Source organism: Populus nigra, chromosome 4, assembly GCF_951802175.1.
Source record: "Populus nigra chromosome 4, ddPopNigr1.1, whole genome shotgun sequence".
NCBI lineage: Eukaryota > Viridiplantae > Streptophyta > Magnoliopsida > Malpighiales > Salicaceae > Populus > Populus nigra.
The window spans coordinates 13,930,149-14,074,327 of record NC_084855.1 but is presented as its reverse complement, the minus strand read 5'-3'; the positions used below and the strand labels follow the sequence as shown (position 1 = coordinate 14,074,327).

General features: G+C 32.2%; 10 protein-coding genes and 1 long non-coding RNA gene across 18 annotated transcripts; 3 read left to right on the top strand and 8 right to left on the bottom strand.

Moving 5' to 3' along the window:
- The first annotated feature begins 25,654 nt into the window (after positions 1-25,654).
- LOC133690742 (cathecol O-methyltransferase 1-like) lies at positions 25,655-27,547 on the top strand. Its single transcript, XM_062111008.1, has 4 exons — positions 25,655-26,058; positions 26,235-26,545; positions 26,958-27,022; positions 27,112-27,547. The coding sequence occupies exons 1-4, from the start codon at positions 25,655-25,657 to the stop codon at positions 27,409-27,411; spliced, it is 1,080 nt and encodes a 359-aa protein (XP_061966992.1). The 3' UTR covers positions 27,412-27,547.
- A 21,860-nt stretch (positions 27,548-49,407) lies between these two features.
- Positions 49,408-51,326, top strand: LOC133690806 (cathecol O-methyltransferase 1-like). The gene is made up of 4 exons (XM_062111068.1): positions 49,408-49,837; positions 50,014-50,324; positions 50,737-50,801; positions 50,891-51,326. Exons 1-4 carry the CDS (start codon positions 49,434-49,436, stop codon positions 51,188-51,190), a joined length of 1,080 nt encoding a protein of 359 aa, XP_061967052.1. The 5' UTR covers positions 49,408-49,433; the 3' UTR covers positions 51,191-51,326.
- Positions 51,327-59,774: 8,448 nt separating this feature from the next.
- LOC133690794 (protein CURVATURE THYLAKOID 1B, chloroplastic-like) lies at positions 59,775-61,425 on the bottom strand. The gene is made up of 6 exons (XM_062111058.1): positions 61,108-61,425; positions 60,902-61,005; positions 60,736-60,822; positions 60,551-60,613; positions 60,196-60,233; positions 59,775-60,096 (listed from the first exon to the last, which is right to left on the bottom strand). The coding sequence occupies exons 1-6, from the start codon at positions 61,274-61,276 to the stop codon at positions 60,039-60,041; spliced, it is 519 nt and encodes a 172-aa protein (XP_061967042.1). The 5' UTR covers positions 61,277-61,425; the 3' UTR covers positions 59,775-60,038.
- Positions 61,426-63,286: 1,861 nt separating this feature from the next.
- LOC133691953 (uncharacterized) lies at positions 63,287-64,410 on the bottom strand. The gene is made up of 2 exons (XR_009841769.1): positions 64,297-64,410; positions 63,287-63,973 (listed from the first exon to the last, which is right to left on the bottom strand). It is a non-coding gene; the product is annotated as an uncharacterized LOC133691953 (long non-coding RNA).
- An 18,209-nt stretch (positions 64,411-82,619) lies between these two features.
- LOC133691438 (transcription factor bHLH70-like) lies at positions 82,620-85,447 on the bottom strand. 2 transcript variants are annotated; one of them, XM_062111945.1, is made up of 4 exons: positions 84,909-85,447; positions 83,888-84,544; positions 83,287-83,685; positions 82,620-83,166 (listed from the first exon to the last, which is right to left on the bottom strand). In XM_062111945.1, exons 1-4 carry the CDS (start codon positions 84,939-84,941, stop codon positions 83,086-83,088), a joined length of 1,170 nt encoding a protein of 389 aa, XP_061967929.1. In that variant the 5' UTR covers positions 84,942-85,447; the 3' UTR covers positions 82,620-83,085. The 2 variants fall into 2 exon arrangements, with proteins under 2 accessions (XP_061967929.1, XP_061967930.1); XM_062111946.1 differs by lacking the exon at positions 84,909-85,447 and adding an exon at positions 84,644-84,880.
- Positions 85,448-105,641: 20,194 nt separating this feature from the next.
- Positions 105,642-109,384, bottom strand: LOC133691198 (metal tolerance protein 1-like). 3 transcript variants are annotated; one of them, XM_062111599.1, is made up of 3 exons: positions 108,936-109,089; positions 108,629-108,745; positions 105,642-107,052 (listed from the first exon to the last, which is right to left on the bottom strand). In XM_062111599.1, the coding sequence occupies exon 3, from the start codon at positions 107,050-107,052 to the stop codon at positions 105,871-105,873; it is 1,182 nt and encodes a 393-aa protein (XP_061967583.1). In that variant the 5' UTR covers positions 108,629-108,745; positions 108,936-109,089; the 3' UTR covers positions 105,642-105,870. The 3 variants fall into 3 exon arrangements, with proteins under 3 accessions (XP_061967583.1, XP_061967585.1, XP_061967584.1); XM_062111601.1 differs by lacking the exons at positions 108,629-108,745; positions 108,936-109,089 and adding an exon at positions 109,360-109,384; XM_062111600.1 differs by lacking the exon at positions 108,629-108,745 and having other exon boundaries at positions 108,936-109,068.
- A 5,122-nt stretch (positions 109,385-114,506) lies between these two features.
- Positions 114,507-115,410, bottom strand: LOC133691622 (NDR1/HIN1-like protein 12). The gene has a single exon (XM_062112206.1). The coding sequence runs from the start codon at positions 115,241-115,243 to the stop codon at positions 114,656-114,658; it is 588 nt and encodes a 195-aa protein (XP_061968190.1). The 5' UTR covers positions 115,244-115,410; the 3' UTR covers positions 114,507-114,655.
- Positions 115,411-121,568: 6,158 nt separating this feature from the next.
- LOC133692406 (two-component response regulator-like APRR3) lies at positions 121,569-127,052 on the bottom strand. 5 transcript variants are annotated; one of them, XM_062113316.1, is made up of 9 exons: positions 126,502-127,051; positions 125,739-125,900; positions 125,510-125,640; positions 125,286-125,417; positions 124,398-124,572; positions 123,884-124,289; positions 123,162-123,235; positions 122,446-122,984; positions 121,569-122,067 (listed from the first exon to the last, which is right to left on the bottom strand). In XM_062113316.1, the coding sequence occupies exons 1-9, from the start codon at positions 126,707-126,709 to the stop codon at positions 121,966-121,968; spliced, it is 1,929 nt and encodes a 642-aa protein (XP_061969300.1). In that variant the 5' UTR covers positions 126,710-127,051; the 3' UTR covers positions 121,569-121,965. The 5 variants fall into 5 exon arrangements, with proteins under 5 accessions (XP_061969300.1, XP_061969299.1, XP_061969297.1 ...); XM_062113315.1 differs by having other exon boundaries at positions 122,446-123,235; positions 123,884-124,277; positions 124,398-124,515; positions 126,502-127,052; XM_062113313.1 differs by having other exon boundaries at positions 122,446-123,235; positions 123,884-124,277.
- A 7,372-nt stretch (positions 127,053-134,424) lies between these two features.
- LOC133691794 (28 kDa ribonucleoprotein, chloroplastic-like) lies at positions 134,425-136,198 on the bottom strand. Its single transcript, XM_062112387.1, is given in 4 exon segments — positions 134,425-134,925; positions 134,928-135,019; positions 135,113-135,219; positions 135,686-136,198. Coding segments are annotated over 4 exon segments (921 nt in total). The 5' UTR covers positions 136,160-136,198; the 3' UTR covers positions 134,425-134,677.
- Positions 136,199-136,593: 395 nt separating this feature from the next.
- Positions 136,594-139,898, top strand: LOC133691988 (conserved oligomeric Golgi complex subunit 4). The gene is made up of 2 exons (XM_062112623.1): positions 136,594-138,396; positions 139,009-139,898. The coding sequence occupies exons 1-2, from the start codon at positions 136,741-136,743 to the stop codon at positions 139,636-139,638; spliced, it is 2,286 nt and encodes a 761-aa protein (XP_061968607.1). The 5' UTR covers positions 136,594-136,740; the 3' UTR covers positions 139,639-139,898.
- An 807-nt stretch (positions 139,899-140,705) lies between these two features.
- LOC133691989 (pyruvate dehydrogenase E1 component subunit alpha-3, chloroplastic) lies at positions 140,706-143,852 on the bottom strand. Its single transcript, XM_062112624.1, has 3 exons — positions 143,390-143,852; positions 142,217-142,997; positions 140,706-141,262 (listed from the first exon to the last, which is right to left on the bottom strand). The coding sequence occupies exons 1-3, from the start codon at positions 143,657-143,659 to the stop codon at positions 140,985-140,987; spliced, it is 1,329 nt and encodes a 442-aa protein (XP_061968608.1). The 5' UTR covers positions 143,660-143,852; the 3' UTR covers positions 140,706-140,984.
- Positions 143,853-144,179: the final 327 nt, after the last annotated feature.

Below are 144,179 nucleotides of genomic sequence, written 5' to 3'. Positions count from 1 at the left end.
TCTTTTAGTAACCATAATTTACAATCACAGAGAACAAGAATGCAAAAGCAGCGGAAAACAAAATACCAAATTGCAAAAACTAAACAAATATCTTCTCAAAATTATACGATTAGTCCAAAACACAAAACAAATTAGCAGAAGCTGAATGCAAATACCAAATTGCAAAAGCTGAAGGGTAGACGAAATACCAAAATAATTGCAGAAACTGACGAAATACTAAATTTTGCAGAAGCAGAAGACAAATAATTTGTATCACCGCAGAGTTGGATCCGCGAACTTGTTTTTGGGATTAAACCTTGTTTCATAAAATCAACTCTGATACCATGTTAAATTAATTGAGATCAAATAGAGAAAGGAGGCTAGAATTCTAAATAATCTGTATCTTATGAATGCTTAGTCTTAACCTAAATACAAATAAAGTATATATAGGTCAAACTGAAAGTACTATTTTACCTTTAATAAATAAGACTACATAAATATTATTTAACACTTTGTTCCCTTCTCTTTGATTCTGATTGTTTCTTCCTAATTAAAATAAATAAATAAACTAATTGTTGTGTGGTTCTTATCTCTTTATGCTGTCTAAATCTCTGTGTCTTTGTTCATTTCTACTATTATTAAGTAAATTCGGTGGCCGCTTAATCTAGGATTTCTTTTTTTAAGTAACTTTGGCTCCTTGTCCAAGACAAAGTAACCACAAGAGATTTTCTATTTCAGCATGACTACCTAACCCTTCAGGAGTCAAGATGCGTTTTCTACAATAAAAGCTTGGAATCTTCAAGTCACCTCTTCATTCACTGCCACTTTACTTGGAATATATGGATGAAACTGCTTTCTAATCGGGGCTTTTTGCAGTGTTTTTCCAAAATCTGTTGATGATATGTGCTACCAATGGTCTTCTATGGTTAAAGGCAAGCAACAGAATCTCTTATGGCAGTTTCTTTTCTCATGCGTTGTTTGGAATCTTTGGCTTCACCGAAATGATGTTATTTTTAATGACGCAGCCCCTAACCTTCAAATCTGTTTCTCGATGGTGCGTCCAAGTATTGCTTTATGGCTGAGGCTTGATTCCAACTCTTTAGAGCTTAATATAGAGAATGTTTAGTCAGGAGGAGTTGGTTTCTTATGATTTGTTTGTTCCTCTTTTTGTTGCTCTCCCATGTTTCATGCAACAGTTTTTGTGCTTTCTTTTCCTTTACTTGTTCATCTGATGTAAGTTAGGTTATTATCTATGTAGCATTTTTCTTAATAAAATTTTGACTATTAACCAAAAAAAAAGAATGTAAAACCTAGTTTATTTTTTTTTAAATCCAAAACAATGATGTTTTAAATTAACTTGAATTACCTTGTTTGTTTTTAGACTGGGTTTAATAAATTCTAAAAAAAAGAATTATTGCTTTTTCAAGATTCTCCATGAATTTATTATAAATTATATCAATTAATAGCTATCCAACTCCAAATACATTTATGATCCCTAATAAATAAATCAGTTAATAGCTATCACTATCGTCTCGGTTTTGTATCTTCAACTTCAAATACATTTATGATCCCTAATAAATAAATCAGTGCAGTGAATATGCTTTATAATTAACTAGGGAGATGGCCAAATTAAGGGAGAGCTAAGAAGATAATTACATTATTAGCAACATTTTAACAAGTAATTAATCACAAGGATAGGAGGTCAATCGTGTTTTAAACCGTGATATGTAGCTAGTTGTGTAGATAAACAGGTTAGAAAGACGCTTAAATTTTTTACAGATAATTACTTTATTAGTAAACTCTTTTTGTTCATTTTAACTATACTAAAATAAAATTTGATCAAACATTTTTTAGGAAATAATTAAAAAGAACTATAATAAAAGGTATATTACCCTACCTAATGCAAACAAGGCAAGACAAAATTTCACACCCATAAATAATCCATGCATATATTCCCCTTTAAAAGGGATTTTTCCATTCTTATATCCACCGACTGATATATCTACCTAATGCATTTGGCTCTCATGGAGTTGCTACCAGCCAAAGATGGAGAGACTGGTAGAGCCCTATGGTAGTTTAGGTTTCTATTCTCATGTTCTTGTTGCCTAGCTTTTATTTGGGTTTTATGAGTTGATGCTGCTTTTTATTCTTTTTATTATTGTTGTTGTTTAAAAAAGGCCCTTATACTTATTTCATTTACTTTTTTAAATTGATGCGATTAAAAATTTAGATTGACCTCTAACCCATTAAGCCGAGAAAATTTTATTTTTTTCTAATATGTTTTTTTAAAGTAATATTATTTTTATTTTTCTATAAAATAAAAAAATAAATTAACCTAAATTTATCCACCTAATTCATAACCTATAACTTACTCCATGTAAATCATAAATCATGTGTTGGTTTTAAAAACTATGAGAAGAATCATGAAATCATAAAAAATAAAAATAAAAAAGATATGTTCTGCTAGTGACACATCAACCCATTTCCACCTAATGCATCCGATGGTCAACTGATGAGAAGTTCAAGGAGGTGTTTGTTGTATGCAATATTCCTACTCTCTAATTAATTATTGTTGCTTTAAATTTGATGGTGATTTGGGTGAAAAGAGTTATATATAAGAGTTTTTGTTGTCACATTTATATCACATTCTTTGGAAGGTTGATATGATTTGGTAGTGCCTTAGTCATCTTTTCTTGCAAACTTTATGTTGTAACCCAATTTTGGATCCACCAAGATTTTCTCGAATGTTATTTTATTTCTATTATTATTTATAAAAATCCAAAAAAATTAAGAAAAAGTTTAAAAATTCAAAAATATACTTTTCTCAAGTCAACCGCATCTTTCCATCAAAACCGAGTCCACCGGGTCAATACGGGTCAAACCATGTCGACTAGGGTAAAAAATGAGTTTCGGACCGTTTCGGGTCAAAACCGTCATTTTTGGTCAAAACCGAGTCCACCGGGTCAATACGGGTCAAACCATGTCGACCAGGGTAAAAAATGAGTTTCGGGCCGTTTCGGGTCAAAACCGTCATTTTTGACCAAAACCGAGTCCACCGGGTCAATACGGGTCAAACCATGTCGACCACGATAAAAAATGAGTTTCGGGTCGTTTTGGGTCAAAACCGTCATTTTTTACCACAACCGAGTTCACCGGGTCAATACGGGTCAAACTATGTCGACCGGGGTAAAAAATGAGTTTCGGGTTATTTTGGGTCAAAACTATTATTTTCGGTCATTAAAATTAATTTTTAGCGGTTGAAACGAGGTTTTTCTAATACTGATTTGAGTTTTTAATTTTATCTATATAAATATATATATTATTATATATAATAAAACAAAATTAATAATTCAGAATTGTCATATTAGGCGGGGCAGTTATATTTATTGTAGGCGGAGCAGTTGGATGAAATACAATTTTTATTTAAAGGAGATGCTTCTTGTCTCCTGTCATTGGCTATAAATAGCCAGTGATAGTTCGAGGAGAAAAAAAAGAAAGGAGAAGAAAAAAAGGAAAGAGGAAAGAAAAAAGAGAAAGAAAGAAAAAATTACTGTTATATTTTTTTTAGTTTTTCTTCGTGAGAGTAGGATATTGTTTTAAAAAAATAACAATTTAAAAAATACCAAATATATCCCCACACATCTCAGCCGTTGAAATATTCCAAGATTTGATCTCATTGCGCCACGTCATCCGGTGTACCGAGATTTCGGTGCACCGCGCCACACCAGATCACAGATCCGCCTATCCAGACCGTCCGTTCAATCTGCTAATCTAGCCAATCACAGCCATCCGATCATTTCATCCGAGATCCAACGGCGTACAGTGTTCAGCGGTACCGGTGTCCCATACACGCGTTCACACCGTAGCGTAATCTCGGAGCCTCTCTCTCCTCTCGCTGGCGACGCTCTCTCTCTCATCCGATCTCCACTTTTCGGCCGTCTCCAGCCTCCGCACCACCACAGAAAGGTTTCTCCCCTTTTGTAAAGAAAAACCCCGGTGGTTTGCAGCGTTTTCGCCGCCTCATCTGGCCGGAAAAAGGCCGCGATTTTAGTCGGCCACCGAAGCTTCAAGTCGTCGATTCTCCTTCGTCAGCTATCAACGGCCATCGAGACCACCACCATCAGAATCCTCGACATCAGATCTACCAGGATCGACCATCGTTTGGTCAGAAATCTCGCTGGACAATTTCGCCGCCGCCAACAGTAGCCGCGCGTGAGTCACACGCGCCGCCAGTGGCATTTTCGTAATTTTCAGAGAATTTCGAGGGTATTTCAGTCTTTTACCTATACAGTGATACTCAGGTAAATTTTTTGAGATTTCTAACATTTTTTATTTTGTATATAAATTTTCTTGCATGTAAAAAACAATAAAACAAAAAAATATAAAAAAAACAACGTGGTTCCCACACCCATTTTATCATATTATTGTTCGTGGATCCAAAGCCCAATTCTCGAATATGGTTATATCCATTTCTCAATAATATCAAAATAAAATTTGTTTTTATAAACGAATATGATTTTAGACAAGTCTCCTAATTTTTAGGGACTGATGTCATTTTTAATGCGTCTCCTATTTTTAGGGACTGACGTTAATCATTTAAAAAAAAGCAAATTACCAATAAACCCAAAATATAATGGATTATATCCATTATTTCTTTTGGTAACCCAGACGTAACTCTCCTTTTTAGGGATAAACGTCAATATTTTAGACGAGTCTCCTAATTTTTAGGGACTGGTGTCATTTTTAACGTGTCTCCTATTTTTAGGGACCGACGTTAATCATTTAAAAAAATTACAAATAAGCCCAAAATATAATCGCATTTGAATCAAATAAAAAACACACAAGTAAGGGTAACCTTTCTTTTGAAAGGATTTTTAAGGGTGGTGTCTACCTTTCCTTAATCATAACTAACCCCGTACCCGAATCTCTGGGACCAGTGTCTAATTTAGGATTTCTAGTTCCCTCAAATTACTAGATGGCGACTCCAATAAAATCTTTGTTTTCCCCCAATTGAGAAAAAAACTATTTTTGTTAAATAAACAAAAAAGCGGGAGCCGTCGCCCGACGTCGTGTATCGACAGAATGGCGACTCCACTGGGGACTTAGGGTTGAGCCAACTACTTGTGTTTGCTTTTCATTTGCTCTTTCTTATTGCTATTTATTTTTGGGCATTTATTTTATTTGCATTATTTATTTTATGCAATATCTACTATGATTCTTTTCAATTTTCCATATTGCCATATGCATGCATATTTATTTATTTGTGTCTTCACACACTTCACGGTGAACCTAAAAAAAAAAAAAAAAAGCTCTTGACCCGAGCTCGTCCTGTTTAAAATTAGAAAAGAAAGATTCAGGTGGCAAGTGTGACTTATGTCCACTGATGCTCATTTGGACTTTCGCTTGGATTGTAACTCACCCTATGCAACTAGTATTGTGGAGTTTTTCTCCCCTACTCATGTTGTATAAGGTTAAGAGGCCGATTACTTCACGAGTAATTCGGGCAATCTAAGAACCAAAAAATATCTTTAAGGATAGACTAAACTGAGTCAAACCTTATGAGCTAGATCCTATCAAGTAGGATATACCTATTAGGACACGAACAAATGTCAATGCATGAACATACATGTTCATATACATTTCATATGCTCATTAAATCTCCACCGATCCTTACAGGAAGTGTGAGATGGAAAAACCCATTACTATTGAGGAATTTTTGACCAGATCAGAATTGAGCCAACATGATGAAGGGGATTGTTTGCCATCAGAATTTGAGTCTCAATTACCAGCACATGTTAAATTAGATGACAAACCACTTGGTACAGGACAGCTGCTAAACTGCTGGGAAAAGTTATCCTCTCATGATCAAATCACTTTCCAGAAACAATATGGGGATCTGTCACAATTACTGAAAATTAGGGTCCAACATTCTTGTTTTGAGGCCATGATAGGGTTTTGGGATCCAGAATATCGGTGCTTCACATTTGATACTGTGGATATGACTCCTACTATCGAGGACTATGAGTCCCTGCTAAATTGTCCCAAGTCAGAAAAGGTGTACTTTTACACACCTATAGAGCATGCACTTTCTAACTTTGCTTGGATTACCCAGACAGACTGTCAACTAGCAAAATCACATGCAATTAAACGAGGAAATAGCCAGGGTTGGTTTTGGAATGAACTAGAAGCCATATTCAAGAGGAGATTACACGATGAAAGCAATGAAATTCGATTGAGAATTTTGGCCTTAGGCACATATGGTTTGGTTCTTTTCCCATCTGCAGAGGGAATGATCGATTTTGAGGCTGTCAATGTATTTAAAAATGTGGTGACCCTTAAAATTAACCCGGCTACATCAATATTGGCAGAAACTTTCTCATCCTTGAATTATTGTAGAAAAGCCGGAAAGGGTCGTTTAAGATGTTGCTTGCAGTTGTTGTTTGTCTGGACCGTGAGTCATATGATTGAGGGGAAGATTTCAGGTTTGGTTGGTACCCCATGGCATCTTTATTCTCAGCTGGAGAATTTTGCTGAAAAACACTTGCATGAAGTAGGAAGAACCACATGGGAATCAATGTTCTTGAGTCTAAGTAAATCTCCATTTCATTGGAGAAGTCGATACTCTTATTTCAAATCTTATTTGGCATACTGTGGTGAGTACCTATGGGTCCCGTTGATAGGAGCCCGCTGCTGTATTAGTTACTGTCCCAACATGGTCTTACGACAGTTTGGATTTGAGCAGTTTATTCCAAGGACTACCAAACTGGGAACATTTTATGAAGATTTCAAGACCTCGAAGAAATTATTGGAGTCAGTGAAGAAGGCATGGAAACATCCTGGTAGGGTTACTTCTGCCAAGAGAGTAGAAGGAAAAACAACTGAAGGATATCCAATATGGCAAAAGAAGAGAGGGAAAGGGTACAAAGTTCCTCCTTTTGAAGGGCCACCTAGGTCTTTGATTCAGTCTGCGGAAGACATACACGAAGAAGTCCGCGCCCAACAAGAATCTTATAACCTAAGTTTGAATGCTGAAGTAGAAGAGTTATGGGCTAAAAAAAGAAAGTTAGAATCTAACCTAGCCACTCGAGAGACAACTTTGGCTATCATAAAACAAGAAAATGATGACTTGTCAGCTCAGCTACAACATCAACAACTTCAGTTCCAGCAATTACAAGGAAAATATGTACTTTTGTCAGAAGATAAGAGGAAGCAAGATGTCAACATGAAGAGATGGGTTAGAAGAGCATCAAAAGCTGAGGAAATGGTATTAAAATTGGAAGAGAAAAATGAATCACTTCAAGAGCAACATCAAAATCAAGATTTAGTCATTGCCAATTTAGATGAGCATGTCGACCATTTGCTTTCTGTTGAGCAAACCTTATCATCAGAAAAAGAAAATGCAGAAAGAGAAGCAGAACGTTGGGCTTCTGAAGCTATGCGCTATCATGTACAAGCAGATGATGCCAAGAATTATGCTTTAGGATTACGAGGCCTAGCCCAACAAGTAGCAGATGGTGAGCCAATGACCAGAAATGAATTCCATCAGTTTTTTGGGTTGATCAGAGATGGAATTAATGAGATCTCAGCATATGATGGTCCAAGGCTTTAGAAAGATTGACTTGTTGTACTTTTAATATTATCAATTAATAAAAGGCAATTTCATCATCTTTTTGTTATGAGAAATGTTTATTTTGATTCTGATTTATGGCATCAAATTTCTCCCCCAAATCGGTTCAAGTTCCTGTAGGTTTGGAGTCCTCAGTGAGAACTTTCTTAAGAGAATCTGATCTGGTCTATTCCTCGTCATAAGGAAACCTTGAAACAAATAACAAACATGCATAAAACATAGGGCATTTTACATCCATTTGTGCATTTCATTCATTTATCAAGCATGCACACGGTTGAAACATACGTTCCCCTACCTGAGGTCTAATGGACTGATAAAGATAGAGGTTAGACAGACGTTATCAAAAGGAAGTTGAGAGCAGTAAAGGTGAAGTAGCTCAACTCACAAATCTGTTTGAATAAGTGTTGAGCTTCAAGAATGGAAATGGAACGTTTGCATAGTCTCTTGCTGGGAACACTACTTGCCCACGTTCCATTGAAGTTGCACCTCTCCTTTTTTATCATGAACAATGACAGCAATGCCTTCAGTCATCAATTAATGACGACAACCCTTGTTCTCGTTCAACTGCACTGATAGTCGTTCAAAACTTTCACATATTCTAAGAGCACATAATAACTGCTAGCTTTCTGTTCCTGGTGTATTGGCCTTCTTTCCAGACATCTCTATTGTGAACACCATTCTGGTCCCGCAGCATCGGATGCTGCTCTGAGAAAAAACAAGAGCGGACATTGAAACTTTAACAAAGCAGAATTCCCACTATAGGTGTTTGTTTGCTGCACTGCCAGTGAGAAATCAAAGAGGAGACAAAAGGGTTTCAGATTCATCATTTTCTCTTCCAGTTGAGACAACGCGTGATTCCACACGTCGGCAGTGGTGGTGCTGCATGTTTCTGTGCATTCCTAAGATCACTGGCTATTGGAAAGTTTCTACCAATCCACAAATAACCACAATAACATTGGAAGATTGACATGATGTTGTGAGGATTGTCGAAAGAATTGAACAAGCTATGAAGAGGGGAATGATTGAAGATTCTACCAAGAATTCTAGAACAATAATGAGAGATGAATCAAAGGATGACCCTGACGATGGGAAGCCTTAATTATGTGGTCCACCCAGGTCTCACTGTAGCATCAATTGCTCAAATACATTTTCTAAGATTGACATAACTCGACCACTCGAGTTTGTCTACCAGTATCTGTTAGACTCTGGACTTATTGCCCTGACTCCACCAATTTACCTCATTTTGAGTGCGCCTTTGTGCCCTCAACTCCATTTTGAGTGCGTCTTTGAGCCCTCATCCCTTAGGTAGTATGTTTTCTAACCCTACCTCCTTTTGAGTGCGCCTTTGAGCCCTCAACTCCTTTTGAGTGCGCCTTTGAGCCCTCAACTCCTTTTGAGTGCGCCTTTGAGCCCTCACCTCCATTTTGAGTGTGGCTTTGAGCCCTCATCCTTTTGGTAGTATGTTTTCTAACCCTACCTCCATTTTGAGTTCGCCTTTGAGCCCTCAATCCATTTTGAGTGCACCTTTGAGCCGTCAACTCCTTTTGAGTGCGTCTTTGAGCCCTCATCCCTTAGTAAAAGATACATGAAATCATTAGGGGATTTTGTGCCATTCAGTTGAACAGTTGCAAGAGTTTCAAGAATCGAGTTGAGTTTGTGAAAAATGACATCATCGGCCATATTGTCACCTCAACATCCTCAGAATGACAAGTGATCGAAATGCTTGGCAAAACACAGATATCACCAGAAAAGCTGATCCAAGAAGAGTGTTAAACTGTCGATCCTTTTTATTATGAGTTTTGTCATTCTGCATTTATTTTGGGATCATATCTCATCTTTTAACGAAACATGTCTTTTCTTTGTCTCTTTGTTGTTTTGAAAGCATGAGATTTTTCTTTCAAAGGTTATTTACAAAATATTTTGATCAAGCTCCAACATGCGTTTAAGATTAGTCAATCTTGAAGATTAAAATTATTTTGCTTGAATGATTTGATGTTTGTTGAAATGACATGAGGTGACCAAGAAACTTTTGAGCTCACATATGAAATTGAACCATACACCATGTAGCTAAGTTTTAGCAGTATGCATAATGACACGAAGTGGATTCAGTAGTTATGGACTCATGAATTATGATTCTTACAAGTCTCAACCATTAAATTGAATGAGGTCAAAATTTATCGATTTTAACTGACCTTGCTTGAAATGAGAAAAGGCCATTTTTGTTTTATCCTTTCATAATTCTTGAAATATATATCCCTTGCAGTCCCATTTTGAGCTGATAGAATATTTCTTTCATAAAAAACCCTGACTAGGACCACACCCCACACTTGGGGCAATGAGAATCTTTTCCTAGAAAAGACGAAGACAATGTTAGTGTCGATGGATAAAGGGAAGGCTTAGAATAAAAGTCCAATGATTGAGAAAGGGCTAAAAGAAAAAAGCCAAAGATTGATAAAGACACAACAAATGCCAAAAGTTAACCCGAAAAATTCAAGTGTGATGTCTTTTGGTGTGTCTATGATAAAGCCTTTACGATCTTCAAAAGATTAGATTGGCTGTTCATCAAAGAAAAGTTGGATTTGCATTATGACCTATTAACAAGGTTATATGTCACTGTTTCTACAAAGACAACGTGAGGAAAAGAAATTGATGAGTAATTGATGGTGATCCTAGGTTCTTGAAACCCTCAAACACCTTTTGAGCTTGTGAGATTCCTTCCTTTCATAGCCATGAACCATAGCCTACATTACGTGCTTTAGAAAGTCCTTTTTAATCAAGTAAGCAATCTGAACCGATAAATGGCGATCTCAAAACTTGAAGAGTTGTTTCATACAGGTCGTGACTTCATGAATCAAGCTACTGATTATTATGCATGCTGATAAAATTATTGCTAAGAAAAAGAAACAATCTTTCTTGATAAAGCCTTAAGTTTTGACTCGGGTACCTTGTTTTTCTTGAAATTCATAAAAGGTCACCTCATCACAGACAATCAAAAGATATACCCAAAATTAGAGTTTAAAATGGATACAAAGAACCATGGAAAAAGCCATCTTACAACGAGTCAATTTCTTTTCTCTAAAAAATACAAGACAATCAAAGGACTACATTGAATAACGTGTGTTGGATCTTTGACCAACAAAGCTTGATTTCCAAAAATACTTTCAAAAATTGACATCTCTCTGATTTCATTTCAACAATCAGACTTGAATTGACATGATCTTTGAAATGTGAGCTTTGATTTCAAAATAAGAAAGATTTTCAAACAAGAAAAACATCGACCGAGTTTGCAAATTCCTGACAGAAATGACATCAATTCTCCTCGACACTGCTGGGGGCAATACAATGACCTTCAAGAAGGAAAACAAACAGTTTTTAAATCAGCTGGGGGGTAGAGATGATCAAATGATGAATCAATGAACTGAGGACAATATGGTTCAAAGAAAGATAATCAGTGAATGAGCACATGTAGATCAATTAAGGGCAATGATGTTCAAGAACAGTTTATGATCCAGTAAACCGCGACAACAATTGAGAGCAAAGATGTACCTGAAGGACATCTTCATATCTTCATCTTGGTTTATCGTCTCCAATATGGCTATGACTATTGAAAGATATTATCACATGATTGCCTTTGAATGAATGTTGGAAGGATGCACCGCACCCACCTAGACTGACCGTGGGACCATCTGATTTAAAGCTCAAATGCGCATTGCACCACATGAGTATGGGTGATAAAAGCAACATCATTGATGAGGCTGAGACACTTCTTTTCACAATCTGGTTAGATGAGTTGAGAAAAACTTATTGAGAAAGAAGTTGAGCATACAACGATGAGCTTTGTACTGCAAAGTATGAAATGCAGGTCTGAATAACATGACAGTTCCATGAAAGTGGATGACCGCATATACTTGAAGGGTATGTTTCAACTGGAGGTGACTTCATAACTGATTGACAATCTTGATGGGTGTTGGCACGATGCGCACAATTAATCAGAGAACAATTCTTGAAAGAATCCAGGAGATGAACGATTTGTTAAACTTCTTAATGATGAATCAAGCAACGCTACACTTGGGGGCATTATCAAGCTTGATAAACAGTGAGAGCAGTAATTATCGCGGACAGCCCAAGATGGACACTGCATTTACAACTGAGCGGATGGCTAGCACATGAATGAGCCAATGCATCGAAAAACAAATAAGGTTTTGGAATGCAAACAAAGCCACCCTATGACGATGAAGCATTAAAGAGGGGGAACCTATATTTCAAAAACAGGTAAGATGCATTGCATATCATTTAACTTCACAAGCATTGCATATTTGTTTTGCAGATATTTCACGAAACAAAATTCCCACTAGGATCCAACGAGACTCACATGAATTGAAGTTCTTGTAAATCACATCAAATATGGCAATTCCACAAAAGCAAAATTCATAAATGAAGACAAGAAAGATGGATTTTTATTCATGGAAAAGGGGTTTACAAGTACAAATGCTAAACAGTGCGAGGACGATCAGGGATATTTTCATCTTGATGGTTAATCATGCCTCGGAATTCCTCAAATTGTTTATGCATGCGCTCCATCTCTTCTTCGAACTCGAGGTGTCGTGTGTTAACATAGTCCCTCCAAAAGTCAACACGTGTATTTAACTCTTGGTTTCTCATCTCCAAGTTGTTTCTATGACGTCTCTCATCACGAAGTCTGTTCCTTAAATTCTCGATCTGATGTTGGAGATCAGGAACCTGAGTATTCAACTCAAGTCTTCTGGCATGAAGACGCTCTGCAACGTTAACCAAAGACGAAGTAGCTCTGATACTAAGAGCAAGTGACTGATTCACTGCTTCAATATCGGTCCTGGCTGCCAGCATTATTTCATCACGAGGAAGGATCATATCTCTAGCCACGGTTACAACAATATCTTCGTTGTCCATTACAGTATCCTCTATTGTAACTGGACGACCATTCACTTCAAAGCTAGTACGCCAAACTGCAGGCTCTACTGCAGGAACAGGGTTTGGGTTAGCATTGGAAGAAGAGGAAGACATGGTTAAAGCTTCAAAAGTTAAGAACTTTGAGAGTATTGAAAATGCAAGAAGTTGATGATGTCTTTTGCCAAATACTGCGTGATTTATAAGGAATTTACTCCTACCATCGTTTTGAACGGCAGCTCAAATCTCAACTGTACATACAATACTTCCTTGGGAAGCTTTCCTCATTTTTGGGATCCACAAATCAAATCCCAACCATGCATACATGACTTCCTTGAGAAGCTTTACTCATTTTTGGGATTTACAAATCAGATCTCAACCGTACATACAAGACTTTTTTGAGAAGCTTTCCTCATTTTTTGGATCCAGAAATCGAATCTCAACCGTACATACAAGACTTTCTTGAGAAGCTTTCCTCATCTTTGGGATCCAATTACAAATCAAATCCCAACTGTACATACAAGACTTTCTTGAGAAGATTTCATCATCTCTGAGATCGATTTACAAATCAGATTTCAACCATACATGTATGACTTCCTTTAGAATTTTTTCATCAACCCTGAAGCTCATTGCTGAAATCACTTTCATGTATTTCACAAAATTATATTGAAATCACTTTCAAGTATTTTCAATTAGACCACTTGCGAGTTTCCTCGCATTTTCACCATCGGGCAGGTCGCCTGGAACAATTAGACCACTTGCGAGTTTCTTCGCATTTTATCATCGGGCAGGTCGCCTGGAACAATTAGACCACTCACAAATTCTTTTGCTTTCATCTTCGCTATCGGGCAGGTCGCCTGGAACAATTATACCACTTGCGAGTTTCCTCGCATTTTATCATCAGGGTGGTCACCTGGAAAATAGGACCAATGTTGAAATCACTTTCATGTATTTCACAAGACTAATGTTGAAATCACTTTCATGTATTTCACAAAAAAATCAATTTTTGAAATCACTTTCATGTATTTCACAAGACTAAGGTTGAAATCACTTTCATGTATTTCACAAAAAAAAAATCAATTTTGAAATCACTTTCATGTATTTCACAAAACCATTGTTGAAATCACTTTCATGTATTCCACAATGCTAATCTTAAATCACTTTCATGTATTTCACAACATTAATCTGAAATCACTTTCATGTATTTCACAAAACCAGTATTGAAAACACTTTCATGTTTTTCACTTGGGCAGGTCGCCCATAACAATTAGACCAACCGAAAAATCTGTGCATTTTTCAACACTTCCATCGTTTTTCTTTACAAAACTTACTATGCAAAGTCAAAAGAAAATGAATTTTCCAATGCCTTTGCACTGTAAGCATTGTAAAGAGGGGGCAACTGTTGTAACCCAATTTTGGATCCACCAAGATTTTCTCAAATGTTATTTTATTTCTATTATTATTTATAAAAATCCAAAAATATTAAGAAAAAGTTTAAAAATTCAAAAATATACTTTTCTCAAGTCAACCGCATCTTTCCATCAAAACCGAGTCCACCGGGTCAATACGGGTCAAACCATGTCGACCAGGGTAAAAAATGAGTTTCGGACCGTTTCGGGTCAAAACCGTCATTTTTGGTCAAAACCGAGTCCACCGGGTCAATACGGGTCAAACCATGTCGACCAGGGTAAAAAATGAGTTTCGGACCGTTTCGGGTCAAAACCGTCATTTTTGACCAAAACCGAGTCCACCGGGTCAATACGGGTCAAACCATGTCGACCACGGTAAAAAATGAGTTTCGGGTCGTTTCGGGTCAAAACCGTCATTTTTGACCAAAACCGAGTTCACCGGGTCAATACGGGTCAAACTATGTCGACCGGGGTAAAAAATGAGTTTCGGGTCATTTTGGGTCAAAACTATTATTTTCGGTCATTAAAATTAATTTTTAGCGGTTGAAACGAGGTTTTTCTAATACTGATTTGAGTTTTTAATTTTATCTATATAAATATATATATTATTATATATAATAAAACAAAATTAATAATTCAGAATTGTCATATTAGGCGGGGCAGTTATATTTATTGTAGGCGGAGCAGTTGGATGAAATACAATTTTTATTTAAAGGAGATGCTTCTTGTCTCCTGTCATTGGCTATAAATAGCCAGTGATAGTTCGAGGAGAAAAAAAAGAAAGGAGAAGAAAAAAAGGAAAGAGGAAAAAAAATATTTTTTTTAGTTTTTCTTCGCGAGAGTAGGATATTGTTTTAAAAAAATAACAATTTAAAAAATACCAAATATATCCCCACACATCTCAGCCGTTGAAATATTCCAAGATTTGATCTCATTGCGCCACGTCATCCGGTGTACCGAGATTTCGGTGCACCGCGCCACACCAGATCATAGATCCGCCTATCCAGACCGTCCGTTCAACCTGCTAATCTAGCCAATCACAGCCATCCGATCAGTTCAAAGGAGATCCAACGGCGTACAGTGTTCAGCGGTACCGGTGTACCATACACGCGTTCACACCGTAGCGTAATCTCGGAGCCTCTCTCTCCTCTCGTCGGCGACGCTCTCTCTCTCATCCGATCTCCACTTTCCGGCCGTCTCCAGCCTCCGCACCACCACAGAAAGGTTTCTCCCCTTTTGTAAAGAAAAACCCCGGTGGTTTGCAGCGTTTTCGCCGCCTCATCTGGCCGGAAAAAGGCCACGATTTTAGTCGGCCACCGAAGCTTCAAGTCGTCGATTCTCCTTCGTCAGCTATTAACGGCCATCGAGACCACCACCATCAGAATCCTCGACATCAGATCTACCAGGATCGACCATCGTTTGGTCAGAAATCTCGCTGGACAATTTCGCCGCCGCCAACAGTAGCCGCGCGTGAGTCACACGCGCCGCCAGTGGCATTTTCGTAATTTTCAGAGAATTTCGAGGGTATTTCAGTCTTTTACCTATACAGTGATACTCAGGTAAATTTTTTGAGATTTCTAACATTTTTTATTTTGTATATAAATTTTCTTGCATGTAAAAAACAATAAAACAAAAAAATATAAAAAAAACAACGTGGTTCCCACACCCATTTTATCATATTATTGTTCGTGGATCCAAAGCCCAATTCTCGAATATGGTTATATCCATTTCTCAATAATATCAAAATAAAATTTGTTTTTATAAACGAATATGATTTTAGACAAGTCTCCTAATTTTTAGGGACTGATGTCATTTTTAACGCGTCTCCTATTTTTAAGGACTGACGTTAATCATTTTAAAAAAACAAATTACCAATAAACCCAAAATATAATGGATTATATCCATTATTTCTTTTGGTAACCCAGACGTAACTCTCCTTTTTAGGGATAAACGTCAATATTTTAGACGAGTCTCCTAATTTTTAGGGACTGGTGTCATTTTTAACGTGTCTCCTATTTTTAGGGATCGACGTTAATCATTTAAAAAAATTACAAATAAGCCCAAAATATAATCGCATTTGAATCAAATAAAAAACACACAAGTAAGGGTAACCTTTCTTTTGAAAGGATTTTTAAGGGTGGTGTCTACCTTCCCTTAATCATAACTAACCCCGTACCTGAATCTCTGGGACCAGTGTCTAATTTGGGATTTCTAGTTCCCTCAAATTACTAGATGGCGACTCCAATAAAATCTTTGTTTCCCCCAATCGAGAAAAAAACCATTTTTGTTAAATAAACAAAAAAAACGGGAGTCGTCGCCCGACATCGTGTATCGACACTTTAATTGGAGGATATTGTACGGTATTTAGATTTGGGGAATAATTTTCCAAATCACATTCTTTGGAAGGTTGATATGATTTGGTAGTGACTTAATCTTATTTACCTGGTTTATAAATATATTTACAACGTGTTCCACATCAGATATAAAAGATCTATTTTACTAAACCAATTAAAAATGATCTTTATCACAATACATGAAAATTACTACTTAGAAACTACTTAAAAATAATCGTTATCAACTAATCATCCTATTCATCAACCTCACCAAACATTCGAAGCTAGCTAGGCTGGTCAAACAAGGATTCTTTCATGTTTCTTTTCTTCAAATCTCATTATATAGAACCGACTAATTCAATTTGTAACCACAAGTTAGAAAAGACAGCGACAAATTGCAAAGGAAAAGACCTTTTCCTTGCGTGTTCTACGAGGAATAAATACAAAATATATATTAATAATATTTTTTTATTTTTTAAAAATTATTTTTAACAATAATACAGAAAAATAATTTAAAAACATTAAAAATATATGAATTTAAAATTAATAAAAAAATAAAAAAAAATTAAATTTTTTTTAAAAGCATTAAAAGACCTTTTCCTTGCATGTTCTAAGAGGAATATATCTTATTATTATTATGATAATAATTATTTAATTATTTTGCAAGTTGTGAATTATTTAATTAATAATCTCTAAAGTTTTGTTAACTCAATTTTTCTGCCAACTACTTTATCATACTAATATACATTTTGTTAACTCAAGCATTTTGATTGGTGCTTAACTTTGCAAGAGATGATTTTTGTTATCATATTTTTAAGTAAAAAATAATTTTAAAAAACAAAGCGGTTAAACCTAGTGGAGTTCATGATCCAGGTTAAGGGTTTGGTGGGTTAAGATGTGAAGTTTGGGTCAATCCAATATGTAATCGTCTCAGTATTAGAAAAATAAAATAAAATAAAATAAAAGATGTCATCTTGAAATTTTTTTAAAAGCCAAAACATGCTTCTTACTTGTTTTATGGGTAGTTTTTAGACTAGTCAAATTAACTGAATCATATCGAGACAACTTTCATGCGGGTTAATTTTAAACTCGAGCTAGAAAAATAGCCTATTATATAGATTTCAAGATTGGCTTTACATGTTCGAGTTTAATAATATTGATTAATAACTTTCTACGAACTCGACTCTCTTTTTTTTAAATGATTAAATGGTTTGAGAAATTATTCTTGCATCTAAAAAATTCGAATGAATTGTTGTATATTAGAAAAGAAGCGTATTGCATGTAAAATTGTCCATGTACAAAAATGCTTCTGCATGCTACAACCACATGTTTCTTCTAAAACTCTTATATTTTTCAATATTTATTTTTAATTCTAATTATTTGTATTATTGCTTTTAGTTGTTGATTTAATGTAGATAAAGGAAACAAAAATCTATGTTGCCTTTGTGTAAAACATGTGGAGGGAGATATGTTCAAAAGCGTTCCACAGGGAGATGTGTTATCATTCTAAAGGTGAGTTAAAACCTTGCTGACAGTTTCCCCTAGTGACTGGGATGATGAATACTGCTACTTGGAATTGTTAAAGAGCTGTCATATATTTGTTCTAACTGATGGGAAATTAATTGTTGTGGAGCAGATTCTTCCAAATCTTGCGGAGAATATTACTACTGTTTCCATGCATAGACGACTCTCAACTTGACATGGTTTCACTAACTCAACAGGAGGGAAGGAACGAAGGTAAAATCACCTTTTTAACTTGGCATTCAGTGCTGGATTTAAAAGTGTCAATTTTGTATCTTATCTTTATCACTGTTAGGTTACGAAGTTCTTGAAGTAGATGATATCGAAGTTTAAGAGCTGTAACTCGTATAAGCCCTTGTTACTTGTTAGTTACTCGTACCAGATGAGAAATGCAGTTGTTTGATGCATGTTCCCTAGCAGAACTGGGAAAAAGGTATTTGATAGAGTCCCGTTGTGAATTTATTGGATCTTGGAACAAAAACTTGATGGCCGGATGTTATGAAACTACTAACCATTAATGGAAGAAATTATCATCGATCTAAGCTAATATATCTCAATCAAACAATAATGATTTGGGTTATCCTTCATTAACTCACGTCTAATGTCCCCACCATCTTCTCTTTAACAGCATCACATATTCCAAAGGCAGAGCTCTGGTTTGCAGGTTATAATTGCAGTTATAATTAAAAAAAAAATAAACATTAAAAGATTTGGTGATTCAACTGTTCACTTAGAGGCAATCAACTATTCACTAGACCAGTTCTAAGCTACACCCCCTCGACTGGCTTTTTTTTCCAGATATGTCTGGTCCAGGAGCTGCTAGGTGCTTTGTTCAACTAATGTTTTCCTATATATGTTCCTATGAATTTCCTGCCTCATGTGCCCTTTTTTCCATCCAAGACACCAAGAGCTGCATTATTTCTTGTGCTATAGAATAGCTTATGTTTTTCTTTTTAGCTCACAGGGTTTGCACGTCTTATCAGTCTTTATTCTCTTTCTTTTTTATTTGCATTTTCGGCTTGCTGTTGTGCTAGCGTTTGTTGATCGATCTTGATATTTTTGGGCTCTAATTTGCAGGTTAGTCTTTCCTTGATTTGTGCAATGGAGTGCTTACTATACTTTTTATTCATCTAGTTAGGACTGGTTTTTGTTAGCTAGCCATCCCATCTACTTTGTGGATGGGTGTATCGATCGGCAAGGGTCCTCAATATGCAACTAGGTTAGGTAATGACATATTTCTATTTGGTTTGATATGACTTATTTCTACAAGTATGTATGTAACCAAGTGTGGGCCAAATTAAGAAGTACATGAATTGGTCATTGAGTTGCCATAATGATACACAAGGGAATGATGAAGTTTAGAATGAATGAAAGGAGGGTTAGGATACATAATAAAAATGATCCAATTTTATCAAAGCAAACTTGACAAGTTACGTGGATTAATAGAGAAAAGCAATTGAATTTGTGCATCCTTAGAATTAGAAAACATGAAGATGATGCGTGGGAACTTATAGTTTTCCTTACTTAAAAGAGGCTAAGAAAGAAAAATGGGACAATCAAACATAATAACAACCGAGCAGCCCAATAACAATTGCACTGCATTTCAATCAAGTTTGCAAAAACTTCACATCTACTACTAGGTAGTAATTTATCAGCAGACTTGTAATTAGTAGGTTTGTAATCTAGTAAACTTGAAATTTTCATTATTAAGAAATCTAAAAAACACCAAAAATATCAGTTCATGGATTTTTATCAAGGCATTTCAGTTCGTGGTTGTCATCGAACCAAAAATCATTCAATGAGTATAAATTCTTTAATCCTTAATTATCAAAGTTCTTATTTACATTCATACCATTAAAATATTTGATTGCTTCTCATTAATTAAATTATATTATGACATTGCTGTAAGTCTAGAATTACAAATCTAGAGTTCTGGTGAAGGTCTAGAATATAAATTTCATAAATTAGACTTTTTATCCAAACTTCATGTCGCGTGTGCGCGGCGTCGCGGCGAGTATTCCACTTTTAAATCTAGGAAATGTGTGTATGGTATCTATCTGGCAAATGTGGGGAGACAAGAAAATATTGTCTTTTGTTGGTAGAAAATGGAATGGGAGTCGCCACCTAGTATTTTGGTCACTAGGAACCCTAACTGGTCTCAGAGATTGGGTACGGGGACTGGTTGCGTAAAGGGAAGGTATTAGCACCCCAAATACGCCCTACCTAAGGTAAGCTGCATTGTTTATTTGTCTGATAAAATTCAAGGTCTCGTCGTGTTTCCTAGTTGTTGGTCCGTCTATGGTTCAAGAAAAGTCCTCCTCAATAAGGAGATCCTTATCTTATCGGGTAAAACCTAACCGTTCTAACGTCTATGTAAAAAAAACCATATTTTTAATATCAGGAATACGTTTTACGTATAAATTCGTAATCCCAAATACTAAAAGAAGACAAAAAGATTTTTTAGAATTTTTGAAATATTGGCTTAGTTCTCATGGCTTGAATAAACTGGTTATTAAAGCCAAAATGCATGCTAATACATATATTATTTTGAAATTTCCTTTATATATATGATGTTATAATATATATATATATATATATATATTGGAGAGACTAGGCCGTATGCATGAAAACAAAATATTTTTTATTATTATTTTTTTATGTCTTGACAAAAACCGGGTATTTTAATACCGGATTTGTATCTTTACAGTATAAAAATACAAATCGATATTGATCGAAATACAATAATAAAATTACAGAAAAATCACAGATTCTTCGAAATAATTTTTGAAGAAATTTTATTTTTATTATTTTTTTATTTTTTTGGGTCGGACCTAGCTTGACCCATGTGGCTGGGCTGAACCCAGCAGGCCTTACCAGGTCGCGAATTATATTTCACGTGAACAGTGAAATAGCATTTCACTGTTCACGTGAATTATATTTGACATGAACAGTGAAATAGCATTTCACTGTTTAAGTGAATTATATTTCACTTGAACAGTGAAATGCGAATGGTCTATGCACAGCGACGAGAAAGGGGACAAACCTGGTGGCGGAAACAATGTTGAAGACAATGGCGAACACTCCTTCCCTCAAGAAAAACTCCCCCCCCCCTCGTTGCTTGTGTTGAGAGCAGTATTTATAGTCTAGAGGGGCGCGGGCTGCTGTTGTGTGTGGGGAGCAGGGCACGCGGCAGCTGGTCGGCCAGTGGGCGCGACTAGCAAGGCGCGCGGCGGGTGGTCGGCCAGTGAGTGCGGCTCCCTCGGTTTTAGCAGCATGCTTGAAGTGGAACAGTGTCAAAACGACACTGTTCAAATTTTTTTTTTATTATTATTATTATATATTTTTTTATTGGTGTGGACCCAAAAATGGGTTACAACACTTCAGATAAAATTTAAGTCCTTTTAATTGAGATAGACACAAAAGAACCTATAAAATAATTGGCAACCACACTAGGAGTGTCATATTTGTTCTTTGAAACTATAGCACTAAAAATATTAATATTACCGGAAAATGTAGAAGAAATAGAAGAATTAGTTGATCTCTCTATTAAATAAGGAAATAAATAATCAATCCTTTAAGGGGAAGAAATATAAAATGAAAAAGGAAACAAGTTTATGACTATAGAAGAGAGATATTTACTCTTTGATCGGAGAGTGGATGATGCAAATAAGATACTTGAAGAGAGGTATAAATATCTCTCTGAAAAACCTAAAAAGAAATATAGAATGGATATAAAAATGATTGAATATCATTTAAATATAATTGTAGTAATGAAGAGATTAAATCATGTCATTTCAGAGTCTAATGTTAGAAAAATAAAAAATTCATGAAATAAGTTTGGACCATATAGTAGGAAAATTACAAAATATGAAGAGAGGTATAAATGTCTTTATGAAAAAACTAAAAAGAAATATAGAATCAATATAAAAATAATTGAATATCATTTAAATATAATTGCAGCAATGAATGAATGATTAACACATGCTATTCTAGAGTCTAATGTTAGAAAAAAACAGAAATGTAAAATAAGTTTGGAGCACGAACTAGGAAAATTACAAAACATGAATAAATAATATTATAAGAGAATGATTAAGGCTATTAAATATGTCAATGCAAAATTAAACACCAAAATTAAAAAAAAAAAATGATGAAGTGATTTTTTATTTAATTATAATATGTTGGGGACAGTGAAAAATATTTCTAAATAAATGGTAGTTAAAATTAAAAACCATTTAGATAAGAAAGTTGAAAAAGAATCAAATCATTGGAAGTATGATCATAAACAAAATGGGAAGCCTTTAATAATAGAGGAAGTCGAGAGTAGTTCAAAAAATAAATTTATTAATTGTAAGAGTTCATCACTAAAAGATATAGATGAGATTATGATTCCAAATAACCTCGAAATAAATGGACTTCCAAATAAAATTAATCCAGAGTATATTCTAGGTATAATGAAATAAGGTTATAGATTTAGATTTTAACAAATACATAGGCCAATATATAGAAAACTATATTTAGATTACATTGATAGAATATATATTTATCCTAATAATTTCAAGTTTCCAAAATCTACTTTATTTAATGGCTAAAGAACTGTGTTTGCTAGAGAACATATAGCAAGATTTTTTTGCAAATGTAAGAAAGTATTTGATTCTGACTTTTTAAACTTAATATCATTTTCAAATTCTTTAACTGGAGATGCTTTTTCTTAGTTTATAAATTTTCCGCCAAATTCAATTTAGAGTTGGAATAATATGTAAACAATAATCCAAGCTCGCATCTCTATAACAGAATCACCATTTTTTTGGCTAATTTGGTGAAATTGAAGCAATATCCTGAACAAATTGTTAAATGATATTTAGATAGGTTCATGATGTGATCTTGGCTACGACATCAAAGAATTCATTAGGAGTGTCTATCGGGTCTATTTTAAGGCCTAAAACGAAGTGGATCCAAGAGAAGTTTGATGGGCTAAGTCAAGAGGTTTGAGTTAAAAAGGTTCAAATCTTCCAATCTAAGCCTTTGTCTACCTTTTGGTTCATATTTGGAGCTACAAAAGAATTTTGAATGTGATTCCAATTGGGTTGGAAAATACACATTTGTACTATTCTATCCATATATGGTAGGCCCGTTAATTCATCCGTACAAAAGAAAACAACGTCTTTGAAGTTGGGCCAGACTTTGCGAGCAAAGTGCGAAAACAGAAAAAATATTATTTCCTTGAGAATTATGGATTCCATTTACTATAAGGAGTCCTTAATGCTATTGGAAAATTATACGACAACCTCTGACTTATTTTACAAAGATTCCATATCAAACAACAAGAACTAATTGGTCATAAATTAATTCTTATTTTATAAGGCATCAGGCTTTTGTTTAGTATGGATTCTTCAATAGTTATTTCTCTTGGGTATTTTTCATTATCATATATGGCAAAGGATATAAAATAATCTTAGACTATTATTTTATTTATTTTTATTATTTTAAACCTAATTTTAATTAATTTGGGCTTTGTTTAAATTGGGTGCATGTTTGACCAATTAGTTTTAAGGTTTACATACAAATACTTTTATCTAAGGATTTTATTCAGTTTTGACAATAATAACAAAGTTGCTCCATTTTATGTGTGCTTGTAAGTTATTCTCATATTTTGATTCTTGATTGAAATACTTAAATTTATCGAAGGATTGACCAATCTTCGTGGTATTTTTTATACTTCTCGTTCGCATCTTAATATAAGTGGAAGGTGGGGGTGGTTTTCTTTACAATCTTGATTTTTCAAGATAAGGTTCTTGTTGGATCAAGCTTAAATTCAAACTTCATCTTAACTTTCTTAGGAGGACATCAATTTTTATACGAGTTTGTGGATCTTTATGTTCACAGGATTCACATCAGTTAATGGAAGCAAGGGAAAATGTTTGGCTAGAATTCTTGAAACAGTTAATAGAAGCAATGGAAAATGTTTGGCTAGAATTCTTGAAAGGGAATTTATTATGATTACTAAACAGGGATTAAAATTAGAGTTAAGAAAGAAATTCATAGGAATTTAAAGAAATAAATTGGAAGTAAGGACTTCTGGGCAGAAAATTATTGAAAGAAGAAGTAGAAAAGAGGATTCCAAATTTTAAAACTTATTATCAAGAAAGTACATGTAAATGTCGTAGAGTTTGTACCTGGTGCACTTGTAGTTTATGATATTTTGAATAAAAATAATACTAAAGCTTTAAAGTTTTCGAGATCGATGAGGAAAGATATTGATATGAATAGCATGATCATGTAGTCATATACAGTTGTCCCACTTCTATTCCTAGAGGCTTATCTTGCTACACCACTTTCAAACAATGCTGCACTAGCTTTGCAAACATAATTTACCCTTAAAATGTTTAATTCTCTAGCTTTTTTGGATTATTAAGTGCCCGTTTGGTAACGTGGCTGCGGATGAGGTTCACCCGCAGCCACATATAATACCATTTGGTAATGTAGAAAAAAATACTTTATACTGGTAGGACCCACTCAAACTAACATACCATGACCCCTTTTTGTCTGGTGAAACATGTTTCTTTTAAAGATGTGTTAGTTTTCTAGAAAGTGAAAAGTTACTTTTTAAAGTTTCCCATGTTTGTACAATTAGAAAAATTGTTCAACGGAAAACACTTTCCAGTCAAAGAAAAATTTGGCTTGGTTTTTAGAAAAGTGTTTTCCTTTTATTTTGGATGAAAAACAATTTCTGGAAGTTGTGAAAAATTTAGAAATGTCATATTATTTGCTGATTATATTAAATTTGGTCCTCAAACTTTTGATTGCTATATATATTTTGTTTTGAATATTTGTTTTTCAATTTCATCCCTTAGAATTTATTTTTTATATTAACTTTGGTCCTCATTTTTATAATTGTTATTTGCTTTTTCCTTATTATTTTTTAATTGAAATTTTTTATCTGTCAAATGTGATCTTCATTCTTTTGATTGTTACTTATTTTATTTGAAATAATTTATGAAATGGTAATTATTATTATTTTAATTTCTTCATCTTTCATTTTTTTTAAGATTTGATCTCTATTATTTTGATTATTATTTATTTTATTTGAGATAATTTATGAATTTTTTTTTAATTTCATTCTCATTTAACTTTTTAATTTGCAAGATTTGTTCCTCATTATTTTAATAAACTTGAAAAAAATTAAACATTAATAAGTTATTTTCCATGACATAACCAAACACTGGAAAGTGTTTCCATCTTATTTTTCATTACACTACCAAATATCGAAAAATAATTCACTTTCTCAGAATTCACTTTCCAAATAGAAATTACTTTTCAACAAAATACAAAGGGGGGCTAAAATGCAACTAGATTCTTGATATCATTTAAAAGAAAATACAAAAAAGAGAAACAAAAGCATTACAAGTGTTTTTTTTTTGAAAAATAAAATCAAACATCTAAACAACATAATTTCTTCTAAAACACTAAAATTATTACATGTCGTGTCAGACAACCTATTATTCTTTTGATTATTTTCATGTTAGCTCTAATGAGTTCAAGTTAAATGTTTTTATACTTAAATATCTAAAATATATTATAGAAATGTTAAAAAACTCATTTACAACTACTACACAATCTCTAATGACTGTATTAGTTAAACATTGTTCTTATGATATCTTCTTTTATTTCTTTGTTGTAGTTTAAAAGAATATGTTTGTTTTTGCGTTTATTTGTTTTCAGTATTCTTAATTAAATCGGTTTCTAAATTATTATTTTCACAACTAATAGAAAGATTACTCCATTGTCAACTATTTCATCCAACCTTCCATTATAAATACTTTTGAAGCTGAATATTCATAAACCCATCCTCAAAAAACATTATGGCATCTTCTATAGAAAATCACGTCAGTCAAGTTGATGAAGCGAAAGACGAAAACTTTGGATATGCCATGCAACTAGCTTTGAGCTCGGTGCTACCCATGACTCTACACACGGCGATTCAGCTTGGCATCTTTGAGATCATAGCCAAAGCAGGTCCAGATGTCAAACTCTCTGCTGCAGATATCGCGGCCAAGTTGCCCACAGATAACCCCGATACACCAAAGATGCTGGACCGTATTCTAAGGCTCTTGGCTAGCCACCAAGTGCTTTGTTGTTTTGTCGATGGCTCGGAGAGGTTCTACAGTCTGGCTCCTGTGTCCATGTACTTTGTGCGCAACCAAAATGGTGTTTCTTTGGCCCCCTTCATGGCCTTGAATCAAGAAAACGTCATCTTACAGAGCTGGTTTGTCACTCCCTATCTATTGTCACATTTTTTCTATTTAATTTTTGCTTGCTTCAATTTACTATAATAATATTAGTAAACATTGTACCTCTTATCATCATTTCTCTCCCCTATCTCTCTCTATTTTGTTGATAAGGGCAGCTAGCTAATCTCAATGTTTATCCGTTTCCTGGTAGGTCTCAACTAAAAGATGCAGTTCTTGAAGGAGGAGTTGCGTTTGACAGAGCCCATGGAGTGCATGCCTTTGAGTACAATGGCTTGGACCCTAGGTTCAATCAGGTATTCAACACAGCAATGTACAACCAAACCACTGTTGTAAATGGTTTTATGCTTGAGAAATACAATGGTTTCAAGAACCTGAAACAGCTGGTTGATATTGGTGGCGGCTTGGGACACACTATGAAGGCAGTAACCTCTAAATATCCCCAGATCAAGGGTATCAATTTCGACTTGCCACATGTTATAGAGCATGCGCCGGCCTATCCTGGTATGTTTTGTTCCTCCTCTCCTTGCGTGTAATTTATGGTAATTGTTAAATTTTATTCTCTCTGGTTCCGCTGATACTTGCTCATGTTTCTGTCATTGACAAAGGTTAATCAAACACTGTGGGAAAATTAAATTGACAAATTGAGAGAATTTAGGAAAACATGATAACATGCTCCGTATTCATTAATGAATCTGTCTGAAACTTCAAACCTCGTATGACCAAAATCTGAAATTTGAGGTGCCACAATCTAAAACATGACAAGCCACACATATACTTTACCCATAAAAATGTTTTCAGTGAACCCAAAAGAAAAGAAGAGAAGTTTGCAGAGAATCATAGGCTTTACAGGACAAGGAAAAGATTAGACAATGAAAGACTTGGTCATAGATGTGGGAACTGGTTTCTCATGCAGGTGTGGAGCACGTGGGAGGAGATATGTTTGAAAGTGTTCCCAAAGGAGATGCCATTTTCCTGAAGGTACCAAAATTCTGACGGCATATAATCTACGTGCTCAATTTTAGACACCAAAATCACTAATAACGACTAATGGATATATAATCTTGTAGTGGATACTCCATAATTGGAGTGATGATCACTGCTTGAAGTTGTTGAAGAACTGCTACAAAGCTATTCCAGAGGATGGGAGGGTAATTGTTATGGAATCAGTTCTTCCGATCACGGCCAAGACAACCCCTGCTGCGAAAGCGATCTCGCAACTTGATGTACTGATGATGATGTCTCAAAACCCAGGAGGGAAAGAACGGACTGAAGATGAATTCATGGCCCTGGCCACTGCAGCTGGATTCCGTGGCATCAAATTTGAAACCTTTGTTTGTAATTTTTGGGTCATGGAGTTCTTCAAGTAGATTACTGCTTAAAATTGCATTTTGCAGAAATTGGAGTATGCATTACCAGTTTCTACCAGAATTGAAGCGTTCATGACTGCCCGTGTGGAACGATATTTATGGAATAAATAAAATAGCTGTTCATCAGCTTTTAGCATTCCCAAGATAGAAGTTTGATGAGCTACAAGCTTTGCAAATAGTTATTGTATTTTTGTTGCAACAATGCATTCCTATCCATGTATGAACGTAAAAAAAACATATTAATATGTTGAATAATAATAAGTTGTGATTGTGGATCCCAAATAATTATAAATGATTTTTTTTTAGAAGTACAATATTGCATTAGAATACGCCAAGATCTGGCGGAGGAGACATATAAAACATAGAGAATCTGCTTACAATAGGTTTAGCAGATCTATGAAATAAAATGATGAACAACCCAAGAAACCAAAAAAAAAAACAAGTAGCAGCTAAGAGAAGCAAATAAGATGCCAAAATAACGAAATAGCAGCTAAGAGATGCAGATTTGGTGCCACACACCAAGAAGAATTGCCAAGTAGACTTCCAACTTGAACCAATATTATTGGCACGCACCAAGCAGAAGTAACCTGCAACTTTTCATCAAAAACTATAAGAGACCGAACCAACCTGAAAAACAATCCACTTTCCCCAAAAGCTGTACCCAGAAATTAAAGAAATAGAAGACCCGCATATCAAGCAAATCAGAGCCAAGCGACAAATTCGGTGTTTCTAAAGACTCCTTGTTTGACCATGTGATCTGCCATATGATTACTCTCACGGAGAGAATGAGTGAATGTTAGTGAACCAAAACATGAAGCTACTCTCTGAATAGAGGAGAAAAGATTGTGATGCCGCCAAGGCCTATTATGGGAGTTACGATGGACTAATTCTAAAAACCAAACATAAATGATTGGTGTATATTATGAGTGTTACGTTCAGGCATTGGAACTAACTCTATACTAATAGCTGAAAGGAGCTTCATTGTTGATGAATCGTGATCTCTTCATTTTTTTCTTTTCATTTTTTCAAATTTTTTTCCATATTTTTTTATTGAATTCTTCTCTGACCTAATTTCATCATATAAAATTTTAAATTATTGTAGAAAGATAATATTTAAAGAGAAGAGAGGACTGTAATGTAAAGCATGAAAAAAAAATGCATGACCAATCTCAAAAGTCTTAAAATTTTGAATTTGATTCAAAAATTTATTTTATTTATTTTTTAGTCCTTATATTTAAGAAAAGAAAGAAAAATTTGCTAGAAAATAGTGAAATAGAGATAAAGTTGTCAATTAGTTACATTCCATACACAAAAATAAAAGCAATCTTTGTGTTAATGAATTTTTCTTCTTGAGAGTAGTTCAATGAAGATGGTGTCTCCTTGTTTTTTAGAGTAGATTGGGATCCATTTGTTTTTATATTCGATTGGTTTTCATTTTTAGAGTGATTTTAGGGTGTTTTAAGGTTGTTAAGTGCTTTTTTAAGGATCATTTTATATTTAAAGGTGTTTTTAAGTAGAAAGAGTTGAAAATTAGGTTTTTATGTTCCAAAAACTTATCTTGATTTTCAATCATCCGACAGATCAAATAATGCAAGTCACTTATCACTATAGGCGACTTGTCGCTATTTTGTTTTAAAAAAAAACAAGCATCTCGTCTTAATAATAATAATAATAAAGCCTATGCCCACACTTGGGAATTTTTATTTTATTTTTTCCTCACTAGAACAATGCTATGCTTTTGCCCCTTTTTTATATAATTTTTAATTTTATTTTTCAATAACCTAATCTTTTTTATTATTATTTTTTCTTGCAATTTTATCCTTTAACATGTGATTGGTAAAATTATGCTTCATGTTTTTTTTGTAATTCTTTTATATAGGGCTATCATAATCTCATGACATGAGTAACGAGTTTGGAAGGTTAACTCACATTGACTAGAGTGGTTTTTTTTTTAATTATCTTTTTTTCAGTTTCATCTTTCAACATTGGATTAACTGTGAATTAAGCTTCATAATTTATTTTAATTAGTTTTTTATTGGTTATTACGATCTCATTGCTCAAATCACGGATATGACAGGTTAACACGAGTTAACCCAAGTCAATCTAATTTGTAGTCATTTAAATATTTTTTTAAAAAATATCATCTAATATTCATTGTCTCAATATTTAAAAAGATATCATCTAATATGAATTATATTTTGAGTTGATGATTATAATTTTTATTTTAGCTAGAAATCACATTAGCAATACCTTGATTTTTTTATTAAAAAGAATTTGAAGCAATAAATCATAATTTTTATAATTAAAAAAATACTATCTAATATTTATTATATTTTGATTTTATCATTAAAAAAATTTCTATTAAAAGACAAGTTAGTAATGTTTAATTTTTTTTTTACATTGAAAAAAAATAAATCTGAGATTTGTTTTAACATTAAAATTAATTGTATCGCACTCGCAACTTAACTCATGCATACTTGTGTTTGGTATTGTGGTAGTTTTTATGGTTGTAGTTTGAAAAAAATTATTTTATAAAAAGTACTTTTGGTTGATGTTGATTTGGTATTTATATAAATTTGGTTATAACAGTGGTTAAAATTAAGATTGAACAAAAAATAGTTTAATGTGTTTGATTAAGAATGCTTTTTAAATTGAGGCAATAAAATAACTAAAAAATATATATATTAATATTAATGGTTTTAAATTTAAATATTATAGATTTAACTACTCATATCACATCATGAAATAAATAATACTTTATATAAAAAATAATATTTTTTATTGTTTTATTAAATTATCTACAATTCCATGACGTACAAAATTCATCCGACAAGAACTACAGTTTCCACGATTTTTTGAGCGTTCAATAAAATTAGATAAAATATTATCAGGAATAAAATTAAGATTACAGTGGAAGTGAATTTAATTCACTCTATACTAGTTTTTTAGGTAAAAACAATACTGCTCACATGACAGTACAAGTGAATTTATAATTGACTGCACTGGTTTGTCGAAGAAAAAAATATTGTTCACGTTATCGTGAATAGTACAAACGAATTTATAATTCACTACACTGTTTTTCAAGAAAAAAATACTGTTGATGTTAACGTTAACTGTAAGTGAATTTATAATTCACCGCAATGATTTCTTGAAAAAAAACTGTTTACTTAAACAAAGTAGAAAGCAGGCGAGAACTGCTTTGATAAAAGTTGTGTTTGAAACGCAAAATACATTGGGCCCATTAAAAATAATTTGTGTTTTTAACCTTACCCTACAATTGTTTGGCTGTGATTCATCATTTGTAGTAGGTTAATTAAACTACTACGAGGGTTATTACATTAGTTTACGAAATTTGGCATCATTTCCTAACTTATCAAGTCAAGAAAAGTCTGATAGGTGGATAAAGCTTTTCTATGATTGTACTAAATATTCTAACTGATAAAATTATTTCATTTGTCAAGCTTTTTTTTCTAAACAGACGACGGACGAGGACGAGTTGCGTGTTGAGTCATATAACCTATTATTCTTTTGCTTATTTTCATGATAGCTCTATTGATTGAAAATTAAAGTTCAAATTAAATTTTTTTAACTTGATTTTATACTAAAATATCTAAAAAATATTCTAGAAATGTTAATATAGTCATTTACAACTACAAATGACTGTATCAGTTAAACATTATTATTACGATATTTTTTTAATTTTTTGTTGTAGTTTATAAAAGTGTGTTTTTTTTGTGTTAATTTTTTATTTTTAATAATTTTGTATTATTTTAATGTGATGGTATTAGATATAAATTTTTTTAAAATAAAATATTTAAAAATAAAAATTACTTTCAAAAGCAACTAACACCATAATTTTAAAAAATAACTTATTGATTTATGCACTGATCAATTGATTTGAGATGAAATGAATGATTGTTTGATTTTTTTATGAGGGTTTTATCAAGAATGAACACATAAATACCTATGAAATGAATGATTGTTTAATATTATTTTTTTAATTTTTAACATTAGCGTGTAAAAATTATTGAAAAAAATACTAAAAAAAATCAATTAGCTATTGTTTTAAAGCCAAAAGCATTTTTAAAAAGCACCAAGAAACAAAAATAAAAGCACTCTCAAACACCCCCCCTAAATAAAATATAAATTTGGCAATTAAAATAAATAAGATTAAAAATGATTCATCAAAAAAAAAATGTTAAACACAAAATATGCGGTTTTGTTTTAGTAATGACATTTATATTTTTCTCTATTAATAGATTGTTGTAGCAATTGATTTATGACTCCTTTGCAAACTGACATGCTATGACACCAAGAATCAAAAAAATATAAAGTATTGGAGTTTAGTTTTCTTTGAGTAATTTTTACCTTGTGGATTACACTCTGCCAACTGACATGCTATGATCATTTTTTTTTTGTTTGGTGAAACATGTTTCTTATAAAATACAACTAGACTCTTAATCTTTGTTCTGCCGCGGATCGAATCATTTTAAAAAAATATAAAAAGAGAAACAAAAGCATTATATGTGTGTTTTGTTTTTAGAAAAATAAGAATCAAACATCTAAAAAAAAATGCATAGCCAATCTCAAAAGTCTTAAAATTTTGATTTTGATCTAAAAAATCATTTTATTTATCTTTTAGTCTTTAAATGTAAGAGAAAAAAGAAAACATTACTAGAAAATAGCAAAATAGAAAGAAGTTGTCACCTAGTCATATTCCATACACAAAAAAGAACAATATTTGTCTCAATGAATTTTCTTTTTTGAGAAAATTACAAAACATGAATAAATAATATTATAAGAGAATGATTAAGGCTATTAAATATGTCAATGCAAAACTAAACACCAAAATTAAAAAAAAAAAAGAGGAAATGATGAAGTGATTTTTTATTTAATTATAATATGTTTGAGACAGTGAAAAATATTTTTAAATAAATGGTAATTAAAATTAAAAACCATTTACATGAGAAAGTTGATCAAAAAGAATCAAATCATTGGAAGTATGATCATAAACAAAATGGGAAGCCTTTAATAATAGAGGAAGCCGAGAGTAGTTCAAAAAATAAATTTATTAATTGTAAGAGTTCATCACTAAAAGATATCGATGAGATTATGATTCCAAATAACCTCGAAACAAATGGACTTCCAAATAAAATTAATCCAGAGTATATTCTAGGTATAATGAAATAAGCTAATATATAGAAAACCATATTTAGATTACATTGATAGAATATATATTTATCCTAATAATTTCAAGTTTACAAAGTTTACTTTATTTAATGGCTAAAGAACTGTGTTTGCTATAGAACATATAGCACGATTTTTTTTGACAATGTAAGAAAGTATTTGATTCTGACTTTTTAAAATTAATTTCACTTTCAAATTCTTTAACTGGAGATGCTTTTACTTGGTTTATAAATTTTCTGTCAAATTCAGTCGAGGGTTGGAATGATATGTAAACAATAATCCAAGCTCGCTTCTCTATAACAGAATTAGAATTTTTTTAGCTAATTTGGTGAAATTGAAGCAATATCATGAACAAATTGTTAAATGATATTTAGACAGGTTCATGATGCGATCTTGACTATGACATTAAAGAATTCATTAAGAGTGTCTATTGGTCTATTTTAAAGCTTAAAACGAAGTGGATCCAAGAGAAGTTTCATGGGCTAAGTCAAGAGGTTTGGCTTAAAAAGATTCAAATCTCCCAATCTAAGCATTTGTCGACTTTTTGGTTCATATCTGGAGCTACAAAGGGATTTTGGATGTGATTCCAATTGGGTTGGAAAATACACATTTGTACTTTTTGTATCAATATATGGTAGGCCTATTAATTCATCCGTACTTTTCTATCAACATCTTCGTGGTGTTTTCTATACTTCTTGTTCACATTTTGATATAAGTGGAAGGTAGGGGTGGTCTTCTTTATAGTCTTGGTTTTTCAAGATATAGTTCTTGTTGGATCACGCTTAAATTCAAACTTGATCTTAGCTTTCTTAGGAGGACATCAATTTTTATACGAGTTTGTGGATTTTTATATTCATAGGATTCACATCAGTTAATGGAAGCAAGGGAAAATGTTTGGCTAGAATTCTTGAAAGGGAATTTATTATGATTACTAAACAGGGATTAAAATTAGAGTTAAGAAAGAAATTCATATGAATGGAGTTCAAAGAGATATATAAATTGAAAGTTGATGCAACCATATTATTCGATAGTTTCATCCACATTTAACTAGTGTGTTGCCTATGTTTTATATATAAAATGCCTTGATATTCTTTGTTTTACGTTTTGAAGGCACTTTTGGATGAATGATGCAAAAAGGAGTAAATTAGAGATAATTGGCAGATTTGACCTTCAGTCGATGTTTTATGCAGAGCGTGAGCTCTAGATATTGAAATGAAGTGATTCTAGTGGCATTAAAAAGCTAACATCCATACCTTTCTGGAAATCTAAGGCAAGAAAATAAAATAAGGAAGAGCATGGAAATCGCAGCCTTCAAAGTCAAATCTCACGATCTGCCAATGTTGACCTTCGACCATTCTAACTTGAATATCTGGAGCCACAGAAGTCCAATTATGCAAACTCAATTGTTTGGATTCATGACTCAAAGGTCTATAAAAGTTCTAAATTTTAGCCAAAAAAGATGTTATATGAGGGAGATATGATTTTTCAAAGATGACATCTGAATTCTGCCAGCAAACAGGTTTCGTGAAGAAACGAGTTCAAATTACGTTCCAAAGCATCTAAACGAATATCCAAGTTTTTATTTCAGCAATTTAGCTCCTCTAAGTCAAAGCTTGAAGATTTCATGGAAGGCTATTTCTCCTTTTTTAGAAAAATAGTTATTGAAGTACTTAAATGTAAACAATCTACTTAATGGAGGATTATTTTGTAAAATAGAGACTAGGGTTTCCTAGGATATAAAAAGAATGAGAGAAGAGAAGGGGGGCAGCCAGCCAAGAAGAGAAAAACACCCCTTTCCTCTAAGAAACCCTAAATTATTCATTCTTCCTTCTTTTTGAGTAGTTGTTCAACAAACATGCAAAACTAAACACTTTTTTTTTGTTGCAAGGACATGAAAACCTTCAGATTTCAAGAATTGTGAGATTTATTTTACTCTTTTTTTTCCAGTTTATATGATGAATATGTTTGTTCTCCTATGCTTATTTTTCTTATGATTGTTTATTTTAATAGCTAGAGCGGACTCTAAGTTACTATTATAGACAATCTATTGCTAAGTTTGATATCAAAACCGGAGTTGTGGTATATGAACTTGTGAAGCAATTGAATTTAATAATTGTGGCGGATCTACGTTATTAATCTTAAGGAGAATATTCAATCAAATCAAACATAGACTACGGACAGTTATGTTTTCTTGATTAATCAACTTATCTAGTTCTTAAGGCTGCCATTGAATTAAATTACTAGTGCGGACATTATGGTTGTTTAATGGTTAGCATTACTTATATAGCGGATCCGTTAACTAACCAATGTGAAGAAGAGATAAATATTCAGAATATAAATTGATGTTTTGTTTCCATGATTAGTTCTGATTTCTGTAGGTGGATGTGTGCTTGTGACCAAGGTTTGTTCTCTTGATAATTTTCTGATTTTATTAAATATTATTTGATAGTTTTTTGTTTTCTTTTGCTTTAGCCTAGATAATGTCCAAACCCCCCCTAAAAAAATTGCATATCATCTAGCATAAAAATCTAACTTGAATCTTCCCCGTGGGATCGACTCCTTGCTTGCTCTATACTATCTTGTGTGTTGTGTTTGAAGTTAGGGTAATTAGTTTGTGCGACTGTGACATTGCAACAGAAGTAAGGACTTCTGGACAGAAAATTATTGAAAGAAGTAGATAAGAGGATTCCAAATTTTAAAACTTATTATCAAGAAAGTACATGTAGATGTCGTAGAGTTTGTACCTGGTGCACCTGTAGTTTATGATATTTTGACTAAAAATAATACTAAAGCTTTAATGTTTTCAAGATCGATGAGGAAAGATATTGATATGAATCTCATGATCACGTAGTCATATATAGTTGTCCCACTTCTATGTTTGCTGCACTAGCTTTGCAAACATAATTTACACTTAAAATGTTTAATGCTCTAGCTTTTTTGGATTATTAAGTGCCCGTTTGGTAACGTAGAAAAAAATGCTTTATGCTGTTAGGACCCACTAAAATCAAAGATTGTGCTGCAGGTTTTGAGAAGCAGCATTTTGCTGCTTCTCGTGAGGGAGGAACCACAACAGCGAAGCATGGCTCCACTGTCGCACTGTTCACTTTAGTGAACAATTTTTTTTTATTTCAAAAACTAGTGCGAGTGAATTAATTCACTCGCACTGTTCAGTTGAAAAGTTTAGTTTTTTTTTTTGAAAAACTAGTGTAGTTAATTGATTTCACTTGTACTGTTCACGTGAACGTGAATAATATTTTTTTGTTTTTTAAAAAAATAAGTTTAAAGTGAATTAAATTTGCTCATACTGTAATCTAAATTTTATTCCTGATAATATTTTACCTAATTTTATTGTACGCTCAAAAAATCATGGAAACTGTAGTTCTTGTCGAATGAATTTTGTATGTAATGAAATTGTAATTTTTTTTAAAAAAATTGAGTTTTACTCGAAAAACTAGTATTTAATATTATTTAATAACGCTATATAAATTAAAAGGACATAGCATGATGACGTAGCATTTGTGAAATTTGATCACAATTCCAATTATGTTCTTGCCGGGTCCGATCTAGTTAAAAAAAATTTAGTTTTTGTTGTTGCGCGCTTAAAAAACCATATAAAATATAGTCCTTGTTGGATAGATTTTGTATGTGATGACATTGCATATAGTTTAATGAAATAATAAAAAATATTTGATATCAATATTATTTATTTCATGTTGTAATAACAATAGTTAAATCTACAATATTTAATTAAAATCATTAATATTAATATATATATATATATATATATATATATATATATATATTTAATTATGTTATAACCTTAAATTGAGAAGCATTTTTTAACCAAACACATTAAACTACTTTTTGTTCAATCTCAATTTCAACCACAGTTTTAACCAAACATATATTTTTCCAAACTAACCTCAACTAAAACTACTTTTTATAAAACAACTATCTAATATTTATTATATTTTGATTTTATGATTAAAAAAATTTCTATTAAAAAACATGTTAGTAATTTTTAACATTAGCATGTAAAAATCATTGAAAAAAATACTAAAAAAATATCAATTAGCTATTTTTTTTAAATCAAAAGCATTTTTAAAAAGCACCAAGAAATAAAAATAAAAGCACTCTCAAACACCCCCCCCTTAAATAAATAAAATATAAATTTGGCAATTAAAATAAATAAGATTAAAAATGATTCATTCAAAAAAATAAATGAAATGTTAAACACAAAATATACGGTTTTGTTTTAGTAATGACATATTTATATTTTTCTCTATTAATAGATTGTTGTAGCAATTGAGTTATGACTCCTTTGCAAACTGACATGCTATGACACCAAGAATCAAAAAATATAAAGTATTGGAGTTTAGTTTTTACTGAATAATTTTTACCCCGTGGATTACATTTTGCAAATTGACATGCTATGACCTCTTTTTTGTTTGGTGAAACATGTTTCTTTTAAGGTGTGTTAATTTTCTGGAAAATGAAAAATTATTTTTTAAATTTTCCCGTGTTTGTTTGTTATTCAAAAAGTTGGTTAACAGAAAATATTTTCCAGTCAAAGAAAAATTTGGATTGATTTTCAGAAAAATATTTTTCTTTTATTAACAGAAAAATTTGTTAATATTAATTTAATTCAAAGTGCGTTTGTTGTTGATCGATGTTGATATTTTGGGCTCTAATTTGCAGGTTAGTCTTTCCTTGATTTGTGCAATGGAGTGCTTACTATACTTTTTATTCATCTAGTTAGGACTGGTTTTTGTTAGCTAGCCATCCCATCTACTTTGTGGATGGGTGTATCGATCAGCAAGGTCCTCACTATGCAACTAGGTTAGGTAATGACATCTTTCTATTTGGTTTGGTATGACTTATTTCTACAAGTATGTATGTAACCATGTGTGGGCCAAATTAATAAGTACATGAATTGGTCATTGAGTTGCCATAATGATGATACACAAGGGAATGATGAAGTTTAGAATGAATGAAAGGAGGATTAGGATACATAATAAAAACGGTCCAATTTTATCAAAGAAAAATTGACAAGTTACGTGGATTAATAGAGAAAAGCAATTGAGTTAACAATTGGCAGAAAATTTGTATTTTTCTGTGTATATTAGTATGATAAAGTAGTTGGCAGAAAAATTGAGTAAACAAAACTTAAGAGACTATTAATTAAATAATTCACGACTTAAATAGATATACTCTATCTTAAAACATTAATGATGTGTGGGAACTTATAGTTTTCCTTACTTAAAAGAGGCTAAGAAAGAAAAAGGAGACAATCAAAGATAATAACAACCGAACAACCCAATAACAATTGCACTGTATTTCAATCAAGTTTGCAAAAACTACACATCAACTACTAGGTAGTAAATTATCAGCTTGGAATTTTCAAAATAAGATTCTTGTTGGATCAAGCTTAAATTCAAACTTAATCTTAGCTTTCTTAGGAGGACATCAATTTTTATACAAGTTTGTGGATCTTTATATTCATAGGACATCAGTTAATGGAAACAAGGAAAAATGTTAGGCTAGAATTCTTGAAACAGTTAATGGAAGCAAGGGAAAATTTTTGGCTAGAATTCGTGAAAGGGAATTTATTATGATTACTAAACAGGGATTAAAATTAGAGTTAAGAAAGAAATTCATAGGAATGGAGTTCAAAGAGATATATAAATTGGAAGTAAGGACTTCTAGACAAAAATTTATTGAAAGAAGAAGTAGACAAGAGGATTCCAAATTTTAAAACTTATTATCAAGAAAGTATATGTAGATGTCGTCGAGTTTATACTTGGTGCACCTGTAGTTTATGATCTAATTTGTAGTCATTTAAATATATATTTTTTAAAAAAAATATCATCTAATATTCGTTGTCTCAATATTTAAAAAGATATCATATAATATGAATTATATTTTGAATTCATGATTATAATTTTTATTCTAGCTAGAAATCACATTAACAATACCTTGATTTTTTATATTAACAAGAATTTGATCCAATATATCATCATTTTTATAATTAAAAAAATACTATCTAATATTTATTATATTTTGATTTTATGATTAAAAAAATTTCTATTAAAAAACATTGTAGTAATGTTTAATTGTTTTTTTTTACATTGAAAAAAAATTAAATCTGAGATTTGTTTTAACATTGAAAGTAATTGTATCGCACTCGTAGCTTAGCTCATGCATACTTGTGTTTGGTATTGTGGTAGCTTTTATGATTGTGGTTTGAAAAAAGTTATTTTATAAAAGTATTTTTGGTTGAGGTTGATTTGGTATGTATATAAATTTGGTTAAAACTGTGGTTAAAATTAAGGTTGAACAAAAAATAATTTAATGTATTTGGTTAAGAATGCTTTTTAAATTGAGGCAATAAAATAACTATATATATATATATGGTTTTAAATTTTAATATTATAGATTTAACTACTCCTATCATATCATGAAATAAATAATACTTTCTATAAAATATTTTTTATTGTTTCATTAAACTATCTAAAATTCCATTACGTACAAAATTCATCTGACAAGAATTATAGTTTTCATGATTTTTCGAGCGTGCAATAAAATTAAATAAAATATTATTAAGAACAAAATTGAGATTACAGTGCAAATGAATTTAATTTAATCTACACTAGTTTTTCAGGTAAAACAAATATTGTTCACATGACAATGCGAGTGAATTTATAATTTACTGCATTGGTTTTTCAGAAAAAAAAAAAAACAATGTTCACGTTAACATGAACAATTCGAATGAATTTACAATTCACTGCAGTGGTTTTTTGAGAAAAAAAAATGTTTACTTAAAAAAATAAACAATGCAAAGTAGAAAGCAGTCGAGAACTGCTTTGATAAAAGCTGTGTTTGAAACGCAAAATACATTGGGCCCATTAAAAATAATTTGTGTTTTTAACCTTATCCTATAATTGTTTGGCTGTGATTGCTTCAAACACATTCATCATTTGTCATCATCATTTGTATCATTTGTAGTAGGTTAATTAAACTAATCCGAGGGTTATTACATTAGTTTACGAAATTTGGCATCATTTCCTAACTTTTCACGACAAGAAAAGTGTGATAGGTGGATTAAGCTTTTCTATAATATTCTACAATATTATTTCTATAATATTCTAAAATATTATCTATAACTAAAAGAATTCAGCCTTTTATTATGAATTGTACGGTATAATCCATAGTAAAAGGTTGATGCCTTTCGGTTATAGATTGTTTTTTTTTTGTTTTTTTTCTTTTCAATTAATTTTGTTAATATTAAATTTTTTTTTCTATTTAGTTATCACACTATCATGACACAAATTCCATGTTTGGCGGGTTAACCCAGTTAATTTAGTTTTTTTTTCTTAATTAGTTTTTTTCTTTCAATTTTATCTTTTAATATTGATTTGATTGAGAATTAAAATTCATGATTTGTTTTATTTATTTTTCATTAGATTATCGTGATCTCATGAGGGGATTTTATTGTACCCCTCTTCGCAAAGCACTATTTATTGGAATAGTGCTTTGCTTTGTTTTTTTCTTTTATTTTCCTTTTCAATTGTTTTTTTGTTTAATTTTATTCTTTAATATTATTATTTTTTTCTATTTAGTTATCACACTTTCATGATACGGCCTTACAGCTAGATCCACATCTAAGTCTCTTGGATCTGGTGTTGCAGCCAAACCAAAGGTTTATGGGCCTCACGTCGCAGTCAAACTCACTTAAACTTGAATCATGCAAGTTTAATATTATTATTAATATTTCAAATATTATTATTTGCATTATGAATATTATTATAATGAATATTACTATTATAATAATTAATAAATTTGAAAAAATATTATTAATATTAAAAAACAACCATGATTTGATTTGAAGGATAAAATTAAAAACTATAAGAAGCTGGGTCAAAAATGTTTAATATTATTATTACAAATATTATTATTGTCATTATTATTTATATTATTAATAAATTTAAAAAAATATTATTACTATAAAAAAAACCTTACATTTGATTTGAAAGGTAAAATAAAAAATTATTATTGTTGTTGTTGTTGTTCTCGTTGTCGTTGTCGTCATTGTTGCTATTCTTATTATTATTATTATGATTATTAGTGTTATTCTTATTCTTAATATGGGTTTTATTTTTATTATGATTAAATTTGAAAAAAAATATTATTACCATTGAAGAAAAACCATAAATTTGTTTGAAATGATTAAAAACTATAAGAACTTAGGTCAGATAAGTTTATTATTATTATTATTATTATTATTATTATTATTATTAGGAGAACCAGACCCTAGAAACTTAGGTCTGGCTGGGGCATCAGAACTGAGTTTATAATCATTAGTATTATTCTTATTGTTATCATTAATAAATTTTTTTTAAAATATTATTACTATAAAAAAAAGATCTTAAACTTGATTTCAAGGGATAAAAAACTATAAAAACTTGGGTTAGACAAGTTTAATATTATTATTAATATTTAAAATATTATTATTTGTATAATAAATATTACAATTGGTATTATTATAATTAATATTGTAAATATTACTCTTGCATCAGTCGTTGCAACCAGACTCAGGACTCTTGGGTCTAACTTTATAAATAGACCTAACGCTCTTGGATCTTAGCTTTTTGTAATATTTTTTTATGTCAAAAAAATTAGCCCGTGGTGTAGCGCGGGCCACCTAACTAGTCTTTATTACAAGAATTGGAACAACCCAGCTTCTTCACTACTTATGTGAAGAGTGAATGAGTTGCCTTTTTTATTTTCTTTTTAAATTTATCTCTTATTTTTTTTTATCCAAGTATTTTAGGCTATTGTTTTTTCAATTTCATCTTTAAACATCTCGTTGATTTTGAACTGGTTTTATAATTTTTTTTTGTTTGGTTCCTATAAGGTTATCCTAATCTCAAAAAAAATATCACAATATTTGATTGATGCTCAATTTTATAAGCATCTATTTTTGTTATTATATAATTAGGTAAGAAATAGTTAAAAAAAATATTTAAACCCAATAAAGTCCATGATCCAGGTTGTTGGTTTGACAAGTTAAACAACAAAGCCAGAGTTGATCAACAATATCACAATCTAAATATTGAAAAAAGGGATGTCATCTTAAATTTGTTTTAAAGCCAAACCAGCCTTTTTATTGGTTTTTCATATTGCCTTTGGACCCATTAAGTTGATTAGGTCACGTTAGAAAAACTACCACATCAATTAATTTTAAATCTGGGCTAAATAATGAGTTAGTTGGGAGGTTTCAAAGTTGGGCTGGCCCCTTTTTTTCTTTGATTGAATCTTTTTTTCCTTTTATTTTTCAATCTTATCTTTTAATATTTGGTTGATTTTGAATTGGTCTTTATAATTTATTTTAGTTCACTTTGTATGAGGTTATTACTATCTCAAATAAATATCATGGTATTGGATTGGTGCTTAACTTTGCAAGAGATGATTTTTGTTATCATATTTTTAAGCAAAAAATAATTTTAAAAAACAAAGTTGTTAAACCTAGTGGAGTTCATGATCCAGGTTAAGGGTTTGGTGGGTTAAGACGTGAAGCTTGGGTTGATCCAATATGTCATCGTCTCAATATTAGAAAAATAAAATAAAATAAAATAAAAGATATCATCTTAAAAAAATTTTAAAAGCCAAAACCTGCTTCTTACTTGTTTTATGGGTAGTTTTTAGACTAGTCAAATTAATTGAATCATATCGAGACAACTTTCATGCGGGTTAATTTTAAACTCGAGCTAGAAAAATAACCTTTTACATAGATTTCAAGATTGGCTTTCCATGTTCGAGTTTAATAATATTGATAAGTAACTTTCTACGAACTTGACTCTTTTTTTTTAAAATGATTAAAAGGTTTGAGAAATTATTCTTGCATCTAAAAATTCGAATGAATTGTTGTATATTAGAAAAGAAGCGTATTATATGTAAAATTGTCCATGTGCAAAAATGCTTCTGCATGCTACAAACACAGGTTTCTTCTAAAACTCTTATATTTTTCAATATTTATTTTTAATTCTAATTATTTGTATTATTGCTTTAGTTGTTGATTTAATGTAGAAAAAGGAAACAAAAATCTATGTTGCCTTTGTTTGCCTAATTCTTTCCAATTAATCTTCTAACAGCTTCACCACTTTCCTTCATTGCACCACTCTCTATTATCACTACAGGGAAAAATTAAACACCAAAATAGTCTCATAGAACAATCAAGCTGTTAGTCCCATCTCTATTTTTTCTCGTTTAATAAATCATTATTTAAGTTTGTCAAGTATTTCTATAGTTATCAAGCATTTATGACAGGAATTGAGAATAAATTGGTTTGAAATACTCAACACTCATTGTATTTATGTGAGCTGTTAAAGTTGATTTTTCTGTGACTTGTGCTCGATTAAAACATAATTAATAGCATGCCAGGAAGCCACTGCTTTTTATCCATCCAGTGCCGTTGTGAATTTATTGGATCTTGGAAACAAAAACTTGATGGCCAGATGTTATGAAACTACAAACCAATAATGGAAGAAATTATCATAGATCTAAGCTAATATATCTCAATCAAACAATAATGATTTGGGTTATCCTTCATTAACTCACGTCTAATGTCCCCACCATCTTCTCTTTAACAGCATCACATATTCCAAAGACAGAGCTCTGGTTTGCAAATTATAATTGCAGTTGTAATTAAAAAAAAATAAACATTAAAAGATTTGGTGATTCAACTGTTCACTTAGAGGCAATCAACTATTCACTAGACCAGTTCTAAGCTACACCCCCTCGACTGGCTTTTTTTTCCAGATATGTCTGGTCCAGGAGCTGCTAGGTGCTTTGTTCAACTAATGTTTTCCTATATATGTTCCTATGAATTTCCTACCTCATGTGCCCTTTTTTCCATCCAAGACACCAAGAGCTGCATTATTTCTTGTGCTATAGAATAGCTTATGTTTGTCTTTTTAGCTCACAGGGTTTGCACGTCTTATCAGTCTTTATTCTCTTTCTTTTTTATTTGCATCTTCGGCTTGCTGGTGTGCTAGCGTTTGTTGATCGATCTTGATATTTTTGGGCTCTAATTTGCAGGTTAGTCTTTCCTTGATTTGTGCAATGGAGTGCTTACTATACTTTTTATTCATCTAGTTAGGACTGGTTTTTGTTAGCTAGCCATCCCATCTACTTTGTGGATGGGTGTATCGATCAGCAAGGTCCTCACTATGCAACTAGGTTAGGTAATGACATCTTTCTATTTGGTTTGGTAGGACTTATTTCTACAAGTATGTATGTAACCAAGTGTGGGCCAAATTAAGAAGTACATGAATTGGTCATTGAGTTGCCATAATGATACACAAGGGAATGATGAAGTTTAGAATGAATGAAAGGAGGGTTAGGATACATAATAAAAATGATCCAATTTTATCAAAGCAAACTTGACAAGTTACGTGGATTAATAGAGAAAAGCAATTGAATTTGTGCATCCTTAGAATTAGAAAACATGAAGATGATGTGTGGGAACTTATAGTTTTCCTTACTTAAAAGAGGCTAAGAAAGAAAAAGGAGACAATCAAATATAATAACAACCTGTCAAATAACCATCTCAACCTAAAAACTTAAGCTATTAGGTAAGGTTTCAAGATATGATTTATATTATTCTCTAACACACCCCCTCAAGTGAAAACCCTTTGGGCTTGAAACTTGCACAGGTCCATTTTACCTTGTGCTTAATTTTTATCAAATAAATGGGGATGGTGAGATTCGAACTCGTGACCGCTTGGTCATTAAGGCTCTGATACCATGTCAAAGAACCATCTCAACCCATTAGCTTAAGTTGTTAAGTATGGTTTCAGGATATGATTTATATTATTCTCTAACACAACCGAACAACCCAATAACAATTGCACTGCATTTCAATCAAGTTTGCAAAAACTTCACATCTACTACTAGGTAGTAATTTATCAGCAGGCTTGTAATTAGTAGGTTTGTAATCTAGTAAGCTTGGAATTTTCATTATTAAAAAATCTAGAAAAAAACAAAAAATATCAGTTCATGCTTTTTTATCAAGGCATTTCAGTTCGTGGTTGTAATCGAACCGAAGATCATTCAATGAGTATAAATTCTTTAATCTTGAATTATTAAAGTTCTTATTTACATTCATAGCATTAAAATATTTGATTACTTCTCATTAATTAAATTATATTATGGCATTGCTATAAGTCTAGAATTACAAATCTAGAGTTTTGGTGAAGGTCTATAATATAAATTTCATAAATTAGACTTCCTATCCAAACTTCAGATAAAATTAAAGTCTTTTTAATTGAGATAGACACAAAAGAACCTATAAAATAATTGGCAGCTACACTAGGAGTGTCATATTTGTTCTTTGAAACTATGGCACTAAAAATATTAATATTACCGGAAAATGTAGAAGAAATAGAAGAATTAGTTGATCTCTCTATTAAATAAGGAAATAAATAACCAATCCTTTAAGGGGAAGAAATATAAAATGAAAAAGGAAACAAGTTTATGACTATAGAAGAGAGATATTTACTCTTTGAACGGAGAGTGGATGATGCAAATAAAATACTTGAAGAGAGGTATAAATATCTTTCTGAAAAACCTGAAAAGAAATATAGAATGGATATAAAAATGATTGAATATCATTTAAATATAATTGTAGTAATGAAGAGATTAAATCATGTCATTTCAGAGTCTAATGTTAGAAAAATAAAAAATTCGTGAAATAAGTTTGGACCATATAGTAGGAAAATTACAAAATATGAAGAGATGTATAAATGTCTTTATGAAAAAACTAAAAAGAAATATAGAATCAATATAAAAATAATTGAATATCATTTAAATATAATTGCAGCAATGAATGAGTGATTAACTCATGCTATTCTAGAGTCTAATGTTAGAAAAAAACAGAAATGTAAAATAAGTTTGGAGCACGAACTAGGAAAATTACAAAACATGAATAAATAATATTATAAGAGAATGATTAAGGCTATTAAATATGTCAATGCGAAATTAAACACCAAAATTTTAAAAAAAAAGGAAATGATGAAGTGATTTTTTATTTAATTATAATATGTTGGGGACAGTGAAAAATATTTCTAAATAAATAGTAGTTAAAATTAAAAAGCATTTAGATGAGAAAGTTGAAAAAGAATCAAATCATTGGAAGTATGATCATAAACAAAATGGGAAGCCTTTAATAATAGAGGAAGTCGAGAGTAGTTCAAAAAATAAATTTATTAATTGTAAGAGTTCATCACTAAAAGATATAGATGAGATTATGATTCCAAATAACCTCGAAATAAATGGACTTCCAAATAAAATTAATCCAGAGTATATTCTAGGTATAATGAAATAAGCTTATAGATTTAGATTTTAACAAATACATAGGCCAATATATAGAAAACTATATTTAGATTACATTGATAGAATATATATTTATCCTAATAATTTCAAGTTTCCAAAATCTACTTTATTTAATGGCTAAAGAACTGTGTTTGCTAGAGAATATATAGCAAGATTTGTTTGCAAATGTAAAAAAGTATTTGATTCTAACTTTTTAAACTTAATATCATTTTCAAATTCTTTAACTAGAGATGCTTTTTCTTAGTTTATAAATTTGCCGCAAAATTCAGTTCAGAGTTGGAATGATATGCAAACAATAATCCAAGCTTGCATCTCTATAACAAAATCAGAATTTGTTTTGGCTAATTTGGTGAAATTGAAGCAATATCCTAAACAAATTGTTAAATGATATTTAGATAGGTTCATGATGCCATCTTGGCTACAACATCAAAGAATTCATTAGGAGTATCTATCGGGTCTATTTTAAGGCCTAAAACGAAGTGGATCCAAGAGAAATTTGATGGGCTAAGTCAAGAGGTTTTAGTTAAAAAGGTTCAAATCTTCTAATCTAAGCCTTTGTCTACCTTTTGGTTCATATTTGGGGCTACAAAAGAATTTTTGATGTGATTCCAATTGGGTTGGAAAATACACGTACTTTTCTATCTATATATGGTAGGCCCGTTAATTCATCTGTACAAGAAAGAACAACGTATTTGAAGTTGGGCCAGACTTTGCGAGCAAAGTGCGAAAACAGAAAAAATAATATTTCCTTAATAATTATGGATTCCATTTACTACAAGAAGTCCTTAATGCTATTGGAAAATTATACGGCAACCTCTGACTTACTTATTTTACAAAGATTCCATATCAAACAACAAGAACTAATTGGTCATAAATTAATTCTTATTTTATAAGGCATCAGGCTTTTGTTTAGTATGGATTCTTCAACAGTTATTTCTCTTGGGTAGTTTTCATTATCATATATGGCAAAGGATGTAAAATAATCTTAGACTATTATTTTATTTATTTTTATTATTTTAAACCTAATTTTAATTAATTTGGGCTTTGTTTAAATTGGGTGCATGTTTGACCAATTAGTTTTATGGTTTACATACAAATACTTTTATCTAAGGATTTTATTCAGTTTTGACAATAATAACAAAGTTGCTCTATTTTATTTGTTCTTGTAAGTTATTCTCATATTTTGATTCTTGATTGAAATACTTAAATTTATCGAAGGATTGACCAATCTTCGTGGCGTTTTCTATACTTCTAGTTCGCATCTTGATATAAGTGGAAGGTGGGGGTGGTCTTTTTTACAGTCTTGTTTTTTCAAGATAAGGTTCTTGTTGGATCAAGCTTAAATTCAAACTTGATCTTAGCTTTCTTAGGAGGACATCAATTTTTATATGAGTTTGTGGATCTTTATGTTCACAGGATTCACATCAGTTAATGGAAACAAGGGAAAATGTTTGGCTAGAATTCTTGAAACAGTTAATGGAAGCAATGGAAGATGTTTGGCTAGAATTCTTGAAAGGGAATTTATTATGATTACTAAACAGGGATTAAAATTAGAGTTAAGAAAGAAATTCATAGGAATTCAAAGAAAAAAATTGGAAGTAAGGACTTTTGGACAGAAAATTATTGAAAGAAGAAGTAGAAAAGAGGATTCCAAATTTTAAAACTTATTATCAAGAAAGTACATGTAGATGTCGTAGAGTTTGTACCTGGTGCACATGTAGTTTATGATATTTTGACTAAAAATAGTACTAAAGCTTTAAAGTTTTCGAGATCAATGAGGAAAGATATTGATATGAATCTTATGATCACGTAGTCATATACAGTTATCCCACTTCTATTCCTAGAGGCTTATCTTGTTACACCACTTTCAAATGGTGCTGCACTAGCTTTGCAAACATAATTTACACTTAAAATGTTTAATTCTCTATCTTTTTTGGATTATTAAGTGCCCGTTTGGTAACGTGACTGCGGGTAAGGTTCACCCACAACCACACATAATATCATTTGGTAACGTAGAAAAAAAAATGCTTTATACTGGTAATACCCACTCAAACTGATATGCTATGACCCCTTTTTGTCTAGTGAAACATGTTTCTTTTAAGGGTGTGTTAGTTTTCTGAAAAGTGAAAAGTTACTTTTTAAAGTTTCCCATGTTTGTTTGTTATTAAAAAAATTGATCAACGGAAAACATTTTCCAGTCAAAGAAAAATTTGGCTTGGTTTTCAGAAAAGTGTTTTCCTTTTATTTTGGATGGAAAACAATTTCTAGAAGTTTTGAAAAATTTAGAAATGTAATATTATTTGCTGATTATATTAAATTTGGTCCTCAAACTTTTGATTGCTATATATATATTTTGTTTTGAATATTTGTTTTTCAATTTCATCTCTTAGAATTTAATTTTTAATTTTGGTCCTTATTTTTATAATTGTTATTTGCTTTTCCCTTATTATTTTTTAATTGAAATTTTTTATGTATCAAATGTGGTCCTCATTCTTTTGATTGTTACTTATTTTATTTGAGATAATTTATGAAATGGTAATTATTATTATTTTAATTTCTTCATCTTTTATTTTTTTTAGATTTGATCTCTATTATTTTGATTATTATTTATTTTATTTGAGATAATTTATGAAATTATTTTTTTTTCAATTTCATTCTCATTTAACTTTTTAATTTTCAAGATTTGTTCCTCATTATTTTAATAAACTTGAAAAAATTAAACATTAATAAGTTATTTTCTAGTTTATTTTCCATGACATAACCAAACACTGGAAAGTGTTTCCAATTTATTTTTCATAATACTATCAAATATCGAAAAATAATTTACTTTCTTAGAATTTACTTTCCATATAGAAACTACTTTTCAGCAAAATAAAAAAGAGGGCTAAAATGCAATTAGATTCTAAAACATCCAAACAAAAGCATTACAAGTGTTTTTTTTTTTTAGAAAAATAAAATTAAACATCTAAACAACATAATTTCTTCTAAAACACTAAAATTATTACATGTCGTGTCAGACAACCTATTATTCTTTTGATTATTTTCATGTTAGCTCTAATGAGTTCAAGTTAAATGTTTTTATACTTAAATATCTAAAAAATATTATAGAAATGTTAAAAAACTCATTTACAATTACTACACAATCTCTAATGATTGTATTAGTTAAACATTGTTCTTACTCTAATGACTGTATTAGTAAACATTGTTCTTATGATATCTTCTTTTATTTCTTTTTTGTAGTTTATAAGAATATGTTTGTTTTTTTTCGGTATTCTTAATTAAACCGGTTTTTAAATTATTTTTTTTTCACAACTAATAAAAAGATTACTCCATTGTCAACTATTTCATCCAACCTTCCATTATAAATACTTTTGAAGCTGAATATTCATAAACCCATCCGGTTTCTTCTATCTAAAATTGATCGATATCCTCAAAAAAACATTATGGCATCTTCTATAAAAAATCACGTCAGTCAAGTTGATGAAGCGAAAGATGAAAACTTTGGATATGCCATGCAACTAGCTTTGAGCTCAGTGCTACCCATGACTCTACACACGGCGATTCAGCTTGGCATCTTTGAGATCATAGCCAAAGCAGGTCCAGATGTCAAACTCTCTGCTGCAGATATCGCAGCCAAGTTGCCCACAGATAACCCCGATACACCAAAGATGCTGGACCGTATTCTAAGGCTCTTGGCTAGCCACCAAGTGCTTTGTTGTTTTGTCGATGGCTCGGAGAGGTTCTACAGTCTGGCTCCTGTGTCCATGTACTTTGTGCGCAACCAAAATGGTGTTTCTTTGGCCCCCTTCATGGCCTTGAATCAAGAAAACGTCATCTTACAGAGCTGGTTTGTCACTCCCTATCTATTGTCACATGTTTTCTATTTAATTTTTGCTTGCTTCAATTTACTATAATAATATTAGTAAACATTGTACCTCTTATCATCATTTCTCTCCCCTATCTCTCTCTATTTTGTTGATAAGGGCAGCTAGCTAATCTCAATGTTTATCCGTTTCCTGCTAGGTCTCAACTAAAAGATGCAGTTCTTGAAGGAGGAGTTGCGTTTGACAGAGTCCATGGAGTACATGCCTTTGAGTACAATGGCTTGGACCCTAGGTTCAATCAGGTATTCAACACAGCAATGTACAACCAAACCACTGTTGTAAATGGTTTTATGCTTGAGAAATACAATGGTTTCAAGAACCTGAAACAGCTGGTTGATATTGGTGGCGGCTTGGGACACACTATGAAGGCAGTAACCTCTAAATATCCCCAAATCAAGGGTATCAATTTCGACTTGCCACATGTTATAGAGCATGCGCCGGCCTATCCTGGTATGTTTTGTTCCTCCTCTCCTTACGTTTAATTTCTGGTAATTGTTAAATTTTATTCTCTCTGGTTCCGCTGATACTTGCTCATGTTTCTGTCATTGATTAAGGTTAATCAAACACCGTGGGAAAATTAAATTGACAAATTGAGAGAATTTAGGAAAACATGATAGCATGCTCCGTATTCATTAAAGAATCTGCCTGAAACTTCAAACCTCGTATGACCAAAATCTGAAATTTGAGGTGCCACAATCTAAAACATGACAAGCCACACATATACTTTACCCATAAAAATGTTTTCAGTGAACCCAAAAGAAAAGAAGAGAAGTTTGCAGAGAATCATAGGCTTTACAGGACAAGGAAAAGATTAGACAATGAAAGACTTGGTCATAGATGTGGGAACTTGTTTCTCATGCAGGTGTGGAGCACGTGGGAGGAGATATGTTTGAAAGTGTTCCCAAAGGAGATGCCATTTTCCTGAAGGTACCAAAATTCTGACGGCATATAATCTACTTGCTCAATTTTAGACACCAAAATCACTAATAACGACTAATGGATATATAATCTTATAGTGGATACTCCATAATTGGAGTGATGATCACTGCTTGAAGTTGTTGAAGAACTGCTACAAAGCTATTCCAGAGGATGGGAAGGTAATTGTTATGGAATCAGTTCTTCCGATCACGGCCAAGACAACCCCTGCTGCGAAAGCGATCTCGCAACTTGATGTACTGATGATGATGTCTCAAAACCCAGGAGGGAAAGAACGGACTGAAGATGAATTCATGGCCCTGGCCACTGCAGCTGGATTCCGTGGCATCAAATTTGAAACCTTTGTTTGTAATTTTTGGGTCATGGAGTTCTTCAAGTAGATTACTGCTTAAAATTGCATTTTGCAGAAATTGGAGTATGCATTACCAGTTTCTACCAGAATTGAAGCGTTCATGACTGCCCGTGTGGAACGATATTTATGGAATAAATAAAATAGCTGTTCATCAGCTTTTAGCATTCCCAAGATAGAAGTTTGATGAGCTACATGCTTTGCAAATAGATATTGTATTTTTGTTGCATCAATGCATTCCTATCCATGTATGAACGTAAAAAAAACAAATTAATATGTTGAATAATAATAAGTTGTGATTGTGGATCCCAAATAATTATAAATGATTGGTGTATATTATGAGTGTTACGTTCAGGCATTGGAACTAACTCTATACTAATAGCTGAAAGGAGCTTCATTGTTCATGAATCGTGATCTCTTCATTTTTTCATTTTTAAAAATTTTTTTTCCATATTTTTTTATTGAATTCTTCTCTGATCTAATTTCATCATATAAAATTTTAAATTATTGTAGAAAGATAATATTTAAAGATAAGAGAGGACTGTAATGTAAAGCATGAAAAAAAAATGCATAACCAATCTCAAAAGTCTTAAAATTTTGATTTTGATTCAAAAATTTATTTTATTTATTTTTTAGTCCTTAGATTTAAGAAAAGAAAGAAAAAATTGCTAGAAAATAGCGAAATGGAGAGAAAGTTGTCAATTAGTTACATTCCATACACAAAAATAAAAGCGATCTTTGTGTCAATGAATTTTTCTTCTTGAGAGTAGTTCAATGAAGATGGCAGAAATAGGCTTGTTTTAAGGTTTGCAATTCGGATTTTGATCTCAGAATGTAATTCTGGAATAGTGACTGTGGTTTTGGATTTCTTTTTGTTAAGAATATTTGTAAGGTGATAGGTATAGGTGCTGGTAGAGGGTAATAGAGAGTGGTTTGGAGGGTTATAAGGAGGGTGCTTTGGCTGGTTGAAATCTTTTAACAATTTATCCTAGTAGGTTTTTTAAAGATGAGGGTCATCATATCTTTTGATAGCCTCAAGAATGAATTATTGGTCTTGGGTTAGCACGTTAATTTGTTTGGAATTCGTGGAGCCATCTGAAGTAGCACTGATAGTTACTATTTTGTCAATTTGAAATTCTTCTTTAGAAGTGTCTGTAGAAGAGTGGTTAGTGTATGTGGCTTCAATATAAAGATTTTGTATTTGGTTGATGGTATCTTCATCTATTTAGAGTTCATGAAGTTTGGTATTGACTTTGCAGAAACGGGATGTATGTCCTTTCTGGTTACATTTGTAATAGGTGATGTTTTTAGGGTAAAATTTTGGTTTGGGTTTTGACTGGAAAGATCTATGGGGTTTGTTAAATTTATAGGGCTTTTTGTAGTAAGGTTGATCTGGTTTGGGATAAAATTGTTGTCCGTATTTATTGGTCGATCGTTTATAAGGAAGTTTTTGGTTCAAATATTTTTTGGGTTGTGAACAGGTTGCATTACAGAAGGGTTTTTTGGTGGAAAAGTCAAATTGGTGATAGAAACTACCAAGTTCTTGCCTGGTACGTTTCATTTTCCACTTTAGGTGTTTTTGGAGTTTGAGATCCTAGCAAATCTTAAGACCTTCTTTTTGTGTGAAGCTCACAAGTTTACTGTATGTAAGCTGGTCATATGGTATGGTTTTGGTTGTAAAGGTATCATTGATTTTGTTTCGGACCTTTTCTCCTAAGAGAATCGGTAAGCCTGCGAGGAATTTTTTTCCAAAAAGGCTGGTTTGAATCTTCTCGAAGCATAACACAAGTAAGGTATTTTTGTATCACTGAAGGTCACTAAGTTTCTTACATCGAAGGTTGGAGAGAAGGTCAACATTTTTGTCTTTCAGATGGGAAGGATTTCCAACAAAATGTAAGGAGATGGTAAGGATAAGAGTGGACACAGCATCTTGGATGGTGTTTCCTAAAGGGTCAAGGATAGGTGTTTGGTCTTCATAAGTTTGTACAGAATTTAGAATATGTAGGTGATTTGTTTCAATGAGATGGTAATCCCATTATCCTTTAAGCTGGCCAGAGAAGCCTGCAATAAGAAGTTCAACTATGGCTTTGTCTAAGGTTACTGTTTGGGTTTTGTAGGCGTTAGCTGTCATGGTCATTTGTTAGAGGGTGTTTAGGATATTATATTCAGACATGCCATCCATGTTCCATTCATAGAGGGAAGATGCATTATATTTATGTTGGCTAATGACAGTTGGTTTAGTAGATATGGAAATGTCTGGAGCAGCGGTTGCTTTGGGAGCTTGCCAGGTGAGTCTGTTTAGTTGAAGAGGTTGTTCTTAAAAAGTATATGTATCAGAGGTTGATACGGGGTTATTTTAGAGAGTATTAACCTGATTTGTAGAGGATGAAGGGTTGGATTTTTGAGGTGTGTTTAGGACAGTCAAGGTTGTGCGGTCAAGGTTTTGTAAGTGTATTTTAATGGCTCTAAGAAAATCTATTTGATTTTCTTTAATTTGTGCTTGGCTCATTTTAGTAACTTGATATGGTTTGAATACTGGGTTTTTTAGCTTAAAGTCGATGGGGTTTTTATTAATCATGAAGTGGACTAGGGTCTTTTTATTTGTTTTTCCAATCTGGTAAGCTGTTTACTGATGGTATGGAAGTTGGTATTTGTGAAATTATTTTGTTGGATGATATGTTTGGTATTTATGAGGGTATCTTCACCAGGTAATTTGTATGTGGTTGCATCAATTGTTTGGTCTTTGTGGGTAAGTTGTATGTTGCGTAAAGGTGGATGATCAAACTCAACTGTAGGTCCACTAGTGAGGGTCCATGTAGGAGTTTTTGAATGGGTTGTAATAGGATATGCATGTTTAATGGATGCAAATGGATATGTAATATGTTGTGCTGGTACATAATGGAATTCAAACCAATCAAAGAATAAAATTTGCACGTTATGGGTTTCAATGTAAGCATAAAATTGTTTTTGAATATCATTCCTCTGTTGGAGGAAGTGTTGAAAAAACCAAGATCGTTTTTCCATATTATGATCACCATAAAAATCTCTTCTGAGAAGAGTTTTGTTAATGACAAAATGCTTTTCTGAAGTCAAAACATTCAGCTCATTTTGGATGTTTTCAGTAATAGCTGAAAAGGTTAGTGAAGTTGGAGGAGATGGTTGCTCAAGGTCTATATAAACAGGTTTTGGTATATTTGTAGTATAGTTTGCATTTTGAAAACTAGTAGAAGGGATATCATATGTAGATTTTCTAGGAGGGTTTACATGATAAGGGATATTGATAACAGAAGGGATTTTAGAAATTCTTCCTAGATCTATTATACTGGAAGAGGAAAAGGTTTTTGAGAATCTAGAACTTATAGAGTATCGGTGGAAAGACAATTTGACTTTGCCATCTGTGTACTGGGTAATATTTTTAATTTGGACATTGGGTTGAGGTGGTTGAGGTAATTCTAGTGGTGCTACACCTTCGAGAATCCAATCTTCTGGAAAGGATATATCTTTCCATTGGATTGCTTTTGGGACAGTAGTGTTTAAGCAGGATAAATCTGTTTGTAGAAGGAATGTTTCTTCTTTTTTAGATTGGAATTTGTGTTTTCTAGCAAAGGCTGAGAACATGGCTTTGTAATGAATTTTGAATATGAGAGCAACAGGGATAGATCCTTCGAGCATGTCATAATTATGGGTATTTATTTGTAGTAGCATACTTTGCAAAATATTTTTGTCTTTGAGAGATATGATTATGTTTGGATAATAGTCAAATGATACCGGACCACTGCAAAAGCTAGACTCAATAGAACTCAGGAGAGAGTCTTAGAAGTTTTGAAATCTAGCATCACGAAGAACAGCTAGAATGGAGGTGTGTAAGCCTTCTTTTGTAAGGGGTTTTATCCCGACTTGGACAAAGCCAACATGAATATATTTATAGTTTCGGGCTAGATGTTTTTGTAGGGATTTTCGAGAGAGGAGTTGAATGGTTTCAAAAGGTTTTGTAAGCTGAATATCTCTTTCTTCGGTTTTGATAGTAAAATCTGTTTTGAAAATATCATATTTAGATTTTTGATAAATCTGAGTTTGAGAAATTTTTGGAATTTTCCAATCATCAATGTTTTTTGTAAAATCTTCAATAGCTATTTCTTCACTTTGTACAGTCCTTCTGCTTTCAGAAGATTCAGAGGTAGAGGAAGCTGAAATAGAAGTAGTCTTGTGAAAGACGGAATCTATAGATAGAAAAGATAAACTAGGAAACAGGCTACAGGTTATATGAATTTATTGTCCTAAAACTCAAACGGGACTTACACCATTTAGTTGCATACCTATAGTCTAACGGTCTCTGTTCTTTCTAGGAATTCTGACTTTTATGTTACTATTCCTGCCCAGATCTCAGTAGGCTCTGATACCACAAGTATTTTTAGGGCAATAAAAATTGAAAAACCACAACTCAGTACGTGTGTGTGTGTGTGTAATTTTTAATTTTATTTTTCAATAACTTCATGTTTTTATTTTTCTTCCAATTTCATTATTTAACATGTGATTGATGAAATTATGCTTCATAATTTTTTTTTAATTTTTTAATATAGAGCTATCATGATCTTATGACATGAGTAACAAGTTTGGAAGGTTAACTCACATTGATTAGAATGGTTTTTTTATTTTTTTTTCAATTTCATCTTTCAACATTGAATTAATTGATAATTAAACTTCATAATTTATTTTGATTAGTTTTTTATTAAGTTATCACGGTCTCATGACTCAAATCGTGAATTTGACTGATTAAAATGAGTTGATCCTGGTCGATGTAATTTGTAGTCATCAAAATATATTTTTTTTTTAATATCATCTAATATTAGTTGTTTTAATATTTAAAAAGATATTGTTCAATTGAGTTCATGATATAATTTTTATTTTAGCTAAAAATCACGTTAGCAATACCTTGATTTTTTTTTACACTAAAAAAAATACATCCGATATTTTTAAAACATTAAAATTAATTGTATCGGACTCGCAGCTTAGCTCATACTAATTATCTGACAAAAGTACATGCCTTTGTCGTCATTTGTAGTGGGTTAATTAAACTACTATGGGCGTTATTACATTAGTTTACGAAATTTGGCATCATTTCGTAACCGTTCATGCTTTATCTCATACTTGTGGTGTCTGGTAACCGATCACGTCAAGAAAAGTCCGACAGGTGGACAAAGCTTTTCTATGATTGTACTGGATGTTCTAACTTATAAAATTATTTACAATATAAGAAATAAAATTATTTCCTTCATCAAGCCTTTTTTTTCTAAACATACTACGAGTTACGTGTTGTGTCAAACAACCTATTATTATTTTTCTTTTTTATTATTTTTATGTTAACTTTAATAATTGAAAATTGGATTTCAAGTTAAATGTTTTTGACTTGTTTTTATATTAAAATACCTACAAAATATTCTAGAAATGTTAATAAACTCATTCACAAGTGTAACGCAATCTCTAACGACTGTATTAGTTAAACATTATTCTTAGGATATCTTCTTTTATTCCTTTGTTGTAGTTTATAAAAATGTTTGTTTTTGTATTCAAATATTTTTTGAATTTTTTATTTTAAATTAAGTTTTTAATAATTTTAAATTGTTTTGATGTGCTAATGTTAAAAATAATTTTTTTTTAATATTATTTTAATATATTTTAAAAAAACAAGTAATATCAAAATTCTAAAAGCTAACTTATTGATTTATGCACAGATAAATTGATTTAAGATGAAATGATTGATTGGTTGATTTTTTTTACATGAATTTTTGTTTATATTTTGAAATAAGTTTTGAATTTTTTTTGTATAATAATTATTATTTTGATTTGTTAAACTTAGATGAATCTTTTCCATATAAGAAAAGACATGATCAGGTGGAAGTTAATTTATATATATTTTTAATTAGTGTCCACTTTTCTACTAGGGGTTATCAAGCATGGACACATGAATACCTATGTAATAGTTTGAGATTGAAGTGAATGATGATTTTTCATAATAATTTATTATTATTATTATTATTAATTTATTATTGTTAACATCAATATGTAAAAATTATAAAAAAAATATTAAAGAAATATTAGTTTGTTATTTTTTTTCAAGCCAAAATCATTTTTGAAAATTATCAAAAAACAAAAACAAAAACAAAAACACTCTCAAACAGCCCCTTAAATAAATAAAATATAAATTTGACAATTAAAATAGATAAAATTAAAAATGAATCATTCAAAAAAATTAATGAAATGTTAAACACAAAATATGCGGTTTCATTTTAGTAATGACATATTTATATTTTTCTCTATTATTTTAGTAATCACATTTACATATAAAAAAAAAACAGAGAAGAGATTATTAATTCGTATAAATAAAATTAAAGATGAGGGTACCTTGAGATAACTAATGGAGGGGTTACAATATCGCAAACACAGTTTTTGGGACACCAATCAAAAAAATATAAAGTATTGGAGTTTAGTTTTCATTGAGTAATTTTTACCTTGTGGATTACACTTTGCAAACTGACAATGACCTTTTTTTTGTCCGTGGAACATGTTTCTTCTTAGAATGCTACTAGATTCTTGATTATTATTTTAAAAATAATATACAAAAAGAAACAAATACATTGGAAGTGTGTTTTCTTTTTAGAAAAATAATAATCAAACTTCTAAACAACATAGTTTCTTTTAAAACACTAAAAATACGATGAATTATTATAGTAACTCTGATCAACTTTGACTAATTTAAAAATAACTCATAACTTGAGTCATTAAAAAATCCAAAAAATTTAATTTTTTTTTGTTAAAATTTAATATGATTTGTATGTTTTGGATCGTTTTGATGTGCTGATGTCAAAAATATTTTTTTAAAAATAAAAATATATTATTGACATGCATTTCAACATAAAAAATTATTTAAAAAACAATCGTTACTACACTACTAAATATACATGTAATAACTAATTTCAAAATAACTCGTAACTTGAGTCATTAAGAAACCGTTTGGGAACGCGGTGCAAACTGCGTTCCCAAAAAATTCAATTTTTTTTGTTAAAATTTAATACGGTTTGTATGTTTTCGATCGTTTTGATGTGCTGATGTTAAAAATAATTTTTAAAAAATAAAAAAAATATTATTGGCATACATTCCAACATAAAATATTATTTGAAAAGTAACCGGTATCACACTATCAAACATACATGTAACAACTTCTAGTGCTTATAGTGTTTGATAATAGGCCACGTCAAGCAAAGTCTAAAAATAATTCTTAACTTGAGTAATTCAATCATGTAATAATTTATGGTGTTTATAATGTTGGATAATAGGTCAAGTCAAGAAAAGTCCTGTAGGTGGACAAAGCTTTACTAGGATTGTACTAGATGCTCTAACTTAGAAAATTATTTACAATAAAAGAAATAAAATTATTTCATTGGTCTTGCTTTTTTTTCTATACAGAAGATGGATTGCTTGTTGTGTTAAACAACCTATCGTTCTTTTTTATTATTTTTATGTTAGCTATTATGATTGAAAATTAGTGTCTGAGTTAAATGTTTTTAACTTGTTTTTGTATTAAAAAATTTATTTTTAACCGCAATACAATATCTAAATATCTCTCTAAAAAAACAAAAATTAAATGAATAAAAAAAACTTTAAAAGATTTTCATTTTTTCTTCTTTTTTTTTTCTTTTTGCATTATTAAAGAGTAACACTATCTTTATTGAACTTTAAAAAAAATATTTATTACTACCAAAATCAACTTTTTTTAATGATCGAAATGTGATCATTCGAGTACTTTTACTCTCCATAACTTTTTTTTTTGCAACTTTCTCTCTCATATTTCAACATCTAGGGGTAGAAATGTAAAAAAATAAAATTTAAAATTAAAATGTAAAATGTAAAATTTTAAAATAACAAGGATCAAATAATAGATAAACTAAAATTTGAGAGAGAAAATTAAAATTTTCTGTGTCAATATTCAAATGGAATGTTTTTTAAGTTGGTATTCTTCTTTTAATTTCTTTTTATAACCACCAATAAAGTTCTAATTTGCAAAATTAATTTTTAATTTATCATCCAAGTATTTATCAACACTTTGTGTACGTGAAGGAATATAAATTGAAAGAAATCTCAACGTATAAATTGAAAGAAAAACAAAAACACTCTCAAACACCCCCTTAAATAAATAAAATATATATTTGACAATTAAAATAGATAATCTGAGAAGAATCTTCAGTAAAAGGGGAAGTATATCAGGTCCTTGCAAGTCGTGGTTTAAATTTTTGTATGTCATGACTCGAGCAGTTTGACATCTTTTCATTTTTTTACCTCATCCTTCCTGATCAGATTGAAAGAAGTGCTGTGCAGACAATCGACACTCATCAGCCCTTTAATATCCAGAATTCCTCAATTATTCAGTGGATAAGCGCTAAACGCTTCATTTTCATGCTTGTAAATGTTTCCCAGATGCTTTTGGTCAGATATTCTTCTCTAATTTAGGTAATACAAAATTTTGATGTGGAGTCTTCATACATTGCAAACCCAAAGAAACAAGCTGAATTGCTTTGCTAGCACACAAAGGGAGAGAGCAAAACATAGCCGCAAGGTACTTAGATAAACATAGCTGCTCTAGACCTTCCACATAGAAGGTGAATATTATGGGCATAACCAATTCCAAGGGCGAGGAAGCAAAATATTTAATTACATGTATCTTCAAGATAAAGGTACATTACATGGATTTACTCTGGTTAGAAGCTTATGTAAACAAAATGAAGCAAGGCAACATGTTCATGCACAAAGCGGCATGATTCCTTTTTTCTTTTTGAGAAAACCGAAAGTTCATCTCATTGCAGCAGTGTTTCAACTGGCTTCCTTTAGCTGCTACCAATTACTTCCTTGTATGTGTCTTTTATTTTTGCAATCAAAGCTTCCCTGCAATTTTCCCATGTGTATTAACATAAAATTAATGAGACAAACATGATGCATTTTTGCACCAATTTCTAGGTGGTTGTGTAGCAAGCATACACTTACCTGTCAGGTTTGAAAACCAGATTCTTGTATGCAAACCACTGGAAAGAAAAACAGGTGATGTATGACACATTAGAAAAATATTATATTGTTAGCCACACACTGTATAAACAACAAATTTTAAGTTTGCAGACATCAAAGACGAAAAAAAGAAGCAATTAAGTTGATGATTGTTAAGATGATGTGCTGATATTCGCACAGGCTCCTATATCCTACAATATTCCATCAACGTTGGAGGCATTTGTTGGATGTTGATGATATCAAAGCCTTCAGATGTAAGAAGGAAAATGAAATCTACTTGATATAATTTGTCTTCTTATATAAATCAAAATAGAAAAATTGAGAAAATACTACTTACTCCAGTGTAGCCAATTCCAGCAAGCTCGAGAACCCCAGGAATCAAAGGAAGTCTCTCAATTGCCTGGTACAGGAACACTTTAACGTCTTCAATTTAATTTAAAGGGAAAGATCAATGCCAAAGGCAGGTAAGGGGACTTAAAGAAATAACATTGGGAAAAAAGTGCGTTTGGCGAAGCAGCTCACCGAGATAAACCCAGCCGAGCCCCAAAGTGCAACTCCACCAGCTACTACAACTGAACTCACTGCATATTTGTCTTCAACTTTATCCCACTGTCCACCGATAACAGATTCAAATAAAAATTTTCCCAAACTTAATTAAAGCACGTTTCATGAGAGGAAGATTTCTTACAGCTTCTTGAACTGTCTTGACAATCTCTGGAAGCTCAGTTGAAGCGACTGCTACTGGGGCCTCTCCTGTAGCCATAGTCATAACATTGCGAGCGATCTTTCGACCTGAAATTAAAAATCGAAAATCACTGTGAATAAAACAGAACATCTGTGTGTCTGATATGTAATGCGAAGTGTCTACATGTATTTGTATTATTTGAGACTCACAATAAGCAGCGGCTTTCCAGGGGCGGTTTTGAGGCTGGACAGGAGGAGGGGGGAGTGTAGGGAGGCTCACACACTGTGGCGATGCAACTGCTGATTGGCGAGAAGCCTTGGCATCAATAAGGCTTGATGATGAGGAGATTGACAGGGGTGTGGAGGAAGTTGAAGCCATGACTGTAGTGAATCCCTACAGGTCACTGCACTGTTTGTCCTGTGAGAGGATTCTAAAGGTCACCAGGGAAAGTCACTGTTTGATAAATTCTTGATTAGACTGTGGAGATGGATCTTCTTCCAAGTCTAAGCAAGAGCACCACACATTCCTTCCATGTAGATAGAATGCTGATGTGGCTGTTGGATAGCCAATCTATGGTGTTTATGATTGGATAGGTTACTCGAGGCTGGAGCTCTGTTGTGCTTACAACTTTATTATGATATCTTCTCTGTTTTTTTTTCCTTCCCATAATCAGGGCCAAAAATATCCTCTCCTTTCGGTCAATAACTGTACTCGATGGCATCACTTTTATCTCTTCGAGCAAGGAGCGGCAATGATACGAGCATAATTAACTGTGTATTTTTATGTTTTAAAAATATTTTAAAAAAAATTTAAAATTTTTTATTTTTTTTTAAATTAATATGTTATTAATATTTTTAAATTATTTTGATGCACTAATATAAAAATTAATTTTTTAAAAGAATATTATTTTAATATATTTTTAAATATAAATCATTTTAAAAAATAACCAAACCATATTTTAAATAGACTTTTAAACATGCAGATGTAGAAAATATTTTTATCCAAATATATATTTTTTATCTAAATATAACTCATCAGATAACAAATTACTGCCGACTTTCTTCTATGCATTGAGATTTTCTAAATTAAGTAGATAGGTGGCTCCAGATGTTCCGCAACAGGGGAAAAATAAAAAAAAATAATGTTTAAGGTGTTGTTAGTGTTTTTTTTTTTTAAAAAAAATAAAGTTTAATTTTTAAATAAACTAAATATTGAAAGTATGAAATCTAGAAATATTCAATTTTCAAGATTCAAGTCAATTCATACTAAGAATATGTTTGGAAACGGACCACGTCCTAAAAAAATTTATTTATTTTGCTAAAATATAATATGGTTTGTATGTTTTGGATTGTTTTGATGTGCTGGTGTCAAAAATAATTTTTAAAAAATAAAAAAAATCATTGACATGCATTTCGGCATAAAAAATTATTTGAAAAACAACCGCTACCACACTACCAAGCACCCTCTAACCCATCAAACTTATAATCTAGTTCATGAGATCGCAATAATCTCATAGAACGGAAAGCTAAGAAAATCACAAAGTTCAATTCTTAATAAATTCAATGTTGAAGAATAAGATTGAAAAAGAAAATCATTGTAAAAAATAGATCTAAAAAAAAAAACAGTGTCAACTCGAGTTAATCTTTCAAGCCTATAACCAGGTTATGTGACTAAGATTATCCTATAAAAAAACCATAAAACTTAATTCTTAATTAATCATATGTGGAATAATGAATATTGAAAATAAAATAAAAAAGATTTCTAAGCAAAAAATAAAATTAAAAATTAAAAATTAAATTTAATATAAAAACAAAATGATTGGAAATCTTTTATTTTTTTTGCTAGACTAGCAAGAATCTATAGGAAATGAGAGAGAAGTAAGTGTTTGAACGTAAAAAATAAAATTAAGTGATCTAAAGGGGAAAAAAAAAAGAACATGAATTCTTCTATTCACCATGCAAACCAGTTCTTGATTTTGTATAAAGAAGGACTAAATACTTTTTCAAACTTCAACTTTGGAATCGAAGCTCTAATTTTTTTAATTAATAAAATAAAATTTTGTTTCGTTAAATTAAATATTAACTAAGCCACAAAATATATATACAAGCATAAAAAAAGGCAAATCTCCAAGAATAATTCCGAATCCAAGCAATGTTAAGAACAAAAAAAAAATTGAGGGATAAAAATAAAATAAAAAGTCCTAAAGACCAGAAAAATAAAGGAATCAGTATTGAAATTCATGGTGAATGGTGATTCCTTTTTGAAGACACAACGAATCAATCGGTGAGCCCTCTTAGTACTTTTTAGTTTTTAGTGATAATTACAAAAAAAACCATATAAGAATTGATCTTATTTTTATTTTCTTATTTTACTTTGAAACTAAAAAAATATTTGAATATTTACATGTTTATTATTTTATTAATTAAAAAGTCCATGGAATCTCAAAATAATAAAATTGTCTTGTTAATTACAACAATGCCAAAACATTCCATTAACACAAATTTCTTCGAGGCATTTCATCAAACACATTCTGTACATGCACCAAACTATCACATTTCGCATCAATCAAATTCACAGTGACAAATGAATGATGCGGGTGAGGTTCTGCAAAATATTTTTGGTATTCTCCATCAGTCCTTTGCCAGCAGCCAAGCCCAAGATGCCTCTTCATCAGCGAAAAGCAATAGTGTAGACTACCGGCAGTGCACAAGTGATAAATATTTAGCTCAGAGACTCTTTGGTATGGACATTTCTCGGTCAGGAGTGAGGCATCACACTTTTTTCTGACCTTTCTCACTACATAGGCTCAAGTCAGCTTAGAGGGGAAACAAAAGAAGAAGAAGAAAATGGCAGTATTCGCTATTTTTCCCTTTCTTTTGATAGCAAAGTTGCTTCTTTTTTCTTTCTGTTTTTTTTATCCCATATTATGACAGACACCAAAATAATTTGTAACCCATTAGCCTTTGTGTGAGATGGTTACCTGCTGAGATCTAGATTTCACCTTCTCAGTGTGAGACAGCAACGATTCTACATGGTTGATTGATGTTTTACAAGTATGAGAATTGAGAACTATGTCTGCACAGAGGGAGAATAAGGAAGTGAGACTATTTTACTTGGATTCGTGTGCTGCCAGCCAGTTTCTTAGATCTTTGATCTGGCATCATCATCTAGGTTTTCAACCCCATTCAACAAGAAAAACCCTAATAAACCCCACCTCAAATTTCAATACATGACTCATTAATCCACAAAAAAATAATAATAATAAAAACTTTTAGAATCCTAGCCTTAAATTCAAATTGTCGAGACTCGAGAGAGATCCATGAAAATCCTTTTGCATTCCAAAACCTTGAAGTTGTAAGCAAATTAAAGATATGAGTTCTACATAGCTTTTAAATTACCATAATGAAGAAGCAGAAACAAATAGAGGATTAGGTCAATGAAATGAGCAAATTGCAGACAAATGGAAGAGAAAGACTACGATTTTTTTAGAGAGAGAAAGCAAGATAAGAGAGAGATAGTAATTGAGTGATTTTTCTAGGTGAATTTTATCTTATGATTTTTTATTTTATTTATTTTATTTTTTAATAAATTTATAAAAAATTATATAAAATATAATTTTTCAAAATATAGTAGACAAATAAAAAAATAATCAAACTTTAAAAAGCTTTTTATAATTATTTTTATTTATAAAAACATGATCAAATTTTTTTATTACTATACTTATTTTTAATAATGATAATAATAATAATAAGTGACTGAAAAATCCGATTGTCCTTTCATTCAAATAAAACCAATTCTTGCAATTTTTTTATAATTCAATTAATATAAATATTAGTATCTATTTCAGACCTCAAAATCAAACTTATTATTAATGACGTAAAAAAAATCATTTCATTAAACAAAGTTTAAAACACATTTTAAAATCACTTTAAAAAAATTCAATGAATAAATTTACATACACCGATCTACTTTTTATAGTTTTTTTAAAAAAAAAAAAAAATTGGAATGTGACCACAGGAGAACATTATCTCTCTTTAATATTTTTGAACTATTTTCTCTTTTTGTCCTCAACATTTAAGGATTAAAATATAAATAAAACATATTTTATATCAAAATATGAATTTATAAAATAACAGGGACCAAAAGATATATAGAAAAACAACAACTTCAAGGGTTAAACTGAAGTTGTCCATAAAAAAAAAAAAGTAATGGGATCTTTTTTCTCTCTAAGTTGATCGTTTATTTCTTAATTTACTATTTTCAACCACAATTCAAAACCATGGTATTAGGACTTAGGAGGATAAAATTGCAAAGCTTAAAAGTTTGATAAATAAATAAAAACTCAATTGTTCAAATGAACATGCGAATGCACAATGCTTGGTTAAGCTTTGTAGCAAGGAACATTTCAGTATATAGTGTTACTATGCGAGGCTCAACCGGAGGGTTAACATGGTGATCTTAGCATAGCCTTCGGCTTTAATTAAATTAACGGAGATTATAATATAATTATTTTAACGGGTCAATATACAATTTGATTAAACTTGTTAAAAATTGATTTAATATTATTTTTTTCTCGAGATGACATTATCTTAAGATTTTTTTAATTTTAAAACAATATTATTTTGAATTGATTGGATTAACTCATCAAACATATGATTTAGATTATAAAGTTTAATAGCTTTATTTTTAAAATTTATTTTTATTTAATTATATGATAATTAAAAGAAAACATTCCCACAAAATAAAATGAATAAATTTGTGGAAGATAAACATATTTTTTATGTCAAATTTTCTTTTCTAGTTCATGCATTGTTTTTTGTTTTGACAATATAGGGGGATTTTTTTTATTAGCAATATAGTTTATTGAATAAAAAAACAATAATAAAAAAATATATATTAAGAAAACCATAATGATTTGAACTGAAAAGAAAAAAAATGTATATTTTTAATGAAAGGCCTACTTTTTTTATTGACATGTCTCTTTTTTATTTTGATAAAAATATTTTTTTTATGAGAAGTATTGTTTTTTAACAAAATTTTTATTATAATCATGAAAGCAAGTTTCAATTAAAAAAATCTAAAATTTATGAATCAATTATTTTGACACAACTATATGGAAAAAACAAAAACATGAGAACAATGGATTATATAGAAAATTTACTTTAAAAAAGCAAAGAAAATATTTATTTTATCCTTGTTCAATATCAATGAAATTGTTTTTTTTATAATTTATGCATAATATTAGGCTAATACATGACATCTATAATAGCATCATAAAAATACACTAATCTTTTGTAAAACAATGGTATGATTTTTTTATTTGAATAAAAGGAAGCAAAAAATAAAACAAATGTTCATAAAAAAATTTACGAAAAATATAATTCTTAAATCTAAACTTTTTTTTTCTAATTAATGCATCTCTTTATCATTTTAATGAAAACATATTTTTTAATTGTAAGCATTTTTCTTTAAACAATAATCTATCATGATATCAAAAACAAGTTTTAATAAAAAAAGTAAAATGACACTTCTTCATTTGTATGTAATTGAAGGGGGGAAATTAATATGATAAAATTATATAAAAAATATATTAAAAAATCATTGAATATTCATGAATAATTTTTTTAATAATCAAAAAATAAATTCTTAAATATCCCATAAAACCTATAATATTACTTAAAAACTATGACAAAACTTAATAATAATATAAATATCATATTAAGTATTTAATTTATAGTGCATTTCATTCAAAATCTAAAAAAAAAAAACTTAAATTTTTTTTTATAAAAGGCCAAGGGCATGTATGGGCTTGGTTTTGCAGGCCCATGCAAGCCATAACTCTTTTTTGTTGGGCTATGTAAATATTTTTTTCTAGCTTCTTATTATATTTTTTAAAAAATAGAAGAAATTGTAAAAAATTCAGGGATTAAAAATAAAAAATTATAAAAAGTCAAGGATCAAAATGAACTTTTATGCGCACCATGAGCACAAAAAAATAAAAAAGGCTGGCTCTTTGCTTGTATGTTAAATCTGGTGTATATTGTTTAAATTATTTATTAAATTCTATTATGCAAAAATCAAGTACCAATTCAAAGTCATAGCATTTTTCCACATAGAAAATACAATGAATCGGATGAACTGAAATGAATTACCCGAATTTAAATAGTGCAAACATAACATAAAGGATCAAATTTAAAAGAAAAGGTTTGGTTTCAAAATAAATAAATAACCATGAAAAAAAAAGAATGGACGAATCAGGCGTACTATAGAAGTACACAATGCAACTAAAATGTGCGTAAACAATAAAAACAAAAGAAAGAAAAAGGAGTACTCGACGGTGAAAAAGTTATGCTTATTGATTTACAATCCCAAGGAACAACGCATTGATAATCCAGGACAAGGATCTCTTTCACGGAATTGGAGTAAAAGAAAAAGGTCTGGTAGTGAAGGACATGGGAGATCATTTCAAGGTGAATTATCACAATATTGTACCCAAAAAAAAAAAAAGAAAAAGAAAAAGAAGTGAATTATCACCGGAAAAGAGTGATCCAAGACTCCGAATCTTAACGATATTATCGGGATTATTATCGAGAGTTGGAATAGAAAAGAAAACCAAGAAATAGAAAAAGAGAAAGTCAGCAGAGTGGGTATATATTAACTTTTACTGATGGAATTACCGACGGAAACGTTCCGTCGGTATACCTGTCGGTGAGTCCGTCGGTGACTATGCGACATCATTGTACAGAGATCCTGGTTTAAATTCCTTGGTAATTCTGTCGGTAAAATCATTTGAAAAAAATCCACATCATCACATCGTTGCAACTTTTCAAAAATCTGTATAATCCGTCGGCTATACGGTCGGTATATACCGATGGAATACGCCCGTCGGTATATACCGACCGTATCGCAGATGCAAATGGACTGTCGGTATGTACCAATAAAATTAGAGACGGAATTATTTCTGTCAGTAAAAATTACCAACGAAAAAATTTCATCGGTAATTCCGTTGGTTTTCATCAATTTTCTGGTAGTGTTACCGTAGTCTCAAACAAGTATCTTGATATTTGGTCGTGCTCAATTTTGAGATTGATTATTTTTATTATCATATATTTAAATAAAAACAAAGTCATTAAACCCAATAAAGTCCATGACCTGAATTATATATTTGGTTGGTTAACTTATATTGATTGAAAATTAAATTTCATAATTTATTTCGTTTGCTTTTTATGGAGTTACCGTAACCTCAAACAAACATCCTGATATTAAATTGGTACTTGATTTTGTGAGTATTCAATTTTATATCATATAATTAAGTAGAAATTAGTTTTTAAAAACAAAGTTATTAAACCTTATAGAGTCCATAACTCGGGTCATGAGTTTAGTAGATTCATCCATGATGAATGATTCAACTTAATATATCATCGTCTCAATATTATTATTTTAAAAAAATGTCATCTTTTAAAAAAAATTGAAGTCAAACCATGTTTTTCTTCCGGTCACTTAGGTTGTATTTGGACTCGATAAGTCGATGAGTCACATCAAGGTAACTTCTACATAGATTAATTTGAAACCCAAACTAGGTAAAAAGTCGAGTTAGGAGATTTAAAGGCTGATATGTCGGGAAGGGTTTAATGACAATACCGATATCTTCTCCACGACTTGAACATTATTATTTTATGTTCAAATGTTAATTAGTCCACCACAAAGTATAACACGAGCCAGTTATCTAGTACATGTCTGCAAGTAATAATACATTCATAATATATATATATATATATATATATATATATATATATATATATATATATATATGAATTTTATTATTCTTTCTTGAGATTTGAATCCTAGGTAATAACATAAAAAAACACAGCCACTTTTACTCCTAGAAAAACTCTTTCTTTAGCTATTATATTGTTTTCAATATCTTGTCAAATATATTCCTTGATTAATTGACATTTTAAAATAAATTTGTTAATAGATTTACCATTTTATTTCTTATATTTAATTATGTATCAACAATAAAATAAAGTTCAATATTTATAAGGATTTAACTAGTTTGATACCTCTACCACATTGATTTCAAGTTAATTTTTAATGCAAGATAAGAAAACATATATAATATGGATGTGTTTTCAGATATCATATTAACAAAATTAGAAAACAAAAATATGTTATTCATGCTTAATAAAATAAATTAAAAAACAGAAATAATAAATCAAAAAAGAGTTATTTACATTAGTCAAATAATAAAATAAAATTCTAACATTCTTAGTAAAAGAAAAGGATAAATGCAAATATGAATGTTTGACATTAGTTGTACATTTTATTTTCATATTTTATTTATTTTATTTTAGATTTTAATTCTCAGTTATAATAACAAACAATTTATTTTTACAAGTGTCATGCCAATACAACACATTTATACCAAATTCAAAAGGGAAAAAGTTATAAACAAATTATAATAATCACTTCAAAGTACTATATATAGAATTAAAAAGATCAACCATTATTTCATGAACAGTTCAAAAACTAAGAGAGAAGGTATTAAGCAACACTTAAATTCACAAGAATTAATTATTAAAAGAAAGAAAAATAAAATGAGGTCAGGCCCAGTAACTGGCCAGCCATAAAAGGCATAGACATGCACGTCTGAAAAAGGTCTGGTGGGAGATCATTTCAAGGTGAATTATCACAATATTGTACCAGAAGAAGAAGAAGAAGAAGAAGAAGAAGTGAATTATCACTGGAAAAGAGTGATCCAAGACGCCAAATCATTACGATATTATCGAGATTAATTACATGCTTACCTGTTCCATATTCTCTATCTAAAAAGATTAATATAAAATCAAGTTTACCCATGATGTCGATCATGAACGATAATTAGGAAGAAAGCTTGATTATGATAAGACCCTCACAGAGAAAACAAAAATTTAGACCAAACACCATAAAAAAAAAACATAAAAAAAAAAAGAAAGAAAGAACAGTTACATGGAAACATACTATTAATGAATTCTTTTTATATATAGTTTTTTGCTGTGTGAGACTATATCTGCGCCGCGAGTCTATATTATTATTTTTTATTAAAAATAATGTTCATGTGCTGCTAGTGCTTTCTAAAGTAAAAAAAAAAAATTTACAACTCCAATTATTATACATGTAATTAAATTAAATAAATTGATTTTATTTTAATTAGATAATAAAAAATTTAGCAATGATAGTAAACGAACCAAATTTCTTTTAAAAATAAGGTCACTGTAACTTGGGAAAAAAACCTTTTTTTAAAAAAAAAAGGAAAAACATTGTAGTTTAATTTTCACCCAATTAAATATGAAAGGACAAAATTGATTATAAAAGAACTAAAAAAATTGGTCCGATTCAACCCAAGTTAGCATGACAAATATGTAATCTTGGTAATAAGAGGCGAGCCAACTCGAGTTAAACTGTCAAACTCGCGATTCAGATCATGAGATTAAAAAAATCCAATAAAAAATAAATCAAAGAAAACTATGAAGTCTATATTAAAAAAAAAACTAATGTCAGAATGATGAAATAAAAAAAATTAAAAGAGAAGATGTCACCTAAGATTAATTTTTTAAACTTGTGATCTAGATCATTAGTTTAGAAGTACAAAAATATAAATTAAGTTATTATTATTTATTCTTATAACAACTCCTTCAAAATATAAATTTACAAAAATCATACAATTTTCATATGCATTGAAATTTGAAATTAAGTGTTTGATGGCTAGTGTCGTACCATGTCATTTTCATACCAAATCAAATCATTATCACTGAAAATAATTAAAAAAAATGAAAATAAGAAAATAAAAATAAAAACAAGAAGAACTAAATAAAAAATATCCACGCTTACCTGAAGAGGGACCTGTGATGCTTAATGCATGGATGGAATTATAGGGACCCAATTGTCCAAATTGAAACCGTAAAGGTATCTTATCCCAAAAATTGATACCACGAGATCCCTTGATGTAATTAAACTGAGGAACTTCCTTATGTTCATATATCATAAAATTTGTATAATACTTCAAGAGTATTAATAATTGGTAATGATTGATATGAGGAGTAGGGAAAAAAAAGGGAATTAGCAGGGGTGAGTAAAAAATCAAAAAATTGATTAAACCGAGAAAATTAAAAATAAAATAATTGAAAAAACCAAACCGTGAAAAAAAACCGATTAAATAGTTTAAAATTTTGAAAAAATCGACCGGTTCGGTTTTATAAGCTTGAAACTGAAAAAACAGAACCTAACCGAATTGAACCCAAACTGGAAAAAAACCGAGCCAAACCGATTTGAACCGGTTTTTGTCCAAAAAATCGAACTGAAACTGGTCGGTTTGAACCGGTTTTAGTTTTTTTTAAAAAAATAATTTGGTTACTTTTTTTATTAAAAACTGAACCGAACCGAACCGAAAATGATCATTCGAATTAGAGAATCAAAGAAGTTATTATTTAGGTGTGAAAATATTCTTATTATTTTTATTAGGATTAAATATCATTTTCTTTTTCATTTTTTATTTTTCTCTGGTTTCAAAATTGAATTGTGGAATAACTATTGATACAAAATTTCCCATGTTATCATGTGTGTGATATTAATTAGTTGTGTTTTCAAATGAATAATTTATGTTACCATTTTTTTTCTTAATAAATCATTTTTTTTCCTTTCAGTTTTTTAATCTACAAGATTTCTTTCATTTGTCATTCTAACATCATAAAACTTATCCCTTCAATATACAAGATTTCTTTCATTTGTCATTCTAACATCATAACACCTATAGATAAGAGAGTCTCCTCCAATACGGATAGAAGGAAATTATTGCTCTATTTCTTATAAAGTGTGATATATAAATATATGTGTATTTATTATTATTGCACATAATATATTTTATTAATAGAATAAATAAAATATTATTGGGATGAGTATACACCAGAGGAACATACTTATATATGCTCATAGGTGTCATGGTATTATATATGTTATCATAATCTTTTTAAAAAAACTTCAAGTTTAATTATTGTTAATTGCTCTATAGAAAAAAAAAATAGATAAAAAGAGAGAGAAGAAAAAAAAAGGATTAAAGAAGTTATTATTTATGTTAGGCGAAATATTCTGGCTAGACAAATGTAAATTTCTGTTTCATCTTTTTAGCTTGACTTATAAAATAACTATTAATATAAAATTTCTTATGTTATTGGACATTAGTTGTGTTTTGAAATGAATACTTAATTTTTAATTTAATGAGAATGGTAATATTTAAATTCAAAACTATTTAATTATTAAGAATATGATATATTATCAAAACAACAATTTTTTTTAAGATGTTAGATATTATTTTGGGGATGTTTGAGAATATAGTAGCGGTTGCTTGTGGAAGTATTTTTTACTCGGAAATGCATTAAAATAATTTTTTTATTTTAAAAAAATTATTTTTGATATTAATACATCAAAATAAAATGATTTGAAAACACTAAAAATAAATTAATTTAAAATAAAATAAATAATTTTTTTTAAATTGCTTTTAAATATATATATATATATATATATATATATATATATATATATATATATATATATATATATATATATATATATTTCAATGTTAATTAATGTGAAAGCTCGGACCGAGCGTCAAAACATCAGGTCCGTCTGAAGGACATGTTGCCTTGAGTTTTCAACGAATAATGCACTGCAGAATGACTCTCTGAATTTGAATGAGTACTGGGGGCAACGAGTACATCATGGATTTGACGAGAACCAGCCTGCATCAACCACAAGGAACATATGCAAGATATTACCATGTCACTGGGCATAGGAAAGCCAGGGAAGATGCCGTAGAAGAATCAGGAGAGAGAACAAATGAAAAGGTTTATTTTCAAGGAAAATAAAGTGGTTTCTATTTACTCCTTTTCTTTTTATTTCTTTTGTCTTTTCCCTTAAACTTTTCGTCATCGGAGTTTTCACAGCTGACGGCGATGACTTTGGTAATCCACCATTCTGAGACCTCCAACTTCTCATCCAGCAACGAGAAACCTTCCCAGTAGATAATAAACAAACAGAGCTGTTTCTACTAAATACTATACGCTAATGTGCTCGAAGAAGTAACGACAAGATAATGCTGATGATGATATGGAAATGCGAGATTAACGCATGATCTAATGCCAACGATACTCTGAAAACGAGATTAGTTTTTGAATATGCTAGCTGGCTCGGGTTTCCAAATAAAGCAGTCTCCGATTCCAATATATATGTGAGACCAATGTTCCTTCTGGATCCATTGATGTCATCAAGGTGGAATTAGTTGCCCACTGGCTTCGCTTTAATAGAACATAAATCGGGATAAATCAATCTGCTGTTAGTTCTTGTTCTTGAAAGTATATGCTCAACCATAAATCACGTAGAGAAATGTATTCATGATATATAAAAAAAAAAAAAATTATAAGAGGAGAGATTGAGGCTGGCACCGGAGAAGGAAGAGGGGAGCAAAAAGCTGTCAAAAGAAGAGACTCGAAAAACCAAAATGACTAGGACTGGTCTGGAGAAAGGATGATGATATGTCTCTGACCGGACGTTGGTGATGCTTCTGCACATGGGGATATGTGCGACTATAGCCGCTGTACAGTCCGCATCTCTCAATCTGAGCCATATGACAATTTTCAGAGACTTGAAACATGGGCTCTCCTTTCCTCACCCTCTGACTTTTTCCCTATTTCCATCCATCATTTGCCCTTCGCAATCCTTCCACCACGTCACCTTCGCAATCCTTCCTACTTGGACCTTTATCCTTTATCTGAAGATGAATGAATCCAGGAGGTGAAGGTTGAGACTTAACATCATGATTGGAAAGGTAGATTTGTTATTTTTTAAAGTATTTTTTATTTAAAAATATATTAAAATAATTTAAAAACATCAAAAAAATATTAATTTAAAACAAAATTTAATTTTTTCAAAAGTAAATTGAAAATTAAATTTCAAAAGAATTCAATTAGATATTTTCATTCTTTATCAAATATATATATACACACACCTTATATTTTCATTCTTAGTAGGAGATTTGATCCAACCATCTCTAATCCCGGATGATCTCGAGTAGAAATTAAATCATACCTAACTGGCATAATTGACAATATATGTCAAGAAAAAAACCTTGAATGAAATAGTATGAAGATCTTTAAAAGGAGCAGATGCAACGAACAAAGTTGATGGGGCAAGCATTGAAAAAAAAAAACCTCAACCAATGGAAAAAATAGATGAAAGAAATTTTTTGTTTCTCTCTCTCTCTCTCTCTCTCTCTCTCTCTCTCTCTCTCTCTCTCTCTCTCTCTCTCTAAGTTCCAAAAAGCTAATTTCCCATTGCCCCACATCAACCAAGCCATAAATTGTATTTTTACAACAATCATAACTAAAAGAAAAGGAAAAGAAAAGGAAAGATTGATATTTCATAAGTTGTTAACTCATAATAAAATTTTAAAAAATCACAAAGCCATTATTATAAAAATCAAGATTGAAGAGATGAAAAGTACCTTTAAAGGGAGGTAGTCTTAAGCCTAGATATGAAAATCAAACCAAGATAATTGTTTTTTTAAATAGTTAAAGAATGAAGAGACGAAAAGTACATTTGAAGTTTTGATAGTCTTAATCATAGATCCGATCCTTCCATAACACCATATCAACAAGTGAAAATCCAAAGTTTGGTTCATTAAAAGGGTTTAGGGTTCACCAAATATAAAAGGGTAGGGAGAACGACAGAGGTGGGGAGGTGCGACTAATGGCTAGTGGCTACTGTCAAAACTTAAAGGGATTTAAGGTTAGGTAAACATAGGAGAGAAAAAGAGAACGAGAGAGAAGAGGGAGGGGCAACTCAATTTCTTTTAAGGTTAGTTATGTTTCTTTTTTAGACTATTCAAATTCAATTGAATCAATTCAATTTGATCTGGTTCAATTGGTTTTAGCATTTTAAAATCAAAATCGAACCGGACCGAATGGTTTTTCTGGTTCTTTAATTAGTTTTTTCTCTTGGTTTGGTTTTTTTAGTTAGTTTTTTTGTTTACTCGGTTGGTCAGTTTTTTTAATATCCATAGAAAGTTGGGACTCAACATCTATCAGGCATTTTCCAAATAAACCCCATGCTCTATGCCATTTCACCTCTCTATCGTGTCTTCTCTAGCTACTAAAATGCCTTCAAATTTCATGAGGTTTTTTTTTGGAATTTAGCAAGGTGAAAAAAATAGTAAAATAACACAGTCCATAAAATATTTGAAGAAATAACACAGTTTGAAAGTTGCATATCTCATATATGATTCGCCAAAAAAATATGGCCAGGGTAGTTTTTCCAACCTCTCAACTCCGTACCATAAAAAATCAACCTAATAATTCACAAGTCAGAAACATAATCTATCTCTCTAACACAATTAAAAAATTAACATACTTCACAATTCATCAAAATTAACAATTCATAATTCATAAACACAATGAAGATTCATATAATATTTTATGAAATTTAAAATAAATTCATAATTCTTATAACATTAAAGCATATAATTTAATTGCATCTAAAAATCAACCTAACTCATGGACGGGCTTAGAGTTCTAATGGACATGTTTACATCACCCCAACTTGTCCAACTCAAAGACGAACCTATAGTTCCTTTGTAAGGGTCGGCACCATAATCATCCTAACTCATAGACGGGCCAAGTATGCTCATGGATGAACCTGGCTACCTAACTATATGTCCTTGTTCACAGTAAGTAGTCTCATCTTCCAATAAGATCATTTCTAGATTTTTAGTGTCCCCAACCTCCTGAAGTCCGCCATGGTATAAATTGAGCATATTGCTGGCAAGAGCACACCCCATCTCATTGATGCTTTCATGGTAGCGACTACTGCTCTTTAAGCCTCCCATAATGAGTAATAAATCTAATAAATACATTAAAAAACAATTAAAACTCGTCATCTATAATAACATTAACAATATTTAATAAATGTTATGTAGAAAAAAATATTGCATACCAATCAATTTGGTCTTGGATATTAAGGCTCATAATGCATTAGATTACATAGACATCTTGGGAAATACAACCATGTGGGTGTAATAAATTAATGTGTTATGAGAAAAAAACCATCTCATGTATATGTCTAGATCAAATACTGAATGTCAATCCATAAATATTCGTTCTTTCTTGGCATCCCAAAAATCTAGATAAGTTGTATAAATCACCAGCCAATTCCTTTTTCACTTACTTTGACGACTGATAGTATACAACTCATCACTATTATTATTATAATCCAGGATGTGCTGAGAGAAGCTAAACTGCCGCATTACCTAATCATGACAATGCATCTCAACTATATCAAAGCAATGTAGTATGACTTGTCGCAAGTGCGCGGCGTCGCGGCGAGTATTCCACTTTTAAATCTAGGAAGTGTGTATGGTATCTATCTGGAAAATATGGGGAGACAAGAAAATATTGTTTTTTATTGGTAGAAAATGGAATGGGAGTCGCCACCTAGTATTTTGGTCACTAGGAACCCTAACTGGTCTCAGAGATTGGGTACGGGGACTGGTTGCGTAAAGGGAAGGTATTAACACCCCAAATATGCCCTACATAAGGTAAGCTGCATTGTTTATTTGTCTGATAAAATTCAAGGTCTCGTTGTGTTTCCTAGTTGTTGGTCCGTCTATGGTTCAAGAAAAGTCCTCCTCAATAAGGAGGTCCTTATCTTATCGGGTAAAACCTAACCGTTCTAACGTCTATGTAAAAAAATCATATTTTTAATATCAGGAATACGTTTTACGTATAAATTCGTAATCCCAAATACTAAAAGAAGACAAAAAGATTTTTTTAGAATTTTTGAAATATTGGCCTAGTTCTCATGGCTTGAATAAACTGGTTATTAAAGCCAAAATGCATGCTAATACATATATTGTTTTGAAATTTCCTTTGTTGTGTGAAAATATGATGTTATAATATTTATATATATATATTGGAGAGACTAGGTCGTATGCATGAAAACAAAACATTTTTTTTGAAAACTTGACAAAAACCAGGTATTTTAATACCGGATTTGTATCTTTACAGTATAAAAATACAAACCGATATTGATCAAAATACAGTAATAAAATTATAGAAAATCACATATATTTGAAATATTTTTTGAAGAATTTTTGTTCGAACGGGCCAGACCCGGCCCAAAAGTAAACTGGGCCGAAATCAGCCCAAAATAAATTGGGCCTACTTCCTACAGGGCTGGACTCAGCCCAGCACACAGTAACCGGGTAATTATTTTCTTGCTTACAGAACGTGCACAGTGCACGTTCTGCATGCAAGACGATGAACAGTAAATAGAGATAAGGGTCGGAGGGCTGACCTGTGGTGGCTCTGAAGGCGGTGTTGCTGGCGGTTGCTGACCGGAGGATGGCCGGGAGGTTGGTCGGCCTTTCTTCTCTGTTTTTTTCCTACTCTGTTCTCCTCTGTTTCTCTTTTCTTCTTCTGTTTCTCACGGAGCTCTTCCCTCTCGCGGTGGTTCTGCTGCTGTTTGGCAGCTTTGATGGTGCTGGTGGCAGTGGGGAGGACGCCTGATGACAGCAGCTGTTTTTTTCTTCTTCTCCCCCGTGCAGAGGCGTAAGTTGCGGCTTTTTCTTCAATGGTGCTGCAACGAGTGGGAGGAAGATGATAAGCTGAGGAAGGCTGACAATGGCGTGGACAGTGTTGCTGTGTTTGTGCTCCTGGTGGCGTTGATGTCGCGGCGGCTGGCTGTGACAATGGTCGGTGGCCGAGGAAGCCCGGTGACAGCAGCTGTTCTTTCCTCTCTGCAGCAGCTCCCTCCCTTCTGTTTTTTGCTTTCTTTCCTCTCTCTAGTGTTTCCTTCTATCAGCGGTTCAGAGGAGGTGAGAAGGTGAAGGTAACAAATCAATGGTGTTCGCAGTGTTGGTGTATTTGTTCTATTTCAGAGCTTCCTCGTTTTCTCCCCTTCTTTTCCTATCTCGTTTCCTCTCTTCCTCTGTTTTTCCCGTTTTTCCCTCCTAAAAGACCCCCCCTGGTGCAGCTGCCAAGGGCAGTATTTATAGGTGAAGGGGGAGCGGGTTGCTGTTGCACGTGGGGAGCAGAAGAGCGGCGGCTAGTCGACCATTGGTTGCTACTGTCGAGGTGCGGCTCCCCCGTTTTCTGGCAGGCGCGCGGCGGGTGGTCGGCCAGTGGGCGTGGCTGGAGAGGCGCGGCTCCCTCGGTCTTGGCAAGGCAGGCGACAAGAGAGAGAGGCACAACAAAAGAAAGGAAGAAAAAGCTTCCCCTGTTCTGCATACACGTCTAGAGGAAGAAAAAAGAGGAACAGTGTCGTTCAAAACGACACCGTTCTGACTTTTTTTTTATTATATATTTATTTATGGGGATCCAAAAATGGGTTACAACATGACTTATGCTAACCATAAAACTTTTCCCTCCTAACATACATGTAAAGCTGATAATATCAAATCATTACTATATGACATTTATATAACCTATTAAGATATGAAGAGATATATTAGAAAAAAAATCAAACTAAAAAATTAACAACCAAATAAATAATGAATAAATTTTTAACTCATACATGGTAAAGTTGTTACACATTCAACTAATCCCAGTAAAACTTGTGGATATTAATGAGATTTAAAGTGAAATATGTAGCCCCACATTATTTGACATGACAAGCCATAAAGTTAGTATATTTTTTTGCATTTAGTTTATATAAATAACATGTTATTCAAAATTTATTAAAATTCATTATTACTTATATCCTATAAAGAGTTTCCTCTGGGTGTCGCGTCAAACATATTATTCCTCCAATTCTATGGACGATCAATATGAATATGCACCCATGACTAGAGCTATATTAATTTATATTTACAATTCTAAGTTAGTATTTGAAATGAAATTAATTCTAACAAACAAAGTAAATTCTTCGCTGAAAAATTATATCTTGAAAAATATTAGACACCCAACTATTTATCCCATCTTCTTCAGACATGCTTTATATAGTTACTAGTATATATATATATATATATATATATATATATATATATATATATATAAACACACACACACACACAATCATAGCCCTCTAGCTGTGGTTAAGAATGGTTCAAAAGTCCTCTAGTATTGTTAGAATAAACATTGGCATTGGATTACTTGTAGTACTCATGAAAATAAGCCCCCCAAACATATGCATTATGTATGCTCAAGCATACAAAACCAATCCTCTATCACATTAACTAGGGGGTCTTACAATTAGTATCCAACCACATCATTTTGTGTTGTCACCTTTATAAGCATTAGCCAAAGACACGCGTCTTAGTAGACAACTACATAAATCATTTTTATCAACCGACCTTTTGCATCCTGTTATTGAGACTCTATTTATCAGAAGGCCAATTAACATGACAATTTCCTGCAATGTGGGTACCATCTCACCATTATACAGGTGGAATGTCTCGATCTCACACCTTCATCGCTCAACCAGTGTTGCAATCAATCTAGGGTCAAGATGTAGCTATGTAGCTGACTCATCTCATAAAAATTATTGTTGATAACATACAGGCGAACACGCTCATACAAATCTATAATGGCATGATGACAAGGTATCATAGGATCACTGCTGCTAAAATCAAGCAATTTATACATAATTATTTAAACAATATTGTTAGTTAAATTTTAGTTTTTTTAATAAAAAAAAAGTCAAGTTGACTGACATTTCCATTCCAAATATCTTCATAGCAATATTGGTCCTGCATGTACAAAACTGACATTTCATCTAGACATAACTGCATAATTAAATGGTCATGTTAAAAAAAAAAAGTCAAGTCAACTGACCTTTCTATTCCAAATATCTTCATAGCAATACTGGTCCTGCATGTACAAAACTCACATGTCATCTAAACCTAGCTGCATAATTAAGTGGTCATGTTAGTCGGCGTTAATAGAAGCAGATGAACCTACTCTAGTTCAAACAATATCTAGCTTGAGATCCTATAAGAAAGAGTTCCTAGTATTGTAATACAATTAAATTTTAAATTAGGTGACTATATAACAATAACATATGTTAATAATTTCAAACAAATGCAGTTATTAACATATATTGTCTATTTTGACATGTTTTCTTCATATGATCCCTTTGACAATATGTGCCATATTTGTTTATGAGTTTGCCTCTCTATCATTCATCTCGTTATGCAGACGAGTAGATCTCCTTATATAGATAGACTTATATCTTTAGATCGTAGTGGTGTGTTATGTAAAGGTTAAAAGTAAAGAATATATTTATGTTTATACGACCCGTTAGGGAAGAAATGATCAATAAATTGCACGTGGTCAATATTTTATAAAATGCAACATACAATGAGATGTGAATATGATCAATGATACATTTGTCATTTACCATTGCAACTTACATTATTAATGGTAATTGTTTCCTTGACTTCTCTTATAACATTATCTATTAGGATTGTCTTAACCTAAAATAACACATTTGTAAGATTAAAACACTTATCATATATGTTCTAGTTATTACCATATGCAAGTAATTTAGTTAAGATAGCTGGAGGCTATAATACATCACGTGTTAGAAATTCTTCAACAACATCTATTCATTAAACAAAATTTTTATTACAATTAAAAAAAATTATTTGCATTATAGCGATTAAAGGTAAGCCATAAACACTTTTCAATATATTATTAAAAACCTCTAACAACTTAAGCATTATATTTCTATAATCAAGACCACTAAAATCATATGAAAGTGTTCATTTTTCTTCAAGTTCAACTTCTAATCATTTTTTGATCACGTCACTCGTCTCATTTAGATCATTATATAAATTATCTAACTCCTGTTTTGAAGGATTTATACACATCATATGAAATATATTTTTCAAGATAATATTTTTTTTTAATATAGTGCTAAAGTTACTGGTAAAGTGTTGTTAACAATATCAATGATACCTAACAGACTAGAGAAACATTTGTGTCATTGACTTCTTAATCATCGTGTATCTATTTGATGTAATATATAACTAGGAGTGATCGCTAACTATATACTGACAAAGCAAATTTAAAAGCATCTCTAATTTATTGTTAATCTCTTCATTAATAATAACAAAACATAACAAATAAACTCTATTATCTATGTCATAAACAATTCCAATTAACAGCTTTATCTTATATTTAGCATGCAAGTGATTGTCATCAATACTAATCAAATGAGCTTTATTTACAAGAGATATTTTTTTTAATTATGTTATTAAATTATTCAATTTTATTAAATTTTGTTAATTCAATAATCCCATCTATATTTTTCTTGTTTTTTTAAAAAGTATTATTATTATTTGAATATTATTTTTTATATAAAAGAAACTTGATCAGATTCATTACATAAATTCTAATAAATCCTGAAGCCAACATCGTCGAAAAGGAGGGTACGAAAAAGCAAGTGCCATAGCAACTCTATAAATCATTTCTACACGTACGGACATTTGAAAGTCAATATAAAAAGAAATACATCATTTGTAATTCTCATAATGAGATATTAGATTATTACTATTAATGTTACAATTACAATTAAAGAAACAAAAATTAAAGAGGTGGCAAAAACTTTGATATCGATACACAAAGCATTACGAATTGGGAAAATGCTTCCCCATTTATTTCTTGTCCTTAAAAGCATTTTTTAATCCAGTCACCACAATTTTTGCTTATTTCATTCTTCTCTGTTACACTCATTAAGAATTAAGTTTGATTATTTATTTTATTTTTTCTTGTTTATTAAAATTGTGATATTTCAATCCCACACTTTATTTATTTTATATTTCAATTTTTTTATTTTATAAGGAAAGAGAGTCGATGAAAAATAAGAAAAAGGATAAAGAGTTATTGGTTATTCTCATTCTATTAATAAAAAGGATCGATTTTGATGTTACTAAATTTTATTTTATAAAAAACGTTTTATTTAGGTATTTTTAACCCCTTATGTTGCTAGAAAAATAGATTGGTGCTCAAAAATTATTTTAACTTGGGATGATTTTTGCTTTTTAGATTGATTGAAGGTTATTTTGAGGTTAGAAATTGGTTTTATTAAGGGTTATGTGGTGTTTTTTAAAGAGAAAAAAAACATTGATAATGAATTTTCTTCCTTTGAAGTCTGAAGTGTAAGGATTGGATTTTTCGGTCACTTGAAGTGGTTGGAATACAACCTATGGATAACGTGTCATTTGTTTTATTAAAAAAATAAATAGGTGATGCATTGTCTATCCATTTCAACAAAAATATAAATAAATGATGCACCATCAAAAAGTCATGCAATGGAATATTCTTATATTCTTCAAATACATTAGCTTTTATATTATTAGAATATTATTTTTTATTTAAAACTTGCCTTTATAATTTAAATGTTGTCAACTAAAAAAATATCTTAATTTGTGTTTGTCTTTTAACTTCCCAACTTAATCTTTAAATAGATTAATATTTTTTAAAATATTTATTGGTACACATAAGTATAAATTTATTTTATTAGACACATATTAAGATTTCAATTTGCAATTATTATTTTTTTAAACTACAAAACATGTTACTAATGTTTGCATTTTTTTTTCTTAAAAAAAATAATTTGCCTCGCAACAACCAGCTATGGAGATGCTAAAAAAATAAAATAGAACCCAAGTGAAAATTACATCCACACCAATGCAAACGATAATGAACTATTAAATTAGCTATTTTGTAGAAGGATTTGATCCCGATTTCAGGTCTAGTTACTTCTGTTCTATATGCCCCTAACTCCCAGCGTTGCCCTTCCACGCAACCCTTCATCTAAGCAACTCTTATCCCCACAACCTCCTAAAAAAAAAAAAAAAAGACAGAGCGAGGCAAACTCTTTCAGCAGGTTAAGCAATAAACATCATCTGCTCCTGTGCACTTCTGTGTACTGGCAGCAGTCCTCTCTGTGGTACTAAAAGTAAGAGCTTAGAATGGAGACAAATGGTCGTGCCCTTCTGCCTAGTCTGCTCCTCATCTACCATCCTCATAAAGCCAAAATTACATTTTCCTGTTTTCCATAAATTAAGAAGATGGCAGTACTGTAATAATCCTATAAATTCAGCTGTAAAATTGCTGTCTCTCTTGCCAAGTAGCACCCCTACCATACAGACCAATCAGCTAGCCGTTGAAACTGCTGAATATTTGATGAACTGCTGCTGCTACCTCATCTGTGGATCCCAGCTCACAATCATCCTCTAACTGTCATTACAACACCATAATAAAACCCATAAAAAAAAAAAAAAAACTGACATGATAGTAAAAAATATTTGACCTGAAAGAAGAAACTATGAATTAACTAAGGGAACAAAGTAGTATTACCTTAAGATTGAAAGAGTAAAGAATTGTTGCTTGGGAAGAACTAATGTTAAGGTGCAAAACTGTAAGGCTAAGTTCCTCCAATGCAACAATAGCTCTCACCAACTGCCCAAGACTTCTTTGACACTTTATCTTCAAATTTACATGGTTTTGTACAGCAGTTACCTCTATCTCCGCCGCCTCCGACTTCTTCTTCACTGTTCTTTTCTCTTCACATTTGCCTCCTTTCTCCGCCAGATTGTCACTTTGTGGGGGCGAAGTAAAGTATTGGTTGGATGAAATGCCGATGGTGGAGCCTGCTTCTATTTCTTTCATTCTTTTTTGTGCTTCAAGAGATTGAAGAAGCTGCTCTAGTTCCTTCACAAAGTCTATTGCACCTCCTATTATAGATGCCTGATCACCCTGTTTTATTCAACAACAAAAGAAAGACACCGTCACTTTCAAGTCTACAAGATATAAAAATGAGTCGTGGATGCAAAGAGTGGAAAAGGAAACAAAGGATTTTGAATACTTGAGTCTAAAATTGAATTCTTGAGAGTAATAATAACAATAATTGCAAACTGAAAATGTAGATAGTAATTAATATTAGTAATTTTAACATTACCCTTTGAACATAAGAGGGTGGCATGAAAGAACGGAGAGAGTTAAGATGGTCGTTCATTAGGCGACGACGTTTGCGTTCAACAGCAATGTGGTTCATGCGTTGGCTCTCTACTTCTTCTTTGTTCTTGGTTGGCCTTGTACGCTTTCTCTTTCTTCTTTCTCTGGTGGTTATTGTAGTGGATTTGGAGAACTGGGTCTTAATATTAGGTACGGTTTGTGGTTGAGTACCCAATGGAATTAAGGAGCCTGAATAGGGTTCAGCGGGCTCAGGACTTACACCTTCGAGGGAGGAATTTGAATGTGGGTTTGGGAGTTCTCTGGTTTCAGATTTGACTGGTGAGTGTAAATCAAATATGTCATGGGTGACACAACTTTCAAGCTCCGGTGGTTGAACTTGGCTTTCTGTTTCAGGCATGTAATAATTGTTCATATTCCATGGTTTTTTGAGGTGTTGGAGTTTGAGTAGTGTCTGAAAGCAGGGTTCTTTGAAGGGAAAAGTGGGTGGGGTTTCTACTGTTTGAAGCATTTGAAGAAAAGGCATTTTTTCATCAAAGATTGGGCTTGAAAAGTATGGTCTTTCTTCTCCAAATCTTAAGCTTTCTGTATTGATAAATCGTTGGTCTAAGCATTCCAAATCCAAGTTATGCTCCCCTAAGAACTGCAAGAAGAAAACCATAACTTAATAAGAAAAAAAAAAAGAATCTTGAGAGAAAGAAAGGCAACGAGGGAAACTCTTGGTTGGGGTGTTACACCTAACCTTCTGAGGAGGTGTGGATAAAACCAACTTTCATGGATTTGATGGGTGTTCAGTTTCAATAGAGAAAGTGAAACAAACGAAGAAAGGAAATAGAATGTTAAAGTGGAGGAAACAGTGCAGTAAACGTTAGCATTTCTAGAAAAATAATGCAATGCATTAAATGCAAGCATTTGGATAAGTAAATGCAAGTCCATTTCTTTGATTCTAGTTAAGGTACTCTAGGAAAGAAAGAGTGAAAAAAAGAAAATGAACAAGAGTAACATACACAAGGATTAATGGGTCCTTCGAGCCTCTCCATTGATGAGCAGTAGTTGTTGCAAGAAATTAAATTCTCTCTCTCTCTCTCTCTCTCTCTCTACCTCTCACTTCCTCACCAACATTCCATTGTGATTCTAACAAAACGATAGTAATAAATGTAACCCCCAAGAAGCAGAAAGAGAGACCCCATGTACACAACCTCAAAAATTAATATATTCCTTTGTGTTCTGCTGCTGGTGAAACTCTTATATAGAATGATATTAAATTCTCTACAGGAAAAGAGAAAGAAAGTAACTTAGCTACTAGCAGTAGCAGTAGTAGTTATAGAAATGGAGCCCAAGAAGAATTAATCAAGATGGGTAAAACTTAAAATCAAACAAAGGGTAGAAAAATTAAAACCACTCGAGTCAGCTAGAAAGATGTAAATTAGAGTAACAAGTGAAAAGAGTTGAGAGTTGGTGAGGGTTTAGCAGAGAGAGAGAGAGAGAGAGAGAGAGGAGGAGGAAGAAGAAGAAGAAGAAGAAGGGAAGAGGGAGTTGTCTGGTTTGAAAGGTCCCAATAGCATTATTTCGCAGTTTTGTCCAGCAGCGGGGACAGCGAGTTGTGGGGACTCTTCCTCCCCACTCTCCTCTTTCAACTTTGAATTTTTTATTTTGTAAAATTAAGATAGTGAATGTAAAATTTTATGAGTATAGTACTGTTTTAAAAAAATAAAGATGAAAGATCATATTTTTAATACGTTATATCAAAAAAATCTCGCACTTTAGAATCGAAAAAAAATAGATATCATGTTTGAGATGCGCATTATCAATTAAAATCTAAACTTATATTAAAGAACACAGAACAAACACAAGGTCGCTGTTCTCTCTCTTGAACCAACCGATGCCCTCACTTTCTCTTTACAAAACCCATCAAACACCTTTATTTAACCCTTAAAATAACAAAAAATCAAACCTGTTAGAGGTCTTTAAGCATCATTGGATGTTTTTATGAGCAAAATTAATAGATCTATTTATTATTATTGTTGCGCGAACCACCCCAACTTTTTTTCTAGTCCTACAAGCAAGGTAAATATACTAAATTACTATAAATTTATGTTTTATTTTGTTGAAATAAAATGATTGTTTAGGTTGAATTTAGAGTTTATGATGAATTTAAGGCTTGTTGAATTAATATGAAATTAGTTAAGAATATAATCAATTAGAGTTGATTTGATATAATTGAACATGAAAATAAGTTAAATTAATTATAAAATAAGTTTTTTAATTAATTATGTGTTGTGTTTAATTGATGTTAAGTTTTTCAAATTACAAATTTTACGTGTATTGGTGGAATCAACTAATAATGTAATTAACTATGCTTGATGATTTCATGGACGAGAGCTTGATCATAGTAAAATTATGATGAAGTAAATGTTTCGTTAAATTGTTGATAAGTTGATAAATTTATTATTTTCTTAATTATATTAATTTGTGTTTGATTTAATGCATTTGAGCATTTAAATATCATGAATTATGTTTAATTTATGGTGAATTTGCTTTAATGTTAGATTTTGAAAATTTGATTGTATTTGATATGAATGATGTGAACAATGTTAGCATAATGCAATTTAGTTACAATTACATCCAATTAATCAAAATCTAATTTTTTTTAATAGAATATCTTGTAACATATTTAAGTTGTGTCATTATGGTGACACTATTGTTCATGATATGAACAGTAATATAACATACAATGGTGAGAACAGTTTGTTGTTAAATAGTAATTTAGGCATGTCATATGCAAAAATGAAAGAAATCATTTATCATGGACTTTAGTGGAATTATAATGATATTGATGTTGAAATCACTTGGAGGTATCGGATTGGTGAACACCAGTATTATCTTGTACCAATTGCGTGTAATGGTAGTTTTAAAACATTAATTAACTCTTTCACCCAAAGTGGTTAAACATGATGGTGTTGTATGATTAAATAATAATGTAATTAGTCGATCAAAATCAGTGTGTGTGTCTCAACTTCTGTTGGTCATTCAAATTCAGTTAGTAAAGGTAAAAATAGTTTATTGTTGGTTAATTTATTGCAAAGGATAGATGATACTATGTTTGACAATCCATTTGATGACCGACATAGATTTGATTATTTTGAGCCTAGTGACAATGAGGATGATGATACGTTAGACCCAAATATGATGGTAAATGATGATGATGACGTTGATAATGATATTGATGATGATGTGATGATGAAATCATACCTCCTGATCCTGAATTTAGAGATGCTTTTGGGTCTAGTTTCGCTATTTCTAATGATTGTGTATAAAGGCATAAACATATTTCAGGAAGGTCTGAGTTGAAGGTTGGACAAACATTCAATAGTAAAAATGAATTGGTTAATGTTGTTAAACGATGACACATCGCATATTCATTTGAATACCGAGTCCAACGGTCGAACTCTACATTTGTTCAATTACAATGTGTGTAAGAACTTGAATCTAAGTAGTATTTGTGAGAGGGATATCATAAAAAGTCGGATTCATTTTATATAGCAAAGTTAAAAAGATAGCACACATGTGTTTTGACATTTGTCAAGAAAAGACCATCATTAGCTTGATGAAAATTTTAATGTTAATGATATGGCAACCTTTATAATGAATAAGCTCTCAATGATAGTTGCAAGTATACAAGATGAAAAAAAATTTGCATCACAAGTATAAAATTTCATATGAAAAAGCATGAGTTGCAAAACAAAAGGTCATCAAGCATCTTTTTGGTTCTCATGAGGAATCTTTTGAAAAATTATCTAGGTTATTATTGACAATAAAAGAATCAAATTCTGGAATAATCATTGATTGGACACACAAAAGAAATCTTGATTATAGTACAATAAATCTTGATTATAGTACAATAATTTTTAGACGCGTGTTTTGGTCATTTAGACCTTCTATTAAAGGTTTCAAGTATTGTAGACCATTTATCAGTGTTGATGACACATATTTACATAGGCGATATGATGAAAAGTTATTGATTACAGTTGTTTTTATGCAAATAATAGGTTATTCCAAACGTCCCGTCAACCATTAAAAACTAGAAAAAATAATACATATATGACATCTTGTTAGGGATATATTTCATTTAAGGAGTCATCACCTGGTATTATGGTCATTAGAAACCCTAGCTGATTTTCAGAGATTCTATGGCAATGGACTTATTATGCTAGAGAGAAGATATTATCACTCTTAAAACGTTCTCCCTTAGGCAGGTTGCATTGCTAATTTTATCTTAAATTACTATAGGTTGTTGTGATATGTTATCAATAATTTATCTATAATATTCTGACTCTAGCCTCAATAAATATTGGGATTGATATTTTTTACTCAAATGTCAATAAATATCAGAGTTGATATTTTTGACTCTAGAGTCGTAAATACCGAGATTGATACTCATCGTGAATTCACTTGCCTCGAACACTTTTGGATTGAGTTTTAAAATGGTCATTGGATCCGTAAGAATGATAGAACTGTGCTTTGGACCCTTTTAAAGTGACGAGTTTTTGGTATTTTGTATGTAAACGACCCAATGGGCCATTTCATTTGGGCCAAGTTCTAATGGGCTTTATAAACTTATTTTAAAGTCCATATGCAAACAAAATATATTTTTTTATATCAAAAAGTGATAAAACAACAATTTTATAAAAATATTAAAACTTGCAAAAATATTTTTGAGCTATTTTTTATGCTAAGAAATCACAAGTTAATGCAAATGCATTTTTCACATTTTTTTTTTAGGATTTGGCCATGATGCAAATTTTATAAATAGTTAATAAAAATGCTTTATGATTTTTTTATTTTCTTATGTTATTATTCTAACACATGCTAAAAAATATGAAATCATGCATCACACACACCTATTTTTACTAAACTATTCACACGCTCGCTTTTACAATGCTAAAAAAATACTCACAACAAATACAAACAATTAATTTGCAAAAACACAAATCTTAGCTTATAAATTAACCTTCAACAGTGTTGCTATATAGGATGAGACTGCCAAAATAAAACCAGATGTTTTAATAACAGTGGGTTTCCAACAACACATGTTTGTCACGCGCTGCCATAGATGATGGCGTGTGGAATGATGCTCTGGAGTCCTGGATTGAACATGGCAAAGAAGATTGGGTAGCTTCCCATTTCCTTTTCGTGTCCATGCTTGCGATGAGAATCAATATTACATGTAAAAATCAGAAAAATTCACATAGCAAAATCAATTTAATCCCCTCATATCTTTTCACATATGCTATCATTTTGGGAGGAAAAGATGGTGGTATGTGATTTGGAGTAAGAAAAGTTGTTAGTCATATGTGACACAATCAAAAGATTTGATGTCTTCTTCCAAGTGCAGGAATGTCGAAGTAATAAATAACCTGACAAGACCGGGGTCGAACCACAGGGAGGTGAACTATATAAATTACAAATAATATATATATTTAATAAAACAAAGAGTTTATGAGAATTTTATGGGATTTTGATGTAAGGATTAAACAAGGATAAAAAAATTATCAAGGTTAGAGGATCCACTAATGGTATTTCAAATAAGTATAGTATAAACTCTTTTTATTACTCAACTGGAAACCACACACGAAGGAGGTTCCAATCGGATTATAAATTTTTAACATGATTACATTAGTTATCTTATTCGAATAATGCTAATACTTGTAAATGTTGTTAGGTATTCATTATGTTAATTTATGTTAACAACAAATCAAGTTTCTTTTATAACACAGGTGTCGGTTATATCATACAGTTGGTTATGAAAGGATCAAGTATTTGTTGTACCAAGGGTTATACAATATAAATCTAGATTAACCATTTAACAAGCAAAATATTAAGAGTGAATAAGATAACAAATACAAAACATGTTAGTATCAAACATTAAAATCCATGTTGAGTTTACACTATACTTATTCTTACACCATTAGTGTAACGGTTTTACCTTGACATAATAAACTTAACTAAACATAATAAAAGAGAGAGACATAAATAAACAAGATGAGAACATGATTATATAAGTATAGTAAATGAAATGAAAGGCATAAACAAGAGATTAATGAAAGAAAAACTTAAGCATTACAAAAATATAAAGAAAGAGAGCAAGAACATAATATTGATCTAAAAATCAAGATGCCTAAATGCATGGCAAATGCCTTCTTTTATAGGCCAAAATTCAAAACTATTGATTTGATGACTAATTGTTGAGTGGGCGGCCACCTCTTGACTTGGTAACTATCCTTATCTTCTTGTCTGCAGAAAACGTCATTGCTAACATCATAATTTGAGCAAATAGTCCACATAAAAGTTCTAGAAAATTATCTCAGCTTTCCAACAAAACAAGAATCAGTGTATTTGGACCTCTAGCACTCGAGATATGGGCAGAACATTTAATAGTGTCTGGGCTGCAGGACAGATTTCGACTTCTATGTTGTTGCTACAATTTGAACTTAAAAACAGTCCTTTGAATCTTGGACTCTCATGAAAGTTTTAGCCCTATGTCTTAGCTTTCTATACATATAAACCAGACCTAAATCCAAGTTCTATAGCTCCAGTTATGATCCAATAACTGAATGGTGTTCCAGTTTGGATAAAACCAACATCTCTTTTCTAAGCTTAGCCCTCTCTTTGTCTTCTCAATTTTAGTAGTTAAACTCATCAATCAATCCTTTGATTTATGTGATAGGCCTGCATTTAATATGAACATTTACCATAAATTAAAGGTATCTTATACTGTTAGACATGTTATTATAAAACATGCTCTAGTTAAGAAGATATTGATACTTCAAGTGTAAAATGATGATATAAAACCTTGATAAAAAATAAACTTTTAAGTACTAATCAGTGTGACTCACAATGCTGGTGTAGGCTGACTATTTTGAAGGCTAGTTCGGCTGAAACAACTAAGTGTAAAAAGGTGTTGCTATAAAAGGTTAAAGATTTCGCATGACGATGGGTTCGCCGTAAGTGGTGGTGTTTAGGGGCTATTGATGGTTGTCTTGGGTATATAGGTTATGGACGGTGTGTGTGTGTGTGTGTGTGTGTGTGTGAGAGAGAGAGAGAGAGAGAGAGAGAGAGAGAGAGAGAGAGCAAATGATTTTATTGTCAATGAAAGCTTCGATTTTGGAGAGAGAGGTGGAGATAGTTGTTGTGAGGCTAGCCAATAATAGAAGGGAAGAGTTGGATCTACTATGGGTATGTTGGCATTAATGTGCTAGAATCATTAAAGATGTTAGTATGGCAGGTGGTCGACAATGGGTGATTTTTTCATTTTTTTTTTGTTTTTAAAGAGACAGCGACAAGAGAAAGAAAATGAGAGAGGGATAGGCAAGTGTTTTTGGCCAGATCATCAATTATAGATTTTTAGGTTTTGTGTGGGAGTTTTGGCCTTTTGCCTTGCTTTTTTTTATATAGCTACTCTCGAAATAGAATTTTTTGATCTCCCCTTAATGTAGAAATTTTGATATGTTCCCTCCTCTATTTTTTATATATTTGTATCTGTATTTAAAATACACGAGTCCTAGAGCATATGGAATTCTAAGTACAAAACAAACTCATCATCTTTTTTAGATTTAAACTTAATTAGAGTTTAAAGTTAAATTTGAAAATAAATAACTACGATATCATGATCATCTTTTTCAAAATGAATATTAAGAAAGAAGGATAAAAATACATTATAGTACCTAGTTTTTTCACAAGTTGACAAATCACTCTCTTAATCAAAATTATTTCCTGATCTTTTAATTCCAAATTTTACCCCCTTAAAAATTAAATTAAATTGAAAGTAAATGGGTCAAAATTGTGTTATGACATTATTATATATGTATGTACTTATAATTTAAATTGTTATGCAAGATGAAACTATTATGACAGTATTATATATGTATGTACTTATAATTTAAATTGTTATGCAGGATAAAATCATTATTTATTATCGTACACATAGACGGATGAATGGGTCCCGCCATATGTGTTTCGTGTAGATTTTTTATACGTAAGTTGTCTAGACCACATCAAGCTTGACCACGGCTTGATCAATGCACTAATTAAATAGTGGAGATGTAAAACACGCACATTTCATCTTAGGCATGAAGAGATGACACCGACACTACAAGACATGGTAGTTTTGCTTGGATTGCCCATTGATGGATAGGTAATCATATCTTTTAGTGTTCGTAATATATTGTGTTATACAAGCGATCATTTGGACTAGCACCCTTTCCTTCTAAATTGAAGGGACTTAGCATACATCTTCAGTGGATTGAGAAGACATTTGTGACACCATCAATCAATGCTAGTGAGGAGGTTCTACAGAGGTATAAAATAAATTATGAATCTAATGTGTTGATTATTTGTTAATTTTGCATGAATTATTACGATAATTTTAATGTGTTGTGTAGGTATGTCAGAGCATATATACTTCATCTATTTGACAATGTATTATTCATTGACCTAACATGGAGATATGTGACTTTAATTTACTTGATGTTCATGGAGGATTTTGACATTATCCCCACATATAGTTGAGGATCTGTTGTTTTGACATGCTTGTGCAGACATCCATTTCTTACATGCATGAAGGAGGTGAAACAGGTTGGGAGATGTTTGCTACTTCTACAAGTATGAAGCAAGAAATATTATATAGACTTTAAATGTTTGTTGTTAACACATCTGATTCAAAAGGTGTTTTATTGAATAACACTTATGATCGTGGGAACATTTTCATGTAGGCAGACTATAGTTACCCTAGTTACCATCTATGACTGTCTAAATTATAAGGGTTACACTTCATCTACCACTCAAATGCAAATATTGCGATGTTATTTTGCAATTATATTATGTAATTGTAACTTTAAAAAACACATTTAAACTGACATAATTTTAATACTAGGTGGTGTGTTGATAGAGTATTTGAAAATAATCCAACACATAAGTTGACATTTTATCAAAGCGAGCTAGACAAGCAGCTTGTTATCCAGGTATTTTTTTAATCATTTGTTTAATAAAAGTCATTACACTTCACCGAATTATTAATGTTTAATATTAAAAAAATTATATTTTATAGGTAATGTGAACGCCTTAGTTGAATGACATATTAGCAGTTGATTTAGGATTTTTTGCACTAGCGGGATGAACTTATAGACATCATTGGTCCTGCTAATATTTTTTGAGATGGTCGAACTACATTGCCCAAACCAAATAATGCGACAATTTGTCTACAAACAAGACATTCCAGTCGATTTCGACACGAGTGATACGTTGCTCGACATAACTTGTTGGGGTAAAAATAATGATTACGACTGATTAAGCTGACATGGGGCTTATGTATTAGAGTGGGATGCACGAAGAAATGAGATATTTACATAGATGAATCTTATGATTTCAAATGATAAGTATATGATTTAGTACATGAATATCACACATCGATTCATTACTTTAGATCCTGAGAATGTTCTACCACCTAGATACATACAGTACGAGCAACATGTCCAACAAATTCAAATTCTCATAAGTAATCAAATCTTTTCATGATTATGAAATGTTAAATTTTAGATTCTATGTATTGATCTTTTAATTTAACTTTAATTTTTTTTATTAATATTAGGCTGGTTTCATATTATAGGAGGGTCGAGAATCCACATCTTATCTTTGTAATACTGATGAAGAAAGAAAAGTTTATATTGTTGCATCCTAGTGGTTAAATGTTTGTCATACTGGACTCGATACCTTTAGAGAGTGGTTAACTCTTGATGATGTCATAGCAGAAGACGAGGCCACTCAGGCAGATGCAGGAGCTAAATCCAATTGTGCTTCTGATGAGCATGAATCATCTAGTAGATGACGTACATGTAAATAGATAGATGATTTATGTTTTTATATTTTTGGGATTACTTGATTATTAGATAGGATGAATTATTTTTTATTCATTTAAAATATATATTTTTTCCATTCATGGGGCTACTTATGGTTATGAAATATGATAATTTATTGAGTTTAGTTAGAATTTGTTAATTGGAGTTATTGTGGTTTTTTGTAGGTGTTTTTAAGTGAGAAATTGTTTTTGATATAGTTCATATATAGATATATAGGGTTAACTCCGTACATATCTTGTTAAAATTATAAAATGTTTAGCTCTCTAAAATCTTACAATTAAATTAAATTTTAGATTAATTAAAATAATTAATGATTTTATGAACTTTTTAAGCTCAAAATACAAAATATTTCCAAAACTAGACCGCAGACAAATCATGAAATAAAGGGAGTGAATTTATGTGATAGATGTATAAAAACACTATATAAAGTATAAAAACCCATATAAAAATCTCGATGAAATAGAGGGAGTGAATTTATGATTATCTCCCCGTACACAAATTACACATTCACACCCTTTTATAACCATTATTTTTTATCCTTCCATTTTTTGTTTTTAATAGAAAGGTAAATATAGTATTATCCTATTTCCATTTATGGTTCTGTTCATATACATAACACAATGCACATGGGAATCCAACCGTACGATTATGATCGTTTGTTATCGTAGAGGGAGAGCTTACCAGTCTTACATTGCTACATTTATGTTTTTTTTAACCATTTCACACTTAATTTGCATTTATTTTCTTTTTTATTACTTGAAGAAACTGTTTTTTATATGTTGAATAAAAAACGTTCTTCTAGTGATATTATAACTAAAATTCTAAAAAAGAAAAACAAATCATAACTTGATATGGGGTACTTTCTCCATTATTTTTTACATAATTATTTTTATTGTATTATTTCCTTAATTGTTAAGATTTTTTAGATTTTAAGAAGTTCAATAAGAATCTAGTGAGCAATCTAGTAAAATAAGGATAAATTTAATATATAACCGTTAAACCGAGTTTAAATTTTGACGAACATTTATAAAGATCATGTTTTCGATAGGGTTAAAATTTATTTGTCATCAAAGTTTTGGAAGGCCTTCAAATAAGGCCTAGAAGTTAGTGTTCAGAATTTTCTTTATTTTTCTTATTGTATTTAGACTCTTTTTTTATTTCATTTGAGACTTTTAATTTAATTGATATTTTACTAATTAGAATGTTTTTCTTGTAATTAAAAAGCTTGGTAGGCTATTTTCAAGGATCGAAGATTAATGAAATAAACATTTCATAATTTTCTCTACAATTAAGGAATATATAACCTTAAGGCTTAAGAAACCTAATTTATTGTTAAATATAGGGCAATTCTTCAATAAATTCTTTTGTCAAATATTTTTATTTAAATCTAGATTGAAGAAAGCATCTCTTCACGTGAGAAACTCAAATCAAATCTAATTTATTATTAAGAGTAATTATCATGAAAAAAATAACGATTTAAACATCACATGGTAATCTTGTAACTACCACTAACTTTTTATTATTATTAATGGGAGTGTCCGAGTCAGCCTGCGTGCACCTCGACTAATTCTACGGATTTTAAAATTAACGACTATGTAAACCTCTAGTGGTCATCATATTAGCAACTATAAAGTTCAAATTTAAGACTACAAAAAAAATAAACTTCTTGGTATCAAACTCTTACCATTTAATCACCTACTAATAACACAACCAAAAAACCGGAGAAAAGCAACGGAATTACCGACGGAATTTTTCCGTCGGTAATAATTACCGACGGAAATAATTCCGTCTCAAAATCTGTCGGTGTATACCGACGGATTTATTCCGTCGGTAATTCTGTCGGTATCTACCGACGGAACAATTCCGTCGGTATATACCGACGGTTTCGCCGACGGGGTATACAGTTCGTCTGGAAATATGCAACAGCGTGGTGACGTCAGGCGATTTTACCGACGGAAAGTACCGAGGGATTCAAACTGAGATAGCCGTACAGTGACGTGGCGCTGTCACCGACGGCATCACCGACGGAATCACAAACGGCAGGAGTCCGTCGGTGATTCCGTCGGAAAAAACCATTATATGCACCGACACTCTCTTCCTCTGTTTCTCCTTCTTCTTCTTTCCCATCCCACCTCTCCCCTCCCAAACTACAGCTCCCCTCCCAAACTGCAGCCAAACACCCATCCCAAACTCTCCACTATTCTCAACATGAGCACTCAAGTTTCTTATATCTTGTACGTGGTCACAATATCCGTTTCTTGTAGATTTTATCATTTTTTTGTAAGTAAATCTATCCTTTTTAGTTTTAATATTTAATTGTGAATTTTATTATTTTAGTATATGTATTTTGTTAATGTTTGTACTTGTTTAATTGTTATTTGTCAAAGAAACTTGTAGTATGAATGTATAATTTTGTAGTTGTTAAATTGTTTATATGAACGTTGATAGTCGATAATTGATAATGAATATTTAACATAAGTGTTGTTTTAGTTTGTTGGATAATGTCGGGGAAAACCAATATTTTTGTTATGTTTTATAGAGGTTCAATAGAAGTCATGGATGATCGTTCATGGATGTATCGGGACTCACCCCAAGGATTGCGGAGGATGGATTATTGTAACGGTGTCCAGGGTTTTATTAATTTCGCAACATCTATTCCGAGGAATTTTACTGATGGCGGTATTAGGTGTCCATGCAGGAAGTGTAAAAATTTAAAGTTTCTGCATCAAGATGTTATAACGATGCATCTTCTAACCAAAGGGTTCATGGAAGATTACCTGTGTTGGTATGCTCACGGAGAACTATTTGTTCCTGATGAGAGCATGGAAGAACAGGTGGTTGGGTCAACTTCTAGTGCTAGCAACATGCATGAAGTTGGAAATGAGAACAGTAATCCTTACAGGAATATGGTTATGGATGCAATGAGAATGAGTGAAGGTAATGTCAGGGAATGTCCAATCGTAGAAGAAGAACCTAATGCAGATGCAGCAAGGTTTTTTTGATCTGTTGAGAGATTCTGACGAACCATTATGGGATGGCTGCACGAACCACAGTAAATTATCAGCCGTAGCACAGGTGTTCACCATCAAGTCAGATCACGGGTTGAGTGAGGCCGGTTATGACAAGATTATTGAATGGGCGAGAAGCATTTTACCTGAAGGGAACAGGCTGAAAGAGAACTTCTATGCTGCCAAGTCCATGATGAAACCCCTCGGTTTAGGATACCAGAAAATTGATATATGCCCTAACTTCTGCATGTTATACTACCTTGAAAATGCTGAGATGACCGAGTGCATGACATGCGGGCATTCCCGTTACAAACCCAGAACTGGTAGAGGGAAGACTCTCGTGGCATATAAAAAGTTAGATACTTTCCAATCACACCTAGACTGCAGAGGTTATTCATGTCACCAAGGACTGTTGAGCACATGACATGGCACTAATCACACCATGCGGTTGATGGAGTGATGGTTCATCCTTTTGACGGTGAAGCCTGGAAACACTTTAACAGTATGCATCCTCCCTTTTCAGCTGAATCAAGGAACGTGCGTCTTGGGTTGTGTACAGACGGATTCAACCCATTCGGGTCATTTGCTGCTCCTTATTCTTGTTGGCCGGTTATACTGACGGTTTATAACTTGCCACCGGGGATGTGTATGAGGCCGGAGTTCATGTTTTTATCTATGGTCATACCAGGTCCGAGCAGTCCGGGGCGGAATATAGATGTTTGTCTTCGTCCGTTGATTGATGAGTTGACGCAGTTGTGGTCCCCTGGAGCTTTGACTTATGACATCTCGAGGAAACAAAATTTTGTTATGAGAGCGGCTTTGATGTGGACTATCAATGATTTCCCAGCTTATGGAATGGTTTCTGGTTGGAGCACGCATGGAAAGCTAGCATGTCCATATTGTATGGAGAACAACAAGGCATTCACGCTAACAAACGGGGGTAAAGCTTCTTTCTTTGACTGTCACCGTCGTTTCTTGCCACATAACCACAGGTACAGAAAGAACAGAAAGGATTTCTTTGTTGGCAGAGTTGAAAATGATGTTGCACCCCCGCGTCTTGCTGGTGAAGAATTGTTTGATGTTGTGTCAGAGTACGGTGAAATTGTGTTTGGTCTCCAATCAGGTAAGCAGAAGTTTCCTGGTTTTGGTTTGACCCATAATTGGGTGAAGCGAAGTATATTTTGGGAGCTTCCTTATTGGAAGACCAATCTTCTCCGCCATAACCTTGACGTCATGCACATTGAAAAGAACGTGTTTGAGAACATTTTCAACACCGTCATGGATGTGAAGGGGAAGACAAAGGACAACATCAAGGCTAGATTGGATGTAGCGCTGTTCTGTAACCGTAAAAATATGGAGTTGGTTTGTGATGGGTCACGGGTCGCAAAACCAAGAGCAAGCTTCGTGCTAGAGAAAAACGCACAACTACTAGTCTACAAATGGCTTAAGAGTCTGCGTTTCCCCGATGGACATGCCTCGAACATATCAAGGCTGGTTAATACGGAGGAATGCAGATTATATGGAATGAAGAGTCATGACTGCCATGTGTTTATGCAAACACTCATCCCATTAGCTTTTCGTGATTTGTTGCCAAAGGGGATATGGGATGCACTAACGGAGATTAGTCATTTCTTCAGAGACATATGCTCCAGCAAGTTGAATGTTGATCACATTGAAAGGCTTGAAAAGAATATCGTCGAGACAATATACAAACTTGAGATGATATTCCCTCCATCATTTTTTAACTCAATGGAGCATCTACCCGTACATTTACCGTTTGAGGTAAAAGTTGGAGGACCGGTCCAGTACAGATGGATGTATCCATTCGAGAGGTTAGATATTACAGTTGCTATGACATTTATAATTAAATGTTTTTATTTTTATTTTAATGTTTTTAATTGATAATTTTTTATTAATATATATATATACATATATATGCAGGTACTTGTTCAATCTTAAAAAAAAGGTTAAGAACAAGGCGCATGTTGAGGCGTCAATATGTGAGGCGTATATTGTTGAGGAGATCTCAACATTTATCTCATACTATTTCGAACCTCATTTGAGAACGAGGATAAACCGTGTTCCACGGCATGATGATGGTGGTGAAGTGCATTCAAGTGGGAACTTGTCAATATTCTCCAATCCTGGACGACCCACACCTAAAAATGCCGTGAGGGGAAGATATTTGTCTGAAATAGAGTTCAGACAAGCACACAATTATGTCCTATTTAACTGTGATGAGCTTAGACCTTTTATTAAGTAAGTGGATGTTCGACTTAAACTTTGTCAAGAGTGTACTATTTATGTTTTGTGATACCATACACTCATATACTTTGGAACAACCTTGCAGGCAACATCGACGATACTTACTGTCCAATAACTCACACCTGACCGAATCCCAGATCTTTCAATTACAAGATGAACAATTTGCCACATGGTTTAGAACACATGTAAGTCCTATCACAAACTCATTATCTCTTGCAATGTAATTAATTGTAGTCAATGTTACATAATATCCGTTTATTGATTATTGTTGTATTTAATTTACAAGCTAGGTTTATCAAATGGGAGGTAGTGCTGCTGTTTCACTGTCTTTACTATGTCTGGTCCCTGAAAGAAAAGTCAAGTGCTATAATGGATATTTTGTCAATGGATATGTCTTTCATACTGAAGAATACGGGCATGGAAGAAAGACATACAACAGCGGTGTTTGTATTAAGGGATCGACTTCTAGTGAGTTTAAAGTTGACTACTACGGTAGATTGGAAGAGGTCATCGAACTGCAATATCATAGCAAGCAAAATAGAGTGTTTTTATTCAAATGCTATTGGTATGACACAACTGACAGAGGAATCAGAGTAGATCCTCACTATGGTCTCGTTGAAATCAATTCAAAAGCTAGACACCGCAACGTAAACGACGTCTTTGTTTTCGCAAAGCAATGCCAACAAGTTTATTACACATACACCCCTTCCTTTAGAAAGGACCGATCAAGAGTTGATTAGTTATCCGTTTTAAAAACAAAACCCAAGGGTTGTGTCGAGGTTGTTCAGGATGAGAACGAAGACACAAGTGTGATAGATGAAGTCTTTCAAGCTAGTGAGTTGGTTGAACCATACCGAGTTGCTCCGTCGATTGACTTAGAAGAAAATTCGAATTTTCGTGTTTTCAACGATAGTCTTGTTGATGTTGACGCAGAGGAGTTGAATGTTGTTCTGAGCTCTACTAGTGAAAAAAAGAATGTTGTTGAAGAAGATGATAACAAAATTGAAGAGTGCGATGAAGCTGATGATAACAATTCAATAGAGGACGAAGATGAAAATTCCGACTAACTAAACATGTTATAAAGCCTTATTTTTATAATGTAATAATTTGAAACATGAAATATTTATTCTTCTTTAAGGGTCAGCCTTTGTTATTATGTTGTATGTGTTGTAAGATTGCAATTCAAGATTTTTTGAGAGGGTTACATTAAAAAATAGGAAAAATTTAGGATATTTGTATGACTTAAATCTAATGTTAGTACCAATTTAACAATGAATGTTCATAGTTGTAATTCTATATGATGTTATTGAATAAAATGTTGTGTTGATGATGATGAGTTGGGTTGAGATCCAGGATGATTGGATCGGGATGTGAAATAAAATTGGAAGTGTAATATGATTTTGTCGACAACTTGGGACCCCCCAGTACAGGGGAGACTCTGTCGAATTTTTTTTTAAATAATCGAAGTTAATTATGTAATTATTCGTATACATTTGTGTAGATGCGTAGAATGAAATCTACAGCACGTCGTCAGAAGACGGTTGCAGCTAGTTCTTCTAGCAGCGAGGAGGACGTATCCTTAGGTGCTGATCACAGCGAGGAATCTACGCCAACTTGTGATGCTGCCTCTTCTAGCGCGGTTTCACAGCGCAGAAGCGGTGTGCCTTCACAGCGGGGTCAATTCACCCGCAAGTACCAGGCACAATGGAAGGATGACCTCTCAATGTAAGTTTATTTAGGTTTTAGTTTTTTTTTATATACTTATAACATAATTTATGAACAACTAATTAATATTAATTACTACTTTTATTTAATTTCAGGTTCACAAACATTGAGGCTGCAAGGACTATAACATTGGCGTTTAAATCGTCGATGGAGATTCCATTGTTTCAATGGAGCCAGGTTTCCAAACATCCTGAGTGGAAACCTAATATCGATGCATGGTTTAAGCGATTTCAGGTCGGTGTTAATTTTTAATAAATAATTTTTATAATTTTATATCTTGTACTATTTTTATTTTATATGAATTATTTATATACACAGAACAAATTTGAGTGGGATAGGACGGACAACAATGTTGTGAGGAGGGTATGGGAGAATCACGCGGCAACTAGGTAACATCGAAAATAATATTTATTTTTGTTTTATAATTTTATGTTTTAAATTCTAATTTGTTACTATGGAAGTAGGTTGCGTGATTTTTGGTATGACACCCAAAAAAAATCAAAAAGACATGCGAGGGATAACGGTCTTGAAGGATGGAATGAGGTGGCGGTTTGGCAGGAATTCAAACCGCCATTCATCTCGGGGGAAATATGGACGGCATATATTGAGCACGTGACCTCAGAGCGGTTCTCACGGCGCTCACAATCTGGCGCCGACAACCGGAACCGGCAAATTTATGGTTCGGTGACCACGCACACTGGCGGATCCGTCCCATTCAGCGCACATGCAAAGCGGATGGTAAGATTAATTTTAATGAAATATATCGTTAATTAATTTGTCGTTCCTTATAATATATTTAACTTTCAACCTATTTTTTCCTTACAGGCTGCGTCTCTTGGACGTGAACCGAGTCCAATGGAGCTGTTTCTAGAGACGCATGTGCGGAGTCAAAACCGCCAAAAAGGGGTGCAGCAGTTCGTGGACAACCGTGCTCAGCACTTCGTGGTATGTTCGTTCATTCATTTTATTTTGTAAGTTATTATTTTCTTGAATTGCATCTTGAATTGCATTTGATGATTTTTTTACCGATGGAATTTTCAGGACACCTATAATAGCCGGTTGAGGGAGAGATATGGGGACAATCCGTCGACCCATCCAGATTTCGATCCAGATTTGTGGATGGAGGCGGGATCATCTGGTGGACCCGATAAAAATAGGGTCTACGGGCTCTCCAACACTACGGCTGACAACTTGCGGTCGACTCGTAGTGTCTCAACTGTTGGAAGCTCTCCATCAGTATCGAACACCCAGTCTGAGGAGTTCATTGCGTTGAAACAACAATATCAACAACTCTCGACGAATTATGATGAACTCCGTCAAATAGTCATGGAGATGAGATCAAAGATGGGTGACGATAATTGTGCAGCTTCTTTTTGGTCGTATGGTCCCGGGAACAACCAGCCTCCTCCTCCTCCTCCACCTCCTCCTCCACCTCCTCCTCCAGCTCCGCCGCTATTCTAGTTTAATTTTGCTTTTTAAACACATTAAATTTGTAATGAATATTATTTAACATTACTTTTACATTATTAATGTTTAATGCATAAATCTATTTGTTTATTAAGGTTTTTTACAATTAATAAATTTTTTTATATATATTTTAAATACCTACCGACGGATAGTATCCGTCGGTATTTAACAGAGAGTTGGCGAACAATTACCATCCATGCCATCATTACCGACGGCATCACCGACGGGATTAAATCCGTCGGTGATTAAATTCTGACGGCATTACCGACGGATAATATTCGTCGGTATTACATAGAGAGTTGCACAAAAATTACCAGCCATGCCATATTTACCGACGGACTTTCCGTCGGTAATGCCGTCGGTAATTACCCTTGACATTACCGACGGATTGATTCCGTCGGTAATGTTCCCGCGGGAAAATTTTTTTTGGGCGCGCGTATCCGTCTGTAACCCGTCGGCGTTTCCGTCGGTGGGTGGTTTTTTTTATTTGCGACAGAATTAGCGACGGAAATGAGATTTACCGACGACTGTTTTACCGACGGACGTGTTCCGTCGGTGAGGCCGTCGGTATTATTTTCACCGACGGACTTCATTGCTGTCACCGACGGAATGAGTCCGTCGGTAACACTGGATAATGTTGTAGTGTAAATGGTTACCTGCCACTAACTTTGAATGTCTGGGAGGATGGAACTGTGTTCGGAGTAAAATTGATTAAATTAGAAGATATATGACTCAGTCGATATACGCTTAAAACTGAATTGAGGTTTAAAAAAACTGATTGTATATTCTCCCACATCTACTAATAAAGCTTTTACAAGACCTCTCTCTTGAAGGATAAATTCTGTAAATTAACAAAATATAACACACCTTTCATTAATTTGTAGTTTTTAAGTTTGAATCAAATCCTTCATCAACCCACCGTAATTACTAATTAATACGAGGAAGATAATTACTATCATCATTTTATTTATTTTTTCACAGTTAAATATTTTTAAATATGTTTGAGATGTAATATCATGCACTAGTAAAAAGGAATCAACGTGCCGACCACTCGAAGTCAAGTGATTCTGTTTGGAAATGCGGTAGTTTTTGTTTATGATATTAGCCATTGGCAGCAGTAGATTTTTCAAATAAAGAAACTATGAAAATAATTGATCTTTAACTCTTCTGCATGGAGATGTTTATGCATGTCTTCTGTTGGGATGTACTCTTTTGCTTGCTTTCATCTTCCATTTTGCTAGAAATTTATAAAAATTAAGTAATGTTACTTTATCTAATAATTTAAATTCTTTAATCAAAATAATTTATTAATATGGTATTATATTCGTGATTATCTAATTGTAGAATATTAATTTTATTTTATTTAAATTAAAGTCATCATGATAAAACTAAATTGATGACTAAAAAAGAAAAATCTTATATCAGATTAATTTATAATAAAAAATAGATTTATAACACCAACTAAATATAAAAATTTATAAAAAAATAATTTTAACTTCTTACATTGCTCCCTTCCATCCTTGACATGCTAGAAAAATGTCGGGCGTTGAAGTTGCTTTCGTCCTAAATAATTGAATGTCTTTTGGATTAATCCTATTTCGATGGGAAGTTGTGGGCATTTTCTGCATTAATTGTGTCTGAAAGTCAACTTTTTTTCTAGAAAGGGAGCACATACGACGGATGTTTGATTAGAGGTAAAGTTTCCAGAAACTTACTCTGTAAATCCATTCCATAGTCCCTTTGATAATTCTGAGCTCCAAGCTATGGTTATGAGCTTGTTACTTGAATGATCCCAAGAGTAGAAACTCGGTAGCATAATGTTCCGGACAGAAACGCAAAATGCTCCGAAGTTCCTTCATCAATGTCCCACTGTAATTTTTGCTTGGAGACGGATGAGGTAAGATCCCTTTGCTTGCCCTTTATTTCAAGCAGGGTGCCAAAATAAAGGGTTTTTCCCCCCTGGCTATATCCAAATGAAGAAGTCTTTAGTTTAAGGTATTGAACTATTGATAATTATATATATATATATATATATATATATATATATATATATATAAAATTTTGATGTTATTTGAAGCTGCCTCCACCCGAGTTCTAATTCCAGATATTTTCAAGAGAGATGGGAAAATCGGAAACCTGCGTCCCCAGCTTCAGTGTACTATATAGTAGATTACCTGATGATTAAGGCACTCTGTCTCACATTATTTCTGAGAATCCTAACAAAAAATGCCTAAAATTTATAAAGGGGAGGGGGGGCACCATGCTTCTGACTCTCAGAGATTGAGAATCCTAAGCTAAGACAACCTTACATTTTAGGGGAAAAAACCATCTTTAAAATTAACGTTGGGTTCCTAAAGGCCTTCCATGTGATATCATCCCTTTTTTTAAGCGTCAATCATGTCCTGTCCTGTCCTGTCCTATAAGGCCTTATTTTATTTTTATTTTTATTTTTATTTTTTCTATTTTTAGTACCTTGGTATTTCCTACGACCATCTCGCATGTGGCAGCTTCCCCTTTCTACATCAAGGCAAGCAGTCAAATTATCAAACAGCTCAACATTATTACTAGTTCTAAGCAGCAGATGTGAACTAGTGAGAGCACAGCTTCCATGGAAGACACCGATAGTATATGAAATGCACAACTTCCACTGAAACCTCTTCTTGAAAACCCCAGATTTCACTTGATAATGTCTATGAACCTTATCTTTTTGAACCAAGTCGTGGTTCCTTTTACTCCTATAAAATATATTGTGCAACTTTAGCCACACAACAAGGGTCATTTTCATTCTCAAGAAACTGCAAAAATTTGAACTTGTCTTGTAGCTGATTGATTATTTCTAACCCATCCAGAGACCATAAAATAAAATAAAAAAATGTTTTCTAGCATTAACCCATCAACATTGACTCTGGTTAAGTTAAACATATCATCCTTGTTCTCGTCTTACAAGGTCAAGAAACTTCTCTGCAGTAATTCCTGTTTCAACATCTGTTTTAGCATCAAGTACATCACCAGGTCAGTTTACCGAGAGACCTGCCAGCATTTCACCGTAAGAAGGAAGGTCACGAATCTTTTCACTCAACTAGATGACACCAGCGTCCCCACACCCCAGCATCATGTTCCCAGCTGTAATATAACAAACGAGCTGTTACCTGGACAGAAGCTTCATCTCCGCCTCAAATTGGTGCCTGTGACACTTATTATCAGTGGTAGACCCCAACTCTGGGTGAGTTGATGCATGCCTAAAGCGGGAGACAAAGCAATACCCTTTCCAAGCCTGACGGGAACTTCTTCCTATAGAAGAATGCTCTACGCATATGGATTTTTTTGTAGTAATTTGTGTGGAATGGAGCAAAAGAGAAGATTGAAGAAACTATATTTATCAACTCCACAATTGTAAATTCACAATACCAGAATCCAAACAACACTCGCGACAAAATTAAAGATGACAATTTCTATCTGTGCGTAAAAAACAATTGTAAAGGACATAGTGAAAGATATCCTATGAACAGTATATGCGTGCATGTGATGAAAGATCATCACTTTCGGAAACATCAGGCCCCAGATTCAACTAGCTAAATCCTTTGCCTCTGCTAACGTTCTATCTGGATGGTTACATGACTGATACTATACTCACTTCTGATATAGTTTATCAAATTGTCTAGCACCGTGTCTGCATTTGCTTCAGGCCTGATTTTCACATGACAAGCCAGGAGAATCTTGCCCACGGTAATGGCCCATATATGCAGTTCGTGGATAGCCACCACGTCCTCCATCTCAAACAATCCCTCTTCAATCTTTGTTGCATCTATCTCTCTTGGAGTGCTCTCCATCAAGACGTCAAGTATGTTCCGAAGCATTTTGATTGTTGTACCCAAGACTATAACTGAAAAGAATAGGGTGCAGATCACATCAACTATCTTCCACTCAGGCTTATACCATATGATTGCACCTCCTATCATGACCCCGATACTCTGGATGGAATCCCCAAGAACATGGATATAAGCTCCTTGTACATTTATGTTCCTTTGCTTCTTTTCATGCCTGGCTTCCTTTTTATCCAGCAGCGGCTCAACATGTTCTTCATGAGCATGACGGTGCTCATCTTTCGAGTGCTTATGATGATTGCCCGCATCTTTTGGGTGCTCGTCATGATGACGATGATGAGTAGTAACTGTCATTCCATGGCTGTGGCCAGTCCCATGATTGTGATCATGGTCATGCCCGTGATCATGTCCCAACACAAGTGCCATGACGATATTCACTAGAAGACCGAATGCAGCAACGAGAAACATAAGAAACCCATCTACCTCCCCTGTATCATGGATGAGCCTAACAATGGCTTTATAAACCAAAATTCCTGCAAGCAACCAGATGAGCTGTATGGAAACCAGTGCACCGAGAACCTCAATCCTAACAAATCCATAAGATTGACGGGGTGTGGCTTCCCAGCCAGCTGCCCAAAATGAAAACAAGGAGATAGCAAAGGCTGCAACATCTGAAAGCAAATGTGCAGCATCAGTCAAGATTGCCAGACTATTGGCTTTGATGCCACCAGCTACCTCAGCACTCATGAACACTACACAAAGTGCCACGGCTATCCAGAGCTTACGCATTGAAGTTGAACGTTCTTTGGCATTCTTGAGGTTATATCCAGTATCTGAAAATACACAAGGTGCTTCCCCACATACGTTACTCGCTCCACTATCCCCTCCATCAAGAATATCCACGCTTGTTTCAACAGGGGGGGCATGCTGAGTATTTTGTTCTTCCATCTGAAAGTTCACAGTTACACCATGAATACCATGTGAAATCTAACAGAACATGCCTGCATATATAGTGCACAATGTGTTCTGTAATGATACACGGAAGAGTAAATGCATTGTCTTACAACATCAAAGAGAATTTGGCAACGGATACACCATCAAAGTAGCTTATGATGAACCAACATGCAGAAAGAGAAAAAAATGAAAGAACTGAAAAGATGAATAGCTGATAATGGTATTTACACCAAACTCAGGCACTATAGGGAGAAATTCCAGGTTCCTCAATATTCAACGAGTTTAAGAGCCAAAACCCACGAAGATTATTTGATTGCATGAACTTGCTGAAAGTAATATTGTAATTCTGAACTAGTAATGTTCCTCCTCCTCGGGCCCTTTCAAAGACAGCAGCCTTCATAGAACTAGACCCTAAACTCTTAATGACAATTCATGCTTAAACATGAATTTGATAGATTGCAAATATGAATAAATTTGATTGTAATGACAGTGCTTTGAAATTACACCAATAACTCCCCAGCAGAAACAAAACCACAAACATATTGATTCCGAGCAGTGTCACTCACATAGCCAGCCCCCAAACAGTAGAGATTAAGGCATTTAGTTTGTAATTAGCCCTTAATTACAAATCAGAATTTCAAAAGGATTTAGAAAATGAAGTTCATAACGTGATGATCACTAGCTAAACACGCCAGCAGAAGAGCATTCCCTGCCAGTAATATAAGCCGTTTGATACAAAAGACTAATCCAAATCAATGGATCGCTGATCACATAACACACAACACCTTGCTCAATGACAATTATAAACATAAACAAAGTTTCAAATTTTTAACCCTCACGCGGAATCCATGAAAGAAGGAAATCACGCACTACCAATTTAAGTTCACAAGACAACTTATTGTATAGACAGCATATTAGCATTTGCACATATAGGGAAGGAGAACTGAGTCAAGCCAAAGAGTGGAACAATAGAAGTGGCTGAATGGCTGTCCACCAAGTAAGCCTTCGTCTTCTTCTCTCTCTCTCTCTCTCTCTCTCTCTATTTAAGTAAAAAGAAATCATTTAACACAATCAAACAGATGCAGCTTTTCAACGACATTCGAATTTGTGGCAACAATTATGCATCAAAGGAATCCAGTAACTGAATTCCATTTCAAACATGGATCATCCCCACTTGTAAAAAGATCTAATAAAGGAAAAATCCATAATCACAGCGATATCCTTTGCATGTACTTTCTCCCTTTGTGTCAGTGGCTTCATTACACATACCAGATGCAAAGAGATTCAGTCATAGAAATGTTTCAGAAGAAGGAATCAAAAAAGAAACGAAAAGATTCCTAATTTCCCATGACCCTATTGACAGTGTAACAGCAACCCATCAGCAGTAAAGCAACAACTAGTACCAAGCATTGGACCATGTGGATTGATCTGCACATCTAAATCTCGTGAGGAATAACATGCCGCAGCTTTAACATCTCTAATTGGAAGATGGGGGGAAAGAAGAAAAACAGAGAGTAAAGCATGGAGATACAAGGATCAAAGCCATAAAAGAGATAAGCCAATAGATTACCTTTCAAGGCACTCGAAATTTTTAAGTTACAGGATGCAAGCAATGCAAACAAGTGGCGGGAGCTTAATTTTTGGTAAGAAATAATATTTTCTCATCAAACACACCAAAAAGCATCACCTAAAAGCCAGAAAATAGAGTGTTACTTGAAGATCATAGAAGTGGCAAATAGAAATCAAACACCCTTTAATAGATATCAATCTCCTGGAAGTCTTTGATTGAATTAGGTAAAGAATCTTAGCACAATCAGCACCATGCTGAATCAAAACCAAACAAAAATAGCATATCGTTATTGGTGCTGAAAGCTAACCTGCTGCAAATGATCAGAAGACAAAAACCAACAAGATAACAATAACGTCCATTAATACGTATTAGATAAACAAACAAGCAAAACACAAGACTCGCCGAGCTTAATTATTATATACACTTAAACCCAAAAGTCAAAAGATTGCGCGCGCGCGCGCGCCAGCACAATATATATATATATATATATATATATATATATATATATATATATATATGAAGAATAATTGGATAAGTTAGAATCATTGAACCTAGAATAAATAAAGGTGTTAGCTTGAGTTGTTCTTTTTAATCTTGGTTTGCTTGTGGCATCAATTTGACTTCCGTAAATCATTGTCTCTACATCAATCACCCTCGTTTAAACAATTCAATTTCAAACCCTAAGGATAATCGTTGCAACTGGGATGATGCAATAAATAAAGGGCACTCACTGTCTTCCAGTTTACACGCCCATGTGGATGGATCTGGTATGGTGGATGCTCCGTAGAATCAAGCTGTACTACAATTTAGAGATGAGAGTAATGCTAATTTTAACCAATATTTTTTCGGGATTTTTTTTCAAAAATCTCATGCTAATTTTACTACTGGGTCTTATAAATTAAATGTTTGAAGCTTTTTACAAGATGAATTCGGGAGGGAAAAAAAAACTTACAATTCATATATGATTTACAAACACTAAGATCTTATATAGTAAGTGGGTATCCTCCCAACATTTAAATGTTATTGGAGATCTTGATAAGAATAGTTTCTTACAAATAAATTGTTAACGAAGCACTGAGAATCTAATTGAAAAAAGATTTAGTTTCAATACAAAAACTAATTGGAAGATACCTCTGTCTTAAACATTTTTTTTCCTCTAGATTAATGCTTAATCTAACCTCTTTTGGAAGTAAGTCTTAATCCATGAATTATGTGAACAAAGTTAAAATTGATTACCAAACATATCATCAATTACTACAACTTGTTAGTGATGTTTTGATCTGTCCGTGAGGAGCTCTGGGGACAAAATTGCATTTCAATTCCAATCAATCATTCCACGTGTTATTTCCACTTGGCAATGGTCGTCAATCAATTTGCCCGAATTACCTGTATATGCAATCAAAATCAGAGGGTTTTTTTTTTTTTTTTTGAGACCGTGGAGGCTGCCTGATTGGTGGAAATGATCCCAGTACAATTAGCTTCATATCAATAACTAAATATCTGCTCAAATTATGTGACGAAGTACAAAATATACTAAAAGACAAGTTTTTTTTCACGGTAATCGATAGTGCATTTTTTTCTTTTCTTTCTTGTTTGATCATTGCTTCTTTTTTTTTTATTACCGTCAATTACATAAATCATTTTATGGATAAGTCTAGAAATGACAATTAAATATCAATACAAATGAGTGAATTTTTTAATATAATTATAAATAAGATATGAATATTATTAAATTCAACACAAAACCTAACCAAAACCTAATTTTATTCAACATAAAGTAATATATATATATATATATATATATATATATATATATATAAACACACACACACATTTTATGTTAAATAATAAATAATAGTCAGATGATAGATATTTATATAAATATTTGAAACTCGATATATAAGATATAGATATCAAAATTTTATACTCGATAGATAATGAGTAAGGTATAAATATAAAGAAACTGAGTCTATGGATGCCTATTGCCATCCCTGGCCAAATCAATCACCAATTTCTTATAATGTATTTTGTTAAGATAAAAATTAAAAGAAAAGACCAAAGTGTTGAACACGATAAACATGCATGGTCACTCAAAACTTCAGACTAAAGAGTTCATTTCAATCCCTCTATTATCCTTTGACTACCTTTTAGTCCCTTTTATTTTAAAATTTTTATTTTTGGTTCATAACTTCATTATATTTATTTTTTGGTCTCTAGTTTGATATAGAAAAGAGAAAGTCGCTGGAAACAAGTACAAAGAGAGAAAGTTGCCTAATAGACATGTATTTGGAGACAAAAAACCATTGATGGTGGAGTCAATAGGTTTTATTCAATAAAAGAAATTCAATTGAGAAGTTATTATTTGATCCTCATCTTACTAGAACTAAACTAGGGTTGAGCAAGATATTTTTTTTTCCTTTTTATTTTGTGTATTTTTGATCGATTAGAGGCATTTTAACTTGATAAATTATATATAGGTGTTCAGAATGTTTATTATGTATTTTAGGTCGAAACAACTTGAAAAATAGATTTCTAAGCCAAAAAATCAAAGCCCGATTTTCAACCACCTTTTAAAGGTTGAAATCTAGGCAAGCAGGCGATGTGTTATTTGTCATTTATTTTTATTGTTTTTTTTAAAGGAGGGAAACGACATGAAAGGGAAAAAAAAGGAATTAACCTTGTCGGGCCACGTGTTTTTGGCTCTCTTTTTTGCTGAGATAGCTGCTTGGGCTTGGCTTTTTTGCAATTTTTTCTTATTTTTATTGGATTTAGATTTAAATGTAATGAAAAAACTTGACATGATATTTTATTTATTATTAAAAAAATTTCATGGTCCTCTAATAAATTTTTAGGTTTTGATGAGGATGTTAATATTTATTTTTCAATTATTATGTGTCTATTATGAACAAAAATAAAGTCATAGATATTAAATTTATGTTTTATTATCTTGGGATAATTACGAGAAAAATCCCTCTTATAATGTGATCGTATTTTCATTGTTTTGATGTTTTTTAAGAAATTACATTGTACATCTTTAACCTCGTGCACTAACAATATAAAAGAAATGTTTGAATATTTATATCTTTATTATTATATTCATTTTAATAAATAAAGAGAGTTGAAATTATTAATCTTTTTATAAGCAATTATATTATTGTATTATTAAATGAAAAAAAAATCAAAGAGCTCCACTCCCCACACAATGTTATAGTTTATCTTAATATGCTTCTTTACGTTAATTTATCAACTTGGTCCGTAGCTAGAGTTAAAAAAAAATTAGTATTTATTAACATATTTAATTTTTTTAGTTTTGTTTTTGAATTTCTTCATTAAAAACTGGTTGCTAAGAACAGTTTTTTTTTTAGTTTTTTAATTTGAACTACTCATGAATAGAGTATTTTTCCTGCATTAACATAATTGAAAAAATAATTCTCATAATTTTGCACGTAGTATATACACTATCAATGATCATATACAACTATTATTTATGTTTTGGAGGAAGAATTATTTTAAGAACTGTGCTAGTTTAAAAAATAAATTTTTCTAATGTGCTGACGTGGAGAAAAAGGGTCACGAATGGGCGTCTGATCCCTTTTGCTCTCCCCAGCCTTCTGTTTTTGAGACTTGACAGCAGCCCACTCGCTCCGAGCTTAATTCGAGAGAGACAGCCTCCACCTTCCTTTCTTTCATCGGCAGGCTCTGAAACGAAGGTTGATTTACAAGCTTTCGATTGTTGATTCCCAAGGCATCTATCTGGGTACCTACGCAGTACGAGACTGACATTAAGTTGCCAAAGTTACGAGCATCTGATACCCACAGCATCATGTAGAGGGAGAATCAAGTCTCAGTTGGTACAATATTATTCAAAAATGCGATGCTCCATGCAATATCAGGGGGTGTCATCCCCCCACTACACACAAAAAAAGTCTAACTAAAGGAAACAAGTAGACATTAGTTTATATTTTTATAAAAAAAATAATTTATAGTGAGGAAAAAAAATTTAAAAATATTTTTGACCTCAAAAACAAATATTCTTCGGTCACATAGCACTAATTAGAATATTAGTCGATGTAAAGACCATGAATAAGTGTAAGAAACAAACTAAACTAAGATTTGTTTGTTAGAGAATAATATAAATTATATCTTGAAATCTTATTAATTTAAACTTTAAATTATTGAATTGAAATGGTTTTTTAACATGATATCATAGTCTTGATAATCAAACGATCACGAGTTCGAATCTCACTATCCTCATTTATTTAATAAAAATTTAACATAAAGTAGAGTGTAAGTTTCAAGATTAAAAAGCTTTTATTTTAAAAAATATATTAAAAAACAATATAAATTTTATTTAAAAATTTTATCTAAAAATTTAATTTATTAGGCACACTAGTAGAAAAAAGATATAAATCCTTTAATTTTTAAGTGAAAATACTTCGTCTCGCTGTCTAAAGGGAAGCGCATTTCATCAAAAAGCGAGGCATCCTTCGTAAGAGAGAACATATATTGCACTAGCGTTTCCAATAATATATAATAGGAGAGGCAGTGGTAGTGATTTCTGAGCTAATCACTGCCCGCCCCATGTCTAGTCAATTATCTCGTGGTTATTCAGCATGATTCATCGATCGTGCTGCCCTCTTTCCTGGTGTTATCAGTCACTGTGCCTCAGCTCCACCACCATTCTGCAGTTTCCCAGTGAGGTTTTACTGGCTTTTGCATCACACAAGATCCCCTGCCCTATTTCATTTCATAAAACCCGTACCCATTTCAGGACGCAAGTTCAAATTAGTTACCTGAAATTCTCAAATTAATTTTACTATGTTGCCTACGTTCCCTAATAATTCGATTTTTGGACAAAATTAAGGCTTTGTCTGTACCCATTAAAGCGGAGAATTAATTTAATTTAAAATTTTAAGTTGTTAAATAAAGCTTCAATACATGATTTATATTATTTTCTAACGTATTTCTTTAAGTAAAAATATTTTGAACTTGAAATTTGTACAAGGTATTATCTTATACTTGATTTTTATCAAATAAATGGAGATGATGAGATTTGAACTCGTAAGTCGTAACTGTTTGGTTATTAAGGCTCTAATAACATGTCAAATAATTAATTCAACCCAAAAGATTAAACTATTAGGTAAGGTTCCAAAATATGATTTATATTATTTTCTAATAAGAATTATGTTTGCGATGGAATTTTAGTAAATTTTGAAAAAAAAAATTATGTTTTTGAATAGTTTTAAAATGTTAATGTCAAAAATAAATTTTAAAAATTAAAAAATACATATATTATTTTAATATTTTTTTAAATAAAAATTACTTTAAAAAACAATTTCAAGCAAATATACTTTAACATACTTAATAAGAAGCAAGCAGATTAAGATGCTTTTCTTATCAGCATTTTGACACATTCCATATCCATTGGAGCACATATGTTATGTTATGCGTGAAGCTTCGTGTTCTTTACCAAAGTCAAAGAAGGTCAGGGAAAAATTTTATTTATCAATTATCAAAAAAAAAAAAAAAATAACTCTGCTGCGAAAAGTTTTCAACTGCATTGGACATACTTTTAGATGGAGAAGACAACCGGTCCATGGTTGGCTGCATGGAGAGCCATGCGTCTCGTTTGTTTTTACTCCAGTGGTGACATAATTAATTTGAAATTAAGCAAAACCTTGTCGGAGTAACCAATCGGTTCTAGAGAAGGAAAAGGAAGAATTTCGTCTTTGTTGCTGTTTATATATAATCATGATCGGACCATATATATATATATGCACGGATACTGGACTAGAACATGGCGTTCTCACCAGTCTGAACTTCCTTAATTTGATCATCTGCCATTCATATTACAAGCTACTGCTGCTTGAAAGGAAGATAAAAAAGGGAAGTCTGCATAATATATATATATATATAAAACAAGAAAAAAAGTACACTAAAACCCGCATAAAGAAGGAAAAAAACACAGAAGAAATTAGCTCGCAGCTCATGATGGCCTTGTAAGGTTTCATACCTTCATGATTAACTTCATATATCGACTTTACACTTTGGAGACCCAAGCAAAGGCACCTGCCCTACAAAGCCCTTCTTCAAACCCACCCAGACATCACACTTCACATAGACTCCATATCTCAGAGTCTTTATAGCCCCAGCCTTCCACCTAAACCTCCCCAACAACACCACACTCAGCGCCACAACCCCATATGCCTCATCCATCACCAACCCGTTTGAAACTTCCACTGAAACTGGCACCCCTGCCCCACCAAGCACCGGAGACAGGGCCACCGTGCTCTTTGTCGCGTGATAAAGTGGTGGCAATGCCAGTGAAGGAGTTATAGCTTGGTTCCTGTATGATACATAGGCAGTGAGTTTATCATACATGATCGAGACCCTCCTGTTGGGGTTTCTAGTCACAAGAGAGAACTGCATGGAGGTGGAAATGAAAGGTGGGCATGTGTTGTTAAGGTCATATATAGCTGCCCCAACTACAGTGAACTGGGGCTTGTGAGGTCTGTAAATTAACCAGACTATTAGAACTGCAAGACCTGCTAAGAGAAGGAAGATGGTGATCAATGTGCAGAGAACACGGAGCGTGTTTCTTGGTGGTGATGCCATGTGTTCTCTAGGAAGATGATGACCAGCTGTGGGTTGATTGCTATTGCTTGGTGCTCTTCTGCCATGAGAAATATGATTATATTATTGGGTGTTTATATATATGCGAACAGGGGGTGGGGGGCCTGAAGATGCCGAGAAAACAAGCTGAGGAAGGAGAAAATCCATGGGACAAGTGTATCGAAAAAGGAAGAGGAAGAAGGGAGAGTTTATTGGGTAACTTTGAACTAAAGTTAATTAAAAAGAAAATTATTTGTGGATTAATAGGTGCTCCTCTTTTTTTCTTTTCTCTTTTCAAATTTCCTTTTCTTTTTTTTCATAACAAAAAGTAAAAATTAATAATAATGAAAGTTCTATAAAACAAAACAATTGAGGGTAGTGCTGAATACAATAGGATGTTCGGTCAATACCGGTATGAGCTAATCTACTAGTTAGATTAAAAAAAAAAATCGGTGATATAGAATTATTTGTTATTATTATTAAATCTGCCTGGAAAATTAATCTTAAGACTTTATAATTTGATTTTTTATTTAGCTTGGATTTAAAATTAAATAATAAAAAAATTAGCTTTAAGTGATTCAATCAACTTGTCTGGTCTAAAAACAACTCAATTGACCCATAATAAAAGTTTAATAATGAAATTGAGAAAAACAAATACTAAAATTAACATAAAAAATCTCTCAATAAAACTTTCTTCCTAACTCAGGTTTAAAATTAAAATATGTGGAAGTTATCCCAACGTAATTCAATTAACTTGACTAATCTAAAGACAACCAAACTGACCAGTAACAAACATATAAGGATGAAATTAAAAAATAATAATGAAGTTGACTTAAAAGACTTTTTTATTGGATTTCTTGTCTAACTTGAGTTTAAAATTAAATCATGTTAGAGTTGTCTCAACATGACCTAGTTGACTTGACCAGTCCGAAAGTAATTTAGTTGGCCAATCCGAAAGTAACCTGGTTGGCTAGTAAAAGAATTTTAAAGATTAAATTAAAAAAATAATGAAATTAACATGAAAAAAAAACTCTCAACCTAAATCTTTGTATAGCTTAGATTTAAAATTAAATTATGTGAGATATCCTCTTCTAGAATCCAGTCATCTTGGTTACTTTAAAAATAACTCAAACCATAAAAAAATATGAAATAAAGGGAAAGAAGTGGAAAAAGAAGGCTAAATTAAAAAACTAAAAAGAGAAACTTTACTGTTATTATAAAAAATTAAACTACACTAAGCATTCCAGCTCTTTTAGTTTAATAAGGTAATATGAATTACACACACACACACACAGAGTGCGCGCGCATGTGCCAAGTACTTGTGCAATAACGCATGATGATGAGCTAGCTCCCCTTCTAATGGTTAACATTTTAATCCAAACATGATGGGTTTTTGTCTGGTTTGAATGCATGAAATCTTTTTCATATAGTTCGCTTCGAGCCAAATATAAAAATCCAAAATTTATATTTACTGAAAAAGATAAGAGTATTATTAAATTCAAAACTTTATCTAAATACGATAATATATATATATATATATATATATATATATATATTATAATTTCATGCTCCCACATGATCAAAAACTATATAGGAATAATAATTTTTGAAATGAGCACGAGTGAGTTATTTTGGAAATCCAGCAATTAATACTTATTACCATCTCTAATAATAATCATTACTAGCTTTTTTTATGTTTTATTATAAAATTATGGTGTGTATTGATTAAATAAATATTTTTAAATTTATAATTAAAATAAAACATATAACGTACCACATATATAACCCATTTCTAATACTTATTTTGGTATTAAAACATTATTCTCGGAATGATGTCATTAATAAGTCAATGCACAAAGTCTTAACACGTGACATATAATTTAACAAAATTGAATAAAAGGGTAGAAACTTCAACGGAATATATTAATAAAGGAGTAAAAATCATTAAAAAAAAATTATATAAAGACAAGAATTATATATAAAAAAAAATATAAAAGTATAAGAGTACAAGAGCAAAAAGGGACATTAACCAATAAATATTTATTGGGTATTTATTGTTTCATATTAGAAATGAATATCTAAAGTATTTATTTAATAAATAATAAAGAAAATATAAATATTTCCAAACTTCATCAGTGAAATTTAATCCAAATTAACCCGGTCTAAAATATATATATGCATTAGTATTATATTTTTTTCTGCATGAATAAAGTTGGTGGCTGATTTCTGCCTTTCCTACATGCCTCTTTTTTTCCATAGCTAATGCCTCGTCAGATCCAACATTTAGAAGGTTCAAGATTAAAGTATCTACCCCCTCTTATTCGCTTACGAGTCGTTATTCGTATGCATTTTTGTATTTATCTACCCCACTTTGTGTTTTTGGTATTAAAAAAAAATTGATGTTTTTTTATGGTTTTAATATTTTTTTATCTACCCCACTTTGTGTTTTTGTTATTAATTTAATGTTTTTTAAATGAAATATGTTGGTATAGTTTATAAATGAATAAAAAAATAAAAATGTTTATCTACTATTAGAAAGAAACACTTTTTTCTAAGTGTTTATAAATGTAAGTTTCTAGCGTGTAGTAAATTAAGTAAAAATCATGGTAAATGGACTCTTCTAGCAGGATTTCTAATGCTGTTAGGTGGGTATTTATAATATATCAGTGAGATTCATTTATTTTTTAATTAATTTCTTTAATTTTTCATAATTAATTTTGATATTTGTGAATGTTGAAATAAAACTAAATAGTACTTATTCAGTTTAATTTAAAATATAATAGTTTCATTAATAATCATAATATTAAAACACACAATATTTCATTATAATACTTTCAAGTCTAATAAAATCAGTTACTATATATATATATATATATATATATATAAATGTGTGAAAATATTGTCTTTTAAATATTTATTTTTTTCACACAAATATATATATTTATTTCTTTTATGATATAATTAAGTTTTCTAAACCACGACTAAGAAGAGAAGACTAAGGAAATAATATATATATATATATATAAAAAAAAGAAATAAATATATATATTTGTGTGAAAGAAATAAATATTTAAAAGATAATATTTTCACACATTTAAACTAACTTTTTATTTGTTTTCATCTTAAACAATTTCTCCAACAAAATATATTTTTAAAACATAAATAAAAACAAAAGTTATTGTACGCTCATACCCTTCATATTTGCTTCCCCTCCAAAAATCCACAAAATATTTACGTACACATGCATTTATGGCAACCATTCATGATCGTTGTCCAAGAAAACCAAATGACCATTTGCTTCCTTCCCAACAATAATTACCAAAAAAACCAAAAAAAAAAAAAAACTAAAAGAGCTCAGCTTTTTCTTATAGTGTGGAAGGAGAATTATTGTAAATTCAAGTAGTGTAATAACTATTTTGCTCTTCATTACTTTGATAATTGCCTTGACATTAAGGTAAAATCATATTTTCAAGGGGATATAAATGTTAATTTAGTCATTTAATTTTGAAAATTCATAGTGAAAATATTCTTTTACCCTTGAAATCTTAGGGGGGGTGTCGTTAAGGGTGTTTTTTCATCCTTTTCTTTTTATTTGCACAGTAAAATAACACTTATATCCTTAGCTACTCAGAGAAATGACCTTGCAGAAAGCAGTTTATTTATCTTTATATTTTTTTACAGTAAAATTACATATTTAGCCTTTAACTTTTCAAGTTTTCAAGTTTTAAGAATGACATCGGAGGGTATTTTTGTCTTTGTGTCATGATTGTTTTGTAATAATGATATGCCCCTGGACCTTTTTTTGTAATTTTTCTTATTATATTAATAAATTAGTAAAATATGATGACACGTGCCACATATATATCACCACGTCAGAGTCCTCCGTGTTATTCAGGAAGTGTGTGAGGACAATTACGGTGACCAAAAACACCTGATTATTGTCTCAGCCGATGCACAAGGTTATGGCCCAGCTGTTGGGGCGACATGTTTGGCAAGGCAGGCGACAATGGGTTTTTTGTCTCTTGCCCTTTATTTTTCTCTCCTAGGCCTTGGTATTCGTGTCTTTAAAAATTTAGTTGTGTCATCCACTTTGTATTTATTTTGGGTTTAGTCTTTATTTTTTTTATTTCTATTTATTTTGATTTTAATGCTTCTTGAAGTTTATTTATTTCAATTTCATCCCTCCGCATTTAATTTATTTTTTGCATCCAATTTGATCATCATTCTTTTAATTGCTTTTTTTTTTATCCTTTGCATTTATTTTATTTTTTTGATTTTTTTCCTTAAGAATTTTCATTCATTTGTTTTCAAATTTTGGTCCTCATTTTTTTCATTACTCTTTTTCTATCATTTTCTTTATTTATTTTGTTTTCAATTTAATTATTGATTAGTTTCTTTCAGTTATTTTTCGTGCATGATTTTGCTCTTATTGTTTACGTTTTTATTTTTTATTTTTATATAATTGAGAATTTTGCTTTGTAATTTTTTCGTGTCTGCTTTTTATAAGGTAGTCCCAACCTCTTGACCCAATCCACCAGTTTCAATGATTTACCTGATTTGAGTTCGGTAATTTGTTTTTTAAATCCTTTTTTGGAATTTTTTTTTCATTTGACATTGACTTAATAGGCCTTGAGCTTTGTGATTTGTTGAGTTTTTTTTTTGTGAAGTTATCTCCATCTCATATCTCGAGTCACAAGTTACTCGAGTTAATATGGGTTGACTTATTTTTAAAAAAATTGATTTTTTATTCGGTTTTATCTTTTTCAATTAAATTATTGACCCTTAAACATTGTTATTTTTCCCACCTTCTTTTACGAAAGGTTATCGAGGTGATCAAGCATCTCAGCATCCCCTCCACGAATAAGCGGGCACATCTAGCTCGATGGTGGTCGAAGTAGTGCATGTAGCCCTTTGTTTTTTTTTTTTTACTTTTCCCTCTCTCCTACTTGATTTTCGTATTGGCCTTAAAGAAAAACCGAATCAACCTTAAAGATTTGTTATACTTAAGATTTCATCATTATTCTCTTCATTACAACTTTTTAAATTTAAAATAATTTATAGAAAGGGTTTTTTCAATTTCATCGTTGTTCTCTATATTGCAATTTTTTTTATTAAGAATAATTTATTAAATTAAGATTTTTTTTTTAATTTCACCCCCAATAGATATTGTAACCTATCAGATTTGATTCCTATTTTTTTATTGCTATTTGTAGATGGTTTTTGCAATTGTTTTTTTTGGCAATTTCATCATTTTTTTCCTGTCAAATCTAATCTTTTTATTATTATTGTATTTTTTTTACCTTGAAAGAATCTTTTAGGTTAATTTTTTTTATTTCAGTCTCCAACATTTAATTGGACGGATGTTTAACTTCTTAGATGAGTTCGACTCTAGAATTTAATGATTTATTGGTTTAAGAGATTGACTCTGATTTACAAAGTTGACACGGATACGAGTTTCTGTGGGTTGCTTTTTGTAAAAAAAAAATTTATTTCATCCTTTACCATTTTTTTATTTTTTTTAATTCGTTTTCTATGAGATTTTTAGTCAACTTTAAAATAACACAAGTCACCTTGCTTTTTTTTATCTTTTTTTAATTTAATTTTTCTAAAATAATTTTATTTTAAAATTGAATTAATTAATTTCATTCTCCAACATTTAATTTTATTTTTGAGCTTCTAAGTCGAGTTCAGATCAAGAATTTAATGGATTGCAAATTGAAAGTTTAATCTAGAATTACAAGGTTTAAATCTTCTTGATATATTTTCTACAATGAAAAATATTGTGAATAGCCCTATTTAAGTTTTTTATTAAATTAATTTTATTAATTGCATCCCGACATTTAATTTGATGCAATATTTGAAGAAATTTTATTTTTTAAAATATTTTATTTTTGAACATTAGTATTCTTTGTTTGTTTTATTTTTAATTGAGTTATTCCAATATCACGTCCCGAGTCATAAATTTAACAAATTCATCTAGTTTTGCTCAAATATTTTTTCATTGCTTTCTAATATTTTTTTTATCTCTATTCAATGTTCATCATCTTTGCAATTTTTTCTTTTAAGAAAAATTTGCGTTGCCATTTTCTTTTCTACAATAAAAAAATAATAGCCCGCAGTGTAGCTCCAGTGACCTATATAGTGTAAGACTATTACAAGACCTTTTCCAGGACTATTTATTTATTTATTTTTGGGGTTCTCCGGTCCGTGAAGTAATACTTTCATAAAAGGCTTGCCTAATAAATAATCAATCGTAGCGTCCAGAAGTTTTGTTGTCTATTAAGATGATCAAAGGAACGAATGCCTCAATCAGATGAACCGAACCAAATTAAACATAAAGAATAATAATAATATCCACTTTCTCCTAATTAATTGATCAACAGAATCTCAGGCAGGCATAAAGTGGATGCTGCCCAGCAATCATATAAAGCAATACTTGTAAAGCTAACAGAAGATACAAGCCCACTTTAAAACTATCAACCCAAATTATCACTTTTAAAGCTTCCTAAAACCTACAAGTCAGTCATCTACTGCGCGAGCAAAGAAATTAACCAGAGTAGAAGAGGATTCAGACTTCACCCCATAATTACAAGCCTAACTTTTCTAGTAGACTCAAAGGTAAAGGAGGTTGCAAACACATTCATATCTCACCATAGACATGCCATCATTTCCAAAACATCAAAGCGCTCGAGCAACAAACAGGTGTGCGATGATAACCTTCGCGGTCAGCCATTAGCAACTGGGCAATCATTTTGCGCTTGACGAACAAACTGACCTTTCACCCGAGGACGTTGCTCTGCCAGTCTTTTCCGACTTTGGTATCGAACCTGCCGGTCAAAGGAAGTCTACGTTTAAGAATTGCATATCATTCCATACATGTCTTGGCATGTGATTTTGCTATCCTCACCACAGGCAATAGCATATCATTCCTAGCAGCTGAATTCTAACTATTCATGTCTATGTCCATGAGATCAGCACTACAGTTCTGTAGAAACTGAAATTTCCGAGCTAGTTTAGATTACTCATAGCAACATATGAAAATCAGCAACAGGAAGAGTTGACAAAAGGATGACAGTTTAAAGAATATTTGTGATAAGATACGACAGCTATATGACATGGGTTCACAAGCAGCTACAGATGGAGTCATCTCAATGCACATGAGCACATCAGCACAATATCTGCATAGAGCAATAAGAAGTACATACCCTTTTCTCATAGCATCGATCTTTCCGCTTCAAGCGGAACTTTGTTAGAGCAGCTTCTCTTTGGCTGGAGCGATAGGAATCGCTCCCTCCAAAACCATCATGGTTGAAGTTACCCCCATTATTCAAGTTCTCTTGAGCCACGGACTTCTCAGCTGTCCCAACTGAAGAGGCATTTACATCGTTTCTACTGCCAAAGCTTTCATAAGCACTGCTATTATTATTATCGGCAACACGGTTACATAAACTACTACTAGTACTCTGACCAGCAGCAGGTGAATCATGTCTCATTTCATCCACAGGTTCCCTATTGTTCTGCTGAAGATCATTTTGGTCAACATAGCAGCACGTAGTTTCAGCATAACACTTGTGGTTTTGCTTGGAATCAAGAACTTCAGGATTTGAATGAACTGAGGCAGTTGTAGGAAATGGAGACTGTTGCCGCCCCGCAAGATTGGGATTCCATGCTGCATTTGATTGCGTATAACATAGAGGGGAGAAAACATGACCACATCCGGTAGAGATATTGTCAAGCCTTGTACCTAAGACAGGAATCAATCCAAGTTGAGGGCTTCGATGTGCTAATTCCACCTTCCCAGATTGGCCAATGACCGGAGTGGTCATAATTTCTTGATTGCCACTCAAAGAGGCATCATGTATCTGAGAAACAGTACCAACGTTTTGAGCAAGTTGACTGGATGACAGATCAGGAGACTTACTGGCTTCTTCCTTGGAATCTGAGCCATTACTGGCAGATGTTGGAAAAAGGGATTGCAGTGTCTTACTATTGTACCTGCAGAGAGAACCTATGCGTTAATCAGAGTAGCATTTCCACGTGACCTTCTAGAGTTAAAAGAAATAACTTTCATTAAAATTATGCAATCAGGATGCAGAAATCACTTCTTATTTTTTCTGACAAGGTGAGGCTTGAACTCAAGAATCCATCTCTCTTCCTATACAAGCCCATTAGTTAGGGCAGAAAACACATCATAAAAAAGAAAAGACTGTAAAAACACAGCTCCTGTTCTTTAACAAATCAGTTAAAGCAGTGGATAAAATTATGTAATTATGATCCTTTCATTCAACGAATGGGGAACACCCTATCTAATATTAATACTGAATCTCATAGCCACCTATGCCATTAAATCCACCGTCTCAGAACTCCTGCTTCTTCCTTCTTCTAAGCCTAATATTTTATTGTAATAGAGAAATTATACTGAATAAGCACAAGAAAGATGAACCTTACATGATAGCTAAATAATTATTTGAAAATAAATATAAAAACAAGAGAAAGAAAAGCGAAACTAAAACTGAAACAAAAAAGAGGAAAACTTGAAGGGAGATAGACTCACTTCCATGATGTTTAAATAAAGTTTGAGATGGAAAACAGTATGATGGCCCAGGTTTTATCTAATATTCAGTATTGGGTACAAAAACTTACAATGAGAAGGCTGAGGAATTGGAATGGTTCAATGCATGTCTTTCATCTAGCCCTTGGTTCTTTGAGCTACTGGGATACAATCTTCTGAGAGAGAGTTCAAGTAGTGGAGGGGATTCAAACTTGTTTGTCGCATCATGTAAACTAGAGCATGCATATGTGTGCTTTGGGCGATTATTAAAGGAACCAATCAAGTCAATGGCTCCACTTGAGGTTTCACCAAGTACATCATCGAGGCCAAAGGAGCTATTAACATGTTCCCTTTCATTTTCTGGTCTCAAGTTCTCATCATGAATCGCTGACTTAGCACAAGCATGCTCCTCTACCAGTCTCGGAGCAGTTGGATTATAAGCTCCATGGTACGGTTCTCTGACAGGTCTCGTCCTGTTTGACCTTTCTGCTACAAGTGCTGTGTTAGAAGTCCCTTTGTTAGGTATTATTGAACAAAGAAAGCAAAGTTTTCAAACAGTTGTAATAAATGATAAGTAAAAATTAGGAATGGAAACGTGAGACATACCTCCGGTCTTGCTCTCAGGATTTACTGGGCTTTTATTTAATTTGGCATAATCTTCATACTTCTCATTATCTGCATCGCTCAAATTTGAAGCACTCCTGTACTTCAGATATGAAAGTCCCTGTATATTTTGCATGTGAGCACTCTCAGCTTCCAAGCAAGGGGTCGTACAAGAGCTCTGCACGGGAAGTGGCAAACATGCAGTCTCTATGTGATACTTTATAAAGCCAACCTAATCTGGAAAGAGAAATTTTCCTCACTCTACAAGTGTCCTCCATGAATTTCATCATGGATCCTGGATATATCTATAGCTTAATGCTTTATAAAGATTGTGCAATTGATAAGCCAAAAGGAGCAGGTTACATGAAAATACCGAATTCAGAAGCAGACATTTGGGAAAAGGGAGCATCGGTCAGTTCAGTTCGATTTGGACAAAAGGTCCAACTTAACGCATTTTATTTTAAAATTTGTATCGAACTGGAAAACCAGTTCAAAGTTCAAACTGAACAATTCAGTTAAGTTCTCGCAAATTAGTCCATGGATCTTTTAATTGGGCTTTTTTAGAGGATTGGGTGAAATGGGCTTGGGCTTTTTAAGTTTTTTTAGTTTTTTTATTGAAAAAAATCAGTTTGGTTTGGATTTTTTAATTTTTATGGGAACCAAAAATGCACCGAACTGATTTTTTAAAATTTTCTAAATAGTTTTTTGAGTTTAATATCTTGGGTCGGTCTTTCCAGTTAATTTTATGTTGATTTTTTTGGTTAATTCGGTCTCTCGTTATTTTGCTCACCCTTATTTGGGAAATTGGCAGACATTACATCACAAGAATGGATTCAAAGACAGAGACTACATATTTCTACAAGACTGACAATTAAGTGACCTAATACTCACTTGGGCATCACTCCCTTTCTCGCTGCAATCCTTATTTTTCTGCAAAGACGTCGCAAAATCACTCGAAGCTGCGTTGTTTTCAGATGAAGCCTCAACTTTATGCGAGTTTCGAGGGATTTTTCCAGCAGTTAGCTGATCAATAATAAATAAATAAAAATCCATTAGTAGCATGCTCTTGAACCAGAAGAATAGAACGAAAAAATGAACTTGAAAGTTAAACATACAGTTTGCCTTCTCCAAACATGCTGCCACAAGTTCCTCAATTCATTCTTCCGAACAGGCTTAACGAGAAAGTCAGCTGATCCTTTTAACATGCACTTCAGAACCACACTAATTGAATCGTGTGAAGACATCACTGTATGTTTATGATGCAAAAAATTCCTAACATTGTTTAGCACCACGACAAACAAAATATCAAGATAGTAAAGTTAACAAAAACATGCTTTTACATACTTATGACAGGAATGTTTTTGCAAACATCATGCTCCATGACCAAAGCAAGAAACGCATATCCCGATATTAATGGCAACTCCACTTCAGTTAATATGAGATCTATGCTATGGGGTCTCTCCTTCAAAGTCTCCCACGCCATTAATCCATCAGGAACAGCAGAAACTGCTCAGAGAGAAAAGCATACATCTTCAGTCGAAGACCACGATACCGAAAATTGAAAATGTCATGATTTTTTATTTTTATTTTGCAAATTGCAAACTCAAATTGTACTCGAATATTAAATATAATGTTCAATTACATCATATAACAGAGAAAGAGGGAAAGAGGAATCAACAGGTTACAGAGCAAGGGTCAGAAGTAAATTCATCCAGGCTACATAGCATGATAAATATTTTTCCATCAAGAGCAGCAAAAACAGTAATGCCGCCTTATTCAACCTAGCATGATAAATAGATTTAACACAAATTCCAGTTCCCTCAAAAACAAATCAGAAGTGAAATATCGATTTTTTAAAAAAAGAAAAGGGAGGAATCTTTATCAAAATCAGCAAAAACAAGTCAAGATAATAGTGCAGCCACGAGAAACTGACATGTTTATATCACCAAAAAAATTGAAATTGTTGCCTACTTAACAAAGATAAGTTGATCGAGAAGAAAAAAGAAATGAGAATTTAAATTAAATTAAATTAGACAGAAAAAAGAAATCACAGAAAAATAAAAATGATGGTAAAGTCAACGAAGAGTGAAAAGCAAGAAATTAAAACCTCTGTAACCGCATTTTCGGAGAAGAGCAACAATAATCTGACGAGTAGAATCATCCGCTTCGACCAAAAGAACTCTGAGCACCATCTTTGGTAGAAACTTTTCCCAACGAACCACCTCCGACGATTCAATATCCTTCTTCTCTGTCTCTAACTCCACCACCATCCCCCCCGCCTCTTCACTACTGCTACTCAACACCACCTTACCCATTCTCAAACACGATGATACTTACACAAAACAAAAGAAAAAATTTGAAAATAACACAACAAACAAACCCTAATTTCTGCAGAGAAGAAAAATCAAAATGAAAACTGTAGCGGTATCAGAAAGAAAAAACGAGAAGAGAGAGCGGGTTAATGTTAGAGCAAAATTAACCTCGTCCTTAGCAAGACAGTAATCAAAAAGAAATAACTGAAATTAATTTTAGTGAAGAGAAGAGTTAGCAAAAACTGCCTCCTTATTCCAACTTGCACTCACAACCGCAAAACCGCTGAAAATATCTTCTCGTCTGAAGGATTTTTTTTAATTTTTTAAGCTGAGAGAGTTTGGGTTTTTTTAATTTGATTAAGGAGATCTGAGGGTCGATCAAATGGTGGCTCCCCATTGGCAACTGGTTGGTTTAGATGACGTGTCAACATATGGGCCACTGTTTTTTATTTTTCTTGTTAGGAACCCGTACTTCTATCACCATGCTGCGGTTTTAATTGTCTTCTCTGGTGGGGGCATATCTGGACACGTGTTGCGTAGTTTTGGGATTGTTGGGAGAGATATTTTTGAGAGGGGTTGCCACGTTGGCCTTGGAGAGCATAGTTTGAGATCTTATGGTGAAGCGTTTGACACGTGGAACGTTCAAGCCAACCTTTTCTTCGTGTATTAAACTTAAGATAGCGATGACTTTTAATTTAATTTTAAGTTTTTCTTTAGTAATATTATTCTTCTGGTCTGGTACGTAGTACACTGCATGTCTTTTCTGTTTACACTTTACTTAGAATAAACGTGGATCGCGCTATGCCATGAGTTTGTATTTTTTTATATAAAAAATAATATCAAGGTACTGTAAATATATTTTTAAAAAATTTTAAAAACTAATAATAATTCATATTACACTTCTAACCAGGTTTAATAAGTTAATTTTATTTTAATTAGATGATAAAAATAGATAATGATAGCTAACATATATTTTTTAAGAAAAAATCACAATAATTTAGAAAAAATCTTTAAAAGTATAAAATTAAATATAAAAAAACAGATCGAGTCAACTCGAGGTAGTATGATAGACAAGTAACTTAGATAATAAAAAACGAGTTAATCCAGGGTAACCCGCAAACCCCGTGGCCTAGTTCATAAGATCATAATAACTCATATAAAAAAAATTGAAGAAAACCAGAAAGATAATTTTTAAAAAAAAAAATTACGTCAAATGATGAAATCATAAAAGAAAATAAGCCTAAAAAAGATGTTGATCCGCATTAATTTTTTACACTTGTGACTCAAGTCACTAGACTGAAAGTAGCATACAAGGAAAAATTGTGAAGTTCAATCCCCAACAAATCAAACATTGAAGGATGAAATAAAAAAAATAATCAATTACACAAACAAAATCTAAATAAAAAGATAGTAATTAAAATAATCAGGTGTAAATCAAAATAAAAAATAAATTAAAGGGTAACTATAAATTTTTTATTGAATTGTTAAAATGAAAAGAAACATAACTTAAATAAAAGGACAAAAAATCAAAAAAATAAGAGCAAAAATGACCACAAACTTGGATTAAATGATGAAATTGACAACCATTAAGATTTTTATAAAAGGACCAAGGAGAAAAAATAAAAATCAAAAGAATAAGAACCAGATTGAAAAAAAAAAATATGACAAATTAGAATTGAATGAATAAATTGAAAACAAATAAAACTTTTATAAAAGGTTAGGAACAAAAATTAAAAATAAAAAGAATAAGAACCAAAATTAAAATATCAACAATAAAGAGGAACCATGTATAATTTTGTGAGGGAAGAGAGAGAAAAAAAAACAAAGAGGTTGATTAGCAATAAAACATTATGTTGTTGCCAACATGTGTCCCATATGGAGGGGGAAGACTTAACGACACTTATAACGACATAACAAACATGCATTTTATGTCATTTAGAGGTTTTATTTTCACTGTTCAAAGTGCATGGCGCCTCATATATGCTAGTAACTATTTCAATTTAATTAATATTTAATTATTACTAAAATATTAAAATGTCGTTGATGAACCTAGTAATTACATAAACAATCTAAGTGAAAAGACCTAAAGACCCCTAGATGCATCGTTTAGTTTTTTTTTATTGCAAAAGTAAACTTATCAGTTTACTATATTTTAAAAATAAAAGGATAAAAATATCCTTATTAATCAGTTTTAAAAAAATAGCTTAGAGAGTAATTAAATCATTTTATACTACTAATAAAAATTTAAAAAACACTTATATCCCCAGTAAATTTAATAACTAATGGGTCATATGAAAAGATCAAAATACCTTCAACACCAACACCACGACCATTAGTTTTTATTTATTTATTTGAAAGGATAAAAATATAATTAGACTGCATTGCATATTACAATAAAAATGCCTTCATTTTTTATTGTTATTATTGTTATATCTTCCCTTATGGTTGACATGTGTGAGACTATTTGTTAGGTTCCGCTGATTTACCACCGCCCATTGTTTTCAAAAAAGTTTTATTTTTTTTTATTTGAAATGTATCTAAATTCTTCTGTATTTCTCCTATTTCAAAATCAGATTGCAGGGTATTTTAATAAATATAATTTGCAGATTTGAGACAATTTCTGTTGTAGGAAAATAGTTTTCTTTCTTTCTTTCTATATTCTAGCATGAGGATGATATCTCTGATTAGAAGCTATCTTTCTGAACAATAGCATTTTCTTTGTTTGATTTATAAAATAAATAATGTTATATAACTTTTCAGAAAGACAAATTCTAGTTGTGGGGACATGGACTCGAATAGGTATTTGACTTGTGATTTATTGTAGGTGGAATAATATTATTTTTAAGTAAAAAGAAATGAGAATATATAGGCTTTTTCAACATGTTTTTTTGCCATAAAAAAATTCATAATAAAAAATTAAAAAAAATTCATTAAATAAATCAAGAATTACTCCTGTCAATAAATGTAAAAAAAATTTGTTAATAATAAGTAAAGATTAAACTGGAACAATTGAGAAATAGATATAGATTTAGATATTTGATCTTGTAACACGGGTCATGATCCAATTATGTTTAATAACTTTGTTATTTGAATAATTTTTTATTTAATCAAATAAGTATCAGTGCCAATAAAATATATAAAAAAACCCGTTAACTATTACTAAAGACTAAACTCAAAAAATAAAAAGATTGATGTAAATTACGATATTTGATCTTGCAACACAGGTCATATAACCAATTGTGTCTAATAATTGTGTATCTTAGAATAAATTTTTTATTTAATCAAGTGATAATAGAATTGGCTTGTGCTACTCTGTGAGTTGGAGCAAAAAATATTTTGAATGCCAAAAAAAAAGTCCAGGTATCGTTAACATATTTTCTAAAAAACATTATTTTAACTAGGAATTCAAAATTAGTTGCATACTAGCGATATTTTTATCTATTATTGAGTTGGAAACATATTAGATTTATTTAGGTCAACCTGGAGTGACTTATGAAACCCATAGGGATAATCTTGCAAAAATCAAATTGAAAAACTCAATTTTCAATTAACTCAATGTTGAAGGAAAAAATTGGTAAAAACAACATTCAATTAAAAAAACCAAGTGAACTCTAGTCAATCATCCAAACTTGCGACACGTGTTATGCATGCCATTGGATTCAATAAACTTTTTATTTCATAGATTATTTTTCATTTAATTATACAATAACAAAGCGCATGAGAATTTTTTTATATAAATATTTTTTAAAAGAAAAAAACAGGACAAACATGTGGGACTGAGATAGAAAAAGTAAATCATTGGTAACAAATGAAGATTTTTTTTTTAGTTTCAAGTTAAAAAAAAAATAAATCATCGATAACAAAATGGTGAAATTGTGTTTTTTTTTAAATAAGGGACAGAAAATGCATTAAACAAAAAAAATTACTCAAAATATTTTGGCTCAACCTGTCAAACCTGTAATTCAGGTTATGGATTCAACCGAGTTCAATAATTTTTTTAAAAAAATTATATTTAACCTAAATATAAAATAAAAAAATGAAAAAATAACAAAAAAGAAAAAAAATATAGAGAGTCGAGTTGAATAATTTTTTTTTCTTAAATTTATATTTAACCTAAATATAAAATAAAAAGAAATGAAAAAATATAAAAAAGGCAAAAAAAAAGCCTATCTCGTATGGGCCTTTGAAAGAAAGAGCTAAGGCGCATGGGTTTTCAAGCTTAGATCAACATGTCTAGTCTTGTTTTTTTTTTTTTAAAAAAAAAAAGATAGACAATGTGTTTTATGGTAGCTCATATTCCAGCTTTTTTTGTGGTGATTAGAAAATCATGGCAATGAGATTTTTACTCTAAAAACTTAATTTTTAATCAATTTTAACTTAAAAACACCCTACCAACATTTTAGTAGTATTTAACTGGTTTTTTTTCTTTTAATTTTATTCTTTGTTAATAAATTTAAACAAATTATTCTTTAATTTGACTTCAAAAATATGCAACCGTCTTAAAAAAGTTTGAGAACTGTAATAAAAAAAAATGAATAGCGAGTCCAAGTCAAATGTGAGAGAAAAACATCACATATTTTAGTGTTTTCTATAATATCTCTTTCTTTTTTATCATTTTGAAGTAGAGTTCAAGTGATAGAATTAACAATCACTTGGAATAAAACTTGTATCACGTGCACTACTCATAAATGTTGCGGCAAAATAAGTTTTTGCGGTTGTTGGCTGCGTGCAAGTTAGCCTATCACGTTATTATTATAAGAGGGCTGCAAATTAGCGGCACGCAACCTGGTAAAAGCTTGTGATGCAGTTAAGGTGCGGGGCCCGCGGGCCGTTACAGTGATGTGACAGGGTGATTTCTAATTTGCGTCTCGTCATGAAAAGCATGACCGAACCCAACGAATGAGCGAAGGCGAGCCCAGACATCTCTTAGACCATCTTTATCCAATGAGGAAAAGGCACGCGAGAAAGAAATTGATGGCATATTAGCCAAGCGTCCACCGTCACCGTCACCGTCACCGTCACCGGTTTAGCTAGGCATCTCCATGTATTTTGGGTCTTTGAATATCTCTATTAAGAGTATGTTTGACGTGTAATAATAATTTTTTTAAAATAATTTTATATATTAAAATATATATTAATATTTTTTTTAAAAAAAATTATTTTTAACATCAATATATTAAAATGATCCAAAACATATCAATTATATTAAATTTTAGCTAAAAAAATTAAAATTTTTGAAAATACAGTTTGCATTATGTTTCCAAACGGTTTCTAGAATGAGAATCTAATATTAGAACTCGTAGAAAACTGAATATTAGAAGAGATGAATTGAGTGAAAAGCCTGAAAAAAATAGAAAGACATGCCCTGTCTGTTTAATTTTTAATTTTTTTAGTGATATTAGGGTGTTAAGGAATTAGTAAGTAGTTCATGGAGGTTTTATGTTGGTTTTTGGATCCAAAACATAATAATAAACAATCTTTCACCTATTAAAGAATTAAAAGCAAATGACATATTATTTGCTTCCAAGGAAAAAATTAGAAAACACCCAGGCATACTCTTAGGCTTCTAGACGTGCTTGAGCTAATGCAAGAGCTATTTTGAAATGCGGTGTAAATCATATTTTTTAAAAATTTAAATTTTTTATTAAAAATTAATATTTTTATATGTTTTAGATCATTTTGATGCGCTGATCTTAAAAATAATTTTTTAAAAATAAAAAAAATCATTTTGATGCATTTAGATATGAAAAACACTTTGAAAAACAATCACAACCACACTCCTAAACAGGTTCTATGCTGGGTTATCCAGCAACTGATTTTTTTTATAATTTAAATTTATTTTTAAAAATTAATTAATTGAAAATATTATAAGTATATTAATTTATTAAATTCTTAAATTAATTAAGAATATATTTTAGATATTATTTTATTAAATAACATTCTTTGTTTTTTAGTAGGATTATAAGTCTTTTTATAATATTAGCAAGATATTTTTTTTTACCCATCCATCATTATTTGTTTTTAAATTTTATCTGGTTGATTTTTTTAAAGTGTATATTTTTATTATCATGTAATAAAATAAAATTTTTATTTATAAATATGACATTACTAAACCTACTGAGTTCATAACTCAGGTTAAGTGTTTCAAGTCAGGTGGTTTTCATATTTGTCTCTAAAAGTGTATGTGTTTATACAGGTTTGTTAGCCAAGAACAACTAGCAGGAAAATAAATAGGAGAATTAAAGTCTGCAAAATCTAGTTAGGGAATAAATGGTAGAATTAATTGTTGGTACAACATTTTTTATAAAATATATAGTTGTTAGAAAATTATTTTTAAGAGTTTAAAAAACCATGGTGGCAATTTAAAGGCCAAAATATAAATTATTATCAAAGATAAAAGGTTAAAAAAGTATAGGTAATATCTCACGTGCAGAGAGTAGTCAAATGTTTTTTTCTTGCTGATCTAACCTTATGTGCATGAGCTACCATCTTTCATTGTTGTCTACTAATTTATATTAAAATTCACTATATAAACACTAGAAAAAAATCTTATTTTTTGAATATAGGATTGAAAGTTTATTAGTATATATATTCTATATTTACAATAAAAAAAATCATGTTTTTTTAATGTAGAATAAAAGATTGTTTTAGTTTAAATATTTCAACATAAAATGAGAAGATAATATCTTTTTAATGTGAAATAATTTTTTTTTAAAATAATCTCTTAAACTTTATTATTTATAACTAAGATATCATTGTTTTGATATTTTTTTTAAAAAAATTGCTTTATACATATCAAATTTTAAGCTCATAATAATAATAAAAATTCCTGCAAATAAAAATGACATGGGTTTTGTTAGAGATGATTGTTGGCAGCACCAAGTAACAGAGAGGGAGGAGGGTGAGCTGTGATTTTGGTTATGATTGTTTAGGGATTTCTTATTATAAGAATGAAAGGACAGAATATTTTTTTTTTTCATTGTTGTTGACATGGATTTTTAATGACGTAACATGCTAATAAATAATAAATAATCAAACTGTAATAGATCCTTGCTTATGAATAAATAAAATGGAGAGGTCGAGTGTTCTTTGCTTCTTTCTGTGCTGCTGACTATTTTCTTTCTCCTTTAAACAGTAAATAGATCCTGAGGCTGGGGATCACCAGGCCATAGAATTCTCGTGATGGTTCGCTAGGGTTTATGGTTTTTTAACTAGTGAGTAGTGACAGAACTGGATACTGATGAGTGAATTGTAAGGGCAAGCACGAAGGTGTAATCAAGAAAATCAAATCTCAATTGTAGTTTCCATTCTGAAAAAATACACGCAGAAGGAAAAGGTTTCAGTTGGAAGAATGGTGCCTAATTTGCTCAGACAACAATTCCATGCTCAAATCCAGGGAAAATTTTGGCAGCTGCTGTCTTCTACTGGCGTCTTACAGAATAAATCAGCTAAGTAATCAATCTCGTAATGCATGATTTTTTCCAGGAAGTTGCAAGCTAAAATATTTCCCATGCCAGACCAATATGGAAAAGTGGTAACATGTCCCTCTGATTATATGATTCATCTCTCTCCCTCTCCCTTTCCCTTGTGTACGCATAGTACCAAGCTTAATCTGGGTGCCAATATATAATCCACACCTCCAAATTATCATGAACTGGAAAATATCACTACTTCAGCGACACCAAACTCAGAAACTAAGATATTGGGAAAAGATAAAGAGTATATACACACAGCTTTTTTCAGAAAACAAGAGGCTACGAGAGTATATCAGAGCACATGAATATGCAATATTAGTTTCAGCTAATTAGAATGCTTAAACTTTCAAGTAAGGAGAATGCTTCGAGCTATTGTATTTGTCCAGCCTCCTTACATATATGCAAGCAGCAAAATCTCAGTCAGAGCTTGGTCGTCTCTCAACCCCTCTTTTAACAACTAAAACACGATCATGGAAGTCCCGCAAGAAAAATTCAATTAATGGGTAACAATGACAAACGAAGTGAAAGAAGAGAGAAAGTTGAAAGAAGGGAGGATGCTACTGAGCTTAACTGCTCCATTCATTGAAAGTGCAGCATCGCGTTCTGCAGAAGATGAAAATGAAAGGAAGGCATAAGTACGGTTCTTTCCTCCTCTACGATCATACAACACCCTTGCACTATCCACAACCCCAAACTGGCTAAATAGATTCCTCAGCTACTCCAGTTTTGTACTCCAGGGAAGATGCCTATGCACAACTTATGTGGACTTTCATAAAATAGGTGTTTTGTGGGTGCTGAGTTCAGAGCCTCAGGGTTCCTTCTCCCTGCCACCGACATCCTTGAAAATAGTAAACGAATTCAGGCAATATGTTTGTTAATCAGATACAGAAATAATTACAATGATAATAAAAAAATGGTAGCTAGTTCACACTCAACTGATCCATCCAATGCAGAGACTGCATTCCTTGACGACTCTATAGAACTCATTGTGATGTAACGACATCCTCGGCTTACACCGGTCTCAGGGTTCCGAGAAACCTGCAATTAACTCAACAAGGAACCGAAAACTTGAGAGTGCAATCCCACAGCTTTATAAGTGAAGAATCTTGTTTCACTTTTTATATTCAGCTAAAACCCAAGCTTCCACCTTCCCACCAGGTTAATTTCGTTTCAATCTTTTTAATTTCAGCAAAAAGCCTATCTACCATGCTTGATAGAATTTCATCTTTCCAATTTTTGGCTAAAATCCCACCAAGTTTCCAAATTATATAGTGTAGCTGTTGCAATTGCATCAAAACAATGAAAAAAAATCGATTAATCATAGCTGCAATAGAACCAAAATAAAAATTCACTTGAATCGAGTGAGGACACAGTTGTCTGAATTTCAGATGATCGAATCCAAATTTTGAAAAATAAACTAGAATTCGTATTTCTTTATATAACCCAACCCAGATGTCACTAAGAAGAAAGGAAGGGTCCAAAGTGATAGCAAAAATATATATACCTCAACAGAAAGAACAGGGCCGAAAGACATGAGCATTTCTACAAGGTCTGCAATGTCGGAACACCTTGGAAGATTACAGACGTATAGTTCGCATGGTTTGGTTTGCTTCTCGGATTCAAAGTCACCATTCTCCTGGCTCAAGTTGTTAATCTCCTCCGCAATCTCGGGTTCCTTATCTTCAACTGCTAAAACAGTGAGACCTTTTCTTGAGGGCAAGTGAAGAGAGTTAGAGCGGAACAAGCAGCAGCAGAGTTTTGGGGTACTGAAGTTGGATTGGCGGAGAGAATGATATAGAGGTTGTCGTTGGTGTAGCTGCTGCTTTGGTTTTAGTTTCGAGAGGAGAAGAGAGTAGTGTCGGGTCCTCCTAAGAGCCTGCTGCGGGTGGCCATTGGAGAAATGAGCTCCAAACTTTCCAAGTGGATATGGTTGGTCAGCCCATTTGCGAAACGGAGCCTCCAGCTCCAAAATTTGCATGGATATTTGTTTTGAAAAGGCGGATCGACCCTTTTACAAATATAAGAGAGAATTTAAATTTCATTTGTGATAAAATTATGAATGCACAATTAAATGATAATTTAAAAAAAAATACATACTAATCTAATTCTTTTTTCATTTAAATCATTTTTTAATAAATTAATAAGATACAATACGTGTAAAAATATAATATGTGCTCATGGTATTATACATTTTTTTCCTAAGAAAAACATTTTAATAAAAAAGAAGAAAATATATAAAAAAAAATTGAAAGGTGAAATATAATTTCCATTGACATATAGGCTATAGCCGCTCCATTTCTCATAAATAGTATTTAAAATAAGAAAAATATAATTTTTTTTTATTAAAAAAGGAGAACAGAAAAACAATGAAGATGAGTTAATTGAGTACCGTAGACGGTGGTATGGGTTTGTATGGATCTATATGACCCGAAAATAAAGAAACCCAAACAAACTTAAAACAGGTGAAAGATCAAAACACCGCTCATCACTCCATCATCTGTTTGTTCATCAATATCCTCCTCCTCCCCCTCCAGATCCAGGATCCAAAAAGAAACAAAAATGGTAGCAACCCCAAATGGAGCAGTCACGAAATCCCCAAAACCCCAACCACAACCACTACAAGAAGAACCCCAACAAGAAGACGAAACCACCCTCAACTCTCCCTCTATTAAATTCGGCACCCCTGAAGCCTTAGACCACGTTCGCAACCTAACAGACGTAGGCGCCATGACTCGTCTCCTCCACGAATGCATAGCCTACCAACGCGGTCTCGACCTCAACCTCGATACTCTTTTATCCCAACGTTCCGATCTCGACAAGAATCTCCATCACCTCCAAAAATCCGCTGATGTTCTCGAGATTGTCAAAGCCGATTTCGACCACATGCACTCCAATGTCCGCTCCACCTGCGATTTAGCAGATCACGTGAGTGCCAAAGTGCGTGAGCTCGATCTTGCTCAGTCGCGTGTTAATTCCACCCTCTTGCGTATTGATGCGATTGTTGAGAGAGGGAATTGTATTGAAGGAGTGAAGAATGCGCTTGAAAAAGAGGATTATGAGTCTGCTGCCAAGTATGTGCAGACATTTTTGCAGATTGATGCAAAGTATAAAGATTCTGGATCGGATCAGAGAGAGCAGTTGTTGGCGTCGAAGAGAACGCTCGAAGGAATTGTGGGCAAGAAGTTGTCCGCTGCGGTGGATTCCAGGGATCATTCGACGATTTTAAGGTTTATCAGGCTTTTTTCGCCTCTAGGATTGGAAGAAGAGGGCTTGCAGGTTTATGTTGGATATTTAAAGAAAGTGATTTCGATGCGATCTAGGCTTGAGTTTGAGAATTTAGTGGAGTTAATGGAACAGAGTTATAATAATAGTAATGTTAGTAGTAATGTTAATTTTGTTGGGGGTTTGACGAATTTGTTTAAGGATATTGTTTTGGCTATTGAAGAAAATGATGAGATATTGAGGGGTTTGTGTGGTGAAGATGGGATTGTTTATGCAATTTGCGAATTACAAGAGGAGTGTGATTCGAGGGGTTCTTTGATTTTGAAGAAATATATGGAGTATAGGAAACTGGGGAAGTTGGCGTCGGAGATTAATGCACAGAATAAGAATTTACTTGCTGTTGGTGCACCGGAAGGGCCAGACCCAAGAGAGATTGAGTTGTATTTAGAAGAGATATTGTCATTGATGCAATTAGGTGAGGATTATACAGAATTCATGGTTTCGAAGATTAAAGGGTTGAGCTCTGTTGATCCCGAGTTGGTTCCACGAGCTACTAAATCATTTAGGAGTGGGAGTTTTAGTAGAGTTGTTCAGGAGATCACTGGGTTTTATGTGATTTTAGAGGGATTCTTTATGGTTGAAAATGTAAGGAAAGCTATTAAGATTGATGAGCATGTGCCTGATAGCCTTACAACGTCTACTGTTGACGATGTGTTCTATGTTCTTCAAAGTTGCTTGAGAAGGGCAATATCAACTTCAAACGTTAATTCTGTGATTGCAGTCTTGAGTGCTGCAGGTAGTTTGTTAAGTAATGAATACCATGAAGCTTTGCAACAGAAAATGAGAGAACTAAACCTTGGTGCAAAGCTGTTTTTGGGTGGTGTTGGTGTACAAAAGACTGGGACTGAGTTTGCCACTGCATTGAATAATATGGATGTGAGTGGCGAGTATGTCTTGAAGTTGAAGCATGAGATTGAAGAGCAATGTGCTGAGGTAAGTTATAATTCTTGCTTTAAGTAACCAAAAGAAATAGCTGTTGTGCTTGCTAGTCTATGCCTTGCATGTTAACTTGCTTGTGATTTTTGATTTAGTCACACTATAAGTTAGACTGTTAGAATATGTTTGTTATCCATTAATGTTCCACATAGAACCTGTTATGGTATGTGAAATGATAGAGATGTCATGAACTTCAAGGAATAAAAAAGAAATCAGAAGAATTGGCATCATCGTCTACATTTAATGTATGGCTGATTCTTATCTTTTATGTTGAACTAAATATTGCAATTAAATGAGTATGGATGTTTCTCGAGCATATTTCGATGATCCTTTTGTTTATTTTGTTGCTTATGCTCTGTTGTGCCCTTTGACATGGTTGTTTTCGAACTCCTGGATTGCTTTTCTTGCTTGTTTGTTGAAACCACCTCATTGCTTATAATTAAAGTGTCCACAATAATTTCAATAGTTACTCCTTCCATGTTCGTTTTCTTTGTTAGGATACTTGTTTGTTGACATGGTTGATTTCAATCACTTGAATTGCTTTTATTCCTTGTTTGTTGAAATCACCTCAATGTCTAACAATTAAACCTACTGCAATAATTTCAACAGGCATTCCCTGCATCAGCAGATAGAGAAAGGGTGAAATCTTGTTTGTCTGAGTTGGGTGATGTGAGCAGTACTTTCAAGCAAGCCCTGAATGCTGGCATGGAACAACTAGTGGCAACTGTTACACCTCGAATCCGTCCAGTATTAGATAGTGTAGCAACTATCAGTTATGAATTATCTGAAGCTGAATATGCAGATAATGAGGTGAATGACCCATGGGTCCAGAGGCTTCTCCACTCTGTTGAGACAAATGTATCGTGGCTCCAGCCTCTAATGACTGCCAACAATTATGATTCATTTGTACATTTGGTCATTGACTTCATTGTGAAGAGGCTTGAAGTGATCATGATGCAGAAGAGGTTCAGTCAGCTTGGAGGCCTTCAGCTTGACAGGGATGTGAGGGCATTGGTAAGCCATTTCTCAAGCATGACTCAGAGGACTGTGAGAGACAAGTTTGCTCGTCTCACTCAAATGGCAACTATCCTCAACTTAGAAAAAGTATCTGAGATTCTGGATTTCTGGGGTGAGAACTCAGGACCTATGACCTGGAGACTAACCCCTGCAGAGGTTAGGCGAGTGTTGGGTCTAAGGGTTGATTTTAAACCTGAAGCGATTGCTGCTTTGAAGTTGTGATCCCATCTATTTTGGTGCAGAAATGTCCCTTGCATATTCTTTTTGCCCGCCATGTGAATGATAAGAATCACCTTGTAGTTGCTCTTAGTTTAATGTTATTTTGTCTGCCGTTTGTGCTCCTTTTGTTCTCTATTTCAATTGAAGTACGCATTTTTTCGCCATCATCTTGAGCTTATTTGAGCGTTGTACTTTTGAAATTTAGGAAGTGTATAAACATTCTTCAAGATTTTATGAGACAAATAAGAAATTTTGGCTGTTCAGATTGGGAAGCTCGCCGAATCAACTTCTTATATTTGCTTCGGTGGACTACTATATGCAAAGAGTATTAGAATCAACTTCACATACTTATTTTTTCGATAAATCTCTCACGATTCATTTTACAACCAGATAATGCATAATTAGTTTGCCAGCAATTGTGTTCTGTGAGATTAAGAATACGGTCTGTTTCAAACTGGTGTTTATTTCTGATTTGCGACGACGTTTATTCTGTGAAGAAAGGAATTTTCGTCAGATTTTCACCGCTCTTTTCTTGGTAGCATCTTGTTCTCTCGTGGTATATTTGTTCGGGTCACATGGAGTGCTTTTGGGGACCTCGCTGATTCTGTTTGTATTCACACGGACATCCGGAAAACAGACAAATACTTGCTCTGCCACCAGAAAAGCCCTGTTAGCCACCAGATACGGTTAACTACATGGAGTACCTTTCCCAGTATCATTGAAGTGTGCCGTAGTTTGCGTCGCCAAATCTCAACAAGACCCTACATGCTCAAACCACTAATTCTTTTAGGAGCGAACTCCCGCTCTCTCCTTCTCTCTCCTTCTTTAGCTAAGCTAACGATTAGCAGGACAAAGATTAACAATTTGGCAGTGCTCCGTGTGATGATTGCAATTTCTTTGATATAATCGTCAGATAATGCTGTATATCCAACCATATCATTTTCATCCGACGATATTTGGAACACATGCACAAACCATGTGATCCTTGAAATTTAACTGATATTGCTGGCTGCAATAATTAGCTAACAAAACAAAAAAAAAACTTAATGGCAGCAAGATGGGCTAAAAAATTGCAAAATTCGGAGCCATTATCCATTGGTACAAACATTCGAAGCTATATGAACCAAGAACCATTAGTCCATTGGAGGTTTGTTATTCAAAACGCTAGTACAATGAACGGACATGCTTAAGAGAACAAAGCCAAAATCTAAGATTGAAAAGGTAAACTAAACAACATAACTTGCTTACACAGTAATTTAGGGCGGCAACAAATGACCAGCTTTAATGAATATGGAGCTGTGCAGACCAACGAGCACAACTGGAGTTGATGAATGTTCCACTTCAAACACCTAGACACAAGCCGTACCTTCTGTGAATTTTGGATCCTCACATCTATACCGGCCATCAGGTCCAATTCCAAAGCCCTTTGGATCAGCAAAGACATTCTCAAGTAACTGGCTGCGTGATGGATGAGGGCTCTCATCTGCAAATTCAACAGCCTCCTCAACCACTTCGTCTATCTTCTTCTCAATAGCCTTTAGCTCTGCTTCACTGGCAAGGCTGTTCTCAATCATGTACTTCTTCAAGGCTGTGATGGGATCTCTAGCAGCATAGTGAGCCTTCTCAGCTGCCAAAATGAACCAAGAGATTGAGGGAGAGAAATGTGCCTGGGCTTATGAAACAAAACTATAAAACAGAATATCGAATACTAGTATCTCGTGTTTTACCGAATCATTTCAAGGTGCTCTATTGAGATATTGAATACCTCAATGAGATTATATGTAAATGCTTGTTAGGCCTACTGACCACCACAGATAATATAAAAGGGAATCTCCCAAGTAACATATTTCCTTTTCTGGACTAGCATTGTTGGAAACTAATCACTAGAGCTTATTTCACAGTAGCTTGGTTTTTGTCATGGTATCATAATGTAAAGGCATTCATTTAGAGGAAAACAAACCAACAAATGAAATTGGATAGAAAGGATAGTAGACATCATTGCAATAAGATGTTGTGAAGAACTCTGTGCTAATACTATGATACCACAATAACAGATGGGAAGGTTTTTAACTCTGCTGAAGAGCCAAGAAGAAGAAACACAAGACAAGAAAGGGAACGAAAAGGTGCAGATGAAAAAAGTTTACTAAATAATAAAACACCTCCTTAAAAAGTAAAGCTGTGCACTAGCAGGGTCAATAATAACCAGAATTTAACTCAAACAAGCCTCAATAAACCTATACATAGTTGGCAACTCATTTTGAACTTTTTGCTCCATATTGCGTCAAATCAAGATGGAGAAATGGAAAACAATTTTATTACTGTAAATGGTAGATATTTCAATAGGCACAGGAAATGGAAAAAATCAGAAGCATTTCACAAAAATCATACAGGGCCTGGTGTCCTTCATATCATTTAAACTTGCAAAGGCAAAAGCTAAGTCACAAAACATAGAAGAAATGGGATTCTAAAGAGAAAATAACAATGATCAAATTGAAATGCTAAATGCAAATTCATTAAATTAATCAATGACCAGGAATAAAATAGACAGCCAAACAACGAGAACCAAAATGTAAATGCTCACCAGGGTCACGAAGCTCATCAGGATCGGCCAATGAGTGTCCTCTAAACCTGTAAGTTTCACATTCCACCAATGTTGGTCCTTCTCCTCTCCTAGCCCTTCCAATTGCCTCCTTGGCCACCTCCCTCACCTTCAAAACATCCATTCCATCAACATGAACACCTGGCATCCCAAATGCTGGACCCTTCTTCCAAATCTCTGGATCCGAAGTTGCCCTCACATGTGACATCCCAATAGCCCACAAGTTATTCTCAACAACAAACACGATGGGCAATTTCCACAATGCTGCCATGTTCAAACACTCAAAGAACTGCCCATTGTTACAAGTACCATCACCAAAAAAGGCCAATGTCACATGATCACAATCCGCCTCCTTCAAAACCTCCCTCCTATACTTGCTGGAAAATGCTGCACCAGTAGCCACTGGAATTCCCTCTCCAATAAAAGCAAACCCACCAATCAAGTTGTGCTCTTTCGAGAACATGTGCATAGATCCACCTTGGCCCCGGCAACACCCAGTAGTCTTGCCAAAGAGCTCGCTCATGACAGCACGAGCTGGGACTCCCTTACTTAAAGCATGTACATGATCACGATAAGTACTGACAACAGAATCCTCCCGCTTCAAAAGCTTGATGAACCCAGTTGAGACAGCCTCTTGACCATTGTAAAGATGAACAAAACCAAACATTTTGCCTCTATAATACATCTGGGCACACATGTCCTCGAAAGCTCTGCCCAATATCATATCTTCATATACCTCCAATCCTTCTTCTTTAGTGATCAACTAAAGACACCAATAATTAAATGAGTAAAAAGAGAAGAAGAAAGAAACGTTCTTGATTTCTATTTCGTTCATCAGAATTCACAAAAGTAGCTTTAACATATCAACGCATACGAAGCTTCTCCGTTTTAAATGTATAGCAATGCATCTAATTAAATCACAAAGCTAATTACATAGTTACAATCAATTTAAAAATTAAAACTTGGGATTTAATTTAATGTCATCCTAATTGACAAAGAAAATGACATGATTTCAATTAAAGCTTAAAATGGTATACGATAATCAGTCTCTTGTGCACAGAAATGCAAACAAAAGCACAAAAAAGCCAAAATAAAATCAAAACAGAAGCATTCGATAAGGGAAATAGTGGAGAGGTTAATTGTGGAATTGGTTACCAGATTGGTGGTAGATTTGACCTTCTTTTCCTTGACAACATCAGAGACAGCAACAACAGCCGATCGACGGTTGGGATTCGCCAAAAGCTTGGATTTGGAAGCAGAACTAAGGCGAAGTTTGCGGGTGGATCCAAGAAAAGAGGAGGAAGAAGGGGCAGTCCTAAGAGGATCAAAGAAAGATTGGTGCTTTTCATGAGATCTGGAGGTAGTGCCGTTGAGAGAAAACGGCTGGGTGAATTTGGTAGCAGAGAAAGCTGAAGCTGATGCCATTTAGAATGGGAAAGGAAAAGAGAAGAGAAGTGAGGGGAAGAAGGAGTAGGGGAAAGGGAGTATAAGAAGGGAAAGAGGGGGCGGAGAACACGAGGGAAGAAGGCGTGGGAATACCCGCTTTTGATTGATGAAAATGAAGGGAGGTGAGGAGGGGGGGAGGGAGGCTACCCAACTCTCAACTGCCTCCTTACACTTATTAGCTTTGCTTTGTAAAGTCAGTAACATTTTATTTTTATTTTATTTATTATTTCTTTTCTTTTGACACTTGGCCTTTTTGCCATTTGCAATTTCTTGTTTGTGTCCCCTTTGCCTTTATTTCTTGCCAATTTTATTTGGTGGATCTCTCTCTCTCTCTCTTGTTTGTAGCAAGTTTTCATTTAGTGCATTGTTTTGTTCATTGTATTTATTGTTTTATTTTTTAAAAGATTACTACTAACCTCTTATATTTAATCAAAATTGCATTTCTACTAAATTTTAAAAAATTAACAAAAAAAATAAAATCTAATAAAATGATCAAATT

Bases quoted from the DNA above. Each gene is read 5' to 3' on its own strand.
- LOC133691622 (XM_062112206.1), bottom strand. From the start codon at position 115,243: ATGGCATCACCACCAAGAAACACGCTCCGTGTTCTCTGCACATTGATC.
- LOC133690794 (XM_062111058.1), bottom strand. From the start codon at position 61,276: ATGGCTTCAACTTCCTCCACACCCCTGTCAATCTCCTCATCATCAAGC. The intron at 61,006-61,107 runs GTGAGTCTCAAA...TTTTAATTTCAG, and splicing joins CTGGAAAGCCGCTGCTTATT to GTCGAAAGATCGCTCGCAAT. The intron at 60,234-60,550 runs GTAAGTAGTATT...TTTTCTTTCCAG, and splicing joins CTGGAATTGGCTACACTGGA to TGGTTTGCATACAAGAATCT.
- LOC133690806 (XM_062111068.1), top strand. From the start codon at position 49,434: ATGGCATCTTCTATAAAAAATCACGTCAGTCAAGTTGATGAAGCGAAA. The intron at 49,838-50,013 runs GTTTGTCACTCC...GTTTCCTGCTAG, and splicing joins AACGTCATCTTACAGAGCTG to GTCTCAACTAAAAGATGCAG. The intron at 50,802-50,890 runs GTACCAAAATTC...ATAATCTTATAG, and splicing joins GAGATGCCATTTTCCTGAAG to TGGATACTCCATAATTGGAG.
- LOC133690742 (XM_062111008.1), top strand. From the start codon at position 25,655: ATGGCATCTTCTATAGAAAATCACGTCAGTCAAGTTGATGAAGCGAAA. The intron at 26,059-26,234 runs GTTTGTCACTCC...GTTTCCTGGTAG, and splicing joins AACGTCATCTTACAGAGCTG to GTCTCAACTAAAAGATGCAG. The intron at 27,023-27,111 runs GTACCAAAATTC...ATAATCTTGTAG, and splicing joins GAGATGCCATTTTCCTGAAG to TGGATACTCCATAATTGGAG.
- LOC133691989 (XM_062112624.1), bottom strand. From the start codon at position 143,659: ATGGCATCAGCTTCAGCTTTCTCTGCTACCAAATTCACCCAGCCGTTT. The intron at 142,998-143,389 runs GTAACCAATTCC...TGGTGTCTTTAG, and splicing joins TCAAATCTACCACCAATCTG to TTGATCACTAAAGAAGAAGG. The intron at 141,263-142,216 runs GTGAGCATTTAC...TCATTTTGGCAG, and splicing joins TGATGAGCTTCGTGACCCTG to CTGAGAAGGCTCACTATGCT.
- LOC133691198 (XM_062111601.1), bottom strand. From the start codon at position 107,052: ATGGAAGAACAAAATACTCAGCATGCCCCCCCTGTTGAAACAAGCGTG.
- LOC133692406 (XM_062113312.1), bottom strand. From the start codon at position 126,709: ATGGGTAAGGTGGTGTTGAGTAGCAGTAGTGAAGAGGCGGGGGGGATG. The intron at 124,573-125,285 runs GTGAGTATTAGG...CTTCCCGTGCAG, and splicing joins AGAAAGGGAGTGATGCCCAA to AGCTCTTGTACGACCCCTTG. The intron at 123,236-123,883 runs GTAAGTTTTTGT...TTCTCTCTGCAG, and splicing joins AATTCCTCAGCCTTCTCATT to GTACAATAGTAAGACACTGC.
- LOC133691438 (XM_062111945.1), bottom strand. From the start codon at position 84,941: ATGGAGAGGCTCGAAGGACCCATTAATCCTTGT. The intron at 84,545-84,908 runs GTATGTTACTCT...TTCTTCTTGCAG, and splicing joins AAGGACCCATTAATCCTTGT to TTCTTAGGGGAGCATAACTT. The intron at 83,686-83,887 runs GTAATGTTAAAA...TGAATAAAACAG, and splicing joins CACCCTCTTATGTTCAAAGG to GGTGATCAGGCATCTATAAT.
- LOC133691988 (XM_062112623.1), top strand. From the start codon at position 136,741: ATGGTAGCAACCCCAAATGGAGCAGTCACGAAATCCCCAAAACCCCAA. The intron at 138,397-139,008 runs GTAAGTTATAAT...TAATTTCAACAG, and splicing joins TTGAAGAGCAATGTGCTGAG to GCATTCCCTGCATCAGCAGA.